This window comes from Phalacrocorax aristotelis, chromosome 12 (assembly GCF_949628215.1).
Source record: "Phalacrocorax aristotelis chromosome 12, bGulAri2.1, whole genome shotgun sequence".
Taxonomy (NCBI): domain Eukaryota; kingdom Metazoa; phylum Chordata; class Aves; order Suliformes; family Phalacrocoracidae; genus Phalacrocorax; species Phalacrocorax aristotelis.
Window position 1 is genome coordinate 23,011,394 of NC_134287.1, and position 126,249 is coordinate 23,137,642.

General features: G+C 48.9%; 1 protein-coding gene across 2 annotated transcripts; it reads right to left on the reverse strand.

Annotated features, from left to right (window-relative positions):
• Positions 1 to 2,371: 2,371 nt before the first annotated feature.
• STK32C (serine/threonine kinase 32C) lies at positions 2,372 to 93,221 on the reverse strand. 2 transcript variants are annotated; one of them, XM_075107870.1, is made up of 12 exons: positions 93,051 to 93,221; positions 41,446 to 41,501; positions 15,325 to 15,476; positions 12,027 to 12,200; positions 11,462 to 11,499; positions 9,971 to 10,060; positions 9,296 to 9,399; positions 9,080 to 9,196; positions 6,565 to 6,690; positions 6,267 to 6,398; positions 4,316 to 4,383; positions 2,372 to 3,498 (listed from the first exon to the last, which is right to left on the reverse strand). In XM_075107870.1, the coding sequence occupies exons 1-12, from the start codon at positions 93,133 to 93,135 to the stop codon at positions 3,360 to 3,362; spliced, it is 1,281 nt and encodes a 426-aa protein (XP_074963971.1). In that variant the 5' UTR covers positions 93,136 to 93,221; the 3' UTR covers positions 2,372 to 3,359. The 2 variants fall into 2 exon arrangements, with proteins under 2 accessions (XP_074963971.1, XP_074963972.1); XM_075107871.1 differs by lacking the exon at positions 9,971 to 10,060.
• Positions 93,222 to 126,249: the final 33,028 nt, after the last annotated feature.

Consider the following 126,249-nt stretch of genomic DNA (forward strand, 5'->3'; position numbering starts at 1 on the left):
GTTCGTGCGGTGCTGACGGGGCCGGGCTCGGCCGGCTCAACCAGCGCAGGCTCCTTACGGGGACACAGAGGTGGTGACGTGACACAAACGGGGCCCCAAGAGCAACGGTACCGCGGGGACAGAGGGCCCCCTGTGTATTGAAACCCACAGCGGGGACTTGGACAATGAAGCAACCGCGTATCTGTTTTTTACTATTTTTCCATCTTTTTCCTGTACTTTCTTCTCCAGGGTCTAGGCATAAACAGGCGTCAGCAAAACCCAGTCCCCAGTGGGCACTAGTGATGTTGCGCCCGTGCATTACTTAAGCTCGATAATGAGTACTTCAGTTCCACCGCGCTCACGGGGTCTCTACTACGCAGCGCAGTGGTCCTAGAGGTCTGTGCCCTGGCACTTCTTTCAGCTATTAAGGTTTGGAAATAGATGGAGGTGAGCCAGAAAGCAGAGCTTCCCCTGGCGCGTCCCTGGGAGATGCGTTGCTGGATTTCAGCGGGGCTTCCCAGGCAGCCAGAATCTGCTCCGAATTATTTCACCTGGGAAGGAGCAATGACCTGGTGCCTCCCCAGAAGCCCTCCCGGTGTGCTGGGTGCTGCTGAGGAGCTTTTGCACAGTTTATCCAGGAACAGCAGTGCTGAAAAGGGAACATAAATGACCAACACAGAGAGGGTTTGGGGTGAGAAACATCAGTTTCATGAGTGAGCCAGCTCCTCCCCACACTCACCAACCTCGACCTCAAGGGCCGTTTGTCACTTGTCCTGAAGAAAGCGATGAAAACGTCTGATTAGACGCGTCCCACCAAACTGCCAACATCTGTCCTGGCCCAAGAGCTTTGGGTTGAATTGGATGTATCTGCATCTCTCACTTACAGGACAGTTTGGTCCAAAAATAAGTTATGCTCCTTGTTGTTCTGATAGTCCGAAGTTTATAATTATTTACAGAAAGATGGTAAATAGTGCAATGGACTTAGCTGAAGAAACCTACCCATAGTGATAGAGTAAATCATCTGTAATTTATGACTCCTGAATAAATACTTGGTTTTGAGCCTCATTCTGCTTCTCTCGCCCTCACGTGAGGCCACACGGTGGGTTTCTGGCCCCTCGCGGCAGCAGGGTTATCACACTGCTCTGATCACAAGCAAATCAGAGCTCATCTTGATGTGGTTTTGTGACTTGAGATTAAAGCGTTACTACCACATTGCAAAGCGCCCCGGTCACCGGCAAAGGCTGTTGCCAACAGGTGCGGTCCCGCGTGGTGGGAGCCGAGCCCGCCGAGGCGCGGCACGGGCAGCCAGCGCTCACCGCAGCCGGCGCCGGGACAGACCCGGGCTGCTCCGGCTGGGCGATGGGGAAAACGAGCCGCACGCAGCGAGCATGGGGTGAGGACCAGGCTGCCCACGCCGCGAGCAGGGGCTGCTCACCAGGGACCAGAGCACGCGCCCGTCCAGACGCACACAGGTGTGCAGGAGAAGGTGAGTAGAGTATTGAGGTTACCCTGGTACCCAGTAATCAGGGTGGGGCAGAGAGGGCAGGTCCCCCCCCAGCACAACCCTGGGTCAGAGCCGGGGTGTAGGTGCCCTCCTGTAGCTGGGGAAAAGACCCGGAGGAAAGCATTTATTTCAGACCTCGCTCACTGAATGGCTGCAGCTCCCCTTCAGCCCGTCATTAACGCAGCGCCTAACGAGGCGCAGCCCTGCCCGCGCCCAGCCAGCGTCGGTCGCCTGCAAGGAGGAACCCGCGGCCAGCGCCGGGGCCCCGCGGCGCAGCCCTGGTCCCTCGGCGGGCACGGCCGAGGGGCTGGGTGCTCACCACCCCGGCGAGAGCTGCCGCGCCTGACCGCGCTTTCCTGGCTCTGTCCTGGAAATAGCTGTGCGACAGGCATCAAAGCTCTGGCTTCCCTCCCCGGCCCCGCACAAGTCGTGCCTGCACACCTGAACACCTCTGTTAAAGACTTCTGTGACAATTTGGTTCTGCACAATATTAGCCATGCAGTAATTTCCACATAAAACTGTGGAAAATAAATGTGTCGTGTCATTTTTCGTATAAAATTGTTTCGTACCAGTTACGGCTTTCTGTTATATTTGCAGAAACTAAAAAAGCAGCAAAATTTGTCCTGAGGGAGTCGGCATCTGTTAAAAACATTTTCTATCCATTTTTGTGTTAGGAATATACAGTAAGGATGCAACCCTGCAACCTCTCACTGTCTGGCAGCAAACAGATGTTGACAGTTGGAAAGTGAACGCAGTTCTAACAAACCCCCTGTGTATCACAACCCGTGGCTCATTTTTAGCAACGGTAACCAAAAGCCACTCTACAGTAGATGAAGCAACTAATATAGTGAAGGCTTCTGAAACAAGAAGAAAGGCAATATCCACAGCTGGAACAAGGTAAGGAGATCTCCCGTCTTATTAAGAAGTTAAAACAGGTATTGGTAAATTATATACAGTACTTTTCCTTTACACTGAAAATAAAGTAAGTTGAAGGGTGAAACAAGATATTCCCCTCTTTCATAACCAAGCAGCACTGAAGGCCACCCACTTTATCTCCAGTAAAATCTGAACCTGTGATAAACTGCGCCCTCCGCACCTGGACCAACAGAACCAACCCCTCCAATCGTTCACACGGCGCCTCGCCGCTCGCAGCAGCTATGTGAAGAGAGCAAAGATTTCAAATGCATTCTGCATCTCAGTTCCATGGTTAATCATTACACAGCCCTGGAAGAATCCACAGAGCGCACAAAAAACACTTATTTGCCCCGCGTCGGGAAAGAAACTCTGACAGGTGATGAGAGGGCAAGGATGTGCCTGGGATGTCCTTACGCCGCAGGACCCAAACAGCTCGAGGCTCCGAGGAGGCCGGTGCCGCCTGCCACGGCCCGGAGAGGCGCCGGGTCTGCTCCGATTTACACGGGGATCGCTTGTCCCTACAACAGCCTTTACAAACAGGGAACGCCAAAGTAAAATTTCAACCACCTCTTCAGCCTTCCTCCCGCTCCACACCTGCTCGGTGTCTTCCCTTGTTGCACCCAAGGACGTAACTTCTTTTCTTGTCATCTAACTGTATTAAAAACATGTGCAGATCAGCAATCTGACATTAAAAAAGAACAAGTAAAGAAGTTGATCTACCTCCTCCAACACGTTGCATAGCAAGAATCTTTACCCACGACAGGCAACCAGCGTGCCGAACTGGCGTTCCGATAAATCCGGGAATGCAGTTCTGTAAGAACTCTCTCTTTTGCTACAGCTTTGCAAGACTAGTTGTCGGTGCTCTCCGGTGGTATCGGAGGACAGCCGTGGTGCTCAGCGCAACCTGAGAACGGGTTATCAGCGCGGCGTGGGCCGGCGACCCTCGCCCAGCGGCTGCAGCCTAGCTGCTGCCTGCAGAGGAGCAGACGGAGCTGCACATGTTCAAGTTGGAGGTCTCAGACTCGGCCTCCGTCTCAGCTTCGTCGGTGGTCTCGGGGGGGGACACAGACTCACTCGTCTGCTCTTGGCTCTTCTTTAGCCTGTGAGGAGCAGAGGAACCAGGCGTTACAGTCGTCCCCAGACCAAACGCCCCGCAGGAGTGGTGTGAAGGTGGTCTCCAGCAGCCAGCGTGCCCTGGGGCTGCCCACGCACCACTCCTCGTGGGGTGCCTACAGCAGACCCGAGGTAAACGAGAGGAGTCTTTCCAGAGCACATAAAAAGGTCACGACAGGGACCGACATATCAGCAAAACACACCAAAACTCTCCACAGTGACCTGCAAGGCTTCAGCTCTCGGGAGCCCACCCAGACCTCGGCCACAAGCACCCTGTGCCGCGGCCAGGGCCGCAGCCTCCCCGCCACGCGCCTCCTCCCCGACGGAGGCTGTCTCCTGTTTTCACTTACAAACCAAACGGTCCCGTGTCAGCGTGCTCAAACGTGGGGGAAAGGAGCTGCTTTAAGTCCAGCACCTTCACTGCCCTCCCACGCCCTGCAGAGATTTTAGCATGTTCCGTGCCTTCGTGTTCCAAAACATCATCCTCTAAAAGCAGGATGGATGAGAAGAGGCAATGGGGGAACTGAAGCAGTGTCACATACGTATGTTAAATCCCAGAAGTCCCTCTGCAGCATATTTTATTTAATGGCAGTGATTAATAATCCCTGATCTTGCCTCTCTTTTTGGTGAGAACTGCTTTTCATGCAGAGGCAGCACCTGAGCTCCTCGGCTGACGTCAGTCACCCAGGGCTAAGCCCGCGGTGAGACGCTCCTGGCCAGCAGGCACTGGCACTCGGATTCCTAAGGGCAGACAGGAAAAAAGGCCATTTTTTCTTTCAAAAGAAATTACCCCCGCACACTCACTTCTCTCTGTTAAAGATGACAAAGTCTTGCTGGATAGCTTCAAGGCATTCTTGGAGATAGTCATTTTCCTGTTGAAGAAAAGCAATACATGCATAAGCAGTCCCATTTGCATCTCATTGCTGCCTACAGCATCGCGGCGCTTCCAGCTGTACGCACAGAGCCTCCCAGCCACCAGGAACTTCAGCTGAAACAGATGATGGAAGCAGCACAGCTGACTGCCTTCATGGCTTTCACCGGTGGGTTAGTTCATCTGCGGCGAGCACAGTTTTCCATAAAACACAGATAGCACGCAGTCTTCCAGATCAACACAACACGTTTATCTGTGTATTCTGTTTTTGGCAGTGCTACCTGTCCATAGGAAGGACAGCCAGCGCTGGGGAGAGATCGGCACAAAGCCTCTGCCTATGAGCCCCTGCAAGAACAAGGCACAACCTTGCTGCCTTGTCCCACAGACTCCCCCGCGGCCGGCGGCTGCGCAGGCACGTGGGCTGCCTGCATGCGGGAAGCTGGCAGCACCCGTGGGGCCGGAGGGCGTGCAGACAGCCCACGCTTCCCAATTTCTGCCTTTATTTTACCTCCTGCATCACTTCTGTCTAGGTGCAGAGACCTTGTCTGAAGCCAGATGCTGGTGCTCCACTCCACCTCCAACAGAAGCCGGGACGCCCGCCTCTGGCCCAGGCAAAGTCTTGCTCGGCCCCCACGCCGCCCGCCCGTGCACCCCCAGCCACGGGCCACGGCGAGGGACGGGCTCCTGCGCGGGCGGCCGGCCATCAGCCGTGGCTCCTGGCAGGCAAAGTGCCCTTAATCCCCTTGGCAGCAAAGCTTTGGAGAGGTATTTGCAAATTTGCTTATTCTGTTTTTTCTTCCCTTGCTTCCCGATTTATTCTTCAGCTTTTACGGTAAGTCTCATTGATCGCAGCATTAACTCCTGCCGAAGAAGGAAGGGATCCATTGCAGTTAATTGGCGCAGACAAGGAGCCAGGCAAAACCCTGCCCGGCGCTCCCTGCTGCTCCCAGGCAGCGGGTGGTCCTGACCTCGCTGTGGGGAGGCAGCGTTGGCTCCCTCAGTCTGGGATTGGCGCGGCTCGGGGGCTCTGCGCAGGGGAAGCGGGACAGCGGGTGGCGCGTGTGCTTGCGCAGGCCTCCCCGGCACACCACCCCAGCTGCAAAGACCCCCTGCAACACCCTGGCTTCTGCAGGACCAAGTACCTGCTCTGCTGCATAAGGAGCTGGTTTTACTCCCGGGACGTCTGCTCTGTAGAACCGAGATTCTTGTATTTATCTCCCCAGTGATATAAAAGCACCGGGACCCCCACAGTGGCAAGAAGAAACAAATGCATCTCATCTCCAGCTTAATTTCCTGGCTAACGGATCGCGCTCTGCAGAAAGCACTCGCGGGCGCGCTGGCACACCTCTCCCAGGCTCACGTGCCGGCCTCCCCAGCGGCACAGCCAGAGCTCGGCCCGGCATGTGAGCCCGGCCGCCCCATGGGGCTTGCCCAGCCACACAGCTCACGCGACGTGAGAACACGTGGGACAGTTACCCCAAAATGGGACTGACCGGCCAGATGTTTCTGCGTGGCCATCATCAGCGCTTGGATGTATTACCGTGTAACCCCACCGACAGCTGTCACAGTCACTGGGCAGCGCCCCTCGGAAAGGTGAAGATCGTACGGCCACGTATTTATTTTTTTAGTTTTGTAGTTTTTCTCTTGACTCGTGTGCCCAGACCTCTGTTTTTAATTTAATTTTCCAAAGTACAGATTACTGTGAAAGAGTTTTATCAAACTTATGTAAGAGGAACATATGGTGGTTGGGAAGACTCCATGAGGCAAATTTTTTAATCAAAATAAATGTGCAGTTACTGCTTTGTCTCAGTTACTGCTGCTCTACATCCCCAAATTCAGTAGCTCAACCTTTTTTCCCAGCTGGCTACCCCAGAAAGCACTTACAGACTGCGAGCTGTCTTTGCTGTTGTCCCTCGACTTGTTCTTTGCAAGCCTCTTCTTCTTCTTGTGCAAGGGCCTCGACTCCAGAATCATCTCCTCCAGCTCGAAGGTGGGGTCGCAGTGCAGGCGGCCCTTCTGCCGGGACACACGACACGACACCACGCACGTTAGGCACAGCGGAGACCCTCTTGCAGCGACTACACTCCTAAACTACTTCTCTGTCCAAAAGCCTCTGCTGAACGCAGTGGTTCCTCTAACGATGAGAACCGACCCTGCTCAGGGCCAGGTTGCTCCTACTCACGTTGGGGACGAAGCCCGGCTCCACCCGCTTCTCACAGACGTTGCTCCAGACCACGCCGGACAAGTACGCCGAGGCCTGAACGTCGGCCAGGCAGGAGAAGCGATGCTCAGGGTTCACCGTCAGCAGCTGGGGAGAGAAAAGCGTTCCCATCAGATGAGAAGGAAAAGGAGCCCAGCACCATCCTGCCTTTTGGATGCACTCGGATGGTTCAGCCACGCAGCAACCTGTCTGTCGTGGGCAATATGTAACAGTATAGAAAAAAAATACATTAGAAGAATGTTCTGGAGGTTGTGAAACTAGATGGACAAAAATTCGGCACCATGAGCCCTCGGACCAGCGCGGGTTTGCTCCTCCCGTGCCTGGTGACGATGCACGACCCTTCAGCATGGCACCCGGGCGCTGCCGCCCCGGCGCACTGCTCCCCGTGCCAGGGACAGACCTTGCTCCTTTGCAAAGACGTTGATTCCCCCAGAGGCTCATCATTTCGGTTTCGACCTTCATGTGTCCTGTTTTCACACCACTTCTGTGACACCAGGAGACACTACTCCATCTATCACATGCACAGATTACTAAGCATGGAGAAAAAAAGCTTTGATTGCTTGATGCACTGAGACACCAGTCTAAGAATAGACCTGATTTTTCAAAGAATTCAGCACTGCGTACGATGCTGTATGCTCAGCTGAAATGAGTTTCAGCTTCCAGGACTGCTGGAGGTATGCCTAATGGGGAGATCGGTCTGCCGTAGAGCTCTGTCTAATAGGGAGGTGTGTCTAACGTGCAGGTACATCTAACGTGGGGGTACGTGGAACGTGGGATCGGGGTAGGGCTTCCAGAAAATTCTGTGCCTGGTTTCTCCCTGTAAAACCTTCACAGAGGTTCGGTTGATGCCACCTTTGCAGTGCATCCTCAGAGCCCTGTGCACGCCCCTCCTCCCCCAAGTGCAGGATGCTTGTGGTGGGCGAGTCGTGCCTACCCTCGCCCGGGTGCAGGAGCTGCCCCCCGCCTGCCCGAGCTGCTGCCACCGCCGGAGCCGCACCCCACCTCTGGACCAGTTCTTGCCATTTTTCCAGAGCACTTGGAATTTGAGTCCTGACCTCCAGCCGCCCCAGCTCGGTTTTGGGCGCCCGCAAACTGAGCGCGTATGATCTCCCGACTGAGGGACAGCTATGGCAGGACCCCTACAAAATCCCCATCTAGGACTGTTTCCTTCAAAAAACCGCGGCATAATTCTAGGCACACTAATTATAGGTGGCTACAGCCTTTTTGCATGAAATAAAGTCAGCACTGAGTATTTTTCCAGTGCCAAAGGTAGCTATGCAGGAAGCAGGTAACGGTGACCGTACTTGTAGCCCGCCAAGCACCCAAGCACGAGGTGCTCGTGAAGGGCACAAGGCAAAAGACCGTCTCGACCAGCAGCTGGTGCCTGGGGAACTTCTGAGGCACTTTTTCACGGCATAAAATTATCATCATCTTTAAAATGAAAAGGGAGGAATTCCCAATTCCCGAGTAAGGCTCAGCGGGACGGAGATGGGGGGCACCCACGCCAGGAGCAGAGAGCGGGCAGGTGGGTAACGCAGCGCCCGACATCGCCCCTGGGCACCAGCAGAGCCCCCGGCGTTGCCCCAGTGGTCAGGACTGCAGCCAGGGCGCCCCGAGCACAGAAACCCCAGGGCTTTGGGGGGGACGCAGGGGGTCCCTCCAGGCTGAGGTGGCTGCTGGCATTTTCCTGGTGAGACATTTAATTCCCACCCGGTTTCTGGAAGCCCGACTGCCGGCAGCCCAGCAGATGGCAATGTGAACTTGTGGAATGCTCCGCTGCAGTCATAACTAACAGCGCTGCTTCTCATTAAAACAAAATCTAATTATGTAAATTGTCCGCCCGACATTAACTTACATTGGAGTCACTTATTTCCTGTCAGCACGGTGTATATCTCTTTTATAGCACACACATCAGCTACTTTTCTGAGTTGTCAAGCAAGCAGAAGCTAAAACTACAGCCTCCACACCAAATCAACAACATTCTCATGCAGCAGCACTGGAAAGCAGCAGGTCGTCCCATAGATACGGAAACCTCCCCGGCAGTTCTCGCAGCTGAGCACACCGAACCAGACCCTTCGGCCCGGCAGAACTGGCGAGAGGGAGCAGCTAACGCAGCAGGGGCAGCGCAGGCTCCTCCACCTCACACGGCGTCTCAGCCACGACCACTGCCTTTTTGGGGTCCAGCAATCATGCAGGGGGATGCTGGAAGGGAACCGCTCTGGCCCAGGTAGGAATGTCACTGTCACACCAAACCCAGACTTTTTCCTTCCCTGGCTATCAGAAATAATGCCTCTTATTACAGGGATAATAAACAAACAAAACACAAGATTAATCTGAGCTTAAGCCTGAACAAATTCATAAAAATTCGTCAAATTTAAATTTTACATTATTTATTAATATACTGAAAATTTTCCAGCTAGCCTCGCGCGCACTGCAGCTAACGTACAATGATAACCATGCCAGCAGGACTATTTACCTTTCTTAACAGAGCAACCATTTCTTTTGACCATGCAGATGAGTACTGAACGCTGACAGTACTGAAGAGCTGAACTAAAGACTCCACAGGGTTGTTGGAGTGGATGTCATACGGTCTCTGGGGGAAAAAAGCAGAAAGATGAGAAGACAGTCCCTCTCCTCTTTGCAGTTATTCAGAAAATGTGTTCTTAGACCTCGGACCATCCGGCAGCCCTACCCAGCCCCGCAGCAGTTCGTAAGCCATGATTCCCAGCGACCACCAATCAACCTCGAAGGAGTAGCCCGTCCCGCCGTTCAGGAAGGAATGGAAAATCTCCGGGGCTGAACAGAAAGGGCAAAACGTGACAGGTTATCCACTGACTTCAGTATGTTTATATTTCAGTATTTCATGTAAGTCAGCATGTAAACCTTATGGTTATTTTTATGCAGCACTGCCCGAGGGGAGGCTTTGCAAGTCAGGGGCAGCAGGGGCAGCGGCGGCAGCGGCAGCAGCAGCGGCAGCAGCAGCGGCAGCAGCGGCAGCAGCAGTAGTGGCAGCAGCAGCAGGCCTGCCCTCGCTGGGCAGTGGGTTATCTGGCGCACGCGGGGAGAGCCCTCCCAACCAAGTGAGCGGGGGACGGCAGAAACCCGGTGCCCGGCGGGACGCACCACGTCCCAGCCCGGGGCCAGCGGAGAGAGCAGGGCGGGATGGGGAGTGTGTGCTGACAGCGATTCGCTCGCTCTGGGAGTTTCGCTTTTCAAATGATCAGGCTGCGCTGAATGACTTGGGCCCATGCATTAATGTGCTAAATTAATTCAGTGCCTTTGTCGCAGACAGGGACTGTCAGGCGGCATGCGGTGAGTGCTCTTGAAATGTAAAATACAGACTTAAGGAACAGCTATTATTTCTTACCCATGTATGGCTTTGTTCCAGCTAATGCAGTTGCTCTTTCACCGTCCCTAATTATTGTTGCAATATTAAAATCTGTTAAATGTGCATGACCTTAAATAAAGACACATTTTAAGAAGGAATTAATCGCAGAGCAGAACAGTGGCAATGCAGAATCAGAATACATTTGTTCCATAAGCTTCTGCCCCCCGACACAGTAGCACAGGCACAGGCAGGCCAGGGTTAGACCCCACCAAATGGCCATAACAGATCCTGAAGCTTTCCCAGGATCTCTGTCTGGCTAGGTGGTTAAATGGTAGCTGGCTTTGGGTGTCGACTTTTACATCGCGCTTGGCGTGGACTAGTAACCTACACGGGCTCCAGCACTTGGTCAAATTGCTCTATCCAGGACCTACGGTCAGTGAGAGGACAACAGGGAATCGCTACACTGAGATACTGCCTTGGTCGCATTGATTAAAACCCTAGAACTGTTTGGGATAAAAACATTGAACCACAATGAGCCGCAACTACCCTGAAGTCCCAGAGCTAAAACACTCCACTGCCACTCTGCCCAGACCACAGCAAATTTGGACATGCCTGCTCAATGAAATCGTAACAGTACTTCCCAAACCCTAAGCCTGTATGAAGAAATCATTAAGACATTACAAAAAGTGCTGGAACACCTTCTCTCCGTCCCTACTTTCTCTGTCACCAGGACTGAAACTTAAAATTCAGAAAATGTCATTATTTTCAAGCCTGCCTGGCATACAGAAAACCCACCCACTTCCCCTTCTGGAGGCTACTTTCTGCTGTCTACAAGGCAGCTGTGAAAATGGTGTGTAAATCACCGACTGCCGTGTCCTGTGAAGTCTTCCCTTACATCCCCTTCTTCCCATTGGTGTTGGGCTTTATAGCCTGGGCCATCTTTTAATGAATGTCCACGCAAGTGTAAGCTTTGGTTTTTACGAGGCTTTATGATAAAACTCAGATGGTTTGGAGCCTGAGAGATTGTGTTTTCATTTTATAAGATCTACTACCGGAATAGAGGTCCTTATAAGATCCCCTGTGGTGTTTCTCCTGTGTAGGCCACCGAGACAATATTACCAACAGATGCTCTCATAAGGGTTCCTGAGCTCACTCCACCTGACTCAGCCCAGCTCTGTCCCCCCAGGAAGACATAAAACTCACTCTAAAACTCAGCAAAGGCAGGTCTTGTGCCCTCCCACGCTGCCAGGTACCGCAGCTCTGCATGGGAGACCCGCGCACTGGGGCACCGGCGAGAACGGAGGCGGAGTATGGGCGAAGCGAGGCGGGGGTAACGAGGAGAGGGGCTGCCCTTGGCGGACCTTCCCTGGCACTACAATGCACAGGTACGTCCGACCAAACGCCGACCCATTAGAAGGAGCGGTGCCTTTTTCACACTTTCCCACATAAAAAGATGCAGGGTATTCAAGACCGTAAGGAATCTGTCCCTCAAATGAAGGAGGCAGACAAAGCAAGGCAGAGAGATCCTACCTTGCTCATCGAGGAGGATGTTGTCTGGTTTTACATCTCTGGGAAAAGAAGCAAGGTTACAGCAAGATGAAATCTCAGCCAGATCAAGGATGCAATTCAACAACAAAAAACCTGCAACTTTGTTATATATCAAAAATTAGAACCAAATAAAACAAAAATACCCTAACATGAGACGAGTCCCTTTATGATGGACTAGAAATCAGCTTTCCCTGGGCAGTCGGGCAAAAAAGCGGGAGCATCATTTCTTAGGAGAATTAATAACACAAGACTGGGCCTATTTCTGTGAGATTGCTTTGAAACCGGCCCTGGAAGGCACTTTCAGCCCCCCGGCGAAGCGTGAGGCTTCCTCTGAGCGACAGGGAGCAGGACCGGCCGCCGGAGGGTGCTCGGGACCGGCACTGCTGGAGCGGTTTAGTGCTGGCAGTTCCCCGCCTTGGGCTGCCGGTGGGGTCAAGGGCCTCACTGCAGCAGAGACAGCGTCGCCCACCCCAAACCAGCCACGGGCAGCGCGGTGGCACAGGCAGCTCCCGCTGGTACCGATGGCGAGGAAGAGGCTGCGTGTTACCTGTGGATGATATGCTGACTTCGCAGGTAGTCAAGAGCCAGCGCCATCTCACAGATGTAGAGTTTGACCGTTTCTTCTGTAAACTGAACATTTTGCTGCAGATGATAGCGCAGGTCGCCACCGAGAAGCAAGTCCACCACCATGAACATGTCCTCCTCGTCCTGGAAGGAGTACCTGCGGGACCGGCGGTGCGTGAGCGAGCAGGCTGAGTCTCACAGGAGCCACAGATCCAAGTCAGGCTTTTCCCCTCTCCTAATTACACAAACTGCACACAGTCCCACTACAAACATATGCCCGCTTTGGTGTTTTCGCCCTGCTAATTAAGCACAACTCAAGATGCTGTCTTGTTTTTTAACCTATTGCTCCACAGAGCAACGCTTCCTTTGAAGAGGTAGGGATCCCAGTTAACTGCCCCCCGCCCGCCCTGCCACCGTCACCTCCCGAGCGGTGCTGTGCAACCCCGCCAGCAGGCAGAGCCGCAGGCAGAGTTCGGGGCTTCGCTAGCCAGGCGCTTCGGAGGAACGTCACGTTCCCAATTGTGAATAATCTGATAAACCTATGCTTAAAATATCGCTGTCTGTCCTGAAAAAAGAATTGGAAAACACAAGTGCTAATTTAACCATAAAAACCAGAAAAAGAGATTTATATTTACTGTAGAGTAAAACGCCTCTCTAAATCTGCAGTGGATCCCGCAGGAGACTGACAGCAGTGAGGATACGCTACAAAACAACATTCAATTGTTATATTTGGTGACACTATTTCTAAGGAAAGAGCATGTGGGACTGTATAATACTTATGAATCACACGCTTCTGCTCGCATCTTAAACGTAGGCTTATTCTAAAAGTATGAGCTGAAAGGGAAAAATTTGCTAAGAGAGCCAGTTTTCTTAAGAATATCATTACTTGTTGGAAAAAAATATCTGCAATTGCTAGAATGCTGAAAAACCAAATATTAACTTATGTGGCTATTCTGGAGGATCGGGTCAACAAAAAGAATGTAAAGTATTCTCAACTTTCACGACTTTGGGTATAAAGCTACCTGAATTTTCGAAAATCCGCCCGCCCACCAGCCCGCCGCGTGTCCGACACGGCCAGAGAGGGAGGGGACACCCGCGGCCGGCGCCTGCCCAGGGCTCAGCCTGCCCGGCCATCCGCGGAGAGCAGCTCCCCCAGGAAAAACTGCCGCTTCTGCCCCTCTTCTGTCGCTGTGAATCAGGCAGCCAGCGACGGAGCACTGATTCTAGCCTTAAAAACACACATTGACAGCAACATAACCCTTGCAATCTCTGAAGATTACACTGTGCACCGTGCTTTGCAGATGCACTTCCCTGCATTTTTTTACATAATATATCATTTTTGCTTACCAATTATTTTCCGAGTAAGCATGGCCTTTATTTTACCTTTACTGTTTTCTCCTTGTGGTTGTGTCTGCACAAATTTTTAGGCAATCTCAAAAACCGCTGGGTTGGAAATACTGCCTACCTGCCTTGATGACACTCTAAGACACAGCTGCCTTTACAGCAGGCCATGCTATCGTTTGAAAGAAGGCATTTCAAACCATGCCAAGGGTGTGCAAGACACTTGGGAATACATCTTAGGAAAAATTTTGAGCAGTCCAGGTCACTTATACAGTACGGGAAGGGACCACCCTTCTTTTCCCTTCTCAGTCTGTCATCCTGCACTCAATGGGATGTCAAAGGTTTTCCATCACCTCTCATAAACGTCACTCTTCTTGTGGTCTGCGAATATAAGCCATGAACGCTGTATTTCTGTCACCCTGCAACGTGTCCTGTATTTGCTCTGGCCCCAGCTCCCTCCTCGCCGCGATCGGAGACGCTTGCTGGCACAGGAGCACTTCGCGGCGTGCTGGGGGACCGTGGGCAAAGACGAAGGTTCTTCGAATCCCTGCCCCACGGCGGGCGCTCCTTCGCAGGGCAGGGGAGGCAGAGGGGGGACGGACCCCCCCCCAGCAGGATCCAGGAGATGGTCAGGACGCTGACTGCTAAGGACTCGTCCCAGACCAACCAACGATCTTAGGATATAATGCACTGTTTTCTGAAACGTGTAAATTAATTTTTCGTGAAAAATTTTATAATGATATATCTGTGCTCTAAAGGGATATATTTTACTTGGCCAGTGAATGTGTTGCAAAGCACTTTTTGCCCTTAGACAGTCTCCAGCAAAAGGCCACACATCTGATAGTTTGATCTCACAACTTTTTTTCAGCAACAGATCACTAAAACTAGTTACATTTCAAACTGCTCAATACTAACTTGATTATGTGTGTACTGGCAAAAACTGTCCTTGCTACTGAGCAACATTTTAGGGTGTAATTTTAAAAACACTCCTCAGATCGGGCTGAAATCTAACAAATAGCTTTAGTTGGTAATGCTTTTGAAATGCATCCTGTCCAGTTGGTCATAGTGAAAAAAGACATGCAGTATATCTCCTTGGCTTCCCTACAACCACAATCATCACAACCCACCAGCATCCCTTGGTGCATGTCTACGGAGCCGCCTTTGCAGTGCCTGCGCAGACCCAAACACGGTCAGGTCAGCTTTAAACCCCTGCTAGAACCTCCTGAGTTAGGGCCTATCTCAGTAACCAGTGAACTCACTGGCTACGGCCGAGAGCAGTTCTGTTTATTTAAATTATTAGCCAAACTCCACAAGATCGAGTCCTTTAGAGGGACTAAGTACTGTGTAAAACACAACGTATTTTGTATAATTTTTGTATTAATAAAAGCTATAAATCATCATCTCTAAAAATGCCAGCTCCTTTGACTTTTCAAGCTGTTACTTGCTACAGAGATTGGCCCCACGCGGTACCCGATTCACCCCAGACTGTCACAGTTCTCAGTGTCTCCATGCACATGAGATGGACTATTTTTTTAACAGCAATCACTGGGAGCATCGTACGGCCCCAAGGCACCTCAGTCAAACTGCACACCAACACACCGTGGTACACAATATTTTAGGCTGGAACTGGCAGGGGGCCCTTAGGAGGGACCTGGCAGTGGTACTTGCAAGAAGGCTTGTGAAAAACACTCAACAAACACAAAAAGTTTTTTGATGGAAAAAGGGAAGCTAAGCTGTTTTAAAGTGTTTGATGCCGTAACATCTGGATATCTTCTGTGCTACGTTTCCTAAATGCATTTCACATTATCACAGGCCTCCATTGTAACATCTCCCTGGGATGCTCCCACGGACGTCCGTGGCCCCAGGAGGATGGGAGCACGCGGCTCTGCGAGCACCTGCGGGCAGGAGGCCCCAGATGGCGGAGGGGAGGAGACGCTCACCAGAGATTCACCAGGAACACGTGTTCGATCTCCTGCAGGATTTCCAGCTCTCTGAACACATTGCGAACCTCATCTCTTTCGATGCACTGCTGTTTGTTCATGTACTTCATGGCATACATCTTCTCCGTGTCTCTCTTCTGCACAATGCACACCTGAGGTACCGCAAAAGGGGAAGGAAAAACAAGATTTAGTAAAATGTCCCACATCCTCATTGGCTGCTTTACCGGGCTGAGACCCACACCGCTCATCACTTCTACCCCGCTGTCGAATAGTCCCGATCCCTGGGCTGTGACTCGGGATCTAGAGGTACAAGCACCCCTGCTCCAAGGGCAGTGCCCGTGCACTCCCGTTCCGGGCGCTGCACCACCCCACCCCAGCTGCCTTTAACTGAGCAGCCACACAAGAGCCTCTCTTGGATGTGATGGCCAGCTCCGGGGAGAGCTTTCCAGCAGGGAATGGTGTCTGGGAGCTGTGGGAGAGAGCTTTGTGCTCACTGCCTCTGGATGGAGACCGGCTTCGGGCAGTCGCGGAGCTTTGCTCCCAGCCTTGACTCCGTTCTGCTCACATCTGCCGGCTGCCAACCTCCAGCAGATTGGTTTTAATCTATTGCATGCATAGCTGTGCTCTGAAATGTCAAAAATAATCCAATTTGTTTTAGCAGAAAGCGATTAAAAAGTAAATTTGTTAAAAACCACAACAAACGCCGTGCCCCTAGAACGCAGCAGTGCCCTCTCCTTGCAAGACGCGGACCCCCCCTGCTCGGGGTTTCGCGCCCTGCGCAGGCTCCCAGCCCGCAGGAGCGCCGCGCCATTGCCAGCAGGGACGCGTCCTTCCCCGGGCGCAGGCCACGCCGCGGACCAAGCTCCCCGCCACGCGGGCGCCGCCCGCCCGTTCTCAGGTCAGCGCAAGCGGGGGGCCACGGGGGGTCCCCGCCGTGAAACACGAGCTTCCCGGCGGCCGCTGGCAGCCGCCCCGCTCCCGGCACGCAGAGCCGGGCCGCCCGGCCGCCAGGCACAACGCCCGCGGGGCTGGCGCGCCTCTCCGACCCGTGCTGCCTCGGTGTGCCTTCCTCGGCTCTTCCGAGCAACGACGACACCTTAACTACCAAGGCAACTCTATTTAAAAGAGCTAATTAGTTATCAAGGTAACTATCTTCAAATGAACTAATGGCATTTCTACCTCCGGTATAATTACGTCTGTCCTCTTAATTACCAGACATGCCCGTGACTACTGCGTGCTGGATGTAGTTTCTATGAAAAAGAAACGATTTGGCATTTTGGTCACGCAGCCTTCATCGGCGGAGGGAGGCTGACCTGGGGGTGGCTGCAGGCAGCTCGTTACAGAGTGGGTCACGTTTGCACAGCATGGGAGCAAGGAAAGGCAGTATCTGCGGACAGCAGAAAACATCGCAGACAGACGGGAGCCACCAAACGCTTCCGCGCTTCTAAAATACCGCCATTAATAACCATTTGCGAGCGCTAATGACACGCGATATAATATCATCAAGGACACATTACAGCAAGAAGGTGACAAAATAATAGGTGGTTATCGTTAGCCTGATAAAAACATCCCAATTAGCAATGCACACGGAAATTACAGGGACTATTTTGCAGACATCATTACAATTACGGTAAGGATGGAAAATTATGTATTGAAATAACTGCAGGCACACCTCAGACCTCACATTAAAGGCTCACTTCTCTGGCAGCTTGACCTGAGCCGTTTTCTCTGGGTCAAACTCGCCCTTTGCCCAGAGGCAGGCGCGGCTGGCAGCGCCCACCGCGGCTGGCGTGGGAGCGGGCTCGGCCGGCACGGCGGGCAGCCCGGCCCTGCGGCCGCGGCAGGGCGCGTCTCGGGCCGTGGGTCACCGGACCCCGGCTCGGTCCCCGTCGCAGCAAGCCCAACGCCCGCCCGCGGTGCTGGCCCGTGAGAGCCGTGCCCTGCGCTGGCAGCTGCGCCGGGGCAAGAGAGCCTGTGCCCCGCTCGGCGCCGAGCTGTCGGGCGAGAACGGGTGTCCAAGCCCGGTCCCCTGGCTGGCAGGGTCCCCTCCGGCACCCGCGGGTGCGCCACAGCCCATCGGCTACGGCTGTCAGGGGCTGTTCCTAACACAGAAACCTAAGGTAAAACCCCTGCTTTATGCAAACTTAACAGTAGCGATGAACTACCTACTGCAATGCAAAGCACCAGCAGGATCCAACCCTTGCCCAAAGCAGAATAAACTGGCCGCACATTTAATAAACCAGGCAAAAATAACTTTATATTTTATAAATCCTTTGAGCGGAAAAGACCTAACCAATATTCCTTTCAAACACGGTCATTGCTACATAACTTCTCTAAAAACAAGCCTTTGAATAACAGCCACCCAGGCACTGAACAACATTCTTTCCTGATGTCTGTTTATTTCACATTATGGTGAGAAGCTCATTAATTTCTAATTTTTTTTTTTTTTTTTTTTTTTTCAGATTGTGATGTGCAGTATCTTAACAGGTATTGCATTTTATATTTATGCCGTTTGGTTCTTGTTTCTCTGCAGGGGAATTGGAATCCTAGTATAATAAATGAGAAAAAGATGAAAACTTCTTGTACTCTGTAATCATAATAAATAGTCTGCTGAAAAGAAACAGCATCACATACATACAAAGCAATGCCAGTTTCAGGCACTCTGGAAATTTTTGTTCTCTGTTTTCTGGAACAAACCAGAACGTGGGCGTCGATGGCAACGTCCTCCTTCCAGCCGAGCCTCCCAAACCGCCAGGGTGGCGGGAGCAGCCGGGTGGGACGGGCGGGAGGCGGCCGCCCTGCGCCCGTGGGCAGCGTGGGGTGGCCTGGGGCGCGTGGCCGCCGCCGCTGCACGGCCCTCGCCGCGGTGCCGACCGACGGCACGGCTCCCGGGCACGCACCCCACGGCCGACGGCCGGCCGGGGCGAGAGGGCCCTTCCCCCGTGCCCCAGGCATGCTCTGCGTACCGCTGTAATTACCACAGCCATTAATAGTTAATGACCACATTGACGCAGCTCTTGGCAGGGATCTAGTGTGAGCAGAACCAACGCCATGACCGGCGTCGGTGCTGCCCCGGCCAGGCTCGCCTGCTTAGGCCCTCTGCCACGGGCAGGAATCCTTTCTGAAATGCCCCTGGTTAGAGAATCGCCCCCCCCCCCCCCGAAACATCAGTGCCCCAACACGTATCTTTATTTCTTGTGCCTCTCCATTTGTGCATCTGTTCCTGGGGAAGGAATAACAAGTCAGAGTGTTTTTTTTAAATTAATCTCAATCCATTTTCAAGCAGATCTACAATGCGAAGCAACGCAAGAAAGCAGAAAGAAGAGACTACTTTGTCCTCATTCTGCACAATGCGGTCCCTCGCCGCACAAAGGAAATTTTCAGTGGTTAAATACAGCCATTAGAAAAAATTGTATGTAATGCTGCCAGATTTGCGGAGCAGAAGGCAGGCATCAGCTGGTAGTATATTGCTCAAGACATGGCACATAAAAGATTTAATAGAGTCCCAGATACCCTGAACATTCAGCTGCTGCCAAATGGTTTGTATACAGCTGCCTTTGCTTTTATTGCATTAAAGGCACAAAGGGTTTGGGGCCTGCATTTGCGATTCGGGACATGAGATGCGCATTTAACATCTCCCGGTTTGATCTCACTTTATGGGGCCCCAGACAATGATGTCGCCTGTATTGTCACCATAGCTGGCAGCTTCTTCTCATCTGAATCTGGGACAACCCCGGCCTTCACTCAACAGTCCCGGATCTCTCATTAATTTAGAGGAGACTAACGAGGACCATTGACCTAGGTGATATTAAAAAAGTAGCAGGTGGGGAAAACTGACTCTTGGCTTTGAAATGCTCACCTTTCTTTAAGGTAAGAATTATCACTGAAACACACCGTACATGAACAGAAGGGCTCAGAGCTGCCTCTCCGCTTTGTGCACAAAGCTTGCTTCTATCAGCAAAAGCAGTCAAGGAGTTACCCTGACTTCTCTTGACTTTCATGAGCACCCAGGAGATTCTCGCCGCTGCCTCTCCCGCGGGCAGACACGCGGCGCGGCTCCCTGCCTCCGCTGCTGTCACGCAGCACCACCCGGACAATGTCCCCAACCCCGTTCACTCCAAAGCCATCCCTGCGGCTTCCCAGTGCCCGAACGCCTCACCCTCTCTGAGCTGACAGTAAATCCGCCCATTTAAACTGTCCCGATGATCGACGAGAGAGAGAGAGGCACAAGAACAGCTAAAAATGCAAGGGATGGGAAGCCAAGAGGAATCCCCGCGGTAGGGGCTGGGCACCCTGCGGGGCGCTGGGCTGCACCCTCCGCCACGGCAGCGCCGGGTGCCGGGAGGACTCGTTCGTGCCGTGCCGTGCCGTGCTGAGCTGTGGCAACGCTCCCGCAGGGCAAACGGACACCACGCGGAAACACGGCACAGCACCCAAAGCTCACCTGATTTTCCCAGAGAGTCTGAAAATCAAAGCAGGGGGACAAAGGGACCAGGTTTAATCTGAGAAGGGGAAAGAAGAGCAGCCTCTGGAGCAGCAACAGCTGGCACGGCTCGGAACCCACCGTCCTGGAGTCAGCTTGGTGGAGGCTGCTTTCACCAGCTTCCAACTGATCCAGGGAAAACATTAAGAATTTCAAATATCAGACCACAATTTAAGGTTTAGAAAGAAATACAAACAAACAAAAATTAATGCTGGGACTAAATAAGTAGAACGTATCTGAGGCACTTACCCTTTTGACCGGTTTGTCTTCTACTACCACCCACACGATGACGGTAATTTGCAGGGACGAACCTTGCTCTTTCAGTAGGAAGCATACGCACCATTTACACTCACACAAACCTGACTTTAGGATAAGGCCTCAGGATAAATCTTATCCTGTAGGTTCAGAGCACTCTCCATCACACCGTGGACTAAGCGCCAAAGCAGACACAAAGTCCGTAACCTGACAGGAATCATTTGGCTTCTTATTCCCCTGCATCACTCATTGAGCTGTTGCTTATATTATTTCTATTTTCCACCCAACCGTGGTGTAAGCTGGCACGGAACTAAAGAGCTGGGATCTGGGTGTTTTCTGGTGTCCAGAGGACTCAGACATTATGTCTCTTTTGGAAGTTTTTGTTGTTGTTGTTCTTTTTAATTTAGGATACTTTCTCCAATCATCTAAATTTTTGCTGCTTTCCACATTTTTCAGTCCAACTTGCTCTCTCAGGCAGGCTTTGCCTTTTCTCCTTTAGAAATCAGTACCTTTTCCCCTGCTGATTCCGAACGAATCCAACGGGCTGAAATCCCCACTCCGACGCAAGGTCATCTAATCATTTAATAGCGTGTCCTGACTTATCTCAAACTAATTACGAAGGGGCAGCACAATTTGTCTGGGCTCAAACAAAAGCAAGTACTTTGCATTCTGGGCAGGATCTGTGGAGTTGATAAATACTTGAGATTGCTTGATCTCAGCTGCACAAAGATTATTTTCCTCCTTCTGCAAATGCAGATGTCATCTTAAATGAAGGCACCCGCGATCCGGTCCTCTGCGTCGGCTGCAAAAACCCACAGATGGGTTCGAGAGATCTTCCTTTTGCTTCCGAACTGTGAGCAGCAGGTTTTCTTCCCAAATCTCTCAGTGGCTTCTGCCTTTGAAAGACGAGACAAATGCACTGTAATCCCTACATACACAGACACTTTATTGACTTCAGCTGAGAGCCATCGGGAAGCTTCGGAGTACAAAGCTGGATTTCACTTGTTTTTAGAGTAGAGCCCAGGCTTAGCATTAGCAAGCACTACGCACCAACATCAAACACCTTAATCCTACACAATAGTGAACCACAGCTGAACACTGCTCTAGCTTATAAAAACGCTGATTTGGAGTGGTCGCCCCTTGCCCACATATATTGATTTCTCCTTCAGCTTCTGCTGACTTCCCCCGGGTATTTATGTCTGGACTCCCAATGTGGATAACCTACAAAACACCGGTTAGATATTGAAATGGTTAAAAAAGTCTCCATATTTCTCATTCTCCAGGGATGAAAAGCACTGCGGTTGTAAGAGGTTCATCTCCTTCAGACAGGCTTTCCTCGAACAGCCCACCTGCTCAACCCAGACCATAAACCGCTCGCTTGTCTCAGCGGTTTCATTCTTTGGGAAGGGGAGGGAAATTCCTGCCACACAGCCTTTAAAGACAAGCTGGAGAGGACTTCATTTGGCAATTAACGCGGCAACGGGCAGAGCGATGCCCGCGTGGGAGGGGAGCGGGCAGAGCCGCGGCGCCGGCAGCGGGCAGGATGGGCTGCGTCCCCACGGACCCCGCTGCTGCCCCGGGACCTCCAGGGACTGGGGCCTCTGGGACCCTCTGCCTCGCCATTTCAGAGCAGTTCTACACCATGAGCTGCAGGAAGAATCTTGCCAATTATACAAAAAAAATTCAAACCAGTTCTCAGCTGCTGTCAGGAAAGTAACACGCAGGGATCGTGTGTTTCTGAAGAGAAACAGAAGGTGTTTGACACGGCCATGGTATCACGGTTGCACAGGACCCAGTATCAGTTACCCTGTCATTTAAAAGCAATCTTCGTATCCATTTTGTATTATGATGGCACTGATGGTAATTGAAATACAATCCTTGCCTGGTAATTAACATATGCGTAACACTTGCGATTAAAAAGATAATATTAACTTGTTCTACAGCTCTCATAAACATTAAGAATAAAACCAGCTAATAATTCTCTTTTGTTTTGGGCATGGCCAAGATAGCAAAGCTTAAAGCTGCCTCCTAGGTGTATTTGCAGTGATATAATTAAAGTATCAGGGACTCATTAAGCACACGAACCATGGCGAGCGGCCGGATGAAGCTCTGCTGGATGCATCTACCTCCTTTCCACGGGCCTGTCCATGACTTCGTGTCTAACCAGGAGGGGTCCCAGGACCAAGGCCATCCCCCGCAGCACTCCACACGAGCCCAGGCGTGGGTGGGCACGCGGGGGATGGTGACCGTGCCAGGGCTGTGGCCACAATCTGCCGGCACGGCCCCACGCTGCCTGGCTCGGGCTGCCCCAGCTGCTCTCGCACTGCTGCCGGGTACCAGCCGCCGGCCGCCGGTGTGGTGGAGGGGCTCAGCTCAGTCTGCGAACGATGGGTCCCACCTGGAATCAGGAAGGGTCTGTTCCCAAGTCCTCCCTGTCCGGCCAGGGCCATAACCATGCGACTGGAAGTGGCCTGTGCCAAAAGTGCCTTCTGCCTTCCCTTGGGGATACTCCCTTCGTTAAAAACTCCTTTGATTCCCCGCCATCACCGTGCTGGCTCCCAGCTACTGCCTTGTGACAACCCACAGAAAACAGCACCTCCTACAAAGCCACAGAAGCACGTGAGTTACTGGTAGTATCAGGTGTGAACCGCTGACAACCTCCACCGAAAATCATCTCAAATTTATCAAATCAGATTTGTCTAATCAAAGCATTCTCAAAAAGGCAACAGTCGTGTTGACTCTGACAAAAGCAATGACCTGGCAGCTGGGTCCTGGGCATCTGACAACACTGCCAGATGTTCTCCTCTCCCAACACCCAGAAATGAGCAAACGAGGAAGGACAGACAGACGTGCTCTGTCGAGCACAGCTGGAGGTGCAGCCATGGGCAGCACAAAGCTGTGTGCCCTCAGCAGGATGAACTGTGAACAAAAAGTAAATTGATAATTACACGGGACAGTAAAGTTAGCTGATCTGAGCGGAAAGGGCTGGGGCTGAAGCCCACGGGTACCCCCACCCAGGAGCAGCTCCCCTACAAGAACAGGCCCAGAAGAGACACCCAGCATCTCAAGGACGCTGGTCCCTCGAAGGTGTTCCCCCTCTGCGGTTGCTGGCCCAGAACTTGGCTCAATGAGCACAAGAGGCTGGAAACGCTAAAGGCAGCCGGCACCGCAGGCGTCTGCAGCCCCTCACCGCCCCGTCAGGGCTGCTCCTGCTGCAGGGGGTTCTGGGCAAGGCGGCAAATTTCAGCCCTGTCCCTAGAAGAGCTCCTCTGATGATGCCGGTGGCCCAGTGGGCGATGGCTCTGGTGCAGTTCAGAGGGACCTCGCAGCACGCTGCTGTGACCCGTGGCCGTGGTGAGAGCCCCGCAGCCAAGATGCCCCGGGGAGGCTGCGCCACCGCGGCTGGAGGCAAAGTCCCGGGAGCAGGACGGCAGAGTTACACACAACTCACCCGTGACGCTTACCCCACGCTCGGCGGGGACACGTTACTATAATACTGTCTGATCCTGAATAAAAACATACTTTGAAACCATCAAAAACCTTCATTGCTTGATTATGCAGCTTATTTAACCAGCACTTTGCTCTGGGAACAGTTCTGACAGCGGTGCCTCTGGCAGTGCCCTGCCCAGCTATTATCTCCAGCGCACAAAGGCCCATTTAAAAGAATGGGACATCTGCAGCTCTGGTCCCAGCGCCAATCTGCACAGCCACCTTCCCTGTTATGCCACGTTGACGAACCAGGCTCGGTGACACGAACAGGCTGCTGCCCTGATGACATCGCTCCTCCGCCTTCCCATGTCTCTCCAGCTTTCGGCCGTGCCTCTGGACTGGATCAGGCCAAAGGCACTGCTCGGGGTGGGGCCCCCCTCCGTCCGGGTGCTCCTGGGTGGGGGTACCTGTGGTCTTCAGCCCCAGCCCTTTCCCCTTAGATCAGTCGGTTGTGGTCCTCAAAACAACGGACACTTCCAGTTGTAACGCTCACATCGCTGCTCCTACCTGCTTCCACACCTGGTCCAGGTGGGATGCTGACGCTCACAGCCTGGGGGAAGGCATGGTGCAAGCGGGTACCTACTGCTGCTACTCTGCTGTCTTCTGCAAATACCCCCACATCTTTGGGCTCCTGAGGGGCACAGCGGCGGGCACACCGCCGCGGCACAGCTGATCCCCAGCTGTCACGGAGGAGTCCGTGCTGCGCACACCCACTGGGCTGCCCCCAGGCGCGGGCACCGGGCCTCCAGAGACACCTGCTGCTGCAGCAGCGTTTCTGCAATTAACGGTTTCAGCCAGTTGGGACCACTTTATAGCTACATCTCTAAGAATAACAGTCAGTAATTTAATAACACAGTCTCTCCTTCAGGTGCAAAGGTCAAAACTAGAACCTACCTACTCAGGTATAAAGCAAATTAAAAGGTGTAAAGTTGCAGTGAATAGAAAATGACTGCAATCCTCAGGAGCCACGCTGAGGTTACCAGCTCAACAAATCTGCCTTCACGTCTTCAGGAGATCATTTTGTTTTCTATTCCAAACACCTCACCACATTTCACTCCTTAAGATATTTTTCATGCAGTCTTACAACTTTACTTTTTCCCTGCTGAAAAGTTATGCTTTATCACAAGCTCGATGAAGGACTGGTTTGTCAGAACACCATAAATCATTAAAATCTCTTTAATTCAGTACTGCTGTACAGCAGCTGATAAAACTTTTATTCATAGCAAGCCTGTTGGTATTTTCAGGTCATGTCAATGCTTCCCTTAAAAATCCCTTTCTCAGTTGCTCATGCTAGAGACGAACACCTCCTCTGACCTAAAATAAAACCCGCTGTTCGAGATCACACCTCGGCATGCCATACATCAGCAATTTCAACTCTGTAGCCTCAAGAATGTGTTCGTGTTCTCACCTCGTGCACACCTGCAGACCTCCTTGAAGCTCAACAGACCCGTACAGATTTACATCATCTATGAACACGGCCAGCCCTCTGTGTACTGGGAAAATAAAACCCATTGCATAGGTATAGCCGGGACTGTGCTCAAAACATATCCAAAATCAGGCTTGCACATTTGTTTTTTTCAGAAGGAACCTCATTTCTGTCTTGCTGTTGACATAAATGGCGCACAACCAGCACACCCAGACTATGTCAGGAAAAGCTCTCACTGGCACCCGCACACAGCAAGCGGGGAGCCGAGTTCTTCTCTTTGGCATCTATCATGGAGTATTTTCCAATTTTCCTGCAAGAATTTGTGAGAGGGGGATGCAGAATGTTATCTACACGCTCTGAATCCTATGATTTAAAGCAATTTTAGGTGGTTCAGATTAAGCACTTCCTTTTAATGTCATGCTGAGAAAATAACATCTCGTCAGACATTAAGCAGATGTTTCTATAATCGAGTTTTAGATATGGGTGATTATTTGACTTGCAGCTCAAAAAAACATGTAAACTTCTTTGCCCCTGGAGAGACACTAATCCAAATAAACAAGGAAAACCTAAAGAAGTCACAGCACTTAAACCTAAGAAACGAAAAGGAAAAGGAGCATTTTTCTTTATGTTTGCCCTCGTCCCCCACCCTCTCCCCTCTTACACGCCAGCTATGTAGTTTCACTGTTTGATAGAAATTATACAGCCAAATATCTCAAAACCTGATGTCTTTACTGATTATCAACAAAAATGTAGGCATCTCGGATCATCCTCTGGTCACAGTCTTGAGCAAGTATCCTCGACGTGCAATGGCCCGGATTTGCTGACCTTCGGGACACTGAGCAGCAGACCCTCACTGGGGAGGTTTCGAAGTGGACGGGACAGTGTTTTCCACGGCACGGACGGCTCTGCCGAGAGCGGGGAGGAGGACAAACAGGGAGATGTGTTCTGGAGCTTTCACGCTTCCTACAGAAAGGCTGTTAGGCATCTAGATTTTTGTGTAGCTTTAATCACATGCTCGTATCTCTGCTGGGCTTTTCTGGCTTTAATGTTATTTAAAGAACGATGAGAAATCAGACCAACCTGCAAAAATCCCTGCAGACACCATGACCCATCTCTTTTCTGCCTTTTGGATGGATCCAAGCCTGGATCCACCATTTACTCCAGCTCAGCAGCACTCCACAGATCTAGACAAGGATCTGGGCCCCTGTGTACAACTACAGCTAACAAATCTTTTCTGAATAAAATGTGGAAAGTACATCTTCCTACGGCTGACACACATTTTGAGTTAAGTCTTGTATTTGGAGTCATCTTTCATTACGGCCATGATTATGTTGCATCTGTCCCTGCTCGTGGCAGAGGGGCTGGACTAGATGACCTTTAAAGGTCCCTTCCAACCCAAACCATTCTATTATTCTATGATTCCGTGATACATCTGTGATGTTTTATACGCTGGTGGAAGAGGCAGATGAATCATTTTTTTAGTTATGTATTTGATAAAACTTGGGAACAGAGAGAAATCTACTTATTTCCAATGAAGAATGGAAGGCTTTATTTAATCTCTGAACATAAATTAATGTCGAAGCTTTTCCTGATCCCAAGGCAAGAACACTCGCTGTGCTATTTCGAAAAACCTCATCGCTCATCTTGAAATGGCGCTGCCAGGCGATGGCATTGAGAGTGATGTGGACTAACATCTTCGTTTCTGCGCTGCTGCCGCAATGGGTCTCCCAGGCACCAAAGTTTCCATTCTGGGCTGAAGTAAATAAATATAGGTATAACTTTTCACCTAAGAAAGAAGGGGATACTCATGTTTCGCACAGTGCAAACCTTCGAAAGGAATTAATGCCACCTGCAGCCAAATGCTTAATTTTTCATTGGCAGAAGCTTGCTTGATTGCACTGTTGCGTTTACCACCAAATTGCTACAAAGGGATCTGCCCTGGGAGACGTCTCCTCTCGTGAAGGTCCTCTGCACTGGAAGATCATTTTTTCAGCACCAGGCCCAAGGCATTGCAAAATAACTGTAAGAGCTATTACACCACAGACGCTTGTACATAAGATGCCAGCAAATTGTGAAGTGACTCCCAGCATAAAGGTGAGCAAAGCTCACTTCAGTTCATTAGAAACAGCTAATACGAGAGCTATGAAAACCTCCCAAACTTTAATATCAGCTGTCAGGTCTGCCAACTGGCAGTCGGATATCAGAATAACCGTAAACAATTCTTACTTGACAGCAAATACCTCCGTGCACGTACTGCGCACGTTGCATTAACGCACAGTGCATTAATTCCTCCATCAACCCCAGCACCCCTCTCCAGGCCTACAGTCTGTAACTTGGCTGGATGAAAGTTTGGCCGCATTCAAGTCCCATCTGTTCAGATTTGTTTTAAAATATTGCATTAAAATCGGTAGTAGCTTTCCCTTGGGAAAAGGACAGTTCAAACCTAGACCCTGTAGGACCTGACCAAACATACCTTTATTTTCCCTTTGTCCTACACGCCCAACACTCAACAGAAAGCATTTGGAGGGCTACCGACAGAGAGCATACTAAAGAACTATCGAAGTGTACAAACAGCGAAAGTATCAATGAGAAAACATCGTCTTGGAAGTGAGGGGATTAATGATAATTTCTGGTTAAGACCAGCTTAGCATGCCTAGCACAACTCAATCAACTACTGATGAATTTCAGTGTGATCACTGTTGACCCTTCCTTTAAAAAAAGCAAGAAAGTGAATGTTCCGGCAGTGCCAGCATCTACCTCCGCACATGTAGGAACTCATTATACAAAATATACCGAGTCCCTTCTCCACGAGGAATCTCGTGCAATTCTTCTAATGATCGATTTCTGTCACAGCTGGCTGGAGAGAGCCACGTCTCCTGGCAGAGACAGCTGTAGGGGCCGGGGAGACGGAGGTGCCCTTCCAGATGGGGGCACAGGGGCTGTGCGCGAGCCTGGACATGGACGAACGCCGCGCTCCGCCTGGCTGCTCTCCTTCCTCCATCGCTGCGGCCGCCCCACCGCTGAGCCGAGCAGACGGGCTCTCCGTCACCAGCAGGCAAGGGGCTGCCTCCAGCCTGTCCTCAAGGAGCCACAGCTTTACTTTATGAGCCTTTCTATCAAACCTACAAACTAGTACTTACATATACCGTATCACCAAAATGAAGAAATATGCTTCATGCATGCAACAGCAGAGAAGAGGATCTTCCTACTGCGGCTCACCCGTTAGGCATCTGTGGAGCTTTTATGCTTCCACTCCTTAACGCAGCGGAGTTATTCGAGTGGCCCACCGTCATGCATGTCTCCAGGAACATCAGACAGCACTTACCGAGCCGAGCCATGGCTCTGACGGCAGCCTGGCCGCCCAGCGAGCTAGCAGCCACCCAGTCCAGCCCTGCCTGCTCAACGGCAAGCGCATTGATTTCGTAGCAAACTGTGCTCGCTGAATTAGTGGCACGGGGCATCGGGAAGGGGCAGATCAATACCCGAGCTCATTGCTGCCACCAAGCAGCAGTGTTTGACCACGGCTTAAGTTCTGCCTTGATCCTGGAAGCATCGCCCAGAAGAGGAGCTGCTGCTGAGAAAGGTACTCTGCCCAGGAACAACCCTGCGTATTTTATTCTCTCTGATAGCCAAAAGATGATAGCAGGGGGCTAAAACCTAGTTTTCTCACCTTATGCAAGCGTTCTCCTGTAAGTTTGCATTTGAATATATTTCCCTACTGAGGAAATAAGGTAGAGCAGAGCGGAGGTGAGAGCCTCGGGATGCAGCACAATGCACGGACCTCTGCAACAGGCACACGTAGGGCACTGTTTCGTAACGAGATGAGTGGCGGCCAAACAAAGCTCCTACATCCTTGCTAAATGGCACTTGTCAAAACGGCAGCCGTGAAGAAAGGGCTGGTTCTTATTTAATCTTCAGTGTGGTTTGGTTTAACTGCACCATTTGCTGAATACGAACAGTTATATATTTTATACTGCACTGCCCTTTATTTAGAGGAATTTTTAGCACTTACTTTTAAAAAGAATTTCTAGATCAAAAGTAATAATATAGCACAACAATCTTACTGCAACTCTGTGAGTGAACAACATTAATAGAAGGATTCTTGATGGATTTTGTACATAAATAGTAACTAAATGGGAGGTGAGAGTGAAAAGCAGAGACACAAAAGACTTCTCTCTAATAAATACTGCTACTTTCCTTAAAAAAAAAAAAATCCCATGTGTTTACAGGCCAGAGTTTTCCTGAGGGAGGTAGCATTCCTGATCATACAGAAAAAGTATAGTCCATTGCAGCTGTGATGGGTCAATAAGAATAAAAAAAGTATAAAACGTTAGAAAAGCATTTCTGCAATTGTCAAAGCGATACCGTAGCTAAGGTTTTATTTCAGAGAACAAAATCCCCGGTTTGTGTGAAAATGGAAAGCACTAAATTTAGAATTCATCAATGTTTTCATTCCTAATCTTTTTATCTTTGTGTGACTATTGAAACGGCTAGTATTTTTGCTATCCACATGACATAAACAAACATGCCTAGAACTTTTCAGCAGGTGACCCTCGCTAGGTTGTGGCTGACGGCCCCTCGCTGCCCCGAGAGCTCCTGCACCGCCGCGGAGGGGTCGTGTCGCACCTTGGGGACGGCCAACAGCATCATTAATGGAAAGGCAGATGGAGGAAAGCAGCACTCAGGGACTCAGAACCACCAAAAATCACATCCTATTACTCTGCTGCTCACAAAACTTGTTCTTTATTTCATGGCCATTGTCTCAGAAGCTTTTTGCTTGTGACAGGCTGAGCAGCTTGACCTTTCCCTCTGGCCGTTCTTCGCTTCCCCATTTCCCCAATGCCGAAAGCAGTTTTAGCAGAAAGATATAGCAATAGAGACAAAGAGAGAGCCGGTACCTAAATGACAGGACAGAACACAGCCTAGGCATGAGAATTAGTCATTTCTGCCTCTTCCCCCCACAGCCCATCAGCCTTACGCAGAGAACAAAACGAGAAGTAGAGAAGTCCCAGTGCACAACTTCTGACAGTGTGCTTGGACACGTTAGGAAGGTTTTCTGCCCCTGAAGAGCGGCAGGGTCTCCAGGACGCAGGGCAGCACCTGCCCTGCTCCGCTCCGAAACCAGGCACGCTCGCATGCGTGGCCGAGCCCCGCACTCACGCGCTCTGGGTGCTCCACGCGAGAGACCCAGCCAGCGCATCTGCTGCAACACGGCAAGGTTTTCTGTCTGTACAAACATTTGTACCACACCTGGCTGAATTAATTAATTGTCAGAGAGCAGCCAGACAAATATCAAGCTCCTGAGAAACTGGAGAGAGCAGCAGCTCTTCGCCGCTTGCTGTTGGTAAAATGTCACCCTTTGTGCAACAAATATGCATTCCTGTTCCCTTAAATGTTTCCTAATGAAGTAGGTATTCTATACAACGTAGGCCCATTTTTCAGCAAGCTTTTCCAGGCAGAAAGAGAACGAAAATACTCATGAAAATATCCAATGTGTTGCACTTTGACAATTCCAGCTCTTTTCTGACCACTGCGCATGGGCCTCGGACGTCACGGTGTTCACGCACCATCCGGCTGAACAAGCAGCAGCGCTGCACCAATGCAAAGCTGGGTAGCACACTCGGACATGGGCATGAATAGGAAAGGTGTATCAGAAATTCTTTTACCTCTATTTACACCAAATGAGTCCAGGATCCCTAGATTTTGTAAGGAATATGGTCACACTAACGATTTTAAGTAACACTATAAATAAACCATAACTGAGGCTAACCTGGTTACGTTCATCAGGCAAATTGTATAGCTTTTACACTACAATTAGGTAGCGAAACTATAAGGCCAAAAAGTTATAAATAAAGCCTGTCTAGAGAACCACAGACCTTTTGCAAAAGGACATCTTACGTCAGCAACATGCCCTGCCCCTTTTGAAGGACAGACACCCATACAAGTGGACCCGGCCTATTACATGGCTTAAGAAATAGCTTGTAGTTCAAATCCATGGTGTTGGTGCTTCCTCCCTCGGGGGCTAATGACCCACAAGAGGAAGGCAGCACCTAGCAACCATCATAAGCTCCGTGTGTTTGTGTAGGTACGTGTGTATATACATACGCACGTATCTACCTACCTACCTATCCTCATTGCTCTCCCAGTAGAACCCAGTTCCACAAGTCAGAGCAACACAACGGAAAATCCTGTTTTACTTCTCACATTCAGTTCCACAGCAGTAAAGGAGCACCTCTTGACTGCATCATTACTGAGTTACCGCTTGGGACGTGCTCGCCAGCCTGGGGACAGGGACCAAGGGCCAAGGTGCACGGGAACACGGGAAAAGGTGCTCAAAGGCTGAGGCAGGGGTCACCAAACTCTGAAGCCATGCAAAATAGAAATGGTACATAAATAGAAATGAATTAGAAATGGTACGTAAAACCAACAGAGAGGTCTCTGCAGACTCAGCTGGCTGGCGTGCAGCTCGGGGTGGCCAAATGCCGGGCAATACGGTGGTGGTGGGAGGGAGGAGACTCTGTCCCAAGCAGAAGTAACAAGAAATGCACTCTCGTGGTCTCCGCAACCTTGTCATGTGAAATGCCCATCCCTCCACACAGCCTTTATGATCCATCTCTAAAGGTCTATTCCATGACAGCTTTTTCCACATCCTCTTTTTGCCTGTCTCCAGAATCCATCACCATGGTTCATCCGGGAAACAAGGCAAAGCACTACCTAACCCTTGAAAGACTGGAGAAGAGGCTGTTTCTAAGGAGAAAGGTAGGCAGGGAAATGGGGAGGAACAGAAGCATGTCATGTGCTCATCAACGGGAAAGACACTTCCGAGTAAGTCTGGCTCATGAGCAGGGGCAGGTCTAGCCTAGGAGCTGCAGCTGACTCGGGGTGCACAACACGGGAGAGAAGCCTCTCTGACGGCAGCAGAATTATATCAAATCTACCGTTACAACAACAGTTTCTACTGTTAATTGCATACCAGCTGCATCAGTTTCTGTTTGTACTTCTCAGGTTCCACTTTTTCTTCAATGCTGAGACTCAGAAAATCTCAGTTGCCTGTCGCTGGCCTGTGGGCAGCTCCTGTATTCACCATTGAAAAACCAGAAGGACAGAACCGCACCCAGCACAGATTCTCTGCATTTGTGCCTGTACAATCACTACGTGATACAGATTTGTTTTTAAGCAGTGCACAGACACTTAAATAGGAAGTTACGAACTCCAGACCTCTTTGAATGCTGATCCAACCCACAAGAAGAAATATATCATGTGAAGAAAAGCAGAAAGTCTCCTTCCGCAAACATCATTGAATTATGGTGCTGCCGAGGGTAACAAAACAGGTACACCCCGTAATGCTCTGGGTAAACCCAGATGATATTTCCTTCTACAATCTATTATAAAAGTGCTTAGGGAACATTTGCTGTATCATGCTGATGTAGTCATAATTTCATAAGAGCAGAGGATGTTGTTCCTTATCATTTATGACATTAAGTGCTCTATAATTGGATTATCCAACCACAAGCATTAATAGAACATCCCAAACTCATAAGTTGCAGCTTCTAAGGACCTGTAGATGATTTTGATGTCCAATGTAGCTTCAATTCTCTTGTCGCCAAATCCTGCATCTGATGTAAAACATCCCATGCTCTCGGTTCAACTGTCCAGCTTGTGGGGGTGTGCTGCCTGATGGCTTGTCAGACCAGAAGAAAGATCCAAATGCTGGTCATATTTAAGCCACTGAGAGGCTGATACTTGACATTAGCAAAGCAGGGCACATCTCTTCGCTTTAAAAATAAGGCTTTTTTGTATCAGCCGTGTTAGACCATCAGCCTGCACGTTGGCTGCACGGCTGGCACAGAGGGCAGGCAAAGACACCACTGCCACCAAAGAGGAGGCACAGCCCCTCGGGTAGCTTGCAGCGGAGCACAGCTGAACTGGTGTTGCTCTTTAGAGTAATGCTAGAAGAACACGATTTCCAGAGTTTTCACTCTTCTGTGTCTGCTGCCATCAGTGCGATGGGCAGCATGGGTGATCATAGAATCATCAGATCATTAAGGTTGGAAAAGGCCTCTAGGATCATCAAGTCCAACCCTCAACCCAACACCACCATGTCTCCTAAACCATGCCCTGAAGTGCCACGTCTACACGTCTTTTAAATACCTCCAGGAACGGCTCAGGACTACCACATCACAGCTCTGTGCCTCGCATCCACGCGTCCCAGAAGTTTGAATAAATAAATGGATGGATGCTGGGCTGGAGTGAGAGCGCAGGACTACGAGCATGCACAGGCTGCTGCTGGCGAGATGGCCCGCTCCAGTGGTATGTGCCACGCAGAGGGCTGGGGCTGCAGGAGACCCCCTGCACCAGTTACCCTCCTCCTTCCCCAGTGCAACAAAGAATGAAGACACGCAGAGGGAGAAGTGCAGCCGGAGCAGCGCATGGTGCCGGCACGTCACCGCAGCCAGAGCAGCACGTGGCGCCGGGACATCACCACAGCCGGAGCAGTGCGTGGCGCCGGGACATCACCGCAGCCGGAGCAGTGCGTGGCGCCGGGACATCACCGCAGCCGGAGCAGTGCGTGGCGCCGGGACATCACCACAGCCGGAGCAGTGCGTGGCGCCGGGACATCACCGCAGCCGGAGCAGTGCGTGGCGCCAGGATGTCACCGCAGCCAGAGCAGCACGTGGCGCCGGGACATCACCGCAGCCGGAGCAGTGCGTGGCGCCGGGACATCACCACAGCCGGAGCAGTGCGTGGCGCCGGGACATCACCACAGCCGGAGCAGTGCGTGGCGCCGGGACATCACCGCAGCCGGAGCAGTGCGTGGCGCCAGGATGTCACCGCAGCCAGAGCAGCACGTGGCGCCGGGACATCACCGCAGCCGGAGCAGTGCGTGGCGCCAGGATGTCACTGCAGCCGGAGCAGCGTGTAGCGCCGGGACATCACCGCAGCCGGAGCAGTGCGTGGCGCCAGGATGTCACCGCAGCCGGAGCAGCGCATGGCGCCGGGACGTCACTGCAGCCGGAGCAGCGCATGGCGCCGGGACGTCACTGCAGCCGGAGCAGCGCGTGGCGCCAGGATGTCACCGCAGCCAGAGCAGCACGTGGCGCCAGGATGTCACTGCAGCCGGAGCAGTACATGGCCATGGGATGTGCCAGCGGCTAACTCTTAGACTACAGACATCAGGTTTAATATTGCACTTACAAACACAGACATCCTTTTTCCTTTTCATGTCATGCTAGCTTTTTTAAAAATAAAATAAAATAAATAAAAAAAAATATAAAACTTAAAAACATTTTCTATTTCCTGTCTCCTTTTTAATTCCATTTGTACAGTTCAGAGGCAGTAGGGGAAGGAAAAAACACAGAAAAAAACCCAGAAACCAGCTCTGATGTGGATACCAGAAGCAGGCACTAGTGACACCCCTGGGGCCAACAACATTAAAGAATGAGAGCGAGGTAAGAATGAGGAAACTGTGGGGATGGGATCATTCAGCACCCTTTGTTCTTCCCTTTTCCATCACTTAACACCGTTACAATTGCTAGTGACAGTTTATCGCGCCGCCAACACACGACACACAAATAGCGCTGGCGCACCGGCACCAGCACTTCCCGAGGCGTCACCACCAGCACTCCGACGTTTTACATCAGTGCGTCCTACAGGGAAATCAGGACCGGCGCCCCCACAGTGGCAGCCTGCCCCACCGCCTGCCCCACCGCCCGCCCCACCTGCCCCAGCGGAGGCGGAAGGGGGACGCCTCAGCGTCACACCTGGGCCCACTCCTCCTGGCAGCCCAGGGCTCTGGTTCTCCCAAAGAGGAGCTCCACCGCATTATAACGCAGGCTCACGCCGGGAGGGATCCAGTCTGCTGGGCTTGCTTACGGCTTCATGAATTAAACATTTGTGTCAGCTTTCCTAGGAAAATGAGGTTATAGGCTTTTTTTTTTCACCCTCACTCCTACCAACTTTTAGGACTGTTGGCCAGTTTCAGCCAGACTTCACAGACGAACAGACATCTCAAAGATGTAAAAGTTTCTCTCAACTTTGTGAAAACCAATCAGACAACACAAAAGACAGAGATCCAGAAGGAGGGAAAGGGTCCATCGTTGATTAAACCACATTATTAGACACCTCATGAATTCATCACACCAAATCAGGCTTTGCTGCTATGCATGAGTTAGAAGAAACAAGCTTTGTTTTGGCAACATGGCACTAGAACCTCTCGTTTTTGGTGCACTTTGATGGCAAAAGACGACTTGACAAGAGAAAATGACAAAACTTTAGGCGAGGAGTAAAGAGGCACTTTCCCCAACAGCTCCGCTAGCACGAGGCGGAGCACGTCCTCCAAGTGTGGGGGAGCAAACCAAAGGAGAACGTCTTCTGGGTTGTTTTGTAGTGGATAGAGAGAGATTGGCTCAGGTGCAGGTTTTATTCTTGGTTGCACGTAAGACCTGCAGTGCATTTCTCAGCTCCCAACATGCAGCTAGCACAACCAGCATGCTCTGCCTGTCCCCCACGGCCCAGGAAGGGAAGCGTAAGAGGAAGGAACTGCGTGAGCAGCTTGTGCATAAGGAGAGGGTGTCACACGCTGCACCAGAAAAGCCATCCTTACCCTGTGAAGGGGCTTCAGCAAAATACACAGGAGACTTCCCCTTACACAAGATGCAATGGATCAGAGGACAGACTAGAGCAAGCTCAGGGTTAGCACCTGTCTGATGATAAGCGTCCCATTCAAATGCCACGATTTGCACCAGCATCCCACCTTCCTCCAAACCTCCTGATGACTAGGAGCCAGCAGGTTTCAGGACGTGGGAGGGCCAGAGGCTGTCTGAGCTGCACGCTGAGAAACTGTAGGGGCAAGGGGCAAGCCTGGCACACGAAGCAAAGCCATCCTGCTCAACAGCCAGCTCCTGGGAGCTGCCACTCGTGCATGTCCCTCTGCAGGGGACCATACACCTCCCTGCGCACTCATGCAAAGGGACAGCCCGAGACAGGGGATGCAGCAGCAGTGGCAGCCCCAGGGGAGGCGATGCCACCCCACCACGGTGCTCTGCCCTGGGGCAAGTCCCGACCCGCGTGTGCAAACATCAGCAGGTTTTTGGGTGGAGGAGGGTGCTTCCACCCTCCGCTCTCTTATGCTGCTTTCCTGTCCACAGCCTCCCAGCTGTCGGCGCGCACATCGGTCCCACCTCCCATCCCACCTCCGGTCCCACGCCAGGGTGACTCATCCACAGGGAACGACGGGGGCTGAAATAAACCCCAGGCAGTTTGTAATGCAAATGATAATAAGGCACTGGGTATATAATAACAACAAAAGTGGGCAGCTTTTACTATAAATCACTGTCTTATGAAGTCTGATCCTTCAGAAACCCCAAACACATCCCCGGTGGGGGTGAGCAGCATCATGTCCCAGGCCTCCTTTCAGCTGAAGTCACAGCTCACTCCGACACTTGAGATCATTTGGCAGCGTTTTCTGCTCTGTAATCATACTGCTGCTGCCGCCCCTGCAACCCGAGATCTGGACAGTAGGGTAGTGTTGGACCACATCCTCACTTCAGCTTTTCCTTCTTCACCATTCTCTCTCCCGAGCCTTTTACTGATGACACACAGCTTAGCAACACCCAAGAAAGAAAAAAAACCAGTAAATCACTAAACAGTATCTAGGAGGTTGCATCAGAGGATCACCCTCCGCGTGCTCCGTGCTTTCTCATATACCCACTCGTGGTCACTGCCAGAGGAGGGGTTTGGGCAGATGTGACCCCTGGCCAGGGGAGCTGCTCCTGTGCCGGACGTTACGGTGAAGCACGTCCTTCACCCCATTACTCCTGCAGTTGGGCATCTCCTGCCTGGAGGACCTGCGACGTCCCACACGACGCCCTGTGCAGCTCTGGCGTCCAAGCGGGACGGTGCCTGAGCGGCGCGGGGGCAGCAAGCAGGGGCCCTCCCTCCGGCAGGGCTGGGGCCAGCGGAGCCTCGCCCAGGCAGGGCTGGGTGGTCAAACAGCAGAGGCTCGAGGTGCCCCCGGGCCTCACGGACACCCCTCGCCTGGCTGCCCCGTCCCGGCTAACCACGCTGCCCTTTTCAAAAGCAAAGGCATCTTCACCCCCGGAGCCTCCGGACAAGGCGGCGGGCCCTCCCGGCACCCTCTGCCGCCTGCGAACGAGCGGCAGCGCCGACGCCGGCCGGGACGCGCGTCCTGGGGCCCTGCGGTGGCTCTGACAAACCCTCGGCCCCTCGCGACCTCCAGCACAGCAAAGCAAAAAACAAGGGCAAAAAAATATCCGTGGTATTTTAATACCAAAGGATTGTGTTTGTAGCCTTTCTTTTGGGGGAAAAACACCGAACAGTTATAAAGCCGGAATACAAAGATCAAGGATCAAAGTTGTGTTGGTATCAAAGAGGGATTCAGCTGAGAATAGATTTTAAGGGAATTTTATTTATGGTGTATCTACTGGGTGGGCTTTTTTGACCTTTAGAAAATGGATTAAAGCTTTTCTATACCCAGCTTCAGGCTGTGTGAATTATTAAAGCAACAAAATAATGAATTTAAAGGACTTTTGCAAAGCAAACCACGTCGCAAGCCAGCTTTCTCTGTGCGGGTGGGTGAGGAGCCCCCAGGGAGCAGGGCCCCCTCAGCAGGCTCCTGAGCAGCGAGGCCACCCCGCGCGGGGAAGGCGGCCACCTCCGCCCGCCGCCGCCATGCCCCGAGGACGCCGTCCCCGCCATGGGGCCTGCGCGACCCCCACCCGCCGCCGCGTGCACCGCCAGGCCGGGGGGCTGCCTGGGGCAGGTCCCAATCAACCCTCATCATTTACTCAAAATAAAGAAGAAAAAGAAGGCAAATGAAAGCAACACCCCCAGGCCCCTGCGGGCTGCCTGCACCGGCCCATCTGCCCCGAGACATAGTTGTTCTCTCTGGAAAATTTCATTTCATGTTGCTGCTTATTCCAGCCTCCATCCCCTGGTTTAATCCCTTAAGTCCAACAGCAGACAAAGACATTAATCTGTGCTGAAGAACTTTGTTTTTAATTCTTCTTGGCAGTAAAGTGAAAATAATGAATTCCCATAACCCTACCCTGTTCTTTATCCCTTGGAAAAGGTCGCGGTGGCTGATTCGAGGGAGAATCAAGAGGGAGGCCCAGGTGGGAGGAAAGATACAGGGGCAAACACTCCCTCGGCTGCCTGCCGGTTCGAACAGACAAAGACTTGAGCCAGGAGAGGTCAAGTTTTAAGAAGGGAGACATCAGGATACCTGCAATGCAACCAACGCTGCCTGGGATTTCCAGGTCTCACCATGTCTCTCATGAAGCGTAAGGAAACTCGCAGGGTGTTTCCCATTACAACGGGGGTCACAAATTGCATCACATTCTGGAAATCCTCTGCTGGCTGCTGCTCCTTGGGTCCGGCAACAGACCAGCTAAAACCTGAGCAATGCTGCTGCTTGCGGAAGGAGGCTGTGCTACAGCAGAAACATAACGCTCCCATTAAAACACTGAAAATCAAAAATTATTACCTCTGATATGTATGGAAAATATTACCGATTTGCTAATTTGAGCGAACGTGGAATTCAGCATGACCTTCATTTGATTAATAGTATCTTAAAGATGATTAAACCCATCTCTAGGAAACAGCAATCGGCCGGGTTTTGCAGGAATGCCAGAGCCACAGCTCAGGGCTCTCCAAAGCCTATTGGCTTTCCAAATCTAAAACCCATTTCTGAATTCCTCTCTCCTACCCTTGGTATGGTCCCTGTACGAAGGACCACGCAGTCTGTCCTGAGAGGTGCACAGAACGAGAGTGGAAAGCAAATACGTTGCCCCAAGCTACCCAGCGGGTTGCTGCCTCCTGGGTCCCATCCCTACGAGATCACACGGTGTCACAGATTTCACAGGTCGCTCATTGCACACTGAGGGTCCGCATCCCCATTTTGAGATGGACGGGACACCGGCTCCTAAATATCTTCCTGAATTTGGGCAGCTTAAATCAACAAAAGCAACTAAGTCACTCATAAATTTCAAATAAGAGTTTTCAGGTAGGTAGTTCTACATTTTCTATAATTAAATGCAAGTTGTAAATGACTTTGTAAATGTAAAAAGCTTTTCTCAGTATCAAAGGAAATTTAGCATATGGACATAATTATCCAGAAAGATGACAGATGAATCATTTCAGAGTTTTGTTGAAAGTGTATATACAATTCTGATGCCTGATAGACTGCTACGTGCTAGACTTAACCTTTCTTTAACATAAACAGAAAAGGAAGCAGCCATGAGAAGCAGCTCGCTTCAGAGCCAGAAAGGTCCTGCCCTGGGACAAGAATATGTTTTTCTTCTTTTCAGGTTCTGAGTAGAATTAATTTTCCAGCACCAAGTGCTGCTGTTCAACAGAATAAAACCTCTTTTCTCTGGGAGGTTTACATTTGGAAGCACCACTCTTCTGTGAGCTTGAAAAAAATGTTAGCTGCTATTTTTTAGTAAGATTTTGAGTTAGGTTTTGTGTTTGACAATGAGCAGCAGTCACAGGACCGTGAAAGTTCCCGTTCTCACCTCAGCATCTGGGAAGACTTGCCTCTGCTGTTTGCTTTACCTTTACAGCACTACCCTAAGGCAGGACCTGAGCTTGTATTTAATCATTCTCCATCATTCAATATAACCTCAGGAATCTGACATAGCTCTGCTGCCAGCTCTCACCGCCTCTTGCTCGAGGGACATGGCTGCAAATATGGGTGCCTACTTAAAACCACCTCTCCCCGACTTGCCCACTACTCAGCGTTGCATTTTCATTCCTGCTGATCCCATGTGGACTTACAGCAAAGCCAGGCGGGAATTCGCGTGGGTAGACTGTGCCCTGAGCACAGCAGAACAGTGCAACAGATACCTCAGCGTTCGTCAGTTAACTGAGGCTGCGACAAAATCTCTTCGTTAGCAAGCAGTGCTAATGACAGCACCGTGACTCATAGTGTCCGTCCTCTTGACTCCAGGAAGAGCTGGACTCTACCACATTGAGACTGCGGTTGGACTTTACTGCTACTGTTTCTCAAGACTGAAGCTGCTTAATACCTTTTAAGTATTTAAAAGAAGTTTTTCAGTAATCAGTAAAAATTTGGGCTCTTCTGGCCAAACAGGTCTCAGATCTCCCGAGAAATTTCTGCTTTTGCAAAGTTTCCAAGCATCCGAACAAAGTTTCCGAGCATCGAATGCAGCAGGTCAGGCTGCTCACATGGCCATCGCCCGGTGTCACACTGCCTCGGTAGGGCTGTAACGGGCAGAGCGAGAACGCAAAGGACAGTGCGGTTCATCTCCTGGGCCAGAGTCAGATTTTCTTCCCCTCACAGTATGAGCTTTTAGTCAAAGTAAGATGGGAGAAACCAGTCAAGATGACCAGACCAGAAATAAACAAGAGAGGATACAGCTTTCCCCTGATCTCTCAGCTTGTCTTCAGTCTATGTCATCAGCGTGTGGAGACACGGAGGCGCTTGTGCTGTCCTCTGAACTAGTCCGTGCTATTTCACAAGTTCAGTATCGCACATTTTGCACAATTTCAAAGGCCCATTTCCTTGCCCCAACACCCAGTCCTGGCACAAAGCCCTGCACCACACAACCGTCACATGAGGAGATTATGACAACAAAATTCAGCAATTTTCACGAATCATCGCCAGGGTTATCACTCCTACAGCTCCCATCCATCGGTGCCAGCCTCTCGGCTAAACAGAGGGGCACAACTACTCTTGGGGCACAGTAAAATGCAGGTGACAAAATAACTACAGAACAGCACCAATGCAATCGAGCCTCGTGCTTGTGCAAGGACCTACACACTGAACTTCATGCTTACAGTGCAAACAAATCATGTAAAATGCCACAACAGAAGCAGCAAAGAGTTATCTACACAGAGACTGAGTGAGAGTCAGTGGAAAAGGGAATGAAAAAGGAATAAAACTAGGAAATCAACCAGTAACTGATCCCCAGAGCTATCCAGCTTTTTGATCATCACCTCCCACCTTCTCCCACATGCTTGGCAAAAAACATGCTTGTTAAAAATAAACAACAAAAACTCTTCAGCATAACTCATTTCTGAGTGGGAAAACAGCCTGGGGCTTCAGAGAGCCCTGTTGACCGCATTGTGCCAGCTCAATCACCCCAGACGACTTCCAACACCTTCCTGACTTACTGTCCCCATCTCACAACCTATAAACCCTCTCAGCAAACAAAGAACATAATGAATATTTGCCATGAAATGGTCACAAGTGTGCTGGTAGTTTAAAATACACCTGTTCCACCCAGGTGCCAAGAACTAAAGCAATGCCAAATGGCAACAAGGTATTTTCCTGAACACATTTTTCCTGTGTTTACTTAGGAGCCATCATCCGACAATAAAAACAGCCTATTTCAGCACCATTACTGTTTCAGTAAAGTGTAGGTACATAAAAGCAGGCACCTGATAAAACATACAAGCGAACTCAAGACCGAGGGTTCAAGCCTACCTTGCCAAAGCTTCCCTTGCCAATCGCCCGGAGAATCTGGAAGTGGTCAAAGTTCACTACAAGGTAAAGAAAAAAGAATTTAAATTTGTAAATGCTTTACTGCAACGATCTTATATTTAAAAAGAAGACAAGGAGACAACTAAAGAGTATTGGTCAAGCTTTTATTAAAAGTCACCACCTCCCGGGGAAGATGCAGGACAGCAGTTGTTTTTCCTTCAACAGTCTTGTTTTTACCTGCTTGAAGTAGCTAGCGAAGAGGTTGAATTAGGTTACTAAATAAGTGGTTTAGCACCAGCTAAAGCACAGCTCCGACCTGTGTCGGTACAGGAGGAGTCTCACAGAGATGCCGCGAGCGCGTGGGCAGAGAACGCCGGGCAGCCGCACGTCCCACGCCGCGGGCGGCCGCTGCTCTCCACGCGCCCGGCTCCGTACTCCTGTGCACGTTCGACAGCCAGTTGGTCTGGTATGAGTGCTTTCCAAAGGACAACATTCAGCGGACAGCGACAGACTTCTGCTCTTCATGTGCAAACCAGATCTTCACGTGTACCAGATCTGTTCTTTTTTTCAGAGCTACGGTGAGGAGTAATGACAAGAAAGGACAGTGCAGCTATAACACTAAAGCTACTGCCTTGATCAGCAGCGCCTGCAAACAAAATTATTTTTACTAAATTATTGCTGTGAACTAATCTAATATCAGTCTTAAATAAATAAAAAAGATAGATCTGTTTATACCAATAATGAGATAAACCCTATTGCATACAGTTAGAGTGCCTCGCAGGCAAACTAATAAATAAATACTGTCACAAAAGCCAATGTAAAGGATACAGCATTACTCCCATTTCACAAATTGCCTCTTTATAACTCAGTTCCTTAATGTCCTCACGGCTCAGTAAGCTGCAGGGCTGAACCGAAGCCCGTGGTGCACCCACAGGCTGCTGCACAGGCACATGCTTTAGCTTTCGGTCGGCCCTAAAGAGGTCAGGCAGTTGGACTAGGCAAGGAGGTCCCTTCCAACTGAACCATTCTGTTCTATTCCAAGCCCAGTGTGCTCTCAAAGTGGCTGGATGGGTTTAGGAGGAGCTCGCCGGTGGTCTGAGCTGCACCCTGCTCAGCTCCAGCAGTCAGTCCTTAACATTTCTACCATGAGACCCTGAGTGTGCAAGGGGACCCTCAGCATTTTATCCCCAGAAGGCTCTGAAGGCTGGACAAAGAAATGCTTGGTATGGCCTTGGGGATTTGCAGCGTGAATGATGCGTGACACGGTCAACAGAGAGCACTGAACCTGTGTTTGACTGACAGTGGAGACCAAAATCACACAGGAAGAGTGGGAGCATGGAATACACCATAAATATTCTGAGTCCCACTCCCAGATTTTAAATAAATGCACATCTGTCATCTCTGAGCATGAATCAAAGGCCCACGCATGCCCATGGAGTTCCTATTACCCTTCTGTGCTAGGCTTATATCCAAAATATTGTTATTGTCACTTTTGTGGGACATTTGCTGCAGGAGAACTCGGAAAACTTTGCCAAATGGAATTGAAAACAGAGTCTGGGCCAGCTCCTACCACGTATCTCCCCCCGCTCCATAAGCAACGCCGAGGGGCAGATGCACTGCCCCCTCCCCAGGGATGCTCCAGGAGACTCCATGAAAGCCCACGCAGGGAAACCAGTGCTGCCGCATCCGTCTGACGGCCTCCAGGGGAAAGGCTCAGCTACATGGGTGGTGTGTCATCTCCTTACCACCCCCTGTCTCCATGGGTGGACAGCTTTCTTTTAGCACGACTTGACAGGTCTTGGGCCGAGAAGCCATGAGATATTGGCAAGGACGTGGGTAACACCTGGATCCAGTGGCTGGCTCGTCTAGGATGCTGCAAACTGGTTGCTGGTTCCCTCCGTCTAATAAAACCCAGCCCTGGAAGGAGTAATCTGCAGCCACAGGCAGCGTTTTATTGAGGTTTTTCCTACCGCCCCTATCAGAGAGACTGTAGCGAGTGATGTGTAACCGCAGCTACATCTTGCTCGTAAATATTCTTTCTGAAATCCAGAACATTAGCACACACGATGCTGAAGCACTTGGGGAAATGGATCCAATTTTTTTTCAATGCAAGCAAATCCATTAACTGAACTTTGGTCACTAAGAAATACTGAAAGAGGAAACCCAGCTACAGCGAGCACCTTCAAAGCACAGCATTTTCTTGGCAACTGAACCATGTGCAAGTGCTCGTGACCTGCGATCACTGCAGGAGGAGTTTTTAACAATTCTTTATTATAATGTTTGGAATATTGTGTAAAAAATCATTGCTGCTGAGAAAACAAAACCAAAAGTGTCATTTCCATGTATCCATGACTACAACCGATCTAGAAAGCATGCGCTAGTCAGCAGTCAAGAAACAAATCTAGATATGAATATTCACCAGGCCCTTGAACCTATCAGCAAAGATGTCACTTCTAATAAATTAAATACACAGTTCCGCTGATTTGAAGTTCAGATGATGTTAGACGAACAGGCACTGACTGTTTTTTTCAGATTCATTACTTTTTTCAGGAATTAGTGTGCAATCCCAGTAAACAAAAAGCAAATCTCAACATTTGAGGAAGAAAATCATAGTAGCAGCGTGTTGCTTTTTGTGTGCAGCACACTGGATTTCTAAAAATGACAACATATCACTACAAAATATGTGATTATCCCTAAAATAGAAATCCTGAACCTGCCTGGAACAATTACGTATGCTCCAGAGACTCTACTTTCCGTGAGCTGACAAGAGAAAGCTGCCTTTCACCCACAGCTAGAAGAGCTGATTATTTGGGGGTGACTGGCACGAGCCTGAGTCAGAGATGCCAGCGGAGGATTTCATGACACACGCTCGCAGCCAGCGGGAGATGACAGCTGTTGCCTGTTCACAGGACCATGCTCACCCACTACTTTGACTTCAGCATGGCACAGTTTTGACAGTCACAGTCTGTAAGAACAGAAATGGTTTTGGCTTGAGGATGAACCGGAGGAACCCGAGAGAGGGGGAAAGGGACCTGAAAACCTGGGATGCTTTAGGAAGCACTTCTGTGCCGAGAGGGGGTTCAAACCCTGGATGAGGCTTCCTGGAGAGGTGGTCGGTGCCCCAAGCCTCTCAGGGCTTAGTGTGCACTTGGGCAATGCCCTTAATAACATGCTTTAGCTTTCAGTCAGCCCTGAAGTGGTCAGGGAGTTGGGCTAGATGATTGCTGTAGGTCCCTTCCCACTGAAATAGTCCTGTCCTATTCTATTCTATTCTATTCTATTCTATTCTATTCTATTCTATTCTATTCTATTCTATTGCCATCTGCCACATGCAAATGCAAGGGAGCGCGGCACCACGCCACAAGGACGCCGACTTGTTGGTCGCACCACTGTCCAATGCCATCTGTTGTGTTGAAATGCCTCAATGGGTATTTTGTTAGCTCCTCATGAAAAAAATACACTAATTATTCCCATTGACTCCTCTAACAGCTCGTTATCAATATAGCACCTTCTCAGGCAAGTGGAACTGCTGGACGTAAGACGTTGCTATTTGCCACAAGAGAGACGTGCCTCTTCCCGACTCTCCCCGGCATCAGGTGAAAAAACCCTGAATCACGCACAAAGATAAATACCATGGCCTGGATTTGCTTAGTTCGGCGTGGTGGTTTTGTTCCCAGTCTCCAGTAACGCATGAAAAGCAGGATGGCAGGGTTTCACGCGCCTGTTGGACCTCACCAAACCTCACGCAGCCCAGCCCAGCCCACTTCACAAGAGGGTGCCAGGTGCTGCACTGACATCTCTATAATTAAGATTTCATTGTAGTCACAAAATGTACTGTGTGATAAAGCAGCCTGGATGCACGGCTTCTATTTTCCACTGAAATAAAGAGAATGAAGAATATGTTTCTCTGCAAAAATTCTTTATACAGAAGGATGAGTATGCCTCAGTGTAAGATGCAATTTTTTTTCTTTACTACTTTTTCTTTACATTATGAATGCTTTTGTTATTTTTGCCATTTATTCTGCATTTATTTACAAGATATCTAAAAGTATGGCAAGATAAAACTACCATAAAACTTCAGATACACGGTGAACACCCAGTGAGGGTTCACCATCAGGACCTGGTATTAATGTCCAATAGTAGGAAAACAATGGATGCAGTTAGTGAACCTGTTATCCAATATCCTCAAATCTGGGAAAAACAGAAAATTAAAAATCACATTTTAAGGATCGAGTGGACCTTTCATTATTTTCTGCATGCTTTCCAGCTTCATCAATAAAAACAGGGAAGTTTTAACTCCAAGAACGACTCTCTACAACAGCAAAGACATAAGAAATTCTTTTTTGAGTCTTGTAACCGCAGATTTGTAGGGCTAGTGTGGCATGATCAACGTTCCCTCTCCATCGATGTATTTCTATATGCTGGCATAATTAATAGCATTTGTCTACCTATTATATTACTGCAATCTAGCTCTGGAAGAAAGCACCACGGTAATTGATACAGAAACATTAATACGTGGCCACAGTAACCACGAGCTTGCTGCCACAAAACGCCAAGAGCCTCAGCCCACGGAAGAGAGTCACAGCGTAGACTCGAAGTCGTCGCACCCATTGATCCCGGCCGGAAAGGAAAGGCCGCTCCCGCAAACCACGAGGAGTGGGCGGACAAGGAGGGCAGCCAGGCAGGCCATGCCGGGGCGGACAGGCGGCGGGGAACGGCGGCACAGGGGCGCTGCGGCGGGGGGAAGCGGTCGTGAGCGTCAGAGGATGACGAAACGGAACCACAGCAGCACCAACAGGTGTCAGGATTAGGAGCAGCTTTTAGAGCGGTGGGGAGAGCCTGAGCCAGGGGGTCGGGCAGGCCAGGGAGGTGCTGCAAAGAGCCTGTAAGGGAAACGTAGGCATCGCTGCAACCAGAAACCTCAGAAAATTTCAAAAAAAGCAGTAGGCCTGCTAAAACCAGTGGGAGAGAGAGAGGCAGGACAACAGGAGGGACAGGGAGGACTCGGTTTGAAAAGCTTTTGAATTGGAGGATGAGCCCAAGCGAACTGGGAAGACCGGGGAGATCAAAAGTGAGATTTGTGATTCGAGGTAAAGCGATTTGGAGGAAAAAGCAGAGGTATTTGATGGAGAGAGGGAGCAAAGGTCCATGGGGAATGCTATCAGCAGCCTGAAACCCTTTCAACGCAAAGCATCCATTTTTTTCTCTAACTGGAAGGCTCCATACCGCAGAAGAAGCCACCGCTTCCCTTTCTATCACTGGAAAAAGCCCACAAGCAATGTGTTCACTCTCCAACATCTCGGGCTGATCTGTTTTGCCTATTCATATCCACAGAGAAGATTACATGGATGAGAAAAATGGAAATACAGTATAATGTGACTGACAGGAAACTCAAGTGAGAATTAACTACCCAGGAATTCAGGGAATGCTGGTAGATAATGAAAGAAATTAACGGTATAATACAAGCCCAGTGCTATAAATGAACCCCTTTAGAAACTAAGGATTCAAACATACTATTAGGAAGCAACTCTGAAGTCGTGTAAAACAGCGAGTTACTGTATGATTAAAAATGAATCTCTGTGACTCCATAAGGAATCAAATACACCATGCGAAGCTACAGCAAAGTCATTTTAGGAAGTCTGGGTTATTGCTGCTGAGTACAATAACGTTTGCATTGGCCAGAAACCATTCCTAATTAGTGCAAAAATACTGCTCGCCTTGGCCACGAACCCTTCCAAATGAGTGCAAGCGTATGACATTCATCCGCTTCCCCATCAACGAGCTCAGGAGGCACTAGAGATGGGAGAGAAAAACACCGCACCTTGTCCGTTGTGTTCTGTATGCTTTACAAACGCTATTTCTGTTAGAAAAAACTACGTTACTTTGTAATAACAACCCAGGGAGGCAAACGGGGTATTCATTAACCACCCAGCTGAGCTCTCCGTAGGTGCAGATTAGTGACGACTGAATGCGTTCACGGTGGTCTTGAGCAAAAGCACATGGGACAAGCACGTGCTTCACACACGCAGGCAGATGGGCAGATCATGCTGTTTAGGCACGCCGCGCCGCGCCGCGCAGTCAGCCTCCCCTCGCTCCGGGGCGAGGCGTGCTGTCGGAGGCTGGCTGCCGAGGGGCAGCACGCACGTAACGCTCGCCAGAGCCCGCCGGACCACCCGCAATGGCACCAGTAATCGCCCCGAGGCCAATGCTGAAGACGGTTTTGTTCCTCTGTGCTGCCACGTCTCTGGCTACTATTTCTAGAAGGGTACTGCCCCTCGGCAAAACTCTCTAGTAAATGGCCCGTTTTATGCAGGTATCGCTTGTTAAACAGCTTCCAAGCAAACTGCAGAGCCGTGGTACTGAGAAAGCAAACGTGACACAGGGGTTCGCCCCACTACCCATGCAAACGCTCCGGGCAGAGCACCGGGGCTTGGTCGGCCTTGGAGCCATCCCCACGCAGGACAAAGCACACGGGCCACCACATCCCCCTCCCACGGCCACTCGGATGAGGGGGGTAGGCGGGTGCTGTGCTGGCAGGCAGCAGAGACACCCACCAGGAGCAAACCTTCCCACACCACGGGCTCTGCCTGCAGAAAAGCTCGAGGAGCTGCTGCCGGGAGCACAGGCAGCCACGCTGCACCGCGGACACAAATTCATCTGTTCCCGTGACCAGCGACTGCAGGCGTTCTGGGGTAGAACCATCACGTTAAATTTGTAAGGGAAAACTTTATATGCAGATGGAATAAAACCTCCCTGACAAATAATCAAACTCTTCCAGCGCACGAAGTCTAAAGTAGAGCAGAGCTGAAGCCGTTTGATCACAGTATCGTCTTATCTGGGCTGAAAGGACTGCTAATTAGAGCCCTACGAGGAACGACAGCAACATACCATTTTTATCCCAGTTCCTTGGATGTGTCAGTGTTGCAAACCCAAGACCTGTTTCCCAGGGCAGACGCATGGTTCAGAAGCCAGCGCTGAGGTGCAGGTGTTGATGCAGCAGGACCCTGCAAGCAAAGGCTGATGTGGCAACGAAAACAAGTCTCTGCTCCCGCAGCAGCCAGCCGGGTGCCTCTCCCGCCTGCCAGGCAAAAAACTCCTCCCTGGGGGAAGAGTGAGGAAGGACCGGTGCTCTCGGAGGGACCCCTCACTGCCCACCCTCGGCCCTCGGCCCAGGCCACGCGCGCGGACAAGCTGAGAGCTCTGGTGGGTATTTGAGCATTACTGACAGTCTAGGTTAGCTTTGCTGATTATAGAGCGAAGGGAAATTGAGATTTTTTCCAATTTTCATACTTTCTATTACTATTTTTGACCACGAATGGAAAAAAAAAAAAAACATGGGGGAAAAAGCAATCCTGGCTGGGGGAAGAGTAAAGGTGATACACAAACTTTTTAGGAATGGCATATAAATTAATTGAGTGCTAAATATGACATTAAATCCATGAGGCCGTGATGATCCGAGCACTGCCCCTCCAGATACGAGAGCAGGGTGTCCCCTGCCACCCCCCAGCACTCCCCGCCTTCACACCAGCCCGACCCCAGCTCCACCTCTCCATGTACCGGCAGAGACGGCTTCACGGGCACAGCAAAAGGCGCCAAGCTAATTTTCCATGCCAAATAATTTAAGCTTAGCCTAAAGCACCTACGATCACACATGCCAGCACTACACAAGGGCAAGCTCATCCATGGCATTTCCCCCGACTTGCCCGGACTCTGGGGGTACACGGGATGGAGCAAAGAGGACCTGCAGGAATAGGACCCCACTCGGATCAGTTCCACTGGGGCCCCCACCAGCACTGCCGCTCGCCATGGAAACGAACAGAGGTCATGCTGGTGGTGAAAGAGGAAAAAGAGAGGAGGACTGGGCCGGACAGGGCTGAGCTACAGCTCTGCGGCACTTCTTCCCTCGCCGCCTCTGCCAGCTCAGGCTGCCCAGCTGGTGTTACATGATAATCACTGGTTCTTGCACCACAGCACTAGCAATTATTTTTCTTCATCTCTCCCTGCTCTTCATCCCAGAATAGGACAAGAGGATCAGGAAGGTCATTTGAGCCATTTAATTCTGGTACGGTTCCATCAAAATTACAAAGTTTGATTTTTCCAGTGGCATGGGGAAAAAAAGAAGGAACCAAACCTCCCTCCAGCCACCTCCTTGCTTCCCAGGGCCGGCTCCCCTCCACACCGCCCACCACCAGCTTTCCTCCTGAGCCCAGGCTAGCCGCTAGGCCGGGCTTACCCGCTGGGCTTTCACAGGCCAGGAATCAGGGACATCCACTCCACTGGTAGGAATAAAGGGCACGGTGCTGCTCGGGTGTACTCCGCAGCGGAGCAGGATCACGCCTGGAGAACGACGCTCCCGACAGCTGCACTAACTAATGGACTTTGTATTTTCAACATAAAATGCCTGCCGAAAAGGCTTCTATAGAAGTGTAGATACACACACCTCAAATACACACATACATATATACGTGTGTGTATATACGTCTGAAAGGACTGATCAGGCAGTAGACAGAAAGACTCCTTGTGGTTCATCTTTCCCCTTTCTTCTCTTTAACGGAGAACAGAGTGTGATCTCAACACTGAAGACAGGCTGGGCCACGTCCAGGGGCACAAGCGACCTGCAAAATAAGCTGGGGCTGGAGGAGGAGACGCTTCTCTGAAGGAAGCCCAGCTCCCGGCCACCGGGCGCTGCAGCCGCGCACAGCGTCGGGGGTCAGCTACGGCAGCAGCCCTCGCCGCAGGCAGCCGCGGGCTTCGTCCCCGAGGAGCGCCCACGCGCCACGCTCGCCTTCCCCACGCCGCCGGCGCAGCCCCGGCCAAGGGCTTCCCCGCACGGAGCTCCGGGGAGGGGAGGAGACGGCCGAGCCCGGAGCAAAGCCACCTGAAGGGCAGCGGGAGCGTGGGGCACGCCGGCAGCGTGGGAGAGGCGCGGGTGGCCCCGGGGACGGCCGAGGCGCCAGCGGTGCCGGCAGAAAGCTCAGGCAAGGCGTCCTGCTTTTCAGTGCCCGCCCTCCTCGCTAGGAATCCAAAGCCAGACCACCGGTGTCTAATGGGCCAAGCAGGTAAACATTTTACCCAGATGGTGAAAATCACCATTAAAATGTACTACAGCGTTCCTTCCTTGAAGACATGGCATTTTGCATTAGAAAATAGATATAATTAAATACCAAATTCAGCTTTCATCTTTTATCAAGCTGTCAGACTGGATGTGTACTCTAGCCTTTAGTTGTTCTGTTGCTTTTTTTTTTTCCTCCGACTTCTACAGCTTAGAAAATATTATTTCAAGTAACTAAAATTGATTTACCAAAAAAAAAAAGTATAGCACATGTTCAACGTAGCATAACATTAGCAATAAACATCTGCTAAACGTTACTTAATGTTTTTGCAACATATGTTGTACTTGATAAATGGATGACTTCAGGTGCCTTATAAAATATTTAGGGCGTATTGTGTTGAGGGCGAGGCCGTGACAGCTAAAAACCCTAAAGGGAACAGTTTTAGACAAATTTATTCCAAAAAAATTGTAAAGCTGGCTATACAAAAACATTCAACTCATTTCCTCAGTTTGATTTCATTTTTTTACAGTATGTAGGGAGGTGGGAAAGTCTCTCTTCTGCTGGAATGTTTTAAAAACTGACCTTGTCAATACTTTTCTGTACAACAAGACCTCCTTTGCATTTTAATTCTAAAAAGTGAAAAGAATAAATAATTACACAAAATGACGTGTTTGACCCAAAATGAAGTTTTGCTTTCTCCGCTGAAAAAGGTGGATTTCAGGTAAAATGCCCCAAATGAGTATTTTACTCCGAAACGCTGCTGAACCTACAGCCCCCGTTCTCTCCACTCGTGGCAGAGCCCCACGCCCCGCGCACGCGAGGGGAGACCCCCCGGCCCCGGTCAGCGCGCCGGGCTGCGGCCCCTCCGCGTGCCAGAGCGGCGCGGCCGTGACTCCCCGGGACACGAGGCACCCCGACCCGCGGCCGCCTCCGCCACGCTGCCCGGCGGTCTTCCCTTCGGCGCTCCAGGCCGGGCGGCGGCTCCGCAGCGCTCCCCCACCCCTCGCACACGAAGGCGCGCTTGGTGCTTGCACCGCTGGGCCTGTCCGCAGAGTGGGCCCCCCAGAGCCCCCGCAGTGCTGCAGAGGCAACGCTTTGCTGGTCACTACAGCTCAGAGACAGCTGTCTGTCGAAACTGGCTTTGATAGAAAACATTATTATTAAAAAAAAAAAAAAATCTTAAAAAATGTTTCAAGTTTTCTCAAAACTAGGCTGAAAACAAAGCTTGGTGCAACTTTGCCACTTCCATTTCAGACTGAAAGCTGACGGTCTATTTTGCTCAGCACAACAGAAAAGTTTGGGTTTTGTCAGCTTCAGTTCACTTCCATCCACGGGAAAAACGTTAATGTTTTATGTACGTGCCATATGTTTTGGCTCTGCAGTGGCAAGGTTTGCTGAGCAATGCCAGTTTAAATACAATTAAGAAATTCCCATAGGAGGATGCAGGAACCTTTAGTAATCAGAAATAAAATCCAGCCATTAAAGAGATACACTGTTTTCAGGCAGAAACTTATTACTACTCTAGTAATCCAGCTCCAAACCTCCAAGTTTTATGAGAAGGCAGCTACTAACTTCAGATGAACCAGAAGTCCCCAAGGCACTCTTGTGATGAAGCAGAAAGCATGAGGAAGAAGAAGGAAATGTTTAAGAAGTTTGTAATAAAATTGGGGATGTAGAAATTCAAGAACAATCTCCAAACTTAAATGAAAAGATATATGAAAGAGATGGATCTTTGAAAAGTCTAAGAAAGTTACTTAATCAGGAATTCCTTTGATGCAGGATTTTTCTTCCCCTTTATGGGGTTGCGTGCCTGGCCTCATGGGACCCCAGTTCATCATTTCATGTCATAGAATCATCGAATCGTGGAATCTTAAAGGTTGGAAAAGACCTCTAAGATGATCAAGCCCAACCGTCAACCCAACACTACCATGTTTCCTAAACCATGTCCTGAAGTGCCACGTCTACACATTTTTTGAACACCTCCAGGGATGATGACTCCACCACCTGTCCTTAAATTATGTCCTTAAACCTATCTCCAGATAAATGCTTTTTATGCAGCCAGCAAGAGAGTTTTTATGTTACAGCAGCCCGTTCGGAGAAATCCCCCCTTACCTATTTTCTTCTAAAAGTCACCTCAGTTACAGCAGCCCACACCAGCCACCCATCTTAAACTTTACACCAGCACGTCAGGACGCTGCTGCCCGGGACCCCAGCAGAAAATCAAACCCGGGGGGCCGGGGCTGCGACTGGGGGCTCCCCGCCGCCGGGAGCGCTGCTGGCCGGAGCAGCACGGGCCGGGGCGAGGGCAGCCGCCGAGAGCCTGGCCTCAGCGCGCCGCAGTGCTTGCGGCTCATTTAAAAAAATCAAAACACACAGTCCCTATCAAAACAGAGCACCACAATACAAGAATCACCCCTATTTCATACCAGACCTATTGAGCATATGCAAGAGAAAGTATCAAAATAGGACGAAAGAATTGCTCTGAATGGAGACACATTCCCGTCAAAAAGCTTTTGGAAGGGTTTCAAGTGCCGCACGCATTGGTCACGTGCCACCTTCCCCAAACTGTCCTCGCAGGGGCAGAGTCCTCATACGGGCTATTAAAGAAAGGAAACTAAGAATTAAAAATACACTAATCCAATACACAATCCAATACACAATCCAATACACAAAAATACACTAATGCAAGGGCGCCTTTGTATTTTAATATTAGCCGTAACACCAGGAACACATAACACGTGGAAATGAAAAATGCCTCGGCTTTTCCCCTCCCTGAAGGGCCGAGGTGCTGAGCCGGGCAGAGGAGGGCGGCTCTCCGCAGGCGGCGGCAGCGGTGCAGCAGGGCTCGCCGCGCTCTGCGGGACCTCTCACCTGCTGCAGGCGTTGAAACGGCCCTGTGGTTTGCTGCTTCGTTACAGCCTTCCTCATCAGACCCGCCACCTCATAAAAAATGGATATTGCAGCACTCCTCAGCCTCCACACTTGCAAAGAAAACCTGCACTGCACCCTCAAGCTCCATCTGAACTGTAAAATATTTAAGCCCATCCAGCGATGCTTGATGAATTCTGAAAACATGGGAGTGCCAGTAGGGTTTGCAGCTAAGCCTAAGCAAAACTGTATTTAAGTGGAAGGAGGATGTGTTTTGAGACCTGCCGGAGAGAGGTGTCTGCCGTGAGTTCTGTCCTGAGGGTTCCACCGATGCCCTCTTCCAGCTGACACGTGAGAGAGGTCCTGCCAAACAGTAGGAGCAGAACCAGATGTTCTTCAGGCAATCGCTTCGACAGAAATTTTCCTGTCCGTTTCTTTTCTTGGCAGCCACTCCAGCATGGCCTGGGATGGATAAGGCTCCCAGAGAGACGGGGAAAGACCAGATCACACAGCCCATGGTGCATGGGCTAGAATTATCACAGGGACCTGCAAGCTAGTGTGTTTTACCTTACTCCTGGGTATATATAGCAGGAAGCTTTTCTGGGGTTCTTTATGAAGACAGCTGGGAAAATAATTAATGCCAGTTTTTACTGCTCTTTGGGGAAGAAATTCTGACAGCCAAACTTAATTGCCTTATTTGAAATTTCTGGAAAGCATGGCAGCCAGAGAGCGCGATGCCGGCCCCTTAGTCTGCACTGAACTGTTAGGCTCAGCGTTGCGTGAGTGCAGTTAAAGCTTTGCTCTGTGTGTGCCAATAAAACGTACATGAAATAGGTTAAGAGCAGGATGAGCTGTGGCCTTCTGGCACAGTTTCTAAAGCATTAACCATTTTTCAGCCCTGTCTAAAGTAATAAGGATATAATTTTTTCACATCTGTGCCACTGTATTTAGTGTCCCGAACTTGAAGTGTAATAAACACATGTTTTATATGAGAAACAGTCTGCTTATTTTCATGAACTTAGCTCACACTGTGGTTCTGACTGTACACGGGAAATCATGAGAAGAGCAGTTAATTCTTTAAATCATTTCAAACCATAATTGGAGCAAAAGTTGAACAGCAACAAAGCCACCTTTGAGGGTCTGACACTACAAACTGCTTCAGATCCTCAGGTCTTTAATTCACCTTTATCCTGAGGATAAGCACAAGCCTAAATCTCGTACATTCTTTCAAGAGGAACTTTCTTTGAGCGAATTCGCAGAATTTAAAGGGCGCAAAGGACTCATGCTGCCCGCCTGCACCAGAACGTATTTTGTTCAGAAAGCACGCTACCTTTCATGCTACAGCTTCTTCTCTATGTTAATCACTCTAAAGTTGCTAAATTATTCACCGTTCAGAAAATGCATTTTCATTGCCTGGAGTTGGCAATCGAAAATGACTTACAGAAATAGGTCATCCTCGTCCCGTAGAATTAACACACACTTCATGTGTTTCCCCCCCCCCAGTTTCCATTTTTAAGCTCTGCTCCATGTGAGGACGGGCCAAATTTAAACCGTCTGCGTTTTTCATGCTGCTCCATCACGCTAAACCCACAGTCTTCACAATGTGCCCTGACTTTGCATTTTTAATAAACCGCACCCAGCAACAAAATTAATAGGCAGACTTTTGCCTGATATTCCCACAGACTGTGAGCAAAGCTTTAACGATAACGGCAAAGGACATGACCCGTGTTTCCCAACACCGCTACCCCCGCTTGAGAAAGCTCCCTTCCGCCTGGAGCCCAACCATCCCACCCTCGGCCACGAGGTTCTTTCATCTGCCTTGCGGGGGGTGGGGCAGGTTGTGGTTTTCTTTCTTTTCTTTTTTTTTTACCTACATACCTCCAAAATAAACAGATTGTAACATGACATTTGAAAAAAAAAAATTGCTGGCACATTTAATTTGATGTTTTTACACATTTCCAAATTAAATGCAATTTGCTAAGGACTGTTCCCCAGCAAGCTGTTAGCCATAATATGCTCGGGCTGCTGTCTATTGGGTCCACATCAATTTTCCCTCACTGGAAACCACAGAACAAGGGCTCCGATCGAGCTTTCTGTTCCTTCTATGCTTTGCACAGGCTGAGGTGGCGCTTGCCAGCATTTGATTACATGGAAATCCTACTGATATCTCCAGCCTCCGGGAAAAGGGATTCAACTAAGAGGAATCAAACGGCACATGAAACCGAAGTACAAAGCAAGAAATCTTTAACGTACCATCACCAGAATTGATGACAAAGCAAAACTGAGATCTAAGCCGCAGCACGCAGTCAGGGGAGCAAAGGAAACCTAGTTTGGCAGGTGCAGAGAAGGATGGAGGGGGACCACAGCACCACGCAGGTGTTACTGAGGACACCGCCAGCCCCGTGCTCTGTTCCTGGCTCCGTCTCTGATCCAAAGTGAATTGAACTGACTCTCTTTGTGTTCCCTGTTGAAAAGCCTATTCTGCAGCGCAAAGCATGCCTTGCACTGTGTCGTACGCACAGGAGCTAGCACAGAGGGGTCTTATTCTCAACAGAAGCTGTGCAAAGATGTCCGAGCAGAGGAACACACAGACTGGGCAGCTCGCTGCTTGCAGCTCCCAGACGGATGAAGAGCAGAAATAACGAGAAGAGGTGCAGGAACCATTGTTTGGGAATTCTAAGGTCCAAATTCAATTCTATTCACAGGGGCAGTGGAGAGCTCAGGGGTGATATTTTGGCCCAGCAGCATCGACAGGAGGCTTTCCAAATGAATTTAATGAGACAACAGTTTTCCTGGTGAAGCTCTGGCAGGTGCCCATCTCACCGCCTCAGAACACACAAGCCGTGTGCTCAGTTTTGCTAAGCGCCAGGCGTGTGCCTTAGGCCAGGCTCACAGTTACACAGCTTAACATTGGCCGCTTTCGGCGGGGTCCGCAGACACCAGGCTGGCAGAGGATCCACAGCAAACCAGGTCCCTTCAGGCGTAACGCTTTGCCATGGGATCCTATTTGTTTGTGATTCATACCAAGTAGGAGAGATGCTGATCACGGAATAAAACCTGCCCTGCCATATGCAGTGGATTAATTACCGCATCGTTTTGTTCCCATGGCAGGTCGAAGCGATCATTACCTACTCAGGGAAACGAGTGCTAATAATAGTATTGCTCACAATCTTATTCCAGCATTCAATTCCAGCCAATTGTTCAGCTCAATAGCAAACGGCTTACGCTAATTCCTACTAACTTTTAATACTTGTGTATTGAGAAATACAGAGTTCACACCGAAATGGCACAAATTCGAATACACAGCGGGATTAACTCTTCACGCTTTAAACTTAATTATGTGCAGTCAGGTGGCACTTGATATTCCTTCTTCCTTAGCTAAACCAAACAACACACGTTTAATGATTTCGGCGCCCATATGCTGACGGAGCTAATTAGGACTCCTGTAGGGCTGAGCTCAACTTTTCCAGTGTTGTCTAAACTGAAAACAAAATGTTCTAGAAGGCATACTGCGCGGCACAGACTCTGTGCAGACAACTTGCTCCTGTGAATCTATAACAACCCACTAATATTTGCTGGGAAAAATGAAAATATCTCAGAAGCTAAATAACGAACACTCCATTTCCTGGGCTTCTGAAGTGTTTCACCATTGACGCCGGTTTCAAGAGGATCAAACCGGGATCCAAATCAAAACCTCACTTTTACACTCTGAAATGGACTACGCTGAAGGTTAAATAAAATAAAAGCTTAATTTAAAAACACAAGCCATTAAAAAAATACATTCCTCCATAGGTGACTTGGTATGGAACGTGAGAAGGGCACACTGCTCAATCAGGTTAGACCTCAGCTGATCTACCATTAACCTCATCATACTGTATCTCACCACGCCGTTGAAAGCCAAGGAGGTAAGTTTTGGTGCGTGTTAGCTGGCCGTGCTATGGTTTAGGCTTTCTAATATAAGCCGAGGGAACAGACCCCAGCCAAGGGAGAACAGCAGGCCAGCACCTAAGATAAAAGTCCCTGCCGAGGCACGCCTGGTCATCTAGGCCACTTGTCTGCGACCTCCCCAGGGCCACCCATGCATGCACGGCACCTCCCAGCAGCCCCACGCAGAGGGCGGCCGGCAGCCACGCTGGCTCCTGGCCGCGGCCGGGAACTGCCTGTCAGCAAGGCAGGAGGACTGACTCGCCTCCTAGATGGTGACTTCAGGCTGCTGACCTGGAGCAAGCTCCGTGACGCCGGTCGTGCGCTGACACATGGAAGGGAAAACTCCAGCTCATGGTTTTCCTGGCACAGAGGTGGGATTATAGGAATGAAACTTCTGTCCCATTCCTGTTGGCACTGTCTGTGCCCTCAAGGTGGGAGAGGGGACCCAGAAGAAAGGCTGGACCACATCGTACTCTGGAGGCTGTGGTCCTACATACCTTTTTCTAGCAGCACCATGGGTGTCAAGTTGCCACCTGCTCATTTCCCTCCACTTTTTCGCAGGCAGGTATTTTTCACCCGATCAGTTCCCTGAACCAGCTCAGACAGCTTCCCTGCAAGTTCCACAGGCTGCCCAGGGAGGTGATGGAGTCTCCATCCTTGGGGTTATTCAAAATCCATCTGGACGTGTCCTGGGCAACTGGCTCTAGGCGACTTTGCTTGAGCAGGGGGTCGGACCAGATGACCTCTGGAGGTCCCTTCCAACCTCAGCCAGCCCATGATTCTGTGGTCACCAACACAGAAAGGTAATGGGGAAAGTACAGCGGGAATCGCCACACAGATGAAGTCTTTGGACATGGGTTTAAGGACCCAGAGACTGCAACAACCAGCCCACCGACCAGCTCCTGCATCCACCACATCCCTACACAATTACTCCACGGTGCCCCAGCACGCTCCTGTACCAGCTGCTTAAGACCCCGATCCAGAAGAGTGCTGCTCCGCTCCCCACTGATGTTAACGCTGCACACAGTAGTGTCTCCACGGACACTTAGACCTCACGTGGGCTCTTCTGCCCCCGCAGCGGATGCAGGGGCGTGCACGGAGCACCCTGCGCCGGTCTGCGCGGGCGGGCTGCCGGTGCGCTCACGGCTCGGTCCCGCGCGGGCACGTGGGGCCGCAGAGGAGCAGACGGCAGACGCGCGCCGGCCGTGCGGGCGCGGGCAGGAGCTGCAGCACCTGCAGAGCCAGCTTCGCTCCTGGAAGCTCACCCAGCGCTTCAGCACAAGCTGGTGGGCCTGCCTGAGCGAGGAACTGCAGCTCACGTGAACAAACACCTGCAAGACTGAAGCCGCTCAGAAAAGCAAAGCAGAATATTTGCATATTCTCAAGAGCCGGTGAAGTTATTCATTACAACATTGGGCTGTATGATTATGGGCTGAAAATGCACATCTGGGAACGATGTTAGGAAATCCTGCTGTCTGAGAAACTGCTGACCTGTATTAAGACTGTGAAAAGAAATACTGCAAACCACTACATTTCCATCAAGATATTACTGGTTAAGGATATGAATCCAAACTCAGGGTTTCCTTCTGGCATTTCCAAAAAGAGTGACAATATTTAGCGACACATTACAAATGCTTTTCTGTAATTTTTTTTAAATCACATAAACTTATTTAATAACACCTTTGTTCAGTCTGCTCATTACGGGTATTTTAGTACTATCTGACTTCTGAGAGCCAGAAAAGAACCTGGAAGAGAATTGATAGTATCAGAAAAGCCCAAGTTTCAGCGTATTTTCCTTCAAACAGGACAACATTTTTATGCCCCCGCCATCCACTCTTCACTTAGAAAGGCTTGGTGAAGGGCCACACGAGGGCCGGTCATCCAGCCCTGAGTTAGAGTGCCATTTTCCAAGCTTTTATGAACAACTGCGAGCCTAACAGAAGCTGACACGCGAGCAGCCCTGGGGAGAGGGCCCACCATTTACAGCACTGCTGCACGCACGCAGCGAGCGGTGCTGTATTCGAGGCCCACGGCTGCAGCACAACGGTGACGGGAGAACCAGCAACGCGCTTCCCAGCAGGAAACCCGCAGCTCCGTTTCTCATGAGCTTTGCGGCGCGCAGTGCAGACGGGCACGCACGGATCACCCACCGCCATGACAAAGCCCGGCGATGAATCGCAGGCACGCGGCGCCAGTGAGGAGGCTCTCAGGGCAGCTGCGTGGCCCAAGGAGCCCACGGGGATGCCTGCGTGGGCTGAGATGGATGTGCAGGAGGAGCAGAGGGACCCCTCGCCCTGCTCCCACTGACGGAGCTGAGAGTTTCGGCACAGGCGCGGAGCGCGCAGGGACTGTGCAGCGTCACCCGGATCCTGGCCGTGCCCCAGCTCCCTGCTGCTTGTGCAGCCGTGGGAAGAGCAGCAGACCCCTGTGCTGTTCTGCAGCCAGCCATGCCTGCTTCTCCTTCTGGCAGCTGACCCGCTTTCTAGCACTTGTGCCAACAGGATTTTATTTTTTCCCCCAAATTTTATCACTTACAAAAAAAACTTCTTTTGATAGCACTTAAGAGAAAGGAAAAAAACCCTCCTATTAACACGGCCTCTAACCCTGAAGTATAAATCTCAGAAGCCCTCCTAAGAGCTGGTTTGAACATCTCAGCAGGGCCAGACCTCGTCGAGATCACACATACCTGTTCAAGGCGGCGTGCCCCATAGACTCAAGGGCGTACGTGTGTGTGCGTGCACGCACGCCCTCAAAGTGGGACAGCAGCAGATTGTCTTGAGGTCAGAGTGTAAAGGGTTTATTGCTAAAATTCCAATTTTTGTAAATCTTGGCTGGTCTTCTCTTCAGCAGAGGTTCGGGAACTTGGGATACATATTGTTTTGGAATCACTGGAAACGTTTGGAAACGTCCAGCTGGAAGCTCTGCCCAGCGCAGAGAAACCCTCTCGCAGAGGGTCCTCTACCTTCTGAACGGGTCTGTCCGTCCCCTCTGCTCCTCCCCAGCACAGAGCTACTTCCAAAGGAGCAGGCGGACACGACCAGCAGAAAGCATTTTGCTGCCTACCAGCCAGGCCACCTCCCTCTCCCTCCCCATGGTGGGGCACGAGCATCCCCACAGCCCCAATGCTGCAGGAGGGACGGGGACCTGTGGGGCTGGAAACCCCGGGCCGGGCGATAGCGCTACCCCGCTCACGTCCGATGGAGATCCTCTCCGTTCAGAAAACACAGCCGCTATTTTTGGATCTCCAGACTCCCACTTCACATGTCAGCAAATCCACATCTCAAAAATACATCCACCCCTTCCCTCGCACGCACCGAGTGTTCTGGGCAGCTGGGAAGGAATTTGTGCTTACTCACTGCAGCGCTCAGCTAGCAGACTGCTAATGGCTCGGTTTTAACTTGCGCACAGGCTCCGCAAGCGCCGGCGCCTGGGGCGAGCGCCGGGGACACCCGGCACCTCCCCAGAAGTAGGTCACCGCAGACCTTCTTCTGCCCCGCTGCCGGCACCGAGTCTCCCGGCTGCCTTCTGCTCCGGCTAAAGGCTTCGCTGCCGGGATGACAGCGAGCCTTCCACCGAGCGGTGAACGTGACTCAGGTTCCCCAAAAGACGGTGCCTCCTGCCAGTACGGAGGCATTTCCATCATCTCCCACGCAGGCACAAAAAGAGCTTCCAAACCAAATCCTTTTAACAAGCAACTAATCTGTAATTATTTCTACGTTATTGTTAAAAGACTGACTGCAAATCCTCCAGGTCAGTCTCATTATGTATTGCCCAGAACATGACGCCAGACTGCAGAAATTCATGCCTGTTAAGACGACACCAGCCTTCTCTTTCTGGAAAACCTAAATTCTGTGTTTTTGTCATTTCTCAAAGCAGAGAATTCACACCATGTGAAATCATCAGACGATGAGACCGCAGAATTATACCCAAAAGGAAAATATAGGCTTAGCCAGATCCCGATGTTAAACTGTCCTCTCTCGTCTTCCCCATTCCCCTGCCTGTACTTTATCGCCCCTTTCTTGTTTTATTTCACTTACAAATTCACATTTCTTTCCTCCCACTCAAACACTGTAACAAACCAGCACTCAGCTCCTGCTGGAAGCACAGTGATTAAGATGCATTAATTCATGTAAAATCCTTTCCACTTTTCTACACCAGCATGAGAAAGTTGGAAAAGATCATTTTGAAGTTTGAGATAAGTAACTACGCCGTTCTTACAGAAACGGCTCTCTATCACAGTAGGCGACACTTATTTCCAACATTGCTGCAAGGAGAGCTAGTCACACTATTCATTATTAAATTAGCCTCTTTCTTGTCTAATAATCATTTCACACTCACTCCTCCTTACCACAACGGTACCCCCTGCTCGCGATGGCTGGCCTGAGAGCTGAACGTGCCCAGAGCTGCCGCCAGCAAAGCTCGGTGAGTTTGCAGGAGACAAAAGCAGACCCTGGACAGCAGAACAACATCTTTTTCCTGGAGAACAACGTCTCGGTGTGGGTACTTCACGACAGAGACCTGCTCCACGTGGCAGGTACCACTCCATCTCATCACAGCACATCAACCCATGAGCCACCCCACACATTTTAAGACCTGCAGAGCAATGCAGAGCTACAGCGGTGCTGACCAGCCTCGAGTCTGTCTCCGGACTGGGCTCAGGCAGACTCAAAGGCCATGGCACGTCTGCTCCCCTCCGCAGTGCCTGCTAGCGAGAGCAGGAGAGCCGTCACCGCTATTTGTTACAGGTAAAACCAAGTCTGGGGTATCTGAGCAGCTCAGAACAAGTCTAGTACAATGAAACGTCCTGCGAATACCAATCAACTGGAAATACTGATGCTTTTAATGGTCAAAATGTAGAGGTGAATATATATTATTACCTAATATAGATACGAATATTAACATGAAATTATCGCTGGTTATTTTGAAAATTGCTCCAGTAAGTGTAAGGATACCCGCTACATCTGACACATACCTCACACAGTAGAATCACAAAATCCCAGTACTCAACACAGCTTTTCAGCCAAATAAATACTGGTGCAATGATGATGGAACATTTCTGAGGCCTGAGGAAATGTACCTGTCTACCAGCGGACATCCGTATATGCTCCATTAAAATTAATCCAACAAATGATAGTAAATAGAGTTTTGCAATTTTTTTTCCCATGGGAAAAAAGAACAAAGTGCTTCTATTGCAGACCAAAGTGACCTTCTAACCAAGAACATGAGGCGTACGGCAGCTTTGCATATGAGTGCAGAAAGGCAACAGCTTTGTAACTCCTGTCTGGCAACAGCCTTACACAGGAGAGATCGTGAACCGCAGAGGCTCCCTGGGCCACTCTACACTGCTCTTCAAGGACGCATAAGGACGACTCTGCCCACACAGATCACCCCTGCAACACACTTCTCTCAGAGGGTGTCTACAGGGTTTCCGACTGCAAGTTTTTAACAGAGGTCATCCCACTCATGCATTTCATATGAACTCTCAATAATTCGAGAACACTAGAAGGACTCTTCAAAGCGTAATTAATTTTCTACCGCGTGGCTGGTAGTTATTATTTTTCTCTACTTTCGCTCTTTAACATGGCAGCACAATCCCTTAGGGGTAGAAGAAGTCATTACTGCAAAGCATCACCAAGTTCCCCCTGCGCCTCTGCACCGGCTCTGCCTTCCTGCGAGGCTGGGAAGGGGAGCGGGGACGTGTCTGTCCCCGCACAGCCTGTACGGGGATGACCGAGTCCCGATCTCCGGGTGCCCACGGTCCCTGGTCCCAGGAGCACCTTTAAATGAAAAAGGGAACAGAAGCACAGATGGGGTCTCGTCCGCTCATCCCCAGCCCTTGGGAAGGGCTGTCCTTCGCAGGGCGGTTCACACAAGACGTCCCACTCCTGTCCTCGCTGCCTGCAGTTGACTTCAGCAGCTCCTTGACAGAAATGCACCCACGTCGAGGCGCTCCCATCCCCTCCCTGCCCTCTCTGCACATCTTGTCACTTAACCAAGAGGTTTTCAGCCAACGCTCCCCGTTCCCCATTCGGAAGGCGACTCATCACCATCCACGGTGGGGGAAACCGAAATCCTCAGGGTCCAGTGAATGCTGCCCCGTGCGCCGGGAAGAGGTAAGACCCCTGCTGATGAGAGATTAGGCCGGCAAAAGGGGAGCACACCTCTCCCTTCTGGAGCTGAAAACAAGCCCATTCCCCACATGGGGAGATCCCCCTCGCCCCCCGCCCAGCCCAGCCCTCCTGCCATGCCCTGGGCACCCGCGTGGAGTAAAGGCAAGTAAAATTAAGATGTATGAGGACAAAAACACCATCAGCTTAACGATGACAAACAAGAGAAAATCTGGAGCTGATGGGCTTCACGGATATAAGCCACCACAATTTGTCTTCCAGATAATCTATCTGCTGATGCACCAGATTTAAAGCAATTTCTCCTTAAATTAGGATGCTGTTCTCTTGTGGCAGCTACACGCTAACAGCCTGTACATTTTGATTTAAAAATACAAGGAACACGCAAGCACGGGAGAGGTAAGCCTTACAACTGCGGATTGCTCAGGGCTGTGCTTCGGTGGCCAAAGTCCCTTTTCTGGAGCAGGCTGTCCGACTCTCACCATGAGCAAATCGGACTGATTAAGAACAGCAATACTGTAAACCCATGGATTCTCGCCGCCACCCCAGCAGCCCGCTCAGCCCGTGTCACGGGGGGCAGGAGCACTCTTTGCCTGCCGGGAGAGCGCACAGCGCAGCCGCGCTGAGAATCGCACCTGGCAACGTGCAAAAACCCAAACCCAGCTTATAACTGACGCCAACAGCACCCAAGTAAATATATGAAGGAAGAATCCCCTGTGAAGCGCCTGAAACATGACCTTGAAATACACAGTCAAAGCGCCAATGAAGTCCTGCCTTTGCTGAAACTAGTGCAAATTCCCCCCAAGAAAAAGGGGGTACGTTTCATCCCTACAAAAGACAACCTGAGCAAGCAGGCAGGGACAACGCTGCGGGCTGTTTCTACCATCAGAACCCCCTCCACCGAGGGGAGGCGACGTACCGCCAGGTCCTCCCCACCTGCTCGTTCCACGGCCACAAGCCCTCCTCCACCTCCTTGTGCTCCGTCCTGTTTGCCTGCAGCTGGACCACATCTTCTGCTGCGCGTCACATGCAAACACTGCGCTATGAACAGCACTGACGCAGATTCTTCCTTGATTACCAAATTAAAAAAAATAATCTGATAAATGATACAGTCGATTGAAGAGAGTCACAGCCTTTCCCTTCTCTCAGCTTCCGTTTTCATACCTGACACCTTGAACACTTTCCAGTTAGATTTAATGAGCAGAAAGCGTTCTCTCCTTACTCCCTAAAGACAAATACTACTTTCCTACCTCCTGGGAAAAAAATATTGCTCAAAATCTGCTTCCTTTCCATTAAGAAATAGAGAGAAAGAGTAAATGTTTCCTAAATTAGCTTAATAGTACCCAGAAATATTCAAAAAGCCATTATAACGGATATATATACCCCCATACAATGAAGAGTATGCTGTGGTACTGTTTGACAGACCCTACACGTACATGCCGTTATGGAAAAGCTGCGAGAATACAACCCGGTTCCTCCCTTCCAGCTTTAAAATCGTTGTCTTACCACGGAGCACTAAAGATACCCACGGGGCCATGGAGGAAATAAAGGTGGAAAAAAAGGGTCTGCATTTCCAAAAATTCCAGACTTTTTCTTGCCTTTTACCTCCTTTTAATGTGCTGCTTTTCCATGAGGTATTTTAAGATGTTAGCTCTCGAGCTAGTACCGCACTTATCCAGGCACAGAATGAAACCTGTCACGCGACATGCGCTGGTAATCACAACAGACCACGAAGTCTGAATGAATCGTGCTTTTCCCCTTCTCTCCATCGCCCGCTACGCTTCGCCATTCACGACCCATCTGCGCAATTAAAAATTTCAAAAAAGTGAGAAGAGATTCTAAAAGAAACAGAAACATTACATTAAAACGGATTTTGGTCTCAGCATTCCTCCAAACATGGAGAAAGTTATTGCCATGAATGTTTTCTGCCCTTTTATGATACGGCAAAACTCTCTGCACGTAAATGCCCAGCCTATCTGGCAATTCTGGAACTGCACACGTTTGCTCTTGACTGCACATCTGCCCAGCAGAAGGGCTGTCTCATCCAGACGGGGGAAGTACCGGGCCATCCAGCACCCCAGCAAAGCAACATTTCAGCCTGTTTTTTAAACACTATGGATGTCTTAGCTTGGAATTTATCGCATCTCTAAGGGTAACAGGACTAAGTGCTGACACTGAATCGTCTCCAGACAGGAAACTCCCCAAAAAGGCAGTTCCCAGCCACTTCAAGTAAGCGAAGGCTAAACTTTGCAGGTACATAGGCATTTCTTTTTTCTTTTTAAGACTGCCGTGTTAATTGCTGGCTGACTTCACTGAGCTCCCGTAAGAGGCGGGGGCCGAGACATGGCTGCTTTCGTGTCCCCCCGGAGCAGGAGGATGCACTGGTCCAGCCAGCGCCGCAGGGAGGGGGGCAGCACCCACCTAACGCCCACCAGCCGCCTCTCCTCGGTGTGCCCCCACCCGCAGATTCAGTGCAGACCTGCTCACTTTGAACTTCCCTGTAGAGAAGGGTTATCAGCAGACTCTGCACCCACATGTCCATCCAAAGGCCCAAGCGCTCTCCAAGTTCCTGGGGACTCGGGTTTAGAAGCTTTATGCACCTCTCTATTTCCCTGTTTTATTTTTTTTTTATAAGTATGTAATTTACAATATTGAACAAAGTATGGAATAAATACCACTTGTCACTATCCAATGCTACAACTTCCCTTAAGCCTGTAATTACTTACAAAAGCCTTTTACTACTGTACAGATCTCCCACAGATTTCTCCCTAAGTTCAGCCTGAATCTCAAGATTGTCATCTGAGAACATGTGAAATTATTTCAACCTATTTATCCCTCCAGTTTGATCCATCCCAAGGACGAGGAGAAGAAATACACGCTACATATGCTTATTGAAAGTCCTCAGAAAGTTCACGACAAGGCTCTGCGTGGCTGAGCAGGTCTCAGCTCCGCGCTGCTCGCCGATGCCTCGCCAACACGCATGGTCCCCTCCGGCAGCGCGCACTGGAGGAGATGCCGGCAGCTAACGCAGGAGCGGGGGATGAGGAGGGTATGGCTACTTTGGGCTCATCTCCCTGTGAAGCAGCACATGTGAAAAATGGGGAATGGTGCCTGAGCCAGGCGCGAGCCCCCGGCATGCCCCGGCCTGAGCCCTGGATGCCCGTGGAGCCCCGTCCTGCCCAGCCCCTGGGGAGCCTGTCCTCCAGGGTCCCCCAGGGTCCTCCAGGGTCCCCCAGGATCCTCAGCCAAACGCGCCCCACTGCGTGCAGCAATCTCCTCTGTGGTGGTCCACACAATGTTTGGCTAACTATGCAATACGCATATTTCAAGATTACTGTCCCACGAGGTATGCAAAGCACAGGGGTTTGCAACACTCCTCTAGCTGTGCAAACCTACGGCCTGCGTGCTAACAACACAGAGCCGTGGGGATGTGATGTCCACAGGCGCAACGCTAGCTCTGCCTACTTCTTGTACCAGGTTTGAGTTTCTATCTTTAAGCATAAGGTATTTCTTCACGTCTTTCGGGCAAGCAGTACTCAAAATCCATTAATGTCTTGCTCTATTAACAAAGAAACTATGGCAACACATACATAGTTGCCAAGAGAATTACTGAAACAAGGTTTAATAGTTAATAAGCAGCCAGATGATGTCAGACTCATCTATTAAGACCAGTTTATATCTGCCTATTAGAACTTAATGTCCCAGAAAGTTGCGTTGGCTGGGATTGAATAGTCTTCCTTTTAGCCCAATTACCAGTAATAAAACCAATTTTCTAAAGAATAGGGTAGAGTTATCCAAAATGTGGCCAGACCATGCCTGTATTTCATAGCACAACTATTACTCTCCTTTTGTTAAGGAGCAATTTTCTCGATGACAGAGATGTGAATCAAAATTTAATGTAATGTGTGTGTTATAAAAATGGAAATTGCAGAAGTTGCTCACAGAACACCCTGACTGCCAGGCAGCCTGCATCACGCGTGGAGGAAGTCAAAGACTCTGCTAAATTCATATCTGGGCCAATGCATTTCTGAAGTGTGCTGAAATTACTTTTTTTTTCTTTTAACTGAGGTGATCAAGAATTCTTAAGAAATAATTTTCAGTGAAAATTAGTTTCTAAAATGCAACAATAATTATTTTAGGGAAAAGCATTAAGTTGGCAGGTACACTTGCAGAGTGGTTTGTTGTCCCAGCTGGGCACGTCTGCCACGAGGGGACCCGTGATCCTCATGGCTCTCACGGCAGGTAGGGGGGACCACATCCAGCAACACTGTTAATTGCAAATCAGGAGTCGTTAGGGAATGCCTCCCGAGTCCAAAGGGAAACACGCTGCCATAGCGAGTCTGTGATCCAACACTACGGAAGACCTGGAGACGTGAAGCAACATACCTCTCACCATCAACCTAATCCAACGGCTTTGGCCAGCGTCACCTCAAAAACAGTAAAGAAAGATAATGTTTGCATGGAAGGAATGAGATATACTTTAAACACTAAATAACTGAAAAAATACTAAGATCACCAGTCAATGCAAGCACAAAAAATGCCATAAATCTGTGTCTGGGAGTCACTGACTCTCAACTACTGGGCTACCAAAATAACGATTACTGGAGTTTCAAAATCAGGCAAGGTTTCTACTAAGCTAAGAGTTTTGCAAATACAGTAAGGGATGACCCTCGCACTGCAATAGCTGAGCTTCTGATTAGGCAGGGTACAAAAACATCCCGCAAAACGGAGCGGCGCTGTGCCGAACCGCCCTCGGCAGCGCCGCTCCCTGCGCCTGAGAAGCCGCAGCATCCCGGGAAGCCTGCCCCGTGGAGCCAGCTCTCCACGCCGTCGGGAAGCGTTCCACAGCATCCAACCACTCTTTCCTTCCTGTTTATTAAATCCGCTATTGCTTGTTCTGCTGACAACAGAGATGGAGAAAAAGGCATCCCCTCCCTCCCTCTGGCGCTGTCCTCCTGTCCCAGACCAAAGGGCGAGTGCCTTGCCCGTTCTTCGTGGGTCGGAGGGCCTGGCCACTGGCAGCGGCCCCCTCCCGCCCCTCCCCAAGCTCCCCCAATGCCCTGGGGAGTGGGGCTGAGCACACCCAGCCAAGGCTTCCCTATTGATCAAGCCCCTGCCAGTTCCAGGCACAACTTTTTTTTGCAGAGCTGCTCTCTAACCAATTTTTTCCAAATCACTCATCAGTCGGCTGCTGCTGTCATCACCGGAGACACCGCATCTGCGCGAGCATCCCGCCAGGCTACTTGACACTTCACTTTGTCTCTGGCGTGCTCTATTCTTAGCAACAATCAGCTCACTGATCCTTTAAATCATCTCATTTTTGACCTACCACATCTTCCACAACTTACTTTCACTTCAGTCTCCAGTGCTGCTTCCCTTGAAATCAATCACAAAACTCTTAATACTTTCACAAAGGGAAAGACAGGACGTTATCTCTGGACTATTTCTAGCTCTGTCTTGATCACATCTGACCCCACTCTCCTTACGTTCAATGCAAAATTCAAGTCCTCTGGCCACAAACTCCTCCTCTACTTCTTAAAGCTTTTTGTACCGTCCACCTAGAGAGATCTTGTCGCAAGCCAGAAGCCCCCGTTCAGCACCCAAACTTCAGCGCAGCCGACAGCAGCTGCAAAGTGCATGGCACGGTCAGCCGAGGAGACGCCGGGGGAACAAGCGCTGGTTTCCCCAATGCCCCCCGGGATCAGCCATCGCCCTCCCGGGCAGCCGATGGGAGCGGAGCCGGCGCCCACGAGCAGCCGCCTCCCACAACGCCCGCCCCGAGCCCAGCCGGCACAACAAGACGGCTTTGCCTGATTTTGCCCCGTTTCAATGCATCTGGCAACCTCACGCTCAACACTGGTAGCCAGAAAGGAGAGGGATAAACTGGTGCCTCCCGCCGGAGGTGGCCGATCCGTGGGCATGCAGGGGAGGTCACCGTGAGCCGTGACGATGCACAGCACGGACACACACACTGCTACGCATGAGACCAGGCCAGGCTCCATCACCACTGGCACGTGTTGGCAGTCCCGGTGTTTCAGGAACATGAAGCGCATGATTTTGTGGAATTTCTCATGTGCTAGCATTTACTCCGTAAATAAAAACATTAAACAGCTTTAAAAAACTCAGCTCGTCACGTGAACACCACAGGAGAGATATGGAAACATTCTCTTCTCTATGAAGTGAACAGCTTAATAACATGTAACAGATGGACCACATTTGGATCCATCTATCATAAATATAATATTCACCATTTGGAATAAAACGAGCAGTGCAGCTGTCCAGTGTCCCCACTTGGAGGGGTTTTGTTCATTAAATAAGCAGAAACCAAGTGCCTGTGGAAGGAGAGCAGAAGACCCTATGATTCTGTGACGATGACGGCACATCTTGCTGATGACACCAGAGTGGGGAAGCGGACAGTTCAGAAGGGAGAGCCGCCCCACAGGAAGACCTGGACAGGCTGGAAGAGTGAGCTAACGAGAACCTTAGGAAGTTCGACGAGGACAAATGTAAGGTCTCGCACATGGGAAAACACAATCAGGAGTGCAGCAGAGGCTGGGATGTACCCGGCTGGGGAGCAGCTCTGTGGAAAGGGATCTGGGGGTCCCGGTGGGGAATAAGCTCAATACGAGTGAACAGTGTGCCGCTGTGGCCAGGAAAGTCAACGGGATGCTGAGTTGCATCAACAAGGGCATCACCAGCAGAGATAAAGAAGTCATTATCCCGCTCTACTCAGTGCTTGTCAGGCCACACCTGGAGTCCTGTGTGCAGTTCTGGTCCCCGCTATGCAAAAAAGATGTGGACAGGCTGGAGAAGGTCCAGAGAAGGGCCACCAAGATGGATGATGCAAGGACCTGAAAGTCTGCCATATGAGGAAAGGCTGAGAGAACTGGGTTTGTTCAGCCTTGAGAAAAGAAGGCTTAGAGGGGATCTCATCCCGTGTACCAGCGTTTAAAGGGTGGCTACAAAGAAGATGGAGACTCCTTTTTCGCAAGGAGTCACATGGAGAATACGAGGGATAATGGGTACAAGTTACTCCTGGGGAGATTCCGAATGGACACCAGAGGAAACTTTTTCACGATGAGAACAATCGGCCATTGGGAAAATCTCCGCCAGGAAGCGGTGGATTCCCCAGCACTGGACTCCTTTAAGATTCAGCTGGACAGGGTGCTGGGCCCCCTCGTCTAGACTGTGCTTTTGCCAAGAAAGGTTGGAACTGATGATCCTTGAGGTCCCTTCCAGCCTGGTGTTCTACAACTCCATGATCTTACCCAACGGCAGGGTGACTCTCCTAACACTCTGCAAGGGGCTCATGCACATGGAAATCAAAACATGGTCCTGCAAAACCTCTGGAGCAAAGACATTTTCTGCTGTGGGCAGCACCACTGGAAGGAGTGACTGTTCACCTAATTCACTGCTCAAAGAAAGGGCTCTAATTTAGGAAGGGTTGCTTTTCCTGTATGTATTTTGCTACACAAACCCCACAACAGCTACACAAATAAGCGGTAATTAAATTGCAACCTTATCTGTTGTCCTTATTTATGATAAATTATCAATTACTCTATTATGGACACTCATTAAATTCAGAAGGCTGCTAAATAAAATATATCAGTGTTCATAACTCCCCGATCCAATGCCCACATAATTTAATAATAACACCCTTGCATGACTTCAGCGAGGCCAGCAGCAGGCTGTACTTGGCGGATTCAGGTCCTGTTGGGAGTAGGCGCAGAAAGGAGTATAAATCTAAACTAGGGATGAGATGACTCAGACAAGACCGTTAGAATGAGGCAGACGATAAAAATACCCAAAAGACGTAAGGCAAATCTCAAAAACACTAATTTGGTTCTAAACCAGCAAGGTTGGGCCCATTTTTTCTTGCTTGTTGCCTACCAAACTCTGCAACGAGATGTAAATAAGGCTAGGGGTGAGCCGTGGAGCGTCTGGCAGGGACTCAAACCTGCACGGCTCCCCGAGCTCGGGGGGCTCTTCACACCAGCCCCCCCACACAAGGGCCGGCTGCAAGGCCGTGGGAGGGACAGAGGCAGCCCCGCGGCTGTGCCCCCTCCTCGGCTCTGCACCCTCTCACCACCGCCCTCATCTCACCCCTTTGGCGACACGGCTTGCTTCAAGGCTCACAGGAAAACGTGGGGAGAATTTCGGAACGGCGGGGGGGGAAGAGCAGCCCCACAGAAGGGCCTGGTGCGTTGGTACCCCCAGAAAGCACAGACTGATGAATCAGCTTCGCACCCAGCTGGGAACGAGCCGCTACGGCTCGCTCTGCGGCTCCGACTTCCTCCATGGAAATGTGTGCAGAAAGCCAATGCGAACATTTTTCACTTTCCAAATTAAATCCCTCCAAGGACATACATTAATTTCTTTTAAGCTTCAGTTCTGGAACAGAATTAGCTATTTTTATCTTATTATTTTAAAAAGCAAATTTTTGTTAGGAAACTGGAGATTTGCCTCTTTCAGAAGTAAGGATTTTCTATCCGTAATTGCCGTTAAGTAACGGACACTCATTTAATTAAAGACTGTCTGTAATTTGACAAGAATCTCTAGAAATAATTTCTCCCTTGAATTACCTCCTTGAGAGGTTTTCTGACAAGACATAATTGAGAGAGCGACCTTCACCGGGAACGGGGGAAGTTCACAGAGCCGGGAGTCCCAGGGAATAAGGGCTGCTCGTCTCAGTGCCGACCGGGGGGTATCTGAAACACGGCCGGTGGGCTGTTACACCCCCCTTAATCACCCTGGAGTCCCAAAGTATTTTCCAGAAAGAAATTCAAACACTTGGCTTAATTTGTCCTCATCTCTGTCAACGGCGCAACCGAGCAAGGGGAAACTGTTGCCCCAGAGCTTCTGAAAATCCTGTTCTTAATTAACAGCGTGTCAAACGTGTGCTGCACATTTCAATGATATTTTGAAAGACGCGTACATTGTAAGTGATTCCTCGTTAACTGATTATGAAATGCAAAGTCATTGCCAATTTACCATCACAAGACAATGTTACAGCTGCTTTCATATCGACACAATAGGCTCAGACTTCAAAACAGATCCTTCAAAGGCAGTAAGTGATTAGCAGGAAAATCAGGCCCTTTTCATGGTAAGTGACAATTGAAGATACCCACTGTTTTGAACAGAGAACTCGCTCCAAGACTTCAATATTGTATTTCTGCTGTAATATCTGAAGCTGCTAACGCAAAATAAATGAAGACACAGAAGTGTGTTTCTCTCTTGTGTTTTTTCCTTATTTTTCAGTCTCCCTAGCTCATTTCCCCAGGGTTCACCCAGTCGCTCTCGGTGACGTCTCTGTGCAGCATCTGCTGCTTCTTTGCACGCAGGCTGCAAAAAACGAGCATGAAAATACACACACTGGAAGTTCAGCTCCAACTCCGGTTTCAGTGACTAGGCTTCAGCGTGACAGTGTATCTTTAATAGCCATATCTCACATTAGCAGAACATCTTTGTTTACGCCAAACATACCACATAACATTCAGCAGTATAGGAGGAAGAAGGATCGTAATTAAATCTGTACTGTAATTGTCAAAACAAACAAGCAACCTCTATTTTGCTCATTTGCGGATATAGATTCGCAGCGGAAACAGAAAAATGAACGCGGTGGAAGGCGGACGGGAGACGAGGTGGCGGGGCCGGGCGATGCGCGAGGGACAGACGGCAGGACGCAGGCAGCCGTCGGCAGAGGCGCGGGCAGGGGACCCCGCTCGCCCGTGGAAGCGCCACTTCCAAGGCGTCTGAGATGGAAGAGCCCCGGCGCCGAGCTGCGTGTGGTTCCAACCGGAAAACGCAGGGAAAGCGGGGTGAGCTACCCCACGCCCTTGCTCAAGTCCCTGAAAGCTTTCCTCTTACTTGCTTTTTAATTAACCGCCAGTAATCACCATCACCCAACCAGCCTCAGCAGAGTGCCTCTTAACGGCTCTTCGCCACCCTCCAAATGCAGTGCGCTTTAATTACAGGCTGATCCTGGCGTGTCTGCACATCTCCGGCACCAAACGCGCCGCCACGGCGCTGACCCGCCGGCGGGACACAGGCGTGCGGCTCCCAGCCGCCGCGGGGCTGCGGGACGTGGAGCCACAGGCGGGTGCCGCCACGCAGCACGGCCGCCGGCACACCGAGCGGGGAAGGAGGGTTTGCGTGCCGCCCGACCCGGGGCGTACCGGTCCCCGTAACGCCACCTAAGGCAACGCAGACTGGAAAGGCTGGATGCAAACAGGCTGCGGGTTTGGCGCCTGGTGGACAACCACCGCGTTGCACTGGGGAGAGCGCCTCGGAGTCAGAGGGGCTAAAAGAGAGGGACGAGTTTAAAACACATGGCAAGTCTTAAAGAAACAGAAGCTCCAGACAGCAGAAGAATTAGGTATCATTTTCCCATTCCTTCCCGTTTTATTTCTCCAGTTTCTCAGTACACCAGCTGCCCAGTCCCGCCACGCACCCACGATGACGACCCTTTGTGCTCCCGGTGCCAAGTGTGGGGAGCACGAGCCCAACGCGGGGGCAAAGCCCGGCCTGGGAGGTCCAAGGCACATTCAGCGGGTGCTTCCTGCACAGTCTAACAGGTCACTTCTCCATGGACCCCATCAAACCGGCCGACTGTAACGCCCGGACACTCGCACACCTACGGAGAGGGAAGCTTTGTGGCCCAAAGGGGCACTCGTGGCCAAGGGCAAAGCGACACGGCTTAAACAAGGGGCTCAGCCTGCAGAGCACCACTGCAGGACGGCTGGGATGCAGGTGCTGCGGTCACCTGGGCAAACGTTTATGTGTGATCAGAGGCAACAAAAATAATTATCTGCGGGTAGGTGCGTCCCTGCATCCCGGCGTATCCAACACTAGCTCTCTGAAACACTTGTAGGGAGGAATCTCTATATGTGGGACACATATTTGAAAATACTGTAAAGGCTTTACTTGAGCTCAAAGCCTACCCAACACCATTGTATCAAGACCTACTTTTGCAATAAACCTTACGCAAAATTTGCGACATGTCAGTACAAAAGAACTTGCAAGCACCGGGGCTTTCCAGAAAGGTTAAAAGAACAAACTGGGGGAACGGAGCTTCCACTTAACGCTAGACATGGGAAATCTGATCTTGGATCTATCAGAACAGCCCCAACTGCACTCCCGACAGCGGGTCCGTACGAGGAACACCAGAGTAAGACAAACTGAGGGATATCTGAGGGCCAGACAGAGAAGTTGTGCAGATAGGTTACATTCATATCCCAGCGGGAAGAAAAATGTGCCTATATTTATGTCAACATAAGTAATTTCTTACGTTTAATGATTATTCTCGACTGCAGCTACAGATTTGATCGTTTCCCTGTCCAGCGAGAAGGTTATTGCTGGCGGCAGAGACGAGGCAAGAGCACTCTGACGGTGCTGGTCAGAGATGACCCTGGGCAGCACGATGCCTCTATTCGGATTTTGCTGAGGTTTGCAAACCGCTTACATGAGGTTGACGACGCTAATGAAACCCCAGCCCCCGGCTCCTACCCCAGCTCCCGTCCCCCCGTGCCCTCTCCTCGGCGCATGCCGGCACTGCTCCCTTCCGACCGTGGAAAGGCAACCATCCTGCAACCGACTGCAAACTCAGCGTGCCGCTTCGCTCCCCTATTTGCTTCCTTAAAAATTTTGACGACGTCTGGATTTCACTTAAAATCAGAGTCAACTGCACAGCGCACAGAAGAGTAATGGCTGGAGTGCAAAAAGCCACATATGCGGATGACTTTCCAGGCTTGAGTCACTGGATGGAAAGAGGAACAGACAATCAAAGAGCGCCCAGCCAGAGGAGTACGGCCAGAACCGGCCTGTTCCCTGCATCACTCCCTGCCATAAATGTCAATTTGTTCTTGCTATTTTTTTATTTATGCTCTGTGACATTAACAGAGCAAATTTAGAAACAACAGACTATTTCTATATATAGCAACAGTCAACCTGTGGAAAGCAGGGCCCCGAGACTGCAGGAGAACAGATTCTCCAGTTATGTTTTTTTTTTAAGGGTTGTCAGGTCATATTACCACTAAGAGGCTGACAAGCTGAGAGCAATAGGGACGCCGACACTTCTTTGTCAAGACGTACGCTGAAGGCAGGAGATATTCCTGCCCAGCTGCACCAGGCTGCCTGGTACGACCACGCGCGGAGATGGGGTGTCTGCACGGCCCAGAGGTCTGATTCAGAGTAGGAGCTGTACAGAAGGTTAAGGAATGATGCTATCTGGTTAAGAAAAATGAGAAAAAAACACGTTTCAGTAGCTTTTTACCAGATGGGAAGAGTTCTGAAGGCGCTTGCTGGATGGAGAGACAAAGCCCTGCTCACAGCGCTGAGCGGCACGATACCCGATCAGCGAGGGCTGAACCGGCACAGGGGATCCTGCCTTCAGCTCCTGTGCTTCTCCAGCACCACGCGCAGCAGCCGTGGGGCCATGACCAGACCTTCCAGTTGCTATGGAAATACAGATAGTCATGAACAGCAAGAGTAATTGTAGAGATGCACCAGTTGCTAGCATGAAATCCAATGCACTTTATCATGCTGTAACAATACCCCAACTCCTGATGTGCAATCACACAAATGCATCTTAGAGAGGTGGAGCCATTTTGGAGAACAAAAAACCCCCGATGCTTTGTATTGATCAGGGAAATGGCTTACAAGAATATTCCAAATAGACAGACCATCACTAATCTTTGTACTGTATCACTTGGAAAGACCCTGACACCATATTTGGAAGATTTAAAACATTAATTAATAGGAAATCAGCAATATTAATAATTAACAATGCTTTTCCAAGAAAGAGCGAGCCACATTAAATCCAGTAACCGTGGGTAATTGAAGCCCTCGGACTTGGCGTATTTTTTCTGTGTACCTAAAGAAAGCAACAAAGGCTGCTCAAACCAGAAAAGAAAAGGAGCTACCTACCTCTTGTTTAACTTCATGTTTTATGCAGAAACAAACACTGAGGTATTGTGAAAAAATTACTAGGCTCGCAGCGGCAACCGGTGTGTGATTGATCATACGTGAGCAGGAAAAGTCCCCTGTATTTTTAGGACAAAAAGCCCTACAGCTGTTTGTACCGTGGGAGTTGACCCTCCCTGGAAGTCCTGTGCTATGCGCACACCAGGCCAGGCAAAGAGCAGAAAAACCCCCGGCTCCCTGCAGAGCACCCAGGGCTTCGCACTCCAAGGAGTGCTGGTCCAGCCCCTGCCCGCCGACGCCTGCCGAGCCTCCGGCCGTGCTGCTGAGCCGCAGCGGCACCGCGGGCTGCCCTCTCCAGCCCTCTGCTGATACCCGTCGTACCCACCAATTTCGCCCAAACAGCACCTCTCTCTCCTGCTCCCTCACGTCTATTTAGCCGTAACTTCTGTCCTGCAGCAACCGTCTCTGCACAGTCCTCTCCCACTGAAGGCTTCCATGGCATCACCGTACCACAACCACGTCAGTAAACTTGCGTTGGTGGCTCTTCAGTCACCCTGCAGGCCTTTCATCCGATGCTCCCTCGCTTGCCCACCCTTTGTTACGCTCCTGATGAGAGCACAGAGCATTCAGGTCTCAAGTGAGAACTTAAAAACGGCTGAGAACAAGACAGAATTCAGCATTACATTTCTTTTTAATTACAAGAGAGCCTTTAAGAGGTCTGAAACAGAAAAAATGGGTCTTTTGGGGAACGACTGTCATTATTCTATTCAATATCAATATGGTCTATCATTTATTCTGTGCTTCCTTATTATCATTGCTTTTTCCAACTAAATCCAGAAACGTTAGTTTCCTGCAGACTCAGTGTGTAACGCCCTGAGACAAGAACTCTTTGTAACAAAGAGTCTCCAAGAATATTTCCTACGATCAGCTGCTTCTGGTTTTTAATCAAAAGAGGCTTTTACCACTTGCCACACCAGCAAATCCATTGTGGGACATGAAAGACAGTCTTGTTCCTCCTGCTAGTTCCCTGTGGCTGGTAACGACTATCAGAACATCAGGAAAATAAACCAAAAATACTTGTTAATACACCGGCCAGATCAGTCTGCCTATTTCTGTATTGCAGTAGTGAATCTGTAGGATGAAGAGCACAAACCATTTGGCTTTTACATGAAGGTGAGCAGATACTAACTCAGCAGTAGCTCAGTTAACAGATACACTTCCACCGTTGCTTATCGTGGGTGGGTGCCTAAGAAGCATTTCATCTGCAAAAGCTGCAATGAAGGATACGCTTAAAAATTAAATGCCGTTTTCTTGCTTTTCAACACATATATACTGTAACTCTAGTACTGCTGCACATACCACAATTACGGCGTTTAAGAGCGGTCTCTGCTACAGCATCTCATTCCACTTGAGTACCATAAAGAAAATTTAAAAGAAAAAAAAAAAATCTCATGAGAAAGGGCTGGAGTTGTCAGCTATATTCCTTTCTTGGCAGCTGGGTGGATTAGCACCACGGAAATACAGTTGATGTCTGGTTTGGGGGTTGTTTGGTGTTTTTTTTTTCCTAAACATACGCATATTAATGAATGCACTGGCATCAGCCATGAATTTCTCCGCGGCTCAGGAGCAGACCGGCGGTGCCCTGCTTCACAGGAGGCCACCTCGGCGTGGCACCGCTTGCTGCCGCAGCGGCGGGCACAGCGCAGCTCCGAGCGGTGTCTGCTGCCGTTCGGAGCGCGTCACTGCTACGACGCCCTCACGGCACGGGGGTCCGAAGGGGCTCACTCGACGGGCAGCTTGAGAGGATAATATGCACCGAACTACAACAATAAAAAGGTTTTCCTTCTCCTGCAGGCAGGCAATTACATCTATATTTAAAAGCTAACGAGTCCTGTATTTATTTACATTGCAATGCGAGCAGCGTGCAATATCTGCATGTGTGTACATCGTACTTGGAGTTCATTTATACATTCCCAGTTGAAATCGCTTTCCCCATGACAGCCCTGTCAACACAGCGATGATGACTTGAAAAGAAACTCTGGATTTTCTTCCCAAGAGCAGCCACTGGTGGGGTTTGCACCGCACGCCTGGCCCCAGGGCGCTATTTTAGGCGCACAGTCCTATCTTTGTCCCAGAGGCTTGTGAGCAGCAGACGTGCTCCCAAAATACCTTGCGCTGGGATCAATGGATGCGCTGCTCGTCAGAGCCGCTCCAGCATTTTAATCCCTGTGAGAAACGCTGCTACTCAACTGACCCACACTGTTTTGACAAATACAGTTGAAGGGAGGATACGCACCGTGGGTCAGCAGCGCCGGCGGCTCACCGAGGGTTTGGAAGGAAACCAAACCACCCCAAACAGGCTGCTGCACCAATGCCGTGAGGAGCCCAGCAGCAGCGCGCAGCACCGCGAGCCATCGGCTCTGAGGCCGGCACACACCAACACCAGGGCAGCACAAAGGGCGCTCCTGAGGCTGCGGGGCTCCGGCTCCCCCGTGACGGCCCATGTTCCCCCGTGCAGTTCTGTGCTCTGCCACACAGCAAGTCAGGCAAGGTATTTCACGCAGCTCTGGTGATGGAAGGGGTTCTTTTTTGCAAAGAAGGAAAAATTTAGGACCAAGACAGTATAAATGAGTGGCTCTTAGTCACACATGCTTGCGATGTAGATAAATCTGGAAAGGAAAAGAGCCACAAGAGATTCATGAACACTTGAAGATATTTTTGCTGGGGTAGGCTTAACCACAAGTAGGAGCAGTGATCCCCTTCGGCGCTCCCTGAAGTCAACAACAAATCTGTTCTTTGCTTTGGAGGTGTCAGAACAGATTCCCTGAGTGGACAGACCACGCTGACGCAGCCGAGCGTGCCAAGCACCGCGGGGACTGAGCCTGCCCACCCAGTACCTGCGGGAGCGTGGGATGGATGACCATAACTGCTTGGGATTCATTTCAACTCAACAACCAGACAGTAGGGTCTTTCAATTCACAGACAGTAGGGTGTTTAACTTCTCCAGGGAAAGCAGACATCCTATTTCTGTGATATGAAATTCTCCTGAACACAGTTATGTACCCACTCACTCTGGAAAGGCAACATCTCCTGAAAAAGAGACTAAACACACGAAAGAGGGAAACCTTGTCTCTACCGCAGCGGCACGCAGAGCCGAGAGCATCGCCCTCTCCTCCGGCTGCGGCAGTCACCGCCACGGGGTGCAGCCCTCGCGCCGTTACAGACTGCGGCAGCGCGGGCGTGGGGAGCGGAGACGACCCTCGGAGAGCCCCCCTCCTCGCACAGCACGGCAGCTGGGGGCCATGGTACCCGAGCACGGATGGCTTGCGGGGCCTGAGCACATCCCACAGGGCTCTGCAATCGCTCAGTACCCCGCTGCCAACGTCCAACGCCGCCGGGCTCCGGGGCCGCCCATCTGCCTGCTTTCCACCCACGCTGGCTTACCCCTAGGAATAAACCCCCGTGCAGCCTGGGTGAGAGAGCAGGAGAAGAGCCGGCAATGGAAAACTCCCACGTCACCACAGAGAGGGGGAGGACAGAGCCCTCCTGGAGAGAGGAGGGGGCGAGGCGGGGGTAACTTTGGAGATGCTGAACTAAGTGTACAGAAAAATCCAAACCAACACCGGAGGAAACACTAACTAAAATAATTTCCAAAGTAGCACTGAGGGGCAATCAGCGATTGAATTGTTTGTTGCTGTTACTCAACATTTTCATAAACAGAAGCAATTTGTTCTAGTTAAAAGAACCCTGTTATTTTTTAAATAATTTCACACATTGATCTTTATATTGGAAAGCCATGTAGAAAAAAATATACCGCACGCTGAAAATATTCATTAATCAATCCCTAAGTTCGCCTTGTCACAACTGGGCTTGTTTTGACACCTGCTTGCAGTTCTCCTGCTGTGGCATTTAATGTGCAATAAAACCCAATTGAACAAATCGAACAGGAATTGCAGGAGCCCCAGCACCGTGTACTCGCCCTGTACTGCACATACCGCACCAGAGCTCACGACACAGCTTTATTGCTGTCATTGGTTTTTAAGGAGTTACCAAGGGACCACCGAAACGCCCCGACACATTAGGGTCCTACCAGTAACCGACAACTTAAGGCAGCTTCTGGATTGCCAGTGGGTCTAAGTCATGAGTTAGCCGGAGCCGAAGTCGGGGCTGTGCCCAGCCGGGGTGTCCGAGCAGAGCGGCGCGGCACCGTCGCCAGCACCCTGACGTGAACCCCACCAGCTCCACCCAGAACGCCTGCCTGTGTCATCTGTACAGCTGTGCCTAAGCCTCAGGACTCTCAAGTTACTCCAAAAATCCCAGTATCAAGCCGAAAGGCAGTACTTGTGTTGGAGGGGTAAACCCAGCACACCCGCGTGCTAGGGGAAAAAACCCAAGCCAACCGCCTGCTCCCCAGCTCCCCGTCACTGCCCACCGCGCGCTGCTTTATCTGCATCTCTTCCCACAACGCGGGTTCATTTCTCGAACAGGCATCATTTGCCATTTGGGGAACTCGAAGCATTATGCTGAGCTCATAGCAACAGCTCAAACCCACGCTGACTTTCCTGGTAGTGTTTATTACTGGTTAAAGGTGCAATGATGTATGAAAGCAAATGAAAACATGTCAAGGTCAGACCCAGGAGGTACCTGAGTCACCGAGCTCTGGACACTGTTGGAGCAACTGGCGAGTCCGCCCCAGCGGGGGCAATGGGGAAGGCTCCCAGCCCTTACGGAGACACACAGCCCGCACCGGCTGGACAGGTTATCATGTCACCCCTGCACCTAAGGTCCTGCCAAGCTGCTTTCTGTACCCGAGGAGCCACTAATCAATAGCAGTTCAGAGTTTTGAGCAAATCTAGAATCAGGCTTGAATATGAAATTATGGGGACTGCTTGAATGTGTATGAATTATTCATGTGATTGCCACATGCAGCATCGAGCCTTTAAACTGCAAATTATTTGGGACCAAGCTTTAGCCTTATTTTCTGTAAAGCATAAAGCACATTTTTCCAACAGTGCAAACAACCCAAGTCTAAAGAATATTAATTTCTGTGTTTGCTACTTTCTGGTCTTGCCTGCCAGTTTCCATTAAGACTGGGGAACCTGCAAAACATAAAGCGAATGTGCAGCATATAGCTTTCCAGTGGATTACATGACATTTGTTTTACAAGGTAATTTAGCATGCTACATACCACAGTTTAAAAAAAGGTCTTCCACAAGGGATGTAATATCCTTCTGACAGCAAAAACGCTCTGAGTCATGGAGGAAATGCTGTGTCCAGCCAACATTAGCGATGTTCTGACTCAGGAAGTGGCTGAGCCTCTGAGCCACACCGCCGTGGACCCACAGCCGAGCCGCACCGCCGTGGATGCAGACAGCCACACCACCCTGGACGCACAGACAGCCGCACCCACCCGCTGCACGGCACAGCCCAGCCGTGCTGCCACGACGCACTTGGGCAGGTTCCACTTCGGTGCAGCTGCCCTGGCTGTGGGTGTCTGCAACGCGTGCTGCTGGGGAGATTCAGACCCGGCAGCACGCTTGCCATCCAGTGCTCCAAAAGCATTTTTCCTATACCTGAAATAGCACAGAAAAGGTAGTAGCAATAAAAGGCTATTTGCAAGGAAAATAAAAATGTGTTTCACCCAACATCCAAAGCCTCCTGATCTGTGTACATCTACTGTGCTTCTCGTGCGGTCAGTGGAAAACAGAGTTGGGAGGATCTTGACTGACCCTGATGGTCCTGGATTATTAACTGACATCTAATGCAGGGGACTTTCCAACTATAATTTACTCCATTTTTTGGATAATTGCAATTAGCAATCATTGCAGCCCACACCTCCCTCAGTGTTTTACCTAATCCTCGCAGAGGCTTGCTCAGAGGAGGAACCTGAGCTTCCGTCCAAGCCCCATCCTTCTGACCTTTGTCAGTATACTCAGGCGCTAGAATTCAAAACACATTGGAATTCTTCAGGTGACCATAAAAGGGAACCTAAGTAAGTACTTCTCCACACGCCCTTATACTGAATATCCTGCCTATACGTCAATCACATTGAAGTCCAGTGCTAGGAAGGGTCTTGGCTGTTAAGCTCCTAAATACTGCAATAGTTTCTTTTCAATGGATGCTTCTTCCCAGTTACTACCCAGTTTCCCTGTTCCCTTCTTTTCCCCCACATATCTGAAATATATGTATGATGGCCTTTTGTTGCCACCAGGTAATCCCTCTGAATTCACAGGACATAAATCATATGTCTGTATTTTAAGCAGCGATGCCAACTTTTGTTTAGTCATGGATTTTCCTTGGCTTGTTTGTTTGTTGCAGGGTGTGGGGGTGTGTTTTTGGTCAGGGAATTAACCCAAAATGAAGAAAGGAAGAAAAATTTTTTTTTCTGAGCAAAGACAGCTTTATTTTCCCTTGTACAGACCACGCAGAAGTGGGACCCAAAGCAATGCACCGGTATCTACCGTGCCATGCTTTTACATCTTCACTCTTATTCTCACTGCTTTGCTACGCAGTGCACTTTCCCCAGTGCCCTAATAAGCTGTAACCAGCATATTACCCAAATAAATATAAAAGATCACTTAGATCTTTGGCTGGCTAGGCTATAACGGAACTAAAACCTTGGACAATAAGGTATCTTTCTATGCTAGAACAACCTTCTGCAGGTTAAGCTGAAAGCTACTCGGAGCACCATCAGCCTCAGAAGCCCACTGGCTCCCTGTCGATGCCACTAGAACCAAATAAGTGTATTTTTTGGAATAATAAATTAAAATTATCAGCTTCCAGAACTGTCAGCTGAGCTGTAAATACACGACATTGCTGTTTAATTTAATTACACAGCACAGCTAACCATCAGCCTGTACGGTTTCAGTGTGCCCAGTCACATCAGCAAGCTGGTGAACTCAGAACATCGTTCCGTGCCTGCATCTCTTCACTAGTCCCAGGTATCGGAAAAGACCCTGAACAACAGACCAGGTGTAAATTAGCACATCAACAGTCACACACTGTCATATTTCATTGCGCAGCAGCATTCAGAGCCGTCTGTTACCACACATCCTGATCACTTTTAAGTTTCCATAACTTCCACCTAAAGCAATTTAATTCCTGGAGAACAGTGGGAAAGAGGATACTGGCATTTATCTTCCACGAGCTATCCCGCCCTCTTCACTCAGGGGGATAAATGCCAACACAGAGCGTAGCCATCGCTGCTCTTCTCCCTGCTCGCACGCCTACCGACACACCGGCACACACAGCATCGGACTCACGCAGCATCCGCCGCCCCTCCGCTACTGCCACCTCGCCCTGTGTTACTTCTCTACAACTTTTAGCCACATCACAGAACAGGAGGCTGTTACTCGTGATTAAGGAGGGTGCCTTGTTACAGGACCCTAGGATAAGGCGGTAGAAACCGCACGTTAACACAAACGCAGCTGTGGAACGTCTCACAGCCTCTGCTGAGTGCCAAAGCGTTTGGAACTGCAGCTGTAGAGCAGGTCCCTGGAAAGGAACGGGAAAAGTCGTACCTGCTTTTACATCTCCCAGGCTGACGGTGAACGACAGGGTCAGCAACCTCCCCTGCCCACGTCCAGATGGGGCACACACACTCAGTCGTGCCCACGGCGAGCAGAAAGCCCAAGTCCTCACCCCAGGGCAAAGGAACACTGCTGCAAGCGAGCATCTTTGCTCCACACTAACGCTTCCCACCACACTCAATTTCAGGCATTCCCAGAGAAATGAATGGCTATTTGAAAGGAAACACACATATCCCCCATCTCCACGGGCCCGTGAGCATGCACCACGCAACGCGCTCCTCCTCGAGCCAATGTGCTGCATGGGACCCCCCGTCAGGCGAGAACCGAGCCAGCTGTAGGCATTTTAACCTGCTTACCACTTCAGAACCTGACTTTCATAAAAGTACCAAACCACAAAAAGAGCAACTTTTTTCATTCCCAGGAAGGCTTTACTTGCCGAGTGGCACACGCTGACGTTCTGCCAGCCACGGCATGAGATGACCTTGCGAGTGCCCTCACCGCCGGGCGCTGACAGCGCAGGCTCTCCTGACCAGCAGCTGCCAGCGCCGGTGTCTACGAGCGGCCTGGCACCATCAGCTCCACCTCGCTGCACCCCCGGAAAGCTGCAGGCATCGGCGGGAACGCCAGCGGAGCTGGGAAGCTCACCACACCAGCGCCGGGAACGTGGTCAGTAAGGCGCTCAGATCCCTAGCGGCGTGCTCCTGCATGTTGTTCTGAATTCACAGAAGGCCCGTTTCAAGCTGATTGTGAGGACTGTGGCCCTTACAGAACAGACCAAGTATTAATTTGGTCCAACAACTCACCTGAACTGTATTTCCAATCGCTTTTTATTGACTGCCCTCTTCCCTCCCTGTCAGTCAAGTGTCCTGTGAACTGCTGTTGGGTTTGTTAATTTTTTCTTACTTAGCTTCATGCAAAGAGCATCAGCTGCCCTCAGGGTTCGTTTTACCCCAACCTGCTCTTTAGACCTCCCATAGACACATGAGCCCCTTGAGGCCTCGCAGGACCTTTCCTCCCCCACCTTCAGAAGATGCCTGGGCTCTTGCTACAGGAGGGAGGACACGAAGTCCCAATCCAGCACCGCTCAGCACCAAGGGCAGGCTGTGCCCAGGGGTCCTGCGGGGCAGGGCGTCCCCCTCCAGCTGCGTGCCGGGCGAGCCAGACTCAAGTGTTCACAGTCTGGAGGCCAGGGAGGAGGAGGAGGGTCCCACCAACCTGGTGTCGAGAGCAAACGAGCACCCAAAGGGAGCCGGCTCTGCGCTGAGCTGCCGCGGCCCTCGCCTCCCTTCTGCCTCCCAGCAGCGCCGCCGCACGCTGCTGGGACCAGCGGGCAGGCTGAGAGACGGAACCTCTGCAGGCAGAAATCAGGCAGAAAGCCGGCAGGCTCAGCACGGGCACGCTGCATGCATCAGTCCCTCGTGGGCACCCCATGAAGGGTGCAGTGACACCAACGGTGCTCAGACACCCAGCCCTTGGGAACCCCCACCTGAGAGCATCACCAGCTTCTCCCAGCCAGAGGAGGAGGACACCGCGGCCCCGCTCCCCAAGGCACCGTGCCCACACGGATGCTGGATTCAGATTCGGAGAAGCAGCACTTGCAGCTGTCTTGGCCAGGTCTGTTGCACGTGCTGGACCTCCATGACACGCAAAAGTAGGAAAATCTGCACTTTGCTTACCCTATCGCTGCGTCGACTGGCAGAGATCACGTCAACATGCGCACGGGGGAACGTTCAGGAGCTTCCCAGGTGGGAGGAGGCCAAGGGAGAGGAGGAGCGGGAGCATGCACGGCCCCGCGCCGCGGTTCAGCCACAGACCCCATCTGCACCACTGTTACCAGTGAAATTGTAAAACGGGAAACGGCACAGGAAACGTGAAAACACTACAAAGATTTGGAAGAACAAAATACGTAACAAAACGCAGTAAACATTAAATTTCCAGTCTCTCTGCATACCGCATTCTCCCCATGAAAGGCGGTTTAGTTTTGTAAACAGTTGTCAGTTAGAAGATTTTAAAAATATATATACGCTTTAAGCCAACACAAGTGACCGATAACGCATGGACTTAGGTGAGCAATGGCAACGGTTTTCCTTAACTGCAATTTCCAGTGTTCAAAGGGAGACATTTTGTCCACTTTCAGCAGTGGAAATCCAGAATGCGTTTTCTTCAGATTTCTGTCAGCACTATTGAGAACGGACCATGGGCCTTCAGTGAGGAGAGTGACGGCAAAGTTGTTATTTCTGAAGGAGAAAGAGAGCCAGTAACCCAAATGGTGTGCTTACTGCCACACACTCGCGTGACTTGCAGTTACCAAGTTCTCTAGATTTAATCTATTTCTGCACTACACGACACACTGAAAGGCTTCACGCACGGAAGGGTTTTCAATCCTTAGACTGAAAAAGAAGCATCGGCTCTGCTGGGGAGGCTGGGGCCAGCGAGCGTATGGCAAGAGCTTGTCTCTGGGCAAAGCTCACACAAAAAGCCTTGGATCCGGGGGATGCAAGATTTAAGGCAAAAACAAAGCACTGCTGACAATACTAAACACAGCTTTTCTGACACCTCCTTGTAATTCCCACTCCCTCCTCCCCCCACTTACTTAGCTGCCACTTTGATAGTACATAAAGGCTTTTTTTTCTTGTTTTTAAATAACAGGGAAAGGCATCTGTGCTCCCAACCCACAGCCACATAAGAGTCAGGCTATGAAAATAAGTTTGCCTTGCAATTTGATCAGTGATTACTTATTAAAGTAATTTGCAGAGCACGGAAGCTTAACATATCTGTATCTGACCCTAAATAAACAGGATTGGGATTTCATAACCACCTTACTGGGCATTAGTCCATAGTTTTCCAATCAAAATGGCAATGCTTCCTCCCAAGGGCTTGAAATCCCTGCCCAGATGAGATGACGGGGCCGGGTGGGAGAACCAGCACCCCAGGCTGCTTCGCCCTGCCGCGAGCCCACCGCAGCAGGAGGAGCACGGCCACCGGCGGCTGGTGCGGGGACGACGCTGCGGGGCAGCCCCAGCCCCCAGGGATGGAGGGGCCTGGCCGGGCCATGCTGGCCACCCTGTGGGAGGGGGCCAGAAGAGCGGCACGTGCGTTTTGGTACTTATGACCTTAAGAGAGGGTGAGAAACTTCTCCTGGCCCCTGGGTCAGGGCTGGGGCTGTCCGGTCTCCCAGGGTCCCTTCTCCTGGCAGCGCAATGGGATGCCCCCAGACCTGGGGCAAACCCGGCAGGAGGGGTCTGGGTCACCGCAGAGGCAGGGGAAGCATGGCGAGGTCAGGCTTCGCTCCCCACTTCTCTGTCACTCTGACACCCCAACAGTCTCACAGCACACCCCTGTTCCGCTGAAGGCCCCAAACCCTGCAACAAATAATTATGGGGGAGAATCCCGACCTGAAGAACCAAGGCCTAGCACTGTGGAGAGCACTGGACCCCTTGCTCCCGGTGGGTCAGAAAATAGGAGGTAAAAGGAGGAATGTAAACAGCTCACGAATCTGCAACAACTGAACCCTTGACTTCAAAGTGATTTAAGTTGACGATGACATGTGGATCTGGGAGTTGCCCCCAAAGGTGCAGCTGGAGGCAGCCAGCACCCAGCAGCACCCAGCAGCACCATGACAGGTCGGAGCAAGAGGCAGGCTCGGCACCAGCACACACCATCCATTCCCTGTACATCAAACAGCTCCGCAACCGAGCACTGCAGCCTTCCATCCCCAGATCACCAGGGTGAGGCAGGAGGGATGCGTACTCTGGTGTGTGTGTATCCCTACAGCCTGCCAACACATGGTTTGAAATTAAAATGGGGATTATTTTAAGCACGTTCCCCCAGGTTTTGCAGCTTCTCGCCCGTTTCCATGGGGATGGGTGCTGTGCCGCGCAGCTGCTGAGGCTCTCTGGCCTCCTGTGGTCCCCACGAGGATAAGGATGGCGGGGAGGCAGAGCAGGGACTGTCTCAAGCGCTGCTCGGGCTTCAAGAGCCCCCCACACCCAGCACGTCCCTAAAGCTGGAGCACTTCAGCAAACTGAGTGGCTGGGAAACAGCTTCAAGACGCGTAACAGTTTTCTTGTTTTACCACATAAACGCATTTTTACAGAATAGTATTTCTCAGCTTGGAAACCCGCAGCACGCATTCGCAGAGCAGCTCTGCTGTAAGTTTTGGACCTACGTCTACCAACACGCACAGGCCACGGGGGAGACCAGGGCCACGGGCATCGCTGGCCTGCGCCCAGGACGGAGCCCCACGGCCGGCAGAAGCCAGCCCGGAGCTGCAGAGGCAGCCCGGCCCTGAGAGAGGAGAGGACATCCACCCACCCCGTGGCCCCAGAACCCCACGCCCTCCCAGGATGCGGCTTCCCCTCCTCCCCAGCGCCCCTCGCCATGCACGTCCCCCTGAACACTGCCCGCTGCTCTTGCGGTTGGGCTTTTCGTCCTCCCCCAAACTCCAGTCTGGTGCCTCCTCCCAGCACTACCCGAGCCAAAGAGTGAAATTGAGACAGAGATTGTTCCCTGAGAGGGGAAACAAAACCCACAATCATTTCACCTGACCCAAAGGCTAACCCTGAGCACACGCTTCTTTGAGTCTGACTGGTTTACTGGAAGAGCCATACTTGTGGGCTCTAAAACTGGGAACTTGCTCTAAAAAGTTGGTTTTGACGCGAGTAGGATAAACCCAGGAGACGGCACTTACGAAAAGCCATCTGCACACCAGTATGGAGGGTCAAATAAGGGATGGGTGAATGAGTGATTCAAACAAAATCACGATGAAAACAACTGGGCTGCAGCATTAAAACCTTGCAGATCAGGTGGAAACCTAATTCAGTGTCAGGAAACAGGCAGGAAGCCCTCGGACCACTCACCTCGGCATAAGCAAGGGAAGAAATCACTCAGCAGAAAGCACCAGATAGCTTTACATATTCTCCTGTGTATTTACATATACATACACTTTTTTAGTAAGCCACTTTGATTCAGAAGCCACAACCCAAACGCACTCTTGAAATTCCTCTTTAGATATAGCTGCATATAAAGATCCATCATGCTGTGTTTCTTCCCCCCTCTCACGTAACACAACTCTGGGCAACGCTAATAGCACTTAGTGTCAGAGTGCCTTGTACTTCCTACTGCTCAGTCCTGTTTCCCAAGTCCCAGCAACTGGCTAAATGCCTTTTTTCAATGTTTGGGTAGAAACATTCCTGTTGGCTTCACGATGATGGGTTCTTGCCATTTAGTATAAAAAAATAAATAAGTATATACAGGGGGGGTGTCAATAAAACTTGCTTGGCCATTTCCCAGAATGACAACAGAAAATGCTTTCTGTCTACATGAAAACAAGCCTCGTCATGGTGGGCTGAGATGTCCCAGAGCCCCGTCCCCTGCCTCGGGCACCCATGGCTCACAACAGGCAGAGGGGCAGCTGGCACCCCGACAGGGCCTTCTCTGGTGCCGGCACACAAATTCACTGACCAAGTAAGAAGCTTTTAAAAGATTCTTATGAGTATAAATAAGAAACTAAAAAGCCCTTACAGACAAAGGCTTATTTTTTCCTAACGGAGAATGCACTGGGCGATTCACTGCAGCTTACCGAGGCCACCTCATGCCACCAGCCATCATTCTGAGAGCACTCACCCTTGCAGCCCTGCTATTCTTTTGCGTTATAGTCTTCTTCCTGCCCTTTTTATATTCTTTTTCCCTCCTCCCTCTGCCTCATTCATTAACTTTCTCTGTTCAGAAACAGGGTACAACATACCTCACCAAAAACCAGCTGTCTAAAAGGCATCACTAGGCAGCATCTCTAGCTTGCGCCCAACCGACGGGTACGCAGCAGCTCCTGAACATGCCAAGTTTTCTGTGTAAATAGAACCAGCTGAAGCCGAGGGGAACCGATCTCTCACGTACCAGTGCCTTCTGGAAGCACACACCAGACATGCGGACACTCTCCTTTCAAAGTCAGCTGTTCTATCTGTTGAATCCCTACTCCAAAATGCTCAAATATTTCAACAGTTGTACGCACAAACATGAAACAGCAGAACGTGCACGCCGCAGCCAAGCACCCTACCAAAAGCGTGTCAGAAAGATGCAGGTGCGCTGCCCTCCCCGCTGCAGCTCAGATGAAAACGCAAAGGACGGGTCACACTTGGCTTGCACCCGGCTTCACAGTCAAGAGATGTTACCTGAACCGGGGGAAAACTGGGGGGAAAGGGACAACCCAGCACCCAGGAAGGGAAGCGAGGAGGGAGCAGGACAGTCGTCACTTGGGGACGACTCTCCAGAGCACAGCTCCGCACCACCCTGTCCATGGATGGACGACGAGCCAGCGCTGCACACAGGCTGCCGCAGCGCCGACCCGCCCTGGGCTCGATCCCTGCCGAAGCAATGGGTTAAGTCCCAGCATTAACAGAAGTTACACTGAAAAAAAAACCGGAGAGGGTTGAGAGGAGATCCACAGGACAGACTGAGGAATATGAAGTTTACCCTCAGAGTCACGGACTCAGCTCAGCCCACGCACCCCACCGCCGAGGACACCGGGCGGCCGTGATCCCAGCCTGCCGCTACACCGAAACAGGGGCACGACAGCAGAAGCTCCTCCAGTTTATCAAGGTGAGATCCAAGAGCAGGGAGCTGAGGTTGGACAGATGCAGACTGGAGAGAAAGAATGATTTCTAACAGTGAGTTTAAGAGCAGATAATTCCCCAGGGCCAGGCGTTCTACACTGAGACCGAGCACATTACTGCCCACCCCCAGGAAACCCCACCACGCTCTGGCTTAGCCGCACCGGTTTGACTTGAGGCAGTAATTCAGTAAGTCTTGAAACCAGTCCCAAAGAAATCAGGCAAGAGGACTGTAAGGGTTTTCTTGCCTGAAAAGTCTGTGCATTTGGAGTTTGATTCATCTGACAGTAAATTCTGGGCCTTGTGTTGCTACTCACTAGAATAAATGTTAACCTTCTATTTACATACAACCTATAATTAAAAGGAATTAACCATTGGATTTAGACAGTCAGGCTCGTTTTTGTATATCCATCACTGGGAACCACCTATGGGTAAAATTTCATATACTAACCGATATTTCTCCTTCTTTTTTCCTAATTTATTCACTTTAAATTGTCATCACTAGTAATTTTTCCACATTATGTCAGACACAAAACCAAAGTATTAATTGGCTTCTTTATGTAAGGAAGTTATTGGAATGTCTTAAGAGATCTCCATAGCAACCATGCCGTGCCAGTAAATATGAGTTCTCCAGAACAAAACTGTAATTGCTCTGAGCACACACTAACAAGCAGTGGTGAAAAAGCAGGCAATATTATGAAAGTAACATCCTAGTAAGTCTCCGCTGTTACAAAAGCTCTGCTTGAAAATGCCTTATGAGGTGTTATCAGGTTTTTGTCAACGGCCATTCACCTGCAAAGCTCGGTTTCCCTATATTGGCTGTATACAAGCGCAGTTCGGAATGAAACGCTTCTTGAATTATGTAGCAAAGCCTCCAACTCAAGCGTTTTTACTCAGCTCGCTCTCTGTTCCTGCCGACCCGCCCCATCCACGAGGACACGCATTTTCCACTTCAAGCACAAAATCCCGGCAAAGCCCCCCGGAGCTGCAGACCCCCAGCAGACACAGCGACCCAATCTCACACACGCCGTTGGCATAAAGGGACAGGGGGGTTGGATGGATTCTGCGGTTTTCCTTCCAGCAGCAATTCTGTTGTGCATTTCAGTCGCACCACGGCGCGGCCCGTGGGCAGCGAGGTGTCATTCTAACAGATGTTTTCTCTACACCTCTGTAGTAAGAGATGCAAGGGTTAACAATTCAACAGCATGCCCCGAACTGCTAATAAATACGTGTTGTCGATATCCACTAGCTACTTCTCCAGTAAAAGTTTACCTGATTGAACATCCCTTCAGCTGTCAGAAGCAGCACAGACAGCCTCAGGTTTGATCGCCCTCGCCAAGGGGATGCCAGCAGACGCAGTGCTCGTGTAACCTAGAACATCACCGTGCCTTGAAGACTCAGAGTAACATCTATATTTAACTGCAAGTTTATCTAGTGCGCGAGTCGAGTGCCCTGAGCACCCGGGGATTCTTGCCAGCGCTCGGTTGGTGTCCTAGGGCCAATGCAGCACTGTGCATGTGTCGGCAGAGCCACCAGCCACCCAGCACCCCATCTGCTGGCCCAACACCTCTCCTGAGTCTTCCCTTCCCCACAGGGGATGGTTTTTCTACCTTTTGTTGTCTGAGATTTCACCCTGAATCTGTGAAATGGAACTGTGGTATTTCATGGTATATCTCTACAAAAGAATTGTATTTTGGGAAAAAAAAACCCAACACAACCTTCTTGCAATGACAGGAAGTTTTCAGAAGTTCGGTGGCCAGCTGCTCTTGATCTTTACTGGTTAAAAGCAGAGATTTCCTTGCACAGATTGAAACTTCATTGCTAAACTGCCCTCTCCCTGCCCACTTCCAAAGCACCGCCTATTTTAACGACAGTCACCCAGTTTCTGCAGGGCTGCCTGCCGGGGGCTCCACGACCCCCGCGCCCCCGGGGGGGGCAACCCAGGGGCTCGGCCCCGCTGCCCGCGGGTGGGCAGCCCCGCCGGGGCGGGACGGGCCAGGACCTGCTGCACCGAGCGGAGCGGGCTCCACAGGTGCGGGCCGGGCAGAGCCAGACATCCGCGGGGCTCGGCATCCCCGGGGCCGGGCAGGGCTGGACATCGCATCCCCGGGGCTCGGCATCCCCGGGGCCAGGCAGGGCTGGACATCGCATCCCCGGGGCTCGGCATCCCCGGGGCCGGGCAGGGCTGGACACCGCATCCCCGGGGCTCGGCATCCCCGGGACCGGCCAGGGCTGGGCATCCCCGGGGCTCGGCATCCCCGGGGCCGGGCAGGGCTGGACACCGCATCCCCGGGGCTCGGCATCCCCGGTGCGGGCAGGGCTGGGCATCCCCGGGGCTCGGCATCCCCGCCGGGGCGGGCAGGGCTCGGCATCCCCGGTGCGGGCAGGGCTGGACATCGCATCCCCGGGGCTCGGCATCCCCGGTGCGGGCAGGGCTGGACATCGCATCCCCGGGGCTCGGCATCCCCGGGGCTCGGCATCCCCGCCGGGGCGGACAGGGCTCGGCATCCCCGGGGCTCGGCATCCCCGGGGCCGGGCAGGGTTCGGCATCCCCGGGACACCCCGGACCGCACTCACCGTCCTCCCGCTCGTCGAAGACGGGTCTCTTGGAGGAGGAGGCGCTCGCTCCCATCCTCTTCTTCCACTTGCCCCAGTGAAACATCGGGGCGAGGCGGATGGCATGCCCTGCGCGCCGCTCCCCGCCGGCCCCGCGGCTCCCGCGGGCGGGACCGGGCGCTGCGAGCCGCCACCAGCCCCCGCCGCCGCCGCCACCGCCCTCACCCGCCCCGCGCCCCGGCGCCGCCCGCCCGCATGGCAGCGCCCGGCGCCACCGCCTCCCGCCCTCCCTGCCCGCGGCGGCTGCAGCGGAGCGGAGCCGAGCCGGGCGGAGCGGGGCCGGGAGGGGAGCGGAGCCGAGCCGGGGGAGCGGGGCCGGGGGGAGCGGCCGGGCGGGGAGCGGGGCCGGGCGGCTGCAGCGGCGGGAGGCGGGAGCGGAGCGGCGGCGGGGCGGGGCGGGGCGGGCCGCCCCCAGCGCAGCGCCCCCGGCGGCGGCGGGCGGGCAGCGGCGCCACCCGCAGGTGCGGCCGGGCTGGCCCGGGGCCCGGGGCCCGCCTCCTTCTCCTCCCGCTCCTCCTCCCGTGCCGTGCCGCCCGGCCCAGGGGCCCCGGCGCGGGGCGTCCCCCGGGGCCCGCTCCCCTCAGGCAGGGGCCTCCCGCCGGGCGGTGCCACAGGGCGGGCGGGACCCCGGCCCGGCCCGGGGCTCGGGTGCCCCCCGGGCCCCTCCCCGCCGGCAGCCGCCCCGCACAGTTCGGTTATTTTTAAACTCATCCATAAACATCGCGGCCGCCGTGAAGGGCGGTCGGACCGTGCCACGGCCGAGCCTTTACCGGCGCTCGGTGTTATTCGTGGCAGCGCGAACAGCTCGTCTCAGATTAGACACTAGAGCTCGCGGCTGATTTTTAACGTTATTAATGTGCAGGCGGCCGCATTGATTTTTTATTCAGCTATTGTCATAAGGACTTGACTTAAACAAGTGGATAGCTTGGAAAATCAATGTTTTTCTCGTATAGAGTCTCCACAGCGCCTCAGAGGCTCCCTGGATATTGAGATCGTTATCGCGCTCCCTCTGAAGGCATTATATGGGGAGTTTTGATACAGAGAAGAACAACTAGCCTGAGGCTGGTGGTTTAGGCCTGAACTGATGGTTCTCACTGATCACCGCAACAGGCGCAACGCAACGCAAGTTACAAAAATAAGCTGCCGAGGCTTGCTCCAGAGCTTTGAAACAGACAGCGACTCGGCTGCCTTGTTTGCCCAGGTCTCTGTTCCCCTCCGTAAACTCCCGGGCCTGCGGCTTTGCTTTCGAGTAGTCAGGAGGAGAGCGTGGCCCACAGCCGCTGCCACAGTCTGCCGACACGCGACTAGCGAAGGAGGCAACTGTTCATTCTGCTGCGTGAACTGGTAGCACATATGGAGGGCGAGCTCTGATGAGGAGCCTTATGCTGCATTTTTGTTCTGTGCAGCGCGACGTGACGGAAAAGCTGCGTTGCCCAAATAATCAGTGTTTGTATCTCGCTCGCTGTAGAGAGTGCCTGCTCTTTTGTCGGTGGTAAAACTCGGGATTGCTGCAGCGCTCCTCAGCAGAATTCATCCGAAGTCATTACAGACACGGCACAACGCTGAGCTGTAACGTGCCTGTGACGCCATTTTTTACGTCTTGTCGAACTGGAATGTCTCATGGAATGTCTAATTAAATGCATTTCTCAGGAATAACTTGTAACATCAACGGCCCGCATCAGGAATGGCGTGGCGAGCGGCAGCTCTTTAGCCATTAGATTTTATCTGTTATACCATCAGTAAGGACTTTCATAATTTCTGAGAGGCTGCTTCCTAACTTTTCATTTAAAATTTATGCTGTTTTCTTTCATAAGATGTTTTGAAATGGATATGTTAGTTATTGTACTCTTTACAGAACATTCGCTGGGAGTTAGTCATTATTTAAAAGAGCCTGAAAGTTGCAAAAGGATTACAGTTGAAAGGTGTAATTTAAGAACAGTTTTCCAAAGGCAAAGAATAGTTCTTAGAGAATATTTCTTTGAGAAATCAGAAAGAATCGCTCTCAAATGAAAAGATAGAACGCTTTTATACAAGACTGTAATTTTTGCATTGTTTAGGGATAGGTTTGCTTTTAAATATAGTGCAAATCTCTGAGCGATCAGCCTTCACTCCTCCTTTTCTCTTTCCTTTACATTCTGTAGGAAAAGTATGAAAGATGCCGTTCAGCGGCTTCAGTCTGTCTGCCATTCAGTTGTCATTTCTCTCTCATTCTCCACTAATATTTGGACAATCAAATCCATAGCATAGAATCATAGTCTTTTTCCAAGAAGTTTGCAAGATGTTGTGTAGGAAAAAAGAGTGGAAAAGAGGGATGCGATCGTCCTGATACAGGAGAAGGGTTTCATTCCGCCACGTCTCGATTCCTTTCCCTGCAAAATGGAAGAAGGTGCAGCATGAGGCTTTATTTAATTTTTGCTTCATTAGAGGTGTAATAAGTAGTTTTACCTGCACAAAGTCAAATAGGAGTGAAAAAGGCCTTGTAAGTTGGTTGTTTGGCATTTTCAGTGCTATTCAGAGCACTGCTGGCTAAGTGCTGCTCAAAATTCTTGATAGTAATACAGGCTAATTAAAACTAGGTCCTCTCGTTCACTCCTGCTTTCTGGGAGGTCAACCATAGGCATACATACATGTCCTAACAAACCCCAAGAGAATGATCATCTTGTTGTCATTCCCATGATGAGGTCTGCCCGTTCACGAGGCCTGTCTATGGCATAGCTGAGACAATCAGCATTTTAGTCTTGTTCTGTGGCACGGCAAAGGTCTGGGCCACTAACAACGCTGTTTGCCTGTATTTTGCCCTTGCAAATTATGTTTTGATTATCCAAATTGTTTGTGATGTCCCGGTATGAAAAACGGTATTTTTGCTTGTCATCTTAAGTCATATCCGACAACATCTGAATGATGAAAAGGAGAATGTGTCGGAGGGGACATGAGAGAGATATGAACAGACTTTGGAGAGTGCGTGGAAGGAAACGGGGAGAAAAACAACACTGTTGTTAAACATGGTGTTTCTTTTACAGGCTCTAAATCATGTAGTGGCGGTCTTTCCTTCGGGCAAAACTGCCACAGCTGCTCACTTCATTAGGAAAAGTTAAATTTGTATTTAATTTGCAAATATTTACCACAAATGGTGTTATATAAGCATTTCCATTTTCAGTATTTTAACACCATTATAAATAAATTCCAACTTGTTTAAAATTCTAACTCTCCATCTACTCTCGAGTAATTCAGACGGAGCGCTCTTGCTGTCTCCTCCTCTGTACCAACAGAAACTGAGAGAAGGATGAACTGCTCACCGTCTCGGATCAGTTTGTGGAGCAGAGGATGCTGGGTCACGGTTGTCTGTGCACAGTCATTTACAGTGGTACAAAACAGTGCCAAAAATACTCAGCGTAGCCCTCCTGTTTTCTCTCAGACAACAGCATTTGCTCTCACTGACAGTGCAAGTGTTGGATATTAGGAAAAACTTCTTCACCAACAGGCACTGGGACAGGCTGCCCAGGGAGGTGGTGGAGTCTCCATCCCTGGAGGTATTTAAAGGAAGGGTAGACGTGGTGCTTGAGGATGTGGTTTAGTGGTGGGCTTGGCAGTGATAGGTTAGCGGTTGGACCCAAAGGATCTTAAGGGTCTTTTCCAACCTTAACGATTCTATGATTCTATGATTCTAAGTGTGCTGGACGTTCAGGCAGGCAGGTCTGCGCTATTTCTGTAGCAGAATCATATGCATTTTTTATTTCTAAAACTCAAAGAGAGGGTTCCCTTTCTGTTCAGTGGGCACTCGTGTCTGGTAACACTATCCCAAAGCAGTGTAGTAACATACAGTGAACGGTCTCGATCCCCTCGTGAACAGCTGCACACCAAGAGCATCAGCGCAGATCACCCACCACAGCGATGGCAACTATAGTCATCTTAATAAAACGTCCACTCACTAATTGCTACTAATCCTGTAGGAGAAAAAGTGAGATACCTAAACTGCTCTATAGTGGTCCAGCACAGAAAAGGGAAATGGAGAGAAAATTCTGCCCTCTTACGTACCCTGGTCTCCAGGGAAAGAGAGACCCACTTTGGTTTTGAAATGAGGAAGTTTAATTAAAAGCTGACTTTTACGATAATATATTCTTCAAGACATCTTTGAATGTAAATTTAACTACATCTCTAAGGGGGAAATGCGCAAGCTGGCTGACCGGAGAGGTTACCGGGAACAGACCATTCTTGAAACCACTAAGAATTTGTTACTCCTTTTTTTTTTATTTTTTCCTCCTCTATTTTCCATTCTTCTCTTTGTGTTTTCTATTTTACTAAGAGACAATTAGGTGTTTTCACAGAATCAGAGAATCACATTTTACTAGTGAAAGTCTTGGGGATACTATACGCATGTCTGTTTGTCCCTGGAAACTGGTAATATACAACAGATCTGATCATTTTCTTAAATTAGAAAAGAAAGAAAAGCTGCAAGAAGGTTCTATTCTTTCTGGGGAAAGCAGGAGAAAAGCCGTAGGCAAACCAGAACAGTTGTAGTCAGCAGCGCGTGCCAGGCCCACCTCGTCCGCCGTCCTGCCAGGCGATAGCTAGCTAACGCCAGCTGCTGCAGGGAGGGGTGGTACCACACCTGCAAGGTAGGCAGAGATACGGTCACCTGCACTCCAAACGGGGTGTCATCCTGGTCTCGTATCGTGGAAGTGGATTCAAGCCTGGAGCACATCCACACATACTGCACTTCAAGGCGTATGATGGTGGAAAATCAGCTGCTCAAAGCATCTGTGGCTACTGACTGGAGCGTAGGTAAGGTGCTACGTAAGAGCCCTGTCGCAGCCTCAGAAAGATGAGGCTTGCGTGACTGTGGGTGTACCTGGGTGTATGCAGAGACCTGCGAAAGGCAAGGGGAGACCTGCGAAAGGCAGAGCAACCACTCTCGTGTTTGGAAGAGTTTGTCTTCTCCCATCTGAGTTTACTTCTGCATATTCTCTCTTTTCTCACGGATTCAAAGAGACTGGAGTTTGCTTTCATTTCGCCAGCCATGAAATCATCTCTAACTTTACAGAATTACATATGCTGAACCAAACTCATCGGGTTTTGTATAGTCAGTACCACCTATGGTTGTGTCTGATCAAACTCTCACTGACGTGTGATGCCTGTTCTAATCTAGGACAGGCAAAGAAATTCTTTGTGAAAATCCAGGATTATTCTTTTAATCAACGGATTTGTATCAGGAATTGTTTCAGCCAATTGTTCTCAGATGCCTCAGTTCTGCAAGTGAATGAGTATCCTTTGAGGAATGACTGATCATTCTCATTCCCAAGCATCGTGAGCTGTGTATTTTATATTATGTCAAAATTAGTATGAGGGAAACTGAAGATAATATTTCAATTTTTGTGTCTTAATCTCACACTTCAATTAAGCAGTGTGGATCCTGCAGTTTACCTCTTTGCGTTACCCTCTACTGGTAGCGGTTACCTATGGTTCCCTTTCTGTCTTTTTACCCGTTGCATGGAATGGTGACTGCTTTCTTCTTTCATCAGTGGAAATCGGGATCAAGTTCCCTGGTATCAGTGAATAAAACCAGTACAAATAAAAATAGAACTGCCTGAAGTAGCATTACATTGTTTATCGCTATCTGCTCTCAGTGAGCTGATGAAACTGGTTTCTAAACAAAAATGCTACCAATTATCATAAAACTGCAAAGGAGGCAAATAATATAAGACACTTAATTTAGGCATAGAAACAAGGGGGGCAATATACCATGATACCACATTCTTATTAAAAGCCCTTTACTGAATATAATGGCTATAATTGCAACATGTTTGAGATGATGAAAGGAATATTACTGCGATTCTTAAAATTCACATGCCTTCTTCATCAAGAAAAAAGCCTACATTTATTTTTAAAAGTTCCTCTAAAAGAACACATAATTCTTCCAATAAACATTACATAAGGGGGGAAATTTCATACATTTTCCTATCATTAGGGTTTCTGTAAATAGTGCCAATTCTATATTTAGAGATGCTAATAGTAATCACTCTGATCCAGCTGTTTCAAAGTCTTTTAACACCACCACAGTTAACTAATAACGTTCTCATATCGGGATCACCTGCAGCGGCCCGCAGTAAGCATGAGAGGCAGAACAGCTGTCATGCAACCTTAAAACCAAAACCTCGTCTAGACTGGTGGGGGAAGGGTGGCACCTTTCATTGCAGTGCAGGGCTCCTGCTGGCTCCGCAGGTGCCAGCTGTGGTGCGGATGGATTACATGCCTTTTCCCAGCAGGTGCTCGAAACTACGGAGTGGCATAAGTGCCTCCTGCCCTCCCTCCCTCCCAAACGTCTTCCTCTTAAGCTCTTGAGGTAAGCGCGTACTCACTCAGTGGCTTGTTTTGGTTTGGCCATTTACTGTGCAAAATACGTATCCTGCTTGATTTTCTGTATGCTGCAGTGCTTTCTCTTGCTTAATCCTGTGAAAGATTGATTTTACTTATTTGAGCAATTCAGCCCTTCAAACTCTTGGTGACTTCTGCCTCCTTTCGTTTTCTTTCATTTTGTGTTTCCTTTCATTTGTCCGTCTGTTCACTGTTCTGCTTATGCTATCTATTTTTTTAGGTTAACCAAATGTTCCATTAAGAAATTAAGAACATATGTTACCATATTTTAATAAGACTTATTCTTAGAATTCACTCATCTAGTTCTTTCACTTATGGGAGTATTAAAAAAACTAAAGCTATAGAAAATAGTTTTATATAGAAAGCAATGACTTTTCCTGTATTATTCAATGTCTCTTACTTTAGAAAGATGAGAAGAAAACTTTACTTCCTAACTTGTCTGATGTCAAATGCAAGTAAAATGTGTGCAAAATAAGTGCCTACCAATCTGAACAAGTAGCTGGGCAGAAAAGCTGAACGCTTCTCTCTGAAGCTTGGGCATCACTTGCAACTTCGTAAGGTGATGCGCTACGCTTAAAGTCCCCTGTCGCGCAATTCCTCTGTGCGAGAATCTCTCTGGCACCATTCATTGTCACCCACATCAATCTGTGACACCGTAGAGAAGTGCCGGTGGTATCAACACACACAATAGTCAACGGTGACAAAGCACTGTAAAGACCTCAGTTTTGCTTCACGGTGGCCCGGGGAGGCCCTAAGGCAGGTGAAGAGGAGCCCACCCAGACTATTGCTGAGTCGTAGGAGACAACCGGCTACTAGGCTTTAGTGCAGGGCAATGTGTGATGATGCGCAGGGGCAGCTGCCCTCTCTTCCGTGGGTGCTGGTGCGTTCGAAGTGCAGCATCTTGGAAACCAGGACTAGGGAGGAAGGAGGGCTGTTGGTTCAGTGTCCACTCCAAAATATTTGATTCTGAGCCCTCTGTATGAAGACCCAACAGCTTAGGTCCTGACAGGAGATCGCTGCCCAAGCTTGGTCTTCTCAGAGATTGGCATCCTTTAAAAGAAGCAAAAAACCTCCAACGGCTCTTGTGATTCAATTAAATGAAACACATGACGCTTCCTTTCTTGCCTAGCAAAACAGCTGAGTCTGAACGTGGCGACTTGCACATCTTTGGAGATAATCTGGCAATCGCTTTGGTCCATTATAAGTTACATTAGTGTCATTGCAGCTGAAGGATTAAAAAACACACCCTGACACCTATGGGAAATCCTTTCAATGCCCAAACAGGTTCTGTTTGTCAAGACACAAATGCAGGTCCTCAGTGATCCCATCCGAGCTTGGCCATCACTGTTCCTCCTTGCTCTGACATCGTTCTCGGTGACATGCTATTACGAGGATGACTGTTTCGGATGGAGACCTGACTGCATTTCAACATGCTGGGTCAAGATCCCCCCAGGTGTGGACGAGGCTTCTACCACAGCCTGCCCTTGGGATAGTTCTGTCTGCACAGCAATTGCATGGTTTTTGCTTTGCACGTTCAATCCCTGCGTGGATTTTGCTTCTAGGAGGGAACTCCCAATAAAAAAAGCTGAAACCCTCAGTTTTCCCCCAATATCAAAAATAATCTACACAGAATGTCCAAACTTTAATGATATTTTTGTTGTTGTGATTATTGTATTTATAAAGGAGTTTCTTGGGTATTGAAACTGGATGGCCCAAAGACTCAGGAGAGTAAGGCTTCAATGTAAAACTCACAACCTGAGTTGCTTTCATGTAAAGCTCAGCAACCTGAAAGTGCAGTGACCAACCTGATGGTGATTTGTGCAGTGAAATATGCATACTCGCTGTTGCTTTGCAACCAAAGCTTGTAACTCTGGCTTGCTAAAAGTAAAATGAACCTGCTGAGGGATATAGTGATTGATTTTTTGATCTGTTATTTCTTTTTGCTTTCTCCTTGGGATAGAATCTTCCTAGATGCTGTCATGTTAAAGAAATGGTATTCTCTTACTGTGCTGATACTGCATAGAGAACTCAAGTGGGAAGGCCAAACTGAACAGCTAGATTTGAAAAAGGGACATTGAAAGTCCGGTTTTAAGACGACTTCCTAAGTTGGGCATCTTTCTGGACTCACCTTCTCTGCCTGAAACAGCCATGAAAATGTTTCTCCGCTACTATTGCGTTACAGAATTCTAGACAGAATGCTGAGATCAAAACTACCTGAAACGATCTCTGCTGTAATTAATGGAATGGTGTCATTGGTTTCAACCCTAATGTTTTTCTTATGTCATCTTAAATGAAATTATCCTTAAATATTTTTGGTTTTTCATAAACAAATGCAAAGCAATACTTCTTTCAGTACAGCTTTGCCATTGATCCATTTTTAATTTTCAGAAATTTTGCCCCCGGTTTATAAATATTGCTCATAATTAGGATTTAATCACCAAAGCAGCCTCAGAGAAAAACTATGCCAGGAAAACATAATGAAATTACTAGTCATATCTCCTTTTTCTTAAAATCATCAGTAATAGCCTAATTAGTAGAATCTGGATTTTCAAAGTGGAGATGCATTCAAGCTGAGGAACAGGTGCTTTGTCTTATTCAGCCCAGGTAACGGCGTATTTTTCAGAAGTTTGTGGCCCTGTAACAAAACAAACTTAAAGATTTAGGCCGATTTAATTATGCATTTAAGCCAACTGCTTCCATGAAAATGGCAGTATTGCAGGACAAGTTTTTTTTTCTTTCAGAATTCAGAGATTTCCTATAAAATGGAAGTTTTCAAGGTTCAACATGTTCTACCACAAAACAGGCTCCTGTCTGGGTAGTCTCTGGAGGTCAGAAGTTGCTAAACGAGGGATTGTTCAAGTGATCTAAAGTAAGACAATTCTAAATTAATGGAATCAAAGCTTTGCACTAATGCAGTGTCTCTGGCAGTTTGAGACGTTCCAGTCTCCAGCTGTACTTACTGCAAAAGACACTGTATATGCGTGGGACAAAACAAGAAGTTTACCCCTTTGCCTCAGAATATTATTGCCAGGGCTCTGTATTTTGCCACATAATGTTCTTACAGTTGGCGAGATACCCTTTCCTACTGAGTGCAATATGCAGTTGAGGTTACAGACTGTAATAACATGTGTCAGGTTCTCTTCTACAAATTAAAAAAAAAAATGCTCCTGTAAGGAAATAGCTTCTAAAGGAACCCCATTAAGCTAAATGAGAAAACAAAGCTATTTTAGTAAGCACAGTATAAGTCAGGAAAAAAAAATCATGTACCTAAACTCTGAAATTAATTTCCTGTACTTTAAACCTTACTAGTGCTACTGATCAAACTCGGTCAGGTCACTGGGAACATAATTATCTGGATTTGTAAGATTAAGTGCTCTTCATGTCCCAGTAATGGATTTCTACCATCATGCTAATTAAGAACATATTTTATTTCAGACCAGTGCAACCCCTGGGTAATCTTTGTGTTGTTCACCCCACTGTGCGGGGATACCACTGCTGAAACAACAGCTGTGACTGCCCTGATGGGGCTGCGTTACTGGGAGGGCTTTCCTGGGGCGCTGGGGGTCTCTCCATGGCACATGCCTTTACTCCAGATGCACCCACCCAGGGACTTCCCCAAAGAGGGAGGCCTGCAAACAGAAGTGCTTAACTGGGGTGAGGGGTACGGTGGGCATGGGCCCTGGAAGGCAAACAAGTAAGTAGTAACAATGCTTTAAAAGCAACCCGTAGAGAAGCGGAGGAATGCTGTAGTTGTGAGGCTGACCCAGCCATGGGCACCCTCTAGCAGCGAGGAGGTGACCCCCAACACCAAACATGGCTAACAACGCGCATGGGTGCTGGGGAGCGCAGCGTGAGGAGCCTGGAAGGCTTGGGCAGGTGCCTGCAGAATAAGGTATTCCTGTTTAGTCACTGAGAGATGACTCTGTGTGTGTTTAATTGTTGGGACTGGAGATACTTCACAGCCCTTTCAGGTAGCGTGAGAGTTTTCATTCGAGTGAGTGGAAACGAAGGCCCTCTCCAGAGTGGGGGGTGCCCTGGACTCCTCCGAGCCCACCATGTTAACACGTTCCCCTGACAGCCCCGGTGACCCCCCCGGCACACCCCGCTGGCTGGGGTAGCTGGGGCCACCCTCAGATGGGTGTGGGGGTGCTGGAAAACTGCCCGTACCCCACACACCCACGGCCTGCCCTGAGGAGCCGGTGGCGGCCCTCGTGATGGTGGGCAAGCGACGATGCGGAGCAAGCCATGGCGGGCTGTGAGGGGGCCGGGGCGATGCCGGCGGTGCAGTGGCTGTGGCAGGGCATCGTGGGGATGTGGAAAACCCACAGCCGTCTGCCCTTGTCTGCAGGAGCTGCCTCCGCAGGGCTGCCACAGCCGGGGTGTCCCCCACTGCTGCCGGGGCACCCCTGGGCCTCAGGGCACGTGGTGTTCCCGCCTCATGTCTGGAGAGCCGAAGCACAGGGAGCCCGCGGGCATGGCTCACCGGAGCGGTGTGTGTTGGGCCGGCAGAGCCCAGGCCTGGAGGTAAAAAGGAGTACAGCTAAGCACCTTATCAGGACCCTAGCACCTGCTAAAATAAGCAGAAATTAGAAAGACTGCAACAAAGAGAATGTTTTCTTCTTTGCGTTGGTTTGTAGCACGGCTAGGGCCGCGTGCCGGTGCTTGGGTCGCGAGCGCCAGGGAGACCCTCCCGGGAGCGCAGGCGGGTGCGTGTCGAGGAGCTGTAGGTTTGCCGTTCCCTGGAGAACGGGGCAGCAGTCGTCCCCCGTGAGCCAGTGCCGCCTGCCAGCAGCTCTGTGCCGGGCTCCGGGGAAAGGAGCGCTGCGGTGCCCGGGGGGTCTGCGCCTCGGTGCCGGCAAACAGCTGAGGTCCTTACAGCACCCGAGTCCTTTGAAATGAGCTGGGAAAGCCTCACTACGCTCCGTACCTCCAACGAGGTGGTGAAGGGTCTGGAGCACAAGTGTGCTGGGGAGCAACTGAGGGAGCTGGGGGGGTTTAGCCTGGAGAAGAGGGGGCTGAGGGGAGCCCTTCTTGCTCTCTGCGGCTGCCTGAGAGGGGCTGGAGTGAGGGGGGGGTCGGTCTCTGCTCCCAAGTCACCAGTGACAGGACGAGAGGGAACGGCCTCAAGCTGCGTCAGGGGAGGTTAAGGTTGGATATGAGGGAAAAATGTCTTCACTGCCAGAGCGGTCAGGCCCTGGCACAGGCTGCCCAGAGAGGTGGGGGAGTCACCGTCCCTGGGGGGGTTCAAAAAATGCGTAGACATGGCATTTCAGGGCTTGGTTTATGAGGCCTGGGGGTGTTGGGTTGGCGGTTGAATTTCATGATCCTAGGGTTCTTTTCCAACCTTAATGATTCCATGAGGTGCTGCAGTGAGGTGTATAACACCTAGTAGAAATGGGGGAAGGAGATATTTATGAGATGAGACCAAGGAGGCAGCCAGGACACCTGGCAGGACAGTATGCTGTCAGAAGGGAGATTATTTATTGCAGATATGTAGGCTTGGCACAAACGCTGACACTACATATGACATGGTTTGGGGGGAAAATAGCCACAAGGGCCAACTGGTGATTTTTCTTATTTACTGTATCTTTAAATATGTATTATGATACATTCTGTCATTATTATAAGTGTGTGTGTGTGTATATATATATATATAAAAAGAACAAATTGACAGTTTTGTAATATACAAGGAACACATGGCACTGGGGATAATCTGCAAATTATTAATACAAAAGAAACCCCTTGCTTTGTGTATGTTCTCTTTCCAAAATACATTGTTGTTTTTCTCAGCTCGTGACTTGCCTTCAGCGATCAGTTTGAATTACTGAGTTGGATTCCAGGCTTGCTGGCAAATGGATGACAACTGCTCTAAAGAGTTTAATGGCAGTAGCGATAATCTGGGAGACTAACATCTCAAAAAGAGAAATTCGTCTGGTTCTAATTCATTAAAAGAGATCAGGAAAGCTGTTGAAGAGTGTCTGTTGTCATCTTCAAGTGTTCTTGATGTCAGTAGAAAAAATATTAAGCATCTTACTGAGGAAATGTATAGACTGCCCAGCATAAAGGTGAGTAAATTGGTATGAGTACTTCTGATACCCTTGGCCTGAGTATAGCACAGAGCAGCTAAGGGCTTGTTGCTTTGTCAGATTAGTGGAAAAGCTACAGATTCTTAGCTATGATCTTTAATCCCTGGTTCTTTTTTTAAGAAAAAGTCCTTAAATAAATCACTTCCATGTGCAATTTATGGAGCTGCATATCCTTTAATCCCCTTTAGCAGTGTTCTTTCCATAAAAGCGTAGAGCAGTTTTCTCATTCGACATTTTGCGTGCCAAGGAATGGCCCCTCTCTTTCTGGATTTAAAACATGTTTATGTTTTTCTGTGGTAGTACCTTCATCTGGAAGGGAATGTCATATCAAAGATTCCCAAGGATTTGTTTCAAAAGCTGCCACATCTTGTTTGGCTGGATCTCTGGTATAATAAGATTAGAGCTCTTCCCCCTGGAATTGGTTACCACAGGTAAGATCATTGGTCATGCACATAATTTAATAAAAATTGTATTTGTCTTCTATTTGCTTTACTGTAATTTCATTGTAACAGTCAGACTTTTATATGCTTTTGTTTGGCATTGCCCTCAGTGCAGGAGAGCCGTAAATACACTTAATTTTGTTTACTAAAACTCAGATGAACTGAAAGGTCCCATTAATATTGCATAGTGAATTTCTAAACTCTTAACTTGAGGAAATGTAAGACCTGTTAGTCTTTTCATATATTTTTTGCACCATTTTCATTTTATTGACTGTAGGTGACATTTTATGGTGTTGTAGGTGAGGTGAAAACGGGGACCCACAGTTACAAACCTTGTATCACTCCTAAGTGATAACGAAGGACACTTTAGTCAAAGAATATTACCCATTAATCTGGTTTTGATGGTTGTCTGACAAGGCATTAACTGTAGGAAGGATTAATTGGCTGTCACTGATTCAGACGGAGCGTGTGAGGAGGAAAATACACTGTATGGCTGCGACCCTGAAAGGTGCGCTTGCTCTCACGTTGCCGTGATCACCAAAACTAATTTATCACCAGTTGCTTTTTAATGCCCTTGGACAATTCCTTGCTTCTCACTCCAGAAGTGGAAGACCACAAATCACAGTGCATGCCAATTATCAGGAACAAAGAAATGGTTTTGTTACTGGAAGGAGAAAAAAGACCACCACAGGACAGTTTGCTTGTGGGTGTGGTTCTAAAAGAAACCTTTCTGCAAAGAGTGAGCAAGGAGGAAAAGGAGGCAACCCTTGACCAGTATATGCTACAGAATTAAAAAAAAAAATTTCATGGCATCCTGTGATTGAAACAAGGTGCTTAAAGGTATTTTAAGATCACTTGTTTGTGAATCGTTTATATATTCAACTTGTGATTAGAAAAATACAGTAAATGAAGGTTGTGTCTCTAAAAATAGCTGAAAAATGTCAAGTTTAATGATGCTTTCAAATCTTCTAAATACAGCTTTCATAAATTACTTTAACATTGGACAGGACTGATAGTGTTTTAATATGGTTTGTAGACTATGTGATCATCCTTGTGCAAGTGGTTGAAATCCTTTTGAGATTAAGACATTCTTTGTGTGCATCTTCCTCGAAAATAATGTGTCGGTCATGAGTCCCTACATGTATTATGCTTTATCTTGTTTGTGTTTTTCCACTGACTTCAAACAGCTTTTAGAAAATGCCCATCCGAAACATTCACTGAATATTACTTAGCTTTCCCAACGTTATTATAGTTTCCTTTTATCTTTATTACATCTTGGAGCATAAGATCTATTTTAAGATGTTTGGAAAGTCTCTGGGTATCCTTTTCTAGAAGCAGCCGAAAGTGTTGTTTTCATCAAAAGAACAATTGAAACATTTTGCCAGTTTGGGCTCCGACCTATTGGCCGTTCAAGTTGTTAGTGAATCTTTCCACTAGTTTTAATAGACATTCTGATCAGAATTTCTCCAGGTCAAACAAAAACATCACCTCAGTTATGGAAAAGGCTTCTAGCCCGGTGTGCAGGGAGGGAAAGTACCACTCTAACACTTTTCTCTCTAGAAGTCTCTGAGATCTGGATGCGTGGCTGGGCAGGGGGCAGCCAAGGGCACGTTCCACACCGTCATCGCGGCAGAGGTTGCATTCAGGCAGGAGCTGGGCATTTGCCGTGGCGCAGGGCCTCAGCTCCCCGTGCCCAGGGTCACGAACCCCGAGGGGTTCTGAGGCAGCGGGATCGCCCCGGCGTACCGTGGCGCCTCCAGATGCGGAGGAATTCGGGTTTCAGAGCCTGGAATCTCCCGTTGCTTTCACTTCGTTTTTTGCTTTAAATGGAATTCAGTACTCGGCTTCAAAAGTGCGAACATGAATATGGTGCTTTTGGTTTTTGACTGCATTGAAATGTCTTTAAATATTGCCACAAATGTTAATCCAGTGTTGAGCAGCTGCCAAAATGTTTGTTTGTTTTTCTTTCCTAGAGGTAAGGAAATATTATGACAGAAAAGACCAATCCTTCTTCTTGTTTGTTTTGTTGAATTTTAACAGTAAACAAGTAAAACTGCAACACTACTAAATACAAACCCATTAACTTCTCTGTTAGGATGATACTCCATTTATGGTATGGACAGCACCTTGTCTATAGAATATAATTTGATCTGATATATTGCTGGATAGTAAAAGCTATTTAAAAGAATGCTATTAAAGTGGCAAAAATGAAGCAGTCAAAAATTAGGCAATAAGTAAAGTAGGGTTTCTGTATAGTTTCCATTTCAGAGCTGCCGGGGTGTCAGCGGCTGTGCACTGCAAGGGGAAAAAGAGACAACCTCCCTGCATTCGGATGAAGTGTCCCTGTATCCTAAACACGCAGGAGCCCAGAGGTTCCCACCAGAGAAGCTCCAAACAGTGTTTACAGCAACTCTGCCCATTTTACTTGCTAAACAATACCAATTGTTTTCTGAGCACAGTCATACTGACATTTTTTCAGAAGCTTAGGATTTGTCTAAATGTTAGCAGATTTGCAGATATGTAAGAAAATTTTCTTATGTGACATAAATATTGTACGTGACCCATACCAAGCTTTTGGTCTGCTTCCAAGAATAGGAGCACTAGAGCTTCTTAAAAAAAAAGTTGATGAAATTAAATACAAATAGGGTGTATTTCTTTCTAATCTCATTATCAAAAACGGCTGAGCAATTTTAGCTCAAATTTAGCCTGAGGAATGCGCTCAACCAAACAGTTGAAGCTCAGCAAAATCATAAACAACTAAAAATGATGTGTTTATAATTGGAACAGTCAGTATCAGACTTAAAAGTGATAAGAAGGCTTTGCAAAGGAAGATCAAATACTAAATGCTGGAGTAGTATGTAATAAATGGGCATAAATGCAAACTTCAGATTTTCATACCAGAAAGCTTTGGGGCACGTTATTTTCCGGCACTGATGTTAGTGACAGAGAAGTGTGGATTTGCCTTGTGGAGTCCTTCTGTAATAGGAAACAAAAGGAAGAAAAAAAACTAAGGAGGGAAAGATATTACTGTGTTTTGATTTAATTAGAAGAACTTTGCTCTTATAGTTGCTACTATTTTCTGTTTTATTGAAAAGGCAATTGAAAACTCTGCATTTAGAAAGGAATCCTATAAAAGAGCTGCCCACAGAGCTTGGTAAGCACTCACTTCTTTTTTTTGAAGACATTATAGACATTTTTTGGCTCTTAGCGTTTAATTCCGTGGTTAGACTTTAAAATATCTGATCTAAAGAATGGTTTCAATTTACCACAAGGATGTGCTATGAGAGGGGGAAAAATTACTTATGTTATTTATAATGATTGTCTTTATTGATAAGAGGGGAAAATTTTATTAAAATGTCTCTAGTGTTCTAGTCAGAAATGTTCAGTATTGTTTCTCTGACTAAAGCTAAAGTAAAAAACATGCCTCAGACATAAGACATCTCGGGCATCTGCTTAATAATAGGACAAATAACTGAATGTGATTAGAGCTGAGAACTTCTACAGCAGTTTCTTACGCCAAGGGTATCTTTACAGATTGTAACTTCATTTTACTATCTGTTTTTGCGTTAGCAGTTACTACCTTGGACTAACAAACACTTTCCAAATCAAATGCTCCTAAGGAAAATGGAGCAGGTTGCATGGATTCCTGGGGGGGTCCAGCTGGGACTCCTTGGGCTCTCAGAGTCCTCACAGCGTAAGTGTTGGGCTTGGTTTTGGATTTTTTTTTTTTTTTAATCCCTGTTTGATGTTGCCTGAGCTGTAAGGCTCCTTGCCTTAGTACTGGCAGACTAACCTCCAAAGCAGCATCTGGAGTCTGGGCTTGTGCCACTGAAACAAATGGCTTGAACTGAAGCTGGCCGCAGTTAGGCCGCGCTTCCTTCTGCTCCCATAGCTGATGTTCAGACCGCGCTTAGGCATACGTTTGTGCAGCTGCTTATGGTAAACAGCGCTGGCTCCTGGGCTTCACTGGCCTTCATTACATTTGTTTTCACTTTCCGGTACTCTCTCCATAAAGTATCTTGCCTCCCTCTGTCCCTGAGATGATATCTCTGCTAGTAAATAAAATGTGCCCGGGAATATCCCCAAGTACTGAAGCCAGCTGGCACAAAATGACCCATTCCTAGACAATTACTGTCTCGTCCCCAGACAGGGTGGCAGCATGCAGAACCCCCCGGGGGGGGATCTGGAGCATCTTGGGTGCCTGGCCACACCCAGGAATGGCCTGCGAGAGGCCTGGCTGGTGCAGGCAGGCGTGTGCACAGGACCGGTCCTACCCTTTGGTGATACAGACAGTCGTAGTCTGAGGCCCAAGCGTGTCCCCAAGCACTATTAAGTTTTCTGTTATTTTAACAAAGCTTTTTTATTATTTGCTGATTTAAACATCCTTGCGTTTCTCAGAGTAGAATGGGCTGCTGCGATGCTGGCCTTTCTACAGCAAAACTTGTTTTATGCGATGCTGTTTTCTGGACAGATCCTAGGTCAGGACTCTCTTCTGCTGTAACGCTTTGATCGTTACAGGTTTCCCAGATTGGTACTGAGACGAGGGAATTCCTACCGTATGTGACACTTATCTATTTCCCCTGGCTCTGTGGACGAGAGGTACCAGAGAAAGGATGCCAGCATTCCTGCTGTGTTGGAGGTTTTGTTCAATCCACGGCAATTCAAAAAATGCTGCAGGATTTTCAGTGCAGGTTTTGTTGGGCAGCGGTGCAGTGATGGCGATGGCTGGAGGCATTTGTAGGGGCTGGCTGCAGCCAGACTTCCCAAAGCTGCGTGTGCGCTCATTAGCGAGTGGTGCAGTGATGCTCTGAGAAGGGGTGGCCCAAGCCAGGCCGCTCTGCTCTGCCAGCTCTGCTAGCAGGGCTTTCAGCATCATTTGCCTTAATCACTTGCACGCATCCACTGCGGTATTTTTAACACTCGCAAGGATCCAGGATAAGGCTGGCAGGACTGTTGTGCTGGGGCGGTGCTGTCCTACCATACGCCTGTACTTTGGATGATCTGTTCCCTTGGCAGAGCCTGTATGTCCGTGGCATTGCTGCCGAGCAGTCATATATACCAGAATTGCCACCATGGAATATATACAGATATGTGTCCGTGTACGTGTATATATACACGCCTGATTTGCAGAACCGTGCCTCCCTCTGCCCCGCAGCAGCTGAGCTGCTTCAGACTTGCCTCCTTTTGTACTAGACAATGTGAGACTTGGACCTGCACGGTGACTTGAACCTTAGCTAGAGGAGGGTAGACATAATGCAAGGATTTGCCTTATTCCAAGTTACTAAAGGCTCCTCGTTCCCCTGCGCTGGAGCTGTGCTTGTCAGGACTTGCAAGTCCCCTGCACGTCCCAGGCAGCCTGCATCGCAGGCTCCTCCGGGCACGGGGACCTGAGGAGATTACCGCGCAGTCCACCTGTTAAGCTGGGAGAACACCTGGGAATTGTGCCTGTGATGTAGTGAGGGGTTGTCAAAATCTAGTGTATTTTTACAAAACATTCATGTTTAACAAGACAGCTTTTTCTGACAAAATCATGTTTCATGAGCTAATTCCCAGCCTGCGCTTCTTCCTACCTTTCCCTGTTGCTCTCTTGTCTGTACACTTGCCATCAGAACCACCTCTGTCAAGAAATGGAGTAGGAGCTAACGCTGGCAGTGTCAGGACTAACTTAAACTGGAGCTACTGTCCTGCAGTGGCCGTTCTGTGTGTCTTTGTCTTCGCTTTTTATAGTAAGTAGGACACCAGTTTGATCATGCTGGTATCAGCAATACCAAACAAAAAGATTGTAATGTAAACTGACATGAGTTTAGAGGATGATCCAGGATAACTCTGTTTCAGCTGTTCGTCTTCATTTCTTGGGTGTGTTTTTCATCTAGATCTGGAATGAATTTGCAATGTTTGGCTTCATTCACTGAATATTTCTTTTTGGTTGGTTGGGGTTTTTTGTTGTGGTTTGGTGTTGGTTTTGCTTTGGTTTTATCTTTTTTTTTCTTTTGGTTGGTTGGTCGGTTTTCTGTTGGTTTGGTTTGGTTGGGTGGGTTTTGTTTGGTTTGTGGATGTTTTGTTGTTGTTGTTGTTTTTCTTTTTTGTTTTGTTTTGTTTTGTTTTGTTAAAAGCTACCTGTTCCGTGAATGAAAAGTCTTTGGGAGGGGAGCAGAAGTCTGAATGGTAACAACACAGTTCTGTTACTCACCTGTAGCTGTTCCTAGAGCACTTACACTGGTTCACCTGATTTGCATAGACTTATGTGTTCTGAATTTAATTAGCAAAGATGCAAAACAGATTGCCAGCCAACATGCTTCAAAAAATTATCCCAAACTCCAGCGTACTGTGCGCTAGGTGGGCAGTGCTGTGGGGAACTTGGGATACATGCCTTCTGTTTCCAAGACTACCAGTGGCTTGCTGGAGAAGTCAAGAGACTTACCTGGCTTTGGGTAAGTCACTGGACTGCCCACGCCTCAGCTTCCTCTGGTGTAAAATGGGGACAACAATACTATTATAAAACTCTTTAAGCCTACTGAAGAAAGCATTGCACAGGAGCTAGCAAATAACTAACACATCTACCTAAGTGTTCTTTAGAATGATTTAGGAACAATTCTAAATCGTGAAGGATCTCACTAGGTGATGCAGTTTAAAATTAAAGTGAATGATTTTGAAAAGGGTGCTGAAAGGTGTAGTGCCAATTTGCCACCTTCCCAGGCATGCAGGTGAAGTCAGTGCACGCTGCGGCATCGTGCAGCATGAGCTGTAGCTGCATGTCCTGTCTAACTCCCCCACTACATTGTCATGTTCAAACGTGAGTGGTTTTCAGCAAGATAAAAAAGAGTTTTCATTTTTCCAGTACTGAAGTCATCTGTGTGATTCATTTTGATCATTTCTGTTTTAAAATAGATTCAGTTTCTTCATACTAAACTATTTTAAATCTAATTATTTTCCCAGATAGTTCCTCATAAGGTGCATTTTCAAAGCCACTTCTTCTGTTGTTAATGTAGCTCTTCCATTTCTGCATTTGTATTTTATGATTATTTGAAGTAATTTTCTAATTTGTGAATCATGACTGTATGAAAGGGCATTCTGGTAATTTTAGCTCACTTAGCAAACTTTGGGGTTTAGATTGTTAGAATACAGTGAATTTAAATACACCCCCAAACCTCAGCGTTTCTTATCATCAATGCCATGTTGACAACAATCAATACGATTGTTCGGAGCATTGGGAATGCTTGCTCGTTTGGCAGAGATACACTTGTGTTTGAGCTCTGTGGATGTGTTTCTTCACAGAACCATCAGCAATAATTACCCAACAGCACATTTAGTCTCTGTGCAATAAACACAGCTTTTTCAATCTTATGCACTCTGTAACATAATTATGCAAACAGCCCTGCTGCTCTGTTGTATTTTTAGTTTGTAATCAAGTAATTCTCCCTTTCTGTGCTTTTTTTTATTTATTTTTTGCATGGCCAGTCTGTCTGCCTGGGGGATTTCCCCTCATCTGCGGTGCCAGGTAATTCCTCTTTTCTGACCTCTCCTCAGAACTCTTCTCCTTCCACAAGACGCTGGCAGGCTGATTCTGCCCTGTTCCCTCATAAATTTAACTTACACTAAAACAACAACATGCCTGTTTTGCAGCCAGCACGTGGTACACAGGTGGTGCAGTTAAATTTTCATCTAAGTGTCTCCCCAGGGATTTCAACAAAGATTTTTTTCAGTCCCGTTCCTGTTCAGTTTCTCTAAATCACCCCAGCTGCAATTTAAATGCAGTTTCAGAATAATGATTCAGGCAGTTCTGGTTTTCATTGGTTCTCAGTTAAGCTCAACTTTAGCAGACTTCAGAATAACAGTTTTGAGTAAAACTTGAGAGTTTTAGTTCTAGCTAGGGTCTGTGGGCAAAAAAATAATGTTTGAATGGGTTTGAGATTTGAGCTGAGTTTTCCTTAACTCTCAAGTAAGTAACTTTGTTGGTGTCGGGATGGCAAAACTCAATGCTTCTTATACAACTGATGAGCTGCCAGTCAGCTCTGACCCCGTGGCTGATCAAAAAACAGATAAACAGTGAAAAACTGGAATGGAGTTGAAAAGTTGAAAAGAAATAAGGTTTGGGTGCATTTGTTCTCAATTTCAGTGAAATTGGAACAAATCTGCATTCCATGGTGGTAACAGGGTGTCGCAGTAAGTTCCCTCGGTAGCTGTGGTGTGGCTTCACACATCGCAGGTTGTACATACTGTCTCCTTGATGTAAGGAGTCCATTTGCTCTTGGGTTTCAAGTCTCTCTTCCAAGAGAACGGACCCAGAAGCATCCAGCCATTGTCTGCATCATGGTGCTTGGAAGAACTCCTCTGCACTCCCCAGCTTCCCGGAGAACCCCAGTACCTCCTTCAGGTGCTCCTTGCCTCCAGTTGCTCTCATGCTGGTTTTTAGTTTTCCTTTTTAAGTGTACTTTGTCAATATTGCTGTAGTTGACATTTCTAGAGTAGTAATGTCAAACGGAGTTCTTAATCACATTGTAAAAAGTTGTTTTGTAACATTCTTCTCAGCTTTGGTTACTGGTAATTTAAAATCAAATAGCTGTGCTATTAGTAATGCGTTTGTCATTTCTGCAAGTTAGGTTTTACAAAAATGTTTTAAAGGAGCAAATACTCTATTTTATACTATAACGAGCAAAGCAGATAGAACTTTAAGCAGTCAACCTGTAGAAAGTGAGGCAGATTAGACTCTACAGTCAAGCTGTGAATAGATTTAAAGTGTGACGCCAATAATACAATATGAAAAATACATTCTGACTAGATTGAGATTGTGTTGCTTTTAATGCTGCACTTCCTAAATACGTTGTTATTATAAACCGTATGTCAATCTAAAATAAATGTCAGGACAAAATACGATAGTACCTTCCTTTCAGAGGCTTGGTACACTTGAAATCTGTTAAATCTTTCAAAACTTAACTGTTATGGTTTGATTTGGATCAAAACTGACTGGATGTAGTATTTAATTCTGCAAATCCAGTTAGGAATGCAAAATGGCAAATTTTATTGTACTTCTAGGAAACATAATTTTTGAATATATAAAGCATAAATCTGATTTCTGAAATCGATTGTGCATATTTTGCCCTTTGTTCCCATTTCACCAGACAGTGAGCAGAACGTGACGGATGGCTTCCACGCTGCTAGTCACCTTCTCCTTACGTGTGCAACCTGCGCTGCGTATACCTTTGCTTATGAGATGAGTAGGAGGTGGCGGCGGGCCTGCGAGACACGTGAGCTCCCTCGTCCTTGGGAGGCTAAGGATTTATGTCACACTGTGCTTGTTGTGGAGGGGTGGTGGCCCTATGTTTCCTTGGGCAAGAATAGCTAACAGTGAGGCTAGGAGCGAGAAGCAATATAGACCCAATGATTTCAGAAGCAGAAAATCAGAATGATGCACTAGAAAGAAAACAAGGAAAACTTTAATTAAACTCTTTAATTCCTTTCCTTTCATATCAAAAAAATTACATTGGGTAAAAAACCTGATTTATCAACACCACAAATTCCATTCATTTATGAGTAAAAGCATAAGATCAGCAGCTGGGGGATTGTACTGGTTAGTTAATAATGTAATAACGGTAATTACCCTAGAAATCATAAACACAGTAAACGCCAGTCATTCACTTTGACTCGACTACTATATATGTATCTGAAAACCCACCCATCTTTCAAAATGTTGAAATGTTGGGCCTGATGGCCTTTCAAGGTCCCTTCCAACCCGGGCTGTTCTATGATTTTGTGTTTGCTAAATTATATCGTTTTCACAGGAAACTTAACTTCATTGACATCCTTGAATCTGAGACACTGTCCCCTTGTGTTTCCACCTAAAGATGTCATACAAAAGGGATTAAAATACATCCTGTGTTTTATTCAGGATTCTGGGAATGGAAAACTACTCTGCATAGAGCCAGCCACCCCAGGTATGTTGGAGGTGTATTTGTGTGCATTTACTGTAATGAGTTTTGAAAAAGGTGTGAACCAAGGGATGGTTTTCTTGTGGGCTTTTCCACTAATGGGTGTCATCAGCTCCCCATCTGAAAGGGGTGTTGCGGGCTAGGATGGATGATGGAAGAAGAAATGCTTCAATGTTGTGATTAAAAAATGAAACTGTGAATCTTAAACCTGTAAGTGAAGAAGAAGAGGTTGTATTTGTATAAGAGGAAGTCTTAATTACATGTGATGTGGTTAGAAAAACAAAGATGACATTTCAGCAGAGGCGGTTTTTTAGAATCAACAGAGAAGAAGCATGAACAGAAGTTTGGGCCATTTCACTAAGATGAAAAATGGCCAGTGTACGTGCCAGGATAAGTATACAGGTAGATGACGTTTTACAGGGGATATAGGGGAAATGGAGATATTAGGGAAATGAAAGAGGACACTTAATTAGCAGAAGGCTGTGGGGAAAAAAATGGAAATACAGTACCCGGCTTACATGAAAAAGGTGGAGCTGATAAAATTACAGGTGGGTCAGCGTAGCTTCTGTTTCAGGACATGGACTCGTCCAGATACTCAGACTGCTGCAGCCACTAAGGAGGTCGGTGACTGCCTCCCATGGATGGCAAACCCCAAAAGCCATGCTAATCCACTGCCTCCAGTGACACTGTCAGAGGCCTGGTGGGTCAAGGAGAAATGGCTGGCGCTGCTGCAGCGGGGCCCAGAGGGCCATTGCAGGCGCTGGAGGCTGCCGAAGGCTGGCAGATAATGGCCTCCTCTTAGCGTGGTAGCGCCAATATGCACGTACCCAGAGTCTGCAGGTAGGAGGTCTGCGGTGACGAGGCAGATTGCAGAATCAGCTCTCTGCTTACTCTGTGTCACCAGTCAAGGCAAGAGGAAAATGAAAATGTGTATTGAAGAAATTCCTTCTGTCTGCCTACGTGTCACAAGGAAGGTGGGGACATACTTATCAAATCTGTGTGCAATCTGAAGGACAGACCTACTTCTCCTTAAAAATTTAGTGCACTATAAATACACCATAACTAATTTTTACGACCTGCTTAATATTGTTCATCCACATACCAGACATTGGATAGTGTTTTCACATTATGTTTGAGCACACATTCTTCAAAGACAAGTGCAATTTGCTCTTTATCCCACTTTCTCCTTTTTTTCCACAGTACAAGTTTACATTAAGAGGGTGTCCGGGTTTCAGCTGGGACAGAGTTACTTTTCTTCCTAGTCGCTGGTATAGTGCTGTGTTTTGGATTTAGCAAGAGAATGATATTGATAACACACCGATGTTTTAGTTGTTGCTAAGCAGTGCTTACGCTAGTCGGGGACTTTTCCAGCCTCGCATCCTCTGCCGGGCGCGCAGGAAGCTGGGAGGAGACGCAGCCACGACAGCTGATCCAAACTGGCCCAAGGGATGTTCCATACTACTTGATGTCATGCCCAGTATATAAACCGGGGGGAGGTGGCCGGGGGCAGGGGCCACTGATCAGGGACTGGCTGGGTGTTGGTCGGCAGGTGGTGAGCAATTGTATTGTGCATCACTTATTTTGTATATTATTTGATCATTATTATTATCGTTGTTATTTTATATCTTTTTTCTGTCCTATTAAACTGTGTTTATCTCAACCCACAAATTTCACATTTTTTTCCCCCGATTCTCTCGCCCATCCCACTGGGGGCAGGGGAGCGAGCGAGCGGCTGTGAGCTGTTTAGCTGCCTGCCAGGTTAAACCACTACGGTCCTTTTTGGCGCCCAAGGTGGGGTGCAAAGGGTTGGCATAACGACAGGTCTGACCAGAGCGTGTTAAGGCCAATTCGTTATAACATTCTTATTGGTTTAATAGTTGCTGGTCACAGTGTTGATTTATTTGCTCTCAAGTTTGTTGTGCTTGCTCTGAGTTGTGTTACATAATGCCTTACTTACTGTATATGCTCCCTCTTGTGCTGTTTATCCCCTCTGGGAGCTGGATCAAGGTTTTCATTTTGCTGCACTGTGTAACACTGGCTTATGTTATGATAAAATTATTGGTCATGAGACTAATCTGGTATTTGTACTCGGCATTGCTGTCATCTCTGCACTTCAGGAGCCACCCCTTGGACGCTATTAATAAATACACTCTTTACCTTTTCTCCTTGGAGAACCAATGTGTGGGGGAGACAGGAGGGACAATTTCCCCAGCTCCTTCACCTTCCCTTTCTCCTTCAGCCTAATTACAACAGCTCTTGAGAATTCTTAATATTCTTGGGATGTTCAAACCAGCACGTTCCTATGGCTACACCTCCTGAATGTGGTTCAGGTCTTGTTTAGGGTTAAACAACTATTTAGGAATACCATCCAGAGATCTACCCTTGTGACAGGCACTGTGGCTACCCGCCTCACGACAGGTGCTGCAGCTGAACCAGAGAACCAACCCCGGCCGGTATCAGTCGCCCCTATACACAGGGAGAAATACACAATATGATTTTCTCGTGTTGTAAGGGATGAAGATGAACTAAGGCCCTCATGAGAACAGGAGGAGGAAGAGACCCATAAATAAGGTGGTAACCAGCCAATGCCTACGCCTGAATGATCCCTGAATGAGCTGCGAAATGTGCCAAAAGATTTCAGTCGTCGTCCAGGCGAGCACGTGGGCATCTGGCTGCTCCAATGCTGGGATAACAGGGCCAGTAGCCTGGAACTGGAGGGTAGGGACGCCAAGCAGCTGGGATCCCTTTCTGGGAGAGGGGGCGTTGACAAAGCGATTGGAAAAGGGACACAAGCCCTCAGCCTCTGGAGGCAACTCCTGTCAGTCATGAAGGAGAGGTATCCCTTCAAGGAAGACATTATATGTCACCCAGAGAAGTGGACCACCATGGAGAAGAGGTATCTAGTGCCTGAGGGAATTAGCCGTGCTGGAGGTGACTTATGGCGACCTGGGTGACAAGCAGTTATGCAAGGATCCAGATGAACTCAGGTGCACATGGCCGATGTGGCGGAAGTTTGTTCGGAGCGCACCGTTATCACATGCAGACTCGTTGGCAGTAATGGCCTAGAAAGATGGAGGGGAACCAATGGTGGATGAATTGGCTGGCCAACGCTAGCAATATGAAGTGCCTCTTTCTCCCTGTGTCTTGGTTGTGGAAAAACTGTCCGAAAAACTGTCCCAGGAGTTCCAGCAACTCAAAGAAGATATGTCCTAGTCCCCACCTGTATGGACCAGTATTTTTCAGAGATCGCGTTCTATATTCAGCCGTAGCAATTTAGATTTAATTACAGCTGATCGCTTTTCATGTTAGTATGTGAAGTGAGGGTTTTGTCTGGAAATTGGCAGAGTAGTTTCAGACAATAGTGTGGGATTTGTGTTGTAAAGTGGACCATTACAGCTGGTTTTCCAAGTTCCCTTAAGCGTTTGTTGTACGCTTCCTTCCAAACTAAGTACATAATATACTTGAAACACTCCAGTTATTTATTCTGGTTTTTATCTCCTCTTCAGTGGTACACAATCTTGAAAATTTTGAGGATTTTGTTATTTTTGTTCATAATAGCAGATCAAAGCATTTTTTCTGCTGATTTTTGTCTGCATAAGAATTGCATTCTGTTCTACTTAATTCAAACACAATAGATGAGAATGACAAAGCAATTATAAATTATGCTCTGGAACAGCACTGTAACTTAATTATGTTATCATGTTTCATGTTAGTTTAGATAGTGGTGTATTTAAAGAAAAACAATCCCATGGACTTTGATATTTAGAACCTGTGGGCATGCACATGAAGTTTGGGAGCCTTCTGTAATATGCAAGAGTGTTTTGCTCCCTCCCACGTGGCCCATCTGTTCGTGTTGGATGAGAGCAGTGTGTAAGAAGTAGTATATACATACTTCATGCAGAGAGGATAACAGAATGTACCTTGGAATAACGCTGCTTCTCTAAAATGTGAGGAGGGAGATGAAATCCAGCATGTTTGTTTCTCCTCTAGGATTCAGGGAACCTCCTAAGTCTATAGTTTGCATAGAACCAAAGCATTGTGTTTCTTATGATCCCTCAACACCGCGGTCAAAGGTGAGCTGCAATATATTTAGCTATTGTGGTTACTCTTTGGGCAGCAGAAGGTCTAGGGTACAGACCTACCCAAAAAACTGGATGAATTCTGTGGTGGTCAACTACTGCTGAGCTGGGCGCTTCTTGGTAAGTGTGGTTTGTGCGCTGAAGTGTCACACTTTGGAGCGCAGCATAGACATACCCTAGAATTAATCGTTGTCATGTAAGTGTGAAAGTTCAGTTGTGTGTGAAGATTAATACCTGCAGAGGTGTAATTTGAGATAATGCTAAATTTGTTTGACCTGAGATGCCAGTTTGGATGAAATGCAAGGTGTGCTAAAGCTTTTCTCAGTGCTTTGGTTTTTGTAATTACATTGCATCTTTAAATTGATTATGTTTAAATATCTTTCCTGTTTTGACTCACAGATTGCATTTGGGCACTTGTAGTATGTTAATGATCATTGTATCTGTTTGCTTTGCCTTTTTACTTCCTCTGATACATGGAACATATTTTTAACTCCTATTCATCATGCAGAGAACTCTATCTTTAATTCAGTCATACACCGTTCATGTAATACTTATTTATACCCAAATCTACATTGCCAGGCTATAAATGCTGCAGAAAAATGAAGTGAGAGAAAAAGTTAAGATTATATAGAGCCTTAACTCAATCCTTATATGTACATGCATTATGTAAGTCTCAATTTCCACGCTAGTTTTTCCTCAAAGTAGAGATGCCAGTATAAAGCTGGGATTTTCCACTTTCACGTCCTCCCCTGTTTCAGGAATCACTGTCACTTACACAGTATATTTGAGACAGCCGTATTTACACCTTGCTGACGTCTGTGGTAGACTCGCCGTGGCACGGGTCCCGTGTCAGCCCTGAAGGAGGCAGGGGCCCTGGTGGTGATATGGAGCTGTGCTCTTGGGGTCACACGTGCCCACGTAAAGGCAACAAGGGACCTTCAGCGAGTAAGACTATGGACACTGCTCTGAGAACTTGATTCCTGCAGGGTGGCGAGGACACGTGGCTCTTAAACCTGTGTAAATCAGAGGTATTGAGCGCTGCACAAAAATTATTGTAACTTTGCATCAGCTTCTGCATGGTGGAATTGCTAAAAAGCTGGGTGAAGAGTTTACCAAACTGTGAGACACCTTAAATTATTGATCAAAAGGAAGCCCCTGTTCTGCTCACATTCATCAATAGGTTGTTGGTTTCTTCCAGAACATAGATTGCTTTAAACTTGTGAAAAATCTTTGAGACTAAAATATGTATTAAAAGAAAAAGACCAACGAATCCCACTTCTGTTAGATTGACTGACACTGTCTAACTGCTATGTTTTGCTTAAAAAAAAAAAGTAATTTAATTGATACATAGGATTACAGTAATCTCCCTTTAATTCCAACAGAAACGCCACCTGTTGAAAAGCTAAACTTAGGTGAACTGTTGCAGTCCATTCTGGATTTGTCAGAGGAGTGGCCTAATGAAGAAGAAAAGCTAAGATTTCAGAAGCTGAAAGAAGAAATTATAATAGGTGAAAAAGAAGAATTTCTTGCTGATGAACGTGTAGGTGCAATCCATGATTGTACTGAAGCGGGGAAAAAACGCAGAACGAACGAACAGCTCTGCTCAGAGTCAGCTAGTCTCTGCAGGTGACTAAGCTTCACGCAATGCTATATGATAAGGATCTTGCAAGTGCTGGAAAACTTTCTACTGGAAAATATAAAAGCAGCTTAATATGCATCGTTATACTCCTTGTCAAATACATACTTGATGAACAAATCTTGACATAAGTCAAAACACCCTTTCGCGTTCACCCCTCTCCATTTCTCTGAGGTCACTCCCAGGAAAGATAAAATACTGTAAGTCAGCAGCAAAAAGCCATGTGCCCAATGAGCCGGGAAGGGAAGGGGGGAGGTCTCCAGGAATCGGATTATTGTGGTTGGTGTGGGAGGTCGCTGGCTTGCCTGTGCTTCTGTGGTCACCGTTCGGCTGCGGCTGTTCTTGGGTTGTGAGACCCTGGAGGCGGCCGCCTGTCCTCGCTGTGCGCCGCCGCGCCAGCTCTCAGACCTTGCATTGCCCGACTTCCCACCGTTCGCTACGGTTTGTGGTGTAGGTTTTACATGCTGTTTGGTGTTGATACTCATGTTTTAGGAGTTTTTTGGTTTTGAAGTATCAACAGTATGGAAAGTCTTGCAGAATTTCTTTTCTTCACAATACCTCCTCGGTAAGTGGGTTTTGTGAAGTAATTCATTTGGTAAATCACTTAAACATGTTTTTTACTTGAAATATTTTAATGGCTATATTGAAATAAAACGGACTGCTTATATGCAGGATCGCTAGTAGATACAAAATGCAGGTTTTTTATCACCATTGTTAAAGGTGCTTGGTTTTCTATGTAGAATTTAATTAACAATATGTCTGTTTTAAAAGGAGGATGTCCATACAGAAATAAACTTACTGAGTTTCTATCTTATGACAGGACAATTCAGGCAAAACAAGCTGAAACGTGCACATTGGTAGCAGAAAAGGAGCTGAAAGAGGAACAAGGTTTGTTTGAACAAAGGAAAAAGCAAGTATTGCAATGTCACTGTCTTTTAAAAAAGTTGTTACTTAGCTTTTTAATAGATTGCCTAGTTGATTATTTATAAGGAAAGATGTAATTTCAAATATTCTGCACTACAAATGGAAATATAAAAAGTGCTTTTCTTTACAAAATATGGTGCCCCAAGGCAACAAGAAAGGTGACTTACCAATCTTCCTGACAACTCCGCCATGGAACCCCATGAATTCCCCTTCCAGTTGAGCAGAAAATAAATCCATTTCAGTTAATTCATGTGTTACGTTCCACGGAAACTTAAATTTATCTTTGCTGACAGAAGGCTACAGCTAGAGGGCAAACTCTGCACATGACATAAAAATGTGCTATATCTAGGGTGCAGAAAAAGTATACGTATTGAACAAATTTCGCTAAAAGAACTTGTTTACATCCCTGCATATTTTCCCGCTACATGCATACATTTGGACTGCTGTTCAGAAATCACTCCCGTATTACAGACTGGACCCAAGAAATGAGGCAGTTAGTCCTAACTTTTATCATCTTAATACCTGTTTTCTGTTCTCACCAGAGTTGTAAAAGTCATGTTACAGAGCAAACGCGTCTCTGCGACGCTCCTGGAAGCACCAGCTGGCTGTGTTATGACAGGGCAATGCCCTGGATTTGGGGGGTGCACAAGGCCGAGCTCTGTGTTCTGGTGTTTTGGATTAAATCTGGTGTGCTTTGGCACTCCCTGGGCGTCCCTGCACCCGGAGAGAGGGGAAAACCAGGAGGGGAGGAGCAGGGCCAGGGAATTCTTGTCTCCCCTTCCCTTCCCTTCAGGCAGGGAACGCTGTCAGTTGAGCAGGATCCCCCGCTCCTAGGAAACACTCCTAGGTGCTCGTGACTGGGCAGTCGGCAATCGTTTGGGCCGGTACTAGTGAAAATGAGCCCGCTTCTTTCATGAGTTATTGAAGCAGTTGTGTGCACAGCGGTAGAGCGACCACTGGGAGCAAAAGCTGAGCTTTCACGGGCCGTGACCTGCCCTACCTTTGAATCGTCACTATCTTTTTTACTGAGGTGAGATGCTGACACAAAGGAGCCGTTCGTTTAGCTTCTTGTTGGACTTCAGTGTCAGCATTCCTTAGCTTTCTGAACAGTTACAGACAGAATATAGAGGTCAAGAGGAGAACACTGGGAAGACTTTAGGAAAGTATCCATAACGAGACTGGGGACAATGTTGTTTATTAAACTATTAATTTATTAGGCACTGCTATAGCTGACAAGTATTTTTAAGGAGACAGTGGAAATGAAGAGGATTACTCTGTTCATGTGCCGGCCAATGGGAGTACAAGAAGTCACCTGAAACTCAGGACTGAAAGAAAGAAGAGCTGGAGAATTGCTGCGGACATTCAGAATCAGAGTAGATATCGTATTAATGAGATCTTTATTGATGAACCTTAAAAATGCGATGTGTCAGAGTACATTACCCAGTAGAATCTTTTCTGGTACAACTGTCTACTTCTTTATGTTCACCCAAATTTACTCTGTATCTAAATTTACCATATTTAAACTATAGTCCAGAGATGAACCATGCAGCTTGTTACCAGTCCTCTGAGCAATTTCATCTCTCCGCCTGGCTTCTCTGTGTACCTGTGTCCTGCTCCTTGCTGCTGTGTTCCTCCATTGAACTGGGAAGCAAGGGTGGGTCTTTGCAGCTCTCCTCTTCCTTTGGTTAGTGTTTCACGCAGAAGTTCTTGGTATTTTGTTTCTCTTTGTTAGGAATCGGTATATTGTTCAGCTGTAAATGGCTAAGCATGTGAACAAGAGTAGTAACCATCACATCTTAAATGATGGCTGTGAAAGTTTGATATAAATTAACTTTTTCAGCAATAAAGTAATGCTTCAGGAATGGCGCAGCCAAGCGAAGCTGATGAAAGAAAAAAAAGTTTATATCTTCATCCTCAAATGCAGATACGGTATGTAAGAGAAAATAGCAGGGTAGGACACTGGAAAAAACAACCCATTAATGATACTTTTTAATTTATTTTCTTTATAGCCCATATATTTAAATTTCAAACTTAAAAAGAGAAAACCAGGACTTTAAATGCCGGCACTTTGGCAATGGCTTTGCAGACCCTCTCTCAAATATCTGTGGACTGTGGCTCCTGCGTGAAGTGCTGCGGCCCCACGTGCAGTGTAGGAGTTGCCAGATCCTTCAAACTGCTATTCAAAATCTGTAGTGGCTCCAATAATCAGGCTACTTGGAGGCATTAAAACAGAAGCGTGTATGTTGAAATATGGTTTTTTAAATTATTGAACGCCTCCAATATGAGATGTTGCCTCTGCCAAACTGAATTTGAAGCTGGCTGGATTTTCTGGTTCCTCCAGGAATTTGTAAACACTGGCATATGAAAGGAGGGGACCTCACTTCTGGTTCTTTCTGAGTGTATAGAAAAGGCCTGGAAAGTTTTTTCTCCCCAAAGTAACAAACATTAAACAAAAAATCTCAAAAAAATTATGCCGTTAGTTTTGCCATTAGATTCTCGTTCCTTATAATACAATATTGCAAAAAATGGGATGCTGGAAATGAATACACATGATTTTTCCAGTGCTCTGGTGTGAAAATGAACTGTAACGTAGACGCTGAGTAAGGCAGTTCGAGCCGATCACTGAAGGAACTTGAAATGCTGTGAGAGTCTTTCTCTTGCTGCAACAAATTCTTTCATCTCAGATTCGTGACTGCTGGGCATACTGCTTCGAACCTTGGAACTGTAGAAATATACCCAAATCTTTCTGAAATGTCAGTAGGTTTTAAATTAAAATGAATTACATCCCTCAGTGATAAAAGGGGATTTGTACAGGTTTAGTTGCATTTTACTGATGCCTGCTTAGCAACACCAATTGCTCAAACAATAAAAAAGGACCCTTGCATAACAGATTACAACTTTTCCAGAAATGTAGGAAAATTTACAATTCAACATCTGACACAACCAAACAGTTTTTTGTATATATGTTAAGAGGAAAAACAAAGCAGCCACACTTCCAGCTCACTAGGGGTTTTTTACTGTTTTCTTTTTGTTTTTTTAAACTCAGATTTTTGAAACTAACCCAAATTATGTTACTAAATGCATCGGTGCTTGGAAAAAGTCTTTCTGACCTGCAGTGCATCAAATAGGAGATTCCACAGATTCACCATCTAACTACAGGCATCTGGCCCAGGTGCCCGCGCTGGGAGCCTCGGCTCCCAGGACGTGGGTAACGCAGGCCCCCAGCATCAGCGATCCGAGTCGTCTTCCGTTGCCACTGGCTCGGCAGGAACCTGGGCTTCTGACTCAGGCAGTTTATTCATGTTAATACAATGCTTTTTCACTTTTCTACTCACCCATAGTGTGGCATTTTCCAGCAATTAAGCAGTATTTCTTAATCCTGGCAGCAGAACTTTGCTTAACCTGCAGAGCCTTGGGAATGTGTCAGAGAACGCCTGCTGGCAAGGCGCAGCGTATCCACAGTCCCTGTTTCTCTCACCGAGCGGCAGCGCTAAAGATCGTGTCTAGTTACTTTAGCAAAACACAAATTTGATTTAAACGGATTTTTTTCTATACAACACTATGTAAGATACAATACTAAAACACTTTTGGAACTGATGGCTGGAAAAGTGATATGAGCAGGCTGTTATTCCACTCCATGCATCTTCAACGGAGTTGTGACCTAAGTTGCAGTTATCAGACATTTTAACCTGATTTT

What these genes read in the sequence shown, in the direction of transcription:
- STK32C (XM_075107870.1), bottom strand. Translation starts at nt 93,135, where the DNA reads ATGTTTCACTGGGGCAAGTGGAAGAAGAGGATGGGAGCGAGCGCCTCC. An exon ending in CTTCGACGAGCGGGAGGACG is followed by an intron (nt 41,502 to 93,050) that starts GTGAGTGCGGTC and finishes TTTACCTTGTAG; the next exon opens with TGAACTTTGACCACTTCCAG. An exon ending in CATCCTCCTCGATGAGCAAG is followed by an intron (nt 10,061 to 11,461) that starts GTAGGATCTCTC and finishes TCTTTATTTAAG; the next exon opens with GTCATGCACATTTAACAGAT.